The sequence below is a fragment of the Mytilus galloprovincialis genome, chromosome 1 (assembly GCF_965363235.1).
Source record: "Mytilus galloprovincialis chromosome 1, xbMytGall1.hap1.1, whole genome shotgun sequence".
NCBI classification, from domain to species: Eukaryota; Metazoa; Mollusca; class Bivalvia; order Mytilida; family Mytilidae; genus Mytilus; species Mytilus galloprovincialis.
Window position 1 is genome coordinate 45758874 of NC_134838.1, and position 121896 is coordinate 45880769.

Sequence of the window (121896 nt, forward strand, 5' to 3'; positions counted from 1 at the left end):
ACAATAATAGTGAGGCAAACAGAAGTTTGTATGGTATGGTTTGTATGGTATATGATGACAATAGTAGAGTGACAGAACTAAACACAGAAATTTTATGTTTGGCCTTACAATAATAGGGAGGTCTAAAGTTTATACTGTTCAACAATTGTTGATTGTTGGTTGCTTAATATCCACTGGCAAATATTTCATGCATGTTCAATCAGGAGGATGTAGAGAAACAGAGTATTAATATCAAGAATAAAGCTTCAATAATGTTACCAATTTTGTACTGAATTAAATTGTTAATTTAATCCTCAATGTCATAAACTAGCAAACTAAAAAAAAATCACAAATTTGGTTTTGATGAAATCCATGTTTAGTTTTGTAGATTTACGATAATAGAATTTTTGCATGTAACAGAAAATCTTTGTTTGTTTACTTACTTTCAAGTTCTTTTGAATTTCCAGATTTTGTTCTGAAAATGGAGGCCGACAAGAAAGCATTTGAAAAATTTGAGACTCAGCAGAAATCCAAAGTAACATGTGAAGCTCAACCAAAGGAAGGAGTTACCAGTGAAAGGTTTGAAAGTAAGTGTCTATTGAATCTAAAGTAAATATCTGAAATACAAAGTAAATAGGTCAAATCCAAAGTACAGAAGAGCTCAACCAAATGAAAGAGTTACTAGTAAACTATTTGAAAGTAAGTGTCTTTTGAATCTTTGAATCTGAAGTATTCATGGAATCAACAAAAATTTACATATGCTATAAACAAGATATTTCTCTTCATATTCTGGATATCAAAAGAGATTCTAATGAAAAACTGTTCACTTCAATACTTCCACTTGCATGCCTCTTCATCTATTTGCAATTTCACTTTGCTACTTCTGTGTTTGAGGTCTATTTTGCAGACTATTTATGTCACAAAAGAGAGCATCATTAGGGTGAATGATTTTTATGATTAAACACCTTAATAATTTAGATGGTATGACCATTGTGTTTTTCCAGGACAGATCTCGTAAGTGAGATTTGTTGAACAGCCAATTCCACATTTTTGTGGTATTATTAATAATTTTCAGGTATAGTAAAACTTCTGGAAATGATATATAAATAAATTGTAAATAATGAAATAAAATGAAATATCCGTGTAAAATGTGCGTTGTGTTGAAGTTTTCTTTAAATTATTTTTGTTTAAAATGACTTAATTGTGACACTACATATTCTTCATTGTCATGTTTTATTGTATTTTTTTTGTAGAGGTTTACGAGCAGCAAATAAGGGAAACTGGGACAAATCCAGCACCTTGGACAGCAGAGGAGCAGAAAATTTTAGAACAAGCTTTAAAAACGTTTCCTGCCAGTGTAGGTGATAGATGGGAAAAGATATCTGAGACATTACCCACCAGGAGTAAGAAAGATTGTATGAAAAGATATAAGGTATGACTATGAAGGATACATTGTTATTGTTATGATTATGTAAGGACTGGGCAGTTCAAGATGGAAGGTTCAACACCACAAAAGGAAGGTTGGGATCGATTTTATGCATGATGGTCCAACCGTATGGGAATTAGGGGCCTAAATCAAGCATTTTTCTAACTTCAGGATAATAACTTGTGTATAAGTATTTCGATTGCCCTGAAATTGTACCACAATGTTCAATACCACAAGTAGAAGGTTGGGTTTCATTTTTGGGGTTATGGTGCCAACAGGGGGGTAATTGCCCAAAACATGCAGGAATTAGGGGCTGAAAAAGGACCAACAAGGATTTATCTATTTTCCAGACAATAACTTCTGTCAATCAAGGCAATAAAGGAGAGGCTGTGATTGAGTATGGGGGTAATTGCTTCAATGGGGGATTCAAAAAGTTTGGGAGCGGGCAGATTTTATTAAGGAGTTCATTTTTTGTTTGTTTTAAATTTCAAATTTTTTTTAAAGTTTCAAGAAGAAATTTCTAACTGCACAGTATTGCACAATATATTTCTTTGATTTTTGACCATTTATTTTCTGTCAGAAACCTGTTTTATGTCTAAAATTTGATCACAATCCAAATTCAGACAGTATCAAGCTTGAATATTGTGTCAAAATTTGCCCCAACTGTTCAGGGTTCGGTCTCTGCGGTCGTATCAGGCTGCACTCAGCGAAGCATTTTATTTGTTATTATTTTAGATATCATTATAGTATCTAATACTATCCATTTATCTAATTCTATTAATTATAATTTTAACCTTATTTTGCATGATTTTTAAAGCATCGGTAAGTACAAGTAAGCGACCCAAGCTCTTGAGAGCCTCTAGTTAGGTCAAGTAGGAAATTTTGCCAAAGGGTCTTTTTTTGGCTTATTTTGTAACAATACACCTTCAATTTATACTTCTCAAAAATAAAGCATTGAACAGTATTATAATTTGCCTATATTTTACAGGAATTGGTAGAAATTATACGAGCCAAGAAAGCTGCAAAAGATGCAGCTGCCAAGAAGAAGTGAGAAGAATAAACAATGTGATAAAAAACTTGTAGATGGACATAATATATATATAGACTACTGACAAATCTGAAATTACTCCAGTACAATTGTTTATGACCATTCAGTTAAATGTTCATTACAAAAAGTTACATGTATAATGATTAAGAATATGTATGTCATGTCAAATAGTCATGTGATAATACAATATTCCTGTATTTTTTCAAAAAATACTTAACATATTAAACTGTTATTTTCTTGTTACTGTGTTTGTTTGATCATTTTGGTTTGGTTCACATGTCAGTCTCTTTATTCGTCCTTCTGGCTCACCTAACCTGATCTCAATATAATTTAAACCTAATGTCATGGGCATAAAGTACAGGTAAAGTTTGATTGAATTTTTTTTAACCAGTCAAGTGATATGTTTCTTAAATTTGGAAGCATCAATACAAGATCTACAAAAATGCCAATACTACTGAAATTGTTTGATGAATCCTAATATGATTTATTGCCCTTAATTATTTTACGATTATTTTCAGAATTATCTTAAAAACTAGAATTGATAAGTAGAAGCTGTAAACAGCAGTCTTACAACAATTATTTTGTCTGCTTTCAAAAGTACCATATGATTGAAAGTTGATTTTTTATAACATGATGTCATAGACAATAAAACTGCAGGTAAAGTGTAATTTTGACAGATTAGATATTTACTGTACCATTGTTTTTTATGCCCCAGCTGTAGCTGAGGGCACATTAAGTTTCACCCTTGTCCATCTGTATGTACGTACGTCCCAAAATTGGTTTCCGTTCTTCAACTTTATCAACCAAATTTTATGAAACTTATACACAATACTTATTACCACAAAACACAAACCAAGTTTAAATTATGGTGGCATCACTTTTACCATTCTAGAGTTATGTTTTACAAATGAAAAAAATGCTGAAATTTTTGTTTCAGTTCTCTCACTTTAGTTTGCCACAACTAAATGTTCTTAAACTTGTACACAATACTTATTATCACAAAACACAGGTCAAGCTTGAAATTGGTGGCTTCACTTTACAGTTCTAAAATTATGCATCTTTTCAAATGGAAAAATTCCTGAAATATTTGTTTCAGTTCTCTAATTTTAGTTTGCCTCAACCAAGTGTTATGAGACTTTAGCACAATGCTTATTACAACAAAACTCATATCAATTACTTATTGGAGTAGTGTCACTTTTACATTTCTTGAGTTCTATCCTTTTATAACTTTATATACAAGCAGGGGCATCATCTGTGTCCCATGAACACATTCCCTATTATTTTTTCAAAGAAAGGATATGGTGTATTATTTTATGACTTTGGGTCTACTCACACTTTACAAAAACAGGAACTTTAATGCTTTTAAAGGCTTACACTTGAGGAAAATTAAAACCTCACAGTAACATAAAGCACTGTTTTAAGCAGAATTCCTGTAACCACTGTTATCTGGAAATGCTCAAACTTAACTTTGATATGAAGGTTTATATTTGTCCCACCCAAGGCAAGAGGAACTGAGATGGCATCAGCACATTTTGAACAGATGGTTTTGAGATTTGATCTTCAACCATAGAAGTTGACTTATTGGAGAATGGGAAAGCTCTGGGGGGTTTGTTCAAACAAATACGGTGGGAAGATGAATGGAAAGTGAAATTGATGATAACACTTTTGTTTATTGTACATACATATAGTATCACTACGCTATCAATAGAATTGTTGACATGGTTTACCGTAACAATTGAATGGACAAAAAAACGGAGCCTGTTGTGCTTTCAAGGATGCTTGGGTATTTAAAACTGACTCTAGGCAAGACAGGCTGAGATGGCATCAGCACGTTTTTGAAGCATAGAGGAGACAAGGGATTTCAATCGAATGGACAAAAAAAAGCATCCTTGAAATCGCAACAAGCTCCTACGACGGAGCCTGTTGTGATTTCAAGGATGCTTGGGTATCTAAAACTCAAGGCAAGACGGACTGAGATGGCATCAGCACGTTTTTCAACAGAGGGTTCAAGCATAGAGGAGACAAGGGATTTTACGATGTCGCTAGTGTTTTCGGGGAAAGAGAGGGTGTTTGAGATTTGAGCTTTGACCATAGAGGTTGCGTCACTATCGGAGAATGGGAAAGCTCCGAAGAGCATGACGTAGAGCATAACTCCCATACTCCACATGTCGGCTTTCATGGTGTTGTGTTCCATTCCCATAATAACTTCGGGGGCAGCGTATGGGAGGGTTCCACAAAATTCTTCAGATTAGGCAACAACAACGGTTGATTTGGCAAATCCAAAATCGGCCAGTTTGACACATCCATTTGATAACAAGACGTTTTCTAATTTAATGTCATTGTGGGCGATTCCGTTTAAGTGGCAGTATTCGACTGCTTTGACAACTTGAGAGAAGACAGAGAGGGTGGCTTCAACGGACATGAGGCCGTTTTTCATTATGTATTCAAAAACATCTCCGAATTCAGCGAATTCCATCAAAACGAAGGCAAATTCTTCGGCTTCGATGATTTCAATGGCTTCGACAATGTTTTCGTGTTTGAGGCTGAGGAAAGCTTCAAACTCAGTAGAGGTTTTGAGGACTTTTTTAATTGCAACTTTACCGAATACTTCGCTAGAGGCGGAGAAAACTTCTTCAGTTAGGGCTACAACGTTTGAAAGTCCACTGTTCAATAAAAATTCCATTTTAAATTGGCGTGAATTTAGTGTAATAAAGGTATCAAAATACTGAAATTCACGCCTTATATAGTGATATGGCTGCTACGGACTGTTCCAATAATTGATGCTCAAGGGTGGAAAGTTCAAATAAATGCTTTCTTACACAATAAAACAGTACACTATTGAACAATCTCCCCTTTTCATTAATGGTAACTACTCTTACAAACGGTAAACAAAGTATTTGGTTGTACTAGGGCATTTATCTTATAAGTTCACCGTGTTGCCTTTTAACTGTGGTGTTTACCGTAACCATAAACTTTTACGATAAAGGTTTACCGTAACCCAACAAGTCATTATACAGTTCAGTTTACCGTTTCGTCGTATGCAATAATTACCACAGTAAGCCAAATGTAAACCGATGAAATCATTTTCGTTTTAAAAGAAGATATGTGTTACCAATATATTTAAGTTATTGGGATTAGAACACGATTCCACAAAATATATAACTATGGACTGACCATAAATTCTTGTTTACTGTAACCACATGAAATCGGTTACTAAGCCGATTCTCAAACCTTCAATACAAAGAAAGTTAGAGGATTGTTAGAGAATAATAGTCAACTTGTTTTCCATTTCTCCCCAAACCCATGAACCTCCGGCTGTAATTTTAAAATGCATTCTTGTTTACCGTAACCGCTAAATATATTAGTCCCATAATCCCATTTAGAATATCTTATGTTATCCTCATAAGCTACAGCTTGCTTTGTTACGGGATTGTGCGGTGATACGGTAAACTAGAATAACAATTAATGAATAGACTAAGTCGTAACTTGCGCCTTCTATTTTTCTGTTTCTCTGCATTCAAGGTTTTTCGGAAGAAACCATTTTTAATTCACGTCACAGTAAGTCTATTAATGAAAATAGAATGAGTTTGTTGAAACACAGAAGATGGGAAGATGAATGGAATATAAAATTGATTGATAACACTTATGTTTACCGTACCCTTATATTGTATCGGATAAAGGTACGCTAAAGGAAAATGTTTACATGGTTTACCGTAACAATCGAATGGACAAAAAAAAGCATCCTTGAAATCGCAACAAGCTCCTACGACGGAGCCTGTTGTGATTTCAAGGATGCTTGGGTATCTAAAACTGACTCAAGGCAAGACGGACTGAGATGGCATCAGCACGTTTTTCAACAGAGGGTTCAAGCATAGAGGAGACAAGGGATTTTACGATGTCGCTAGTGTTTTCGGGGAAAGAGAGGGTGTTTGAGATTTGAGCTTTGACCATAGAGGTTGCGTCACTATCGGAGAATGGGAAAGCTCCGAAGAGCATGACGTAGAGCATAACTCCCATACTCCACATGTCGGCTTTCATGGTGTTGTGTTCCATTCCCATAATAACTTCGGGGGCAGCGTATGGGAGGGTTCCACAAAATTCTTCAGATTAGGCAACAACAACGGTTGATTTGGCAAATCCAAAATCGGCCAGTTTGACACATCCATTTGATAACAAGACGTTTTCTAATTTAATGTCATTGTGGGCGATTCCGTTTAAGTGGCAGTATTCGACTGCTTTGACAACTTGAGAGAAGACAGAGAGGGTGGCTTCAACGGACATGAGGCCGTTTTTCATTATGTATTCAAAAACATCTCCGAATTCAGCGAATTCCATCAAAACGAAGGCAAATTCTTCGGCTTCGATGATTTCAATGGCTTCGACAATGTTTTCGTGTTTGAGGCTGAGGAAAGCTTCAAACTCAGTAGAGGTTTTGAGGACTTTTTTAATTGCAACTTTACCGAATACTTCGCTAGAGGCGGAGAAAACTTCTTCAGTTAGGGCTACAACGTTTGAAAGTCCACTGTTCAATAAAAATTCCATTTTAAATTGGCGTGAATTTAGTGTAATAAAGGTATCAAAATACTGAAATTCACGCCTTATATAGTGATATGGCTGCTACGGACTGTTCCAATAATTGATGCTCAAGGGTGGAAAGTTCAAATAAATGCTTTCTTACACAATAAAACAGTACACTATTGAACAATCTCCCCTTTTCATTAATGGTAACTACTCTTACAAACGGTAAACAAAGTATTTGGTTGTACTAGGGCATTTATCTTATAAGTTCACCGTGTTGCCTTTTAACTGTGGTGTTTACCGTAACCATAAACTTTTACGATAAAGGTTTACCGTAACCCAACAAGTCATTATACAGTTCAGTTTACCGTTTCGTCGTATGCAATAATTACCATACAGTATTTAAAAATCACATTCTTTTCTGTAAGTCTATGTAAGGGTCGGGCTATTTTTGAAAAATCTTTAATGAATTTTCTATAATAGGAACAGGTGCCAAGAAAGCTTCTTACATCCTTAACGTTGGCTGGATTGAAAATTGCCCCTAAAAAGTGTTTTATTTTTCAAAAGAAAGTTTCATTTCTGGGACATGTTGTGAATTCAGATGGTATTTCACCAGATCCAATTAAAATTGAAGCTGTACAGTCATGGCCTATACCAGCCAATGTTAAGGATGTAAGAAGCTTTCTTGGCACCTGTTCCTATTATAGAAAATTCATTAAAGATTTTTCAAAAATAGCCCGACCCTTACATAGACTTACAGAAAAGAATGTGATTTTTAAATGGAATGCTGAATGTGAAACTGCATTTAATATTTTGAAAGAGGCCCTTATAACTAGTCCGATTTTAACCTATCCTTGTATTGATAAGGAATTTATTTTAGACACCGATGCCAGTGGCACAGGGGTGGGGGCAGTTTTATCCCAAATCAATGATGAGGGCAAAGAGTGTGTTATCGCATATTTTAGTCGTACTTTATCTAAAACTGAACGACAATATTGTGTAACTAGAAGGGAATTATTGGCTATTGTTTTAGCGGTGAAACATTTTCACCATTATTTGTATGGGGTCAAATTTACTGTGAGAACTGACCACGGAGCTCTTAACTGGCTCAAAAATTTCAAGAACCCTGAAGGTCAACTAGCCCGCTGGCTAGAAATTTTAGGAACCTATACTTTTATTATAAAGCACCGTGCTGGTTTAAAACATGGAAATGCTGATGGTCTTTCTAGGAGACCATGTGTTAATTGTAAACACTGTGATACCAGAGATGTGACAGAAGTTAGTTTTCAAATTGAGAATCCAACAATAAGGGCCATTAATATGTTGGATGAGAACGAAATTGAAGAAACCCCTATTGTTACTAATTGGTTTAATAATAAGACCCCTGATGAATTCAAACAAGCCCAATTAGATGACCCTATTATTAGTCAAATTTTGACCTGGAAAAAGTCACCAGAAAAACCAAAGTGGCAGGAAATTTCCCATCTTAGTCAACACCATAAAACATATTGGAGTCAATGGGAAAGACTAACTGTTGTTGAGGGAATTTTATATAGAAAGTGGGAAAATACCACAACCAATGATATAAATTTACAGTATGTTTTACCATGTGCAGATAGAAACCGAGTGCTTTTATTGTTGCATAATGATCAGTTAGGGGGGCATTTAGGATTTAAACGAACTATAGCCAGAATTAGGCATAGGTTTTATTGGGCTGGGTATACCAGTTTTGTAGAAAGGTGGTGTAAGCGTTGCACTGAATGTCAGAAAAGGAACCAACCTTCCCATCATACCAGGGGACAGATGAAATCATATATTGTTGGGGAACCTATGGAGAGAGTATCGCTTGATATTTTAGGTCCAGTGACCCGAACCTATAAGGGTAATAAATATGTCATTGTCGTGACGGATTATTTTACAAGATATGCTGAAGCATATGGGGTACCAGATATAGAAGCTCAAACTGTAGCAGATAAGCTTCTAGAAGAATTTATATGCCGTTATGGTCTCCCCGTACAAATACACACTGATCAGGGCTCTCAGTTTACTTCCGATTTGTTTATACAAATGTGTAAAAAGTTAAATATTGACAAGACCAGGAATAGTCCATTTCACCCCCAAAGTTCAGGATTAGTGGAAAGATTGAATCGTACAATTGAGGATATGATTAGTAAATTTGTACCTAAACACCAAAAGGACTGGGATCAATATTTACCGTACCTTATGATGGCCTATAGATCATCAGTGCATGAAACATTGGGAGAGACACCATGTTTCATGATGATGGGCAGGGAAGTTAAGCTGCCAGTAGATTTAATTTATGGGGGGGCTTGTGGTATTAACCTTAATAAATATAGTGTGACCAACTATGTTGATAAGTTGTCATATAAATTAGAAAAGGTCCATGAAGAAGTAAGGGACCGACTTGTCAGTGCAAGTGAGAGACAAAAGAGGCGTTATGACCTCTCTTGTACTTTCCCCACATTTAAAGTAGGAGATGGAGTACTCCTACATGACCCCAGGAAATATAAAGGACGTTCACCCAAATTTCAAATGCGGTGGTCCGGCCCCTTTACTGTTATTAAAGTGCTTTCTGATGTCTTGTATAAAATTCAGGAAGGCCCAAAAGTGAAATTTAAAGTTGTTCATGTGAACAGACTTAAACCGTTTCAAGGAAATATGAAAAGATGGTATCAACCAGTGGGGGAACCAGCCCAAAATACCAGATTTCAAGTCAGGAATAAACTAGACAGAGAACAGACAGACCATGACTGATATTGTTATATTATAGATATGTTTATTGTTACCAGTGTTTTGAGTGATATTCTATGTGTTATAAATTATTATATTTATTGTTGGTAATAGTTCAATTACCTGATTATTAATGAAGTGAGAACCTTTAATTTTGATTGAAACATGTATTTATGAATACCAAAAGTTATATGTATGCTATATATATACAAAGCGTGCGTTTAGTCATGCAACCAGTGACTAGAGGAAACTTAATACCACATAAAGTTGGTGCATTTAAGTTAATTACAAAACAAAAAGATTTATTATTCAAGCATATGTATTGTACATGTGCATAGTATACAGGATTATACCTTGTTATTATTAATTCACATTACCAGTGATTTCTTAGAACCTTTATACATGTAGTATACATGAACGTGGAATGCAACATGTTAAACAATTAATGTTGTATTTTTAAAAAAAAAGTTACAGTAATTAACCAGACATTTATTTTCTTGTGTGCATTTATATATATATACATGTATATATATGCAAAAACCTGTGAATATATTTATACCAAAATCTTAGTGGGCCATTGTGTTTAAAATGGATTGTATTCAATATTTTGTAGTATGAGTGATTTCGTGAGATCCGGGTTTGTTTACCCTTTCCAGTGTGACGACTGTGGAAAGAGATTCCCAGTTAGGGACAGCCTCCAAAGGCACAGAAGGAGGTCACATGGTAATGAATTTATAAAGTGTCGCTGGTGCCCGTATTCACAACCCAAATGTGATGGCTACCGGGTAAGGCAGCACGAGAAATGCCATGACAAATACACCAACCTGATAACAACCAGTAACAATGTGTGTGAGACAAGGAGGGAGGATGTATACATACCAGAAAACAACTCCACTTACACTGACACAACCAGGCAACTGACCGACTTTCTTGAGGCTAGTATGCCTGATTTTTCAGACTTGTTAGGTGTGGAGCCTCGTACTCCATCACCTATGAGGCAACTCCTCAATGAAGAGCCACCATCAGAAGTAATCATCCCTTCCGATCAGTTATTCTCAAAATATTTACAAGATCTATCACCTGTAAACTCTCCAGACAACTTCTCTATAGATATTGATTTGGAACCACAGGAACCTTCCATCATTTTACCTCATCCTGAACCATCACCTTTATTTACTACAACCACCACTACTGAGCCTGAATCATCACTTTTAGTTTCTACAGCCACCATTATACATAAACAACCGTCACCAATAGAACAAGTTTTAGATTTGACCATGACCAGGGCAATTACCACTACACCAGAAGAACCATTTACCACTACATCAGAAGAACCAATTACCACTACACCAGAAGAACCAATTACCACTACACCAGAAGAACCAAATACCAACCATCAAGATGAACCTCTAGATCTCTCCATGAAATTGAAACCAGCAAATAAGTTAAATTTAAGACCAAAAGAGATTCCAACCAGCTCTTTGACACCCGAAATTGACTGTTCTGTACCCACCAACCTTTGGAATGTCAAACCTATCAACATAGAATTAGACAACCATGAACACCTCTGTCTAGATCCAAGGCTATTCTTTGCTGGTGCTCCATCTCAATACAAAACACACCTTTTGGCTACTACATTACAGGAAAAAGTAAATTTATGTAGAAAATCTCAGAAGGCAAGGTATAAGAGGCAACTTGTGCCAATTGGAGTAAGAACCATAATGAAGGAGGAGCGATGTTACTTACCGGATGGCACCATATTGGAAATGAAGGAAGTTTGGACCTCTGACCAGCCAACAACACCATCGACAGAAGAATAAGGGTTTATTTAAGGATTTATTAGTAAGTAAGTACTGGGTAAGTAGGTCCCTTATTTTTAGTTCGAGGACGAACCCTTTTTAACCCTGGGTGGGGGGTAGTGTTATGCCTAAGGGTAGGAGTTAAGATTGATAGGTTTATATGTATCATGTTTCATTCTTTTCTTGTGTTGCTCAGAGAGTTCATTTCTACTTTCACTTTCATTTTCGTGTTCCGTTACTCTGAGCTGCACTGTTATATTATGAACGGAAGGACTATGCCTATGAACACTTTATATTTCAGGTATCGCGGCCGTATCGTATTGTATTGTATGTATTATATTATTGTTTATGGGAAATATTGATAGGACAGGGTTCGTTCTCACTGTTTGACCAGGGGGGTACTTTGACATGATCCCAGCTTTAGTTTGACCTGTATATCGCTTGTCCCTTTTGCTCACCTGTTTTATTCAATCACGTTAAGGGTCTATATTGTAACCAGGGTACGTTCCCACTAAGGGTTATTCTTGATAAGCCCATATCTCCCCTTTTTCCTCGACAGTTGTGTATTTCTATTTGTTTTTGCGCCATGTTCTATATTATTGCCGTGGGAACTTCCGGTTTTAAGGACCAATCGGAATGGACAGAGATAACCTAGTTTCCAGAACCCGGTATTATGTATATTCAGAATTACAACCAATCGCTACGTTAATTTTACGGACACACTTATCGTTATAGTAACGGACACACTTTCTGTGTCCGCGAACTTCCGGACTATATAAACGGTTTGAGCAGACAATTCTGGACAGCTCAGCTCACATTACCTTGACCATTTTTATAGATATACCATTATTACCAGAGCCTATACCACTTGTGAACCATTACCAGGTTAATGTTAACCCCGATTTTTAGGATATTTACGACCTGACAAGTGACCTATATTATTTACTATACTATAAATAGTAAAACCGTTTTCCCATGTTTACGCACGACGATTAACACCCAAGGGGGGGCTCTGAACCGTTTTTGCTTTGGGATATTTATTTATAACATATATATATTGATTTATGACTGATTAAATAGTCATTGCTAAACTTATAACTGTTTTTGTTATATTTTGTCTTGAAATGAATAAGAAACCAGTGTCTTAGATTACTCAGTCCAGCTACCAAGGTTTGCAAGTTACCATTGCATGTTTCACGATTACCAGTGAAAGTTCATAAAAGGCCTGCTACCAAGGTTCTAGTGTTAAGCAAGTAAACACACACACATTTAAATATTACTTCGTAATGCTATACCAGAGGCGTTACATTTGCCACCAAATGTAACGCCTCTGGTATAGCATTACGTAGCTCATATTTAAATGTGTGTGTGTGTTTACTTGCTTAACACTAGAACCTTGGTAGCAGGCCTTTTATAAACTTTCACTGGTAATCGTGAAACATGCAATGGTAACTTGCAAACCTTGGTAGCTGGACTGAGTAATCTAAGACACTGGTTTCTTATTCATTTCAAGACAAAATATAACAAAAACAGTTATAAGTTTAGCAATGACTATTTAATCAGTCATAAATCAATATATATATGTTATAAATAAATATCCCAAAACAAAAACGGTTCAGAGCCCCCCTTGGATGTTAATCGTCGTGCGTAAACATGAGAAAGTGGTTTTACTATTTATAATATTATAGTAAAATAATATAGGTCACTTGTCAGGTCGTAAATATCATAAAAATCGGGGTTATCATTAACCTGGTAATGGTTCACAAGTGGTATATGGCTCAGGTAATAATGGTATATCTCTCAAAAATGGTCAAGGTAATGTGAGCTGAGCTGTCCAGAATCGTCTGCTACAACCGTTTATATAGTCCGGAAGTCTGCGGACACAGAAAGTGTGTCCGTTACTATAACGATAAGTGTGTCCGTAAAATTAACGTAGCGATTGGTTGTAATTCTGAATATACATAATACCGGGTTCTGGAAACTAGGTTATCTCTGTCCATTCCGATTGGTCCTTAAAACCGGAAGTTCCCACGGCAATAATATGGAACATGGCGCAAAAACAAATAGAAATACACAACTGTCGAGGAAAAAGGGGAGATATGGGCTTATCAAGAATAACCCTTAGTGGGAACGTACCCTGGTTACAATATAGACCCTTAACGTGATTGAATAAAACAGGTGAGCAAAAGGGACAAGCGATATACAGGTCAAACTAAAGCTGGGATCATGTCAAAGTACCCCCCTGGTCAAAGAGTGAGAACGAACCCTGTCCTATCAATATTTCCCATAAACAATAATATAATACATACAATACAATACGGCCGCGATACCTGAAATATAAAGTTTTCATAGGCATAGTCCTTCCGTTCATAATATAACAGTGCAGCTCAGAGTAACGGAACACGAAAATGAAAGTGAAAGTAGAAATGAACTCTCTGAGCAACACAAGAAAAGAATGAAACATGATACATATAAACCTATCATCCTTAACTCCTACCCTTAGGCATAACACTACCCCCTGGTGTCAATAATATGGTGTTAAACATGGTATAACGTTGTATCTCTGGAATTGAGATACTCTGTATACTAGTATATATCTTGTTTCAATGTAAAGTGCTTGCTCTACTTGGTATAAACTTCCTGGTACAGTTGGTTCAAATAAATAAGTGGATAAATAAATGGTACTTTCAATTGTGCATGTCACCCGTCACAAAGACACGTCAGTGAATCACAACAATACCATATGAAAAATATTCCACAGACCTTCCATCCGTCACACAGACACGTCGATGAGTCACCGGGAACACTGGTAAACTAAAATTGGTAACACAAATACTGCATGGTATTCCACAGACATTCCACCCGTCACTTAGACACGTCGGTGAGTCACCGGGACAATACCAAATAAAAATATTCCACAGACCTTCCATCCGTCACACAGACACGTCGATGAGTCACCGGGAACACTGGTAAAACAAAATATATAACAAAAAACTGCATGGTATTCCACAGACATTCCACCCGTCACTTAGACACGTCGGTGAGTCACCGGGACAATACCAAATAAAAATATTCCATTGACATCTCATCCGTCACTCAGACACGTCGATGAGTCAATCAGAATATTTCTGTATACTAGTAAATAATACTGTAGTCAATAAAAGGTCCAACCACACAACTCTGTTTATCATACAATGGTCTATAAAAAGGTTATTCATTGGTAACATGAATGCATACATAACACCACCTCAGCAGTTTCAACTGATAGAACAATAAATATTTAACGAGGTGCAACTCTTTATAAAAATACTGAAATATTTAACAAACTCATTTTCCGGTATCAAAAATTACTACTAGTATTACTGGTACAAAACTCACTTTCAGGTATCGAAAATGACTATTACTGGTAAAAATATCATTTTCATAACAAATATATATATAAAAAAAACATGTTCACATGCTAACATTCATGGTATCTGAATGTAACAAACATTAACGATTAAATTCTCTTAGGACAGTCTCTAATGGCGTGTCCTTTCTCATTACAGAAATAACAGGTCTGGTTTGCCTTGGCATTTATACAAACAGACGTTTCAAATTTTGGTTGCTGTCTAAACTTTTTCTCTCTAGCCCTAAAAGTTTCACATTTCAGAGCACAGTACAACGCTCCGTCAATTGTTTCTACATTGCTTTGTACAATAGCCAATTCTAAATCATGATCATTTAGTGCTTTTCTAAATGCCCTATAAGTTAAATAGTCTCTGGTATCGAGACTTGCGGATGGGTAAGCCATTCTGACTAGCCTTTTTATATTATCCGCCAGTTCCTGCAATGGTTGACCTGGTTTTCTAACACAAGCATCAATTTGTGACATATATACATCTGTCAGGTTTTCAGGAGCAAACCTTTTGGTTAACAGTTTAACTAAATAACAATATGTTGGGATATTATCTATCTCAATATCAGCTAAAGTCGACAAAGCAGCACCATTCATACATGTAATAAGCTTTAAAACTTTTATATCTTCAGACCAATTATTTAATTTTGCAACAGCCTCAAAATGTAACTTGTACTCAAGCCAGTTAGTGGTCCCATCATATTTTGATGGTTTTGTATACCCAATAGTCTCGATGCATACTGGTTCTCGGTTAGACAACTGGTTTGATTCACTACTCCCGCATACTTTATTGGTAACATTAGAACTTGTTTTCTCACATGAACAATCATTGGTAACTTTTGGTATTTTATCTAAAACACTCATACACAAATTTGCCACCTGGTCTTCTATTTTCGAAATACTACTTAAAAGTGATTCAGAAAAATTTTCAAGCTTTTCTACTTTTTCATTATTAATCTTTAACTGTGTTTCAAATCTATTAATACGGTCCCCTAGGGTATTCAAATTTCTACTGAACTGGTTCACTATATTTGTATATACCTCAACCTTCTTATTTATGGTATTTACTACATCATCTGGCCTTGATGCACAAGATTTATCACTAACTGGGGTAGATGCACGACTGTCAGGAACAAAATTTTCTGAAGAGCTAACGCAACTACTCATGTTAATTGTTTAAATTAAATCTGTTGTACAAGTAAGTCAAAACAGTTCATCAATAAAAAATACTGGTTCAAGTCTCTACTCTCGAGGTGTGGTTTTATGCGTATCCCACCGCTGCCACCAAATGTAACGCCTCTGGTATCGCATTATGTCGCGCATATTTAAATGTGTGTGTGTGTTTACTTGCTTAACACTAGAACCTTGTTAGCAGGCCTTTCATAAACTTTCACTGGTAATTGTGAAACATGCAATGGTAACTTGCAAACCTTGGTAGCTGGACTGAGTAATCTAAGACACTGGTTTCTTATTCATTTCAAGACAAAATATAACAAAAACAGTTATAAGTTTAGCAATGACTATTTAATCAGTCATAAATCAATATATATATATGTTATAAATAAATATCCCAAAGCAAAAACGGTTCAGAGCCCCCCTTGGGTGTTAATCGTCGTGCGTAAACATGGAAAAATGGTTTTACTATTTAGTATTATAGTAAATAATATAGGTCACTTGTCAGGTCGTAAATATCATAAAAATCGGGGTTAACATTAACCTGGTAATGGTTCACAAGTGGTATAGGCTCTGGTAATAATGGTAAAGCTATCAAAATGGTCAAGGTAATGTGAGCTGAGCTGTCCAGAATCGTCTGCTACAACCGTTTATATAGTCCGGAAGTTCGCGGACACAGAAAGTGTGTCCGTTACTATAACGATAAGTGTGTCCGTAAAATTAACGTAGCGATTGGTTGTAATTCTGAATATACATAATACCGGGTTCTGGAAACCAGGTTATCTCTGTCCATTCCGATTGGTCCTTAAAACCGGAAATTCCCACGGCAATAATATGGAACATGGCGCAAAAAACAAATAGAAATACACAACTGTCGAAGAAAAAGGGGAGATATGGACTTATCAAGAATAACCCTTAGTGGGAACGTACCCTGGTTACAATATAGACCCTTAACGTGATTGAATAAAACAGGTGAGCAAAAGGGACAAGCGATATACAGGTCAAACTAAAGCTGGGATCATGTCAAAGTACCCCCCTGGTCAAACAGTGAGAACGAACCCTGTCCTATCAATATTTCCCATAAACAATAATATAATACATACAATACAATACAATACGGCCGCGATACCTGAAATATAAAGTGTTCATAAGCATAGTCCTTCCGTTCATAATATAACAGTGCAGCTCAGAGTAACGGAACACGAAAATGAAAGTGAAAGTAGAAATGAACTCTCTGAGCAACACAAGAAAAGAAAGAAACATGATACATATAAACCTATCAATCTTAACTCCTACCCTTAGGCATAACACTACCCCCCACCCAGGGTTAAAAAGGGTTCGTCCTCGAACTAAAAATAAGGGACCTACTTACCCAGTACTTACTTACTAATACATCCTTAAATAAACCCTTATTCTTCTGTCGATGGTGTTGTTTGCTGGTCAGAGGTCCAAACTTCCTTCATTTCCAATATGGTGCCATCCGGTAAGTAACATCGCTCCTCCTTCATTATGGTTCTTACTCCAATTGGCACAAGTTGCCTCTTATATCTTGCCTTCTGAGATTTTCTACATGAATTTACTTTTTCCTGTAATGTAGTAGCCAAAAGGTGTGTTTTGTATTGAGATGGAGCACCAGCAAAGAATAGCCTCGGATCTAGACAGAGGTGTTCATGGTTGTCTAATTCTATGTTGATAGGTTTGACATTCCAAAGGTTGGTGGGTACAGAACAGTCAATTTCGGGTGTCAAAGAGCTGGTTGGAATCTCTTTTGGTCTTACATTTAACTTATTTGCTGGTTTAAATTTCATGGAGAGATCTAGAGGTTCATCTTGATGGTTGGTATTTGGTTCTTCTGGTGTAGTAATTGGTTCTTCTGGTGTAGTGGTAATTGCCCTGGTCATGGTCAAATCTAAAACTTGTTCTGTTGGTGACGGTTGTTTATGTATAATGGTGGCTGTAGAAACTAAAAGTGATGATTCAGGCTCAGTAGTGGTGGTTGTAGTAAATAAAGGTGATGGTTCAGGATGAGGTAAAATGATGGAAGGTTCCTGTGATTCCAAATCAATATCTATAGAGAAGTTGTCTGGAGAGTTCACAGGTGACAGATCTTGTAAATATTTTGAGAATAACTGATCGGAAGGGATGACTACTTCTGATGGTGGCTCTTCATTGAGGAGTTGCCTCATAGGTGATGGAGTACGAGGCTCCACACCTAACAAGTCTGAAAAATCAGGCATACTAGCCTCAAGAAAGTCGGTCAGTTGCCTGGTTGTATCAGTGTAAGTGGAGTTGTTTTCTGGTATGTATACATCCTCCCTCCTTGTCTCACACACATTGTTACTGGTTGTTATCAGGTTGGTGTATTTGTCATGGCATTTCTCGTGCTGCCTTACCCGGTAGCCATCACATTTGGGTTGTGAATACGGGCACCAGCGACACTTTATAAATTCATTACCATGTGACCTCCTTCTGTGCCTTTGGAGGCTGTCCCTAACTGGGAATCTCTTTCCACAGTCGTCACACTGGAAAGGGTAAACAAACCCGGATCTCACGGAATCACTCATACTACAAAATATTAAATAAAATCCATTTTAAACACAATGGCCCACTAAGATTTTGGTATAAATATATTCACAGGTTTTTGCATATATATACATGTATATATATATAAATGCACACAAGAAAATAAATGTCTGGTTACTTTAACATGTTGCATTCCATGTTCATGTATACTACATGTATAAAGGTTCTAAGAAATCACTGGTAATGTGAATTAATAATAACAAGGTATAATCCTGTATACTATGCACATGTACAATACATATGCATGAATAATAAATCTTTTTGTTTTTTAATTAACTTAAATGCACCAACTTTATATGGTATTAAGTTTCCTCTAGTCACTGGTTGCATGACTAAACGCACACTTTGTATATATATAGCATACATATAACTTTTGGTATTCATGAATACATGTTTCAATCAAAATTAAAGGTTCTCACTTCATTAATAATCAGGTAATTGAACTATTACCAACAATAAATATAATAATTTATAACACATAGAATATCACTCAAAACACTGGTAACAATAAACATATCTATAATATAACAATATCAGTCATGGTCTGTCTGTTCTCTGTCTAGTTTATTCCTGACTTGAAATCTGGTATTTTGGGCTGGTTCCCCCACTGGTTGATACCATCTTTTCATATTTCCTTGAAACGGTTTAAGTCTGTTCACATGAACAACTTTAAATTTCACTTTTGGGCCTTCCTGAATTTTATACAAGACATCAGAAAGCACTTTAATAACAGTAAATGGGCCGGACCACCGCATTTGAAATTTGGGTGAACGTCCTTTATATTTCCTGGGGTCATGTAGGAGTACTCCATCTCCTACTTTAAATGTGGGGAAAGTACAAGAGAGGTCATAACGTCTCTTTTGTCTCTCACTTGCACTGACAAGTCGGTCCCTTACTTCTTCATGGACCTTTTCTAATTTATATGACAACTTATCAACATAGTTGGTCACACTATATTTATTAAGGTTAATACCACAAGCCCCCCCATAAATTAAATCTACTGGCAGCCTAACTTCCCTGCCCATCATCATGAAACATGGTGTCTCTCCCAATGTTTCATGGACTGATGATCTATAGGCCATCATAAGGTACGGTAAATATTGATCCCAGTCCTTTTGGTGTTTAGGTACAAATTTACTAATCATATCCTCAATTGTACGATTCAATCTTTCCACTAATCCTGAACTTTGGGGGTGAAATGGACTATTCCTGGTCTTGTCAATATTTAACTTTTTACACATTTGTATAAACAAATCGGAAGTAAACTGAGAGCCCTGATCAGTGTGTATTTGTACGGGGAGACCATAACGGCATATAAATTCTTCTAGAAGCTTATCTGCTACAGTTTGAGCTTCTATATCTGGTACCCCATATGCTTCAGCATATCTTGTAAAATAATCCGTCACGACTATGACATATTTATTACCCTTATAGGTTCGGGTCACTGGACCTAAAATATCAAGCGATACTCTCTCCATAGGTTCCCCAACAATATAAGATTTCATCTGTCCCCTGGTATGATGGGAAGGTTGGTTCCTTTTCTGACATTCAGTGCAACGCTTACACCACCTTTCTACAAAACTGGTATACCCAGCCCAATAAAACCTATGCCTAATTCTGGCTATAGTTCGTTTAAATCCTAAATGCCCCCCTAACTGATCATTATGCAACAATAAAAGCACTCGGTTTCTATCTGCACATGGTAAAACATACTGTAAATTTATATCATTGGTTGTGGTATTTTCCCACTTTCATCCTGCTTACTAAGCCAAATGTAAACCGATGAAATCATTTTCGTTTTAAAAGAAGATATGTGTTACCAATATATTTAAGTTATTGGGATTAGAACACGATTCCACAAAATATATAACTATGGACTGACCATAAATTCTTGTTTACTGTAACCACATGAAATCGGTTACTAAGCCGATTCTCAAACCTTCAATACAAAGAAAGTTAGAGGATTGTTAGAGAATAATAGTCAACTTGTTTTCCATTTCTCCCCAAACCCATGAACCTCCGGCTGTAATTTTAAAATGCATTCTTGTTTACCGTAACCGCTAAATATATTAGTCCCATAATCCCATTTAGAATATCTTATGTTATCCTCATAAGCTACAGCTTGCTTTGTTACGGGATTGTGCGGTGATACGGTAAACTAGAATAACAATTAATGAATAGACTAAGTCGTAACTTGCGCCTTCTATTTTTCTGTTTCTCTGCATTCAAGGTTTTTCGGAAGAAACCATTTTTAATTCACGTCACAGTAAGTCTATTAATGAAAATAGAATGAGTTTGTTGAAACACAGAAGATGGGAAGATGAATGGAATATAAAATTGATTGATAACACTTATGTTTACCGTACCCTTATATTGTATCGGATAAAGGTACGCTAAAGGAAAATGTTTACATGGTTTACCGTAACAATCGAATGGACAAAAAAAAGCATCCTTGAAATCGCAACAAGCTCCTACGACGGAGCCTGTTGTGATTTCAAGGATGCTTGGGTATCTAAAACTGACTCAAGGCAAGACGGACTGAGATGGCATCAGCACGTTTTTCAACAGAGGGTTCAAGCATAGAGGAGACAAGGGATTTTACGATGTCGCTAGTGTTTTCGGGGAAAGAGAGGGTGTTTGAGATTTGAGCTTTGACCATAGAGGTTGCGTCACTATCGGAGAATGGGAAAGCTCCGAAGAGCATGACGTAGAGCATAACTCCCATACTCCACATGTCGGCTTTCATGGTGTTGTGTTCCATTCCCATAATAACTTCGGGGGCAGCGTATGGGAGGGTTCCACAAAATTCTTCAGATTCGGCAACAACAACGGTTGATTTGGCAAATCCAAAATCGGCCAGTTTGACACATCCATTTGATAACAAGACGTTTTCTAATTTAATGTCATTGTGGGCGATTCCGTTTAAGTGGCAGTATTCGACTGCTTTGACAACTTGAGAGAAGACAGAGAGGGTGGCTTCAACGGACATGAGGCCGTTTTTCATTATGTATTCAAAAACATCTCCGAATTCAGCGAATTCCATCAAAACGAAGGCAAATTCTTCGGCTTCGATGATTTCAATGGCTTCGACAATGTTTTCGTGTTTGAGGCTGAGGAAAGCTTCAAACTCAGTAGAGGTTTTGAGGACTTTTTTAATTGCAACTTTACCGAATACTTCGCTAGAGGCGGAGAAAACTTCTTCAGTTAGGGCTACAACGTTTGAAAGTCCACTGTTCAATAAAAATTCCATTTTAAATTGGCGTGAATTTAGTGTAATAAAGGTATCAAAATACTGAAATTCACGCCTTATATAGTGATATGGCTGCTACGGACTGTTCCAATAATTGATGCTCAAGGGTGGAAAGTTCAAATAAATGCTTTCTTACACAATAAAACAGTACACTATTGAACAATCTCCCCTTTTCATTAATGGTAACTACTCTTACAAACGGTAAACAAAGTATTTGGTTGTACTAGGGCATTTATCTTATAAGTTCACCGTGTTGCCTTTTAACTGTGGTGTTTACCGTAACCATAAACTTTTACGATAAAGGTTTACCGTAACCCAACAAGTCATTATACAGTTCAGTTTACCGTTTCGTCGTATGCAATAATTACCACAGTAAGCCAAATGTAAACCGATGAAATCATTTTCGTTTTAAAAGAAGATATGTGCTACCAATATATTTAAGTTATTGGGATTAGAACACGATTCCACAAAATATATAACTATGGACTGACCATAAATTCTTGTTTACTGTAACCACATGAAATCGGTTACTAAGCCGATTCTCAAACCTTCAATACAAAGAAAGTTAGAGGATTGTTAGAGAATAATAGTCAACTTGTTTTCCATTTCTCCCCAAACCCATGAACCTCCGGCTGTAATTTTAAAATGCATTCTTGTTTACCGTAACCGCTAAATATATTAGTCCCATAATCCCATTTAGAATATCTTATGTTATCCTCATAAGCTACAGCTTGCTTTGTTACGGGATTGTGCGGTGATACGGTAAACTAGAATAACAATTAATGAATAGACTAAGTCGTAACTTGCGCCTTCTATTTTTCTGTTTCTCTGCATTCAAGGTTTTTCGGAAGAAACCATTTTTAATTCACGTCACAGTAAGTCTATTAATGAAAATAGAATGAGTTTGTTGAAACACAGAAGATGGGAAGATGAATGGAATATAAAATTGATTGATAACACTTATGTTTACCGTACCCTTATATTGTATCGGATAAAGGTACGCTAAAGGAAAATGTTTACATGGTTTACCGTAACAATCGAATGGACAAAAAAAAAAGCATCCTTGAAATCGCAACAAGCTCCTACGAAGGAGCCTGTTGTGATTTCAAGGATGCTTGGGTATCTAAAACTGACTCAAGGCAAGACGGACTGAGATGGCATCAGCACGTTTTTCAACAGAGGGTTCAAGCATAGAGGAGACAAGGGATTTTACGATGTCGCTAGTGTTTTCGGGGAAAGAGAGGGTGTTTGAGATTTGAGCTTTGACCATAGAGGTTGCGTCACTATCGGAGAATGGGAAAGCTCCGAAGAGCATGACGTAGAGCATAACTCCCATACTCCACATGTCGGCTTTCATGGTGTTGTGTTCCATTCCCATAATAACTTCGGGGGCAGCGTATGGGAGGGTTCCACAAAATTCTTCAGATTCGGCAACAACAACGGTTGATTTGGCAAATCCAAAATCGGCCAGTTTGACACATCCATTTGATAACAAGACGTTTTCTAATTTAATGTCATTGTGGGCGATTCCGTTTAAGTGGCAGTATTCGACTGCTTTGACAACTTGAGAGAAGACAGAGAGGGTGGCTTCAACGGACATGAGGCCGTTTTTCATTATGTATTCAAAAACATCTCCGAATTCAGCGAATTCCATCAAAACGAAGGCAAATTCTTCGGCTTCGATGATTTCAATGGCTTCGACAATGTTTTCGTGTTTGAGGCTGAGGAAAGCTTCAAACTCAGTAGAGGTTTTGAGGACTTTTTTAATTGCAACTTTACCGAATACTTCGCTAGAGGCGGAGAAAACTTCTTCAGTTAGGGCTACAACGTTTGAAAGTCCACTGTTCAATAAAAATTCCATTTTAAATTGGCGTGGATTTAGTGTAATAAAGGTATCAAAATACTGAAATTCACGCCTTATATAGTGATATGGCTGCTACGGACTGTTCCAATAATTGATGCTCAAGGGTGGAAAGTTCAAATAAATGCTTTCTTACACAATAAAACAGTACATTATTGAACAATCTCCCCTTTTCATTAATGGTAACTACTCTTACAAACGGTAAACAAAGTATTTGGTTGTACTAGGGCATTTATCTTATAAGTTTACCGTGTTGCCTTTTCACTGTGGTGTTTACCGTAACCATAAACTTTTACGATAAAGGTTTACCGTAACCCAACAAGTCACTATACAGTTCAGTTTACCGTTTCGTCGTATGCAATGTTTACCACAACAAGCCAAATGTAAACCGATGAAATCATTTTCGTTTTAAAAGAAGATATGTGCTACCAATATATTTAAGTTATTGGGATTAGAACACGATTCCACAAAATATATAACTATGGACTGACCATAAATTCTTGTTTACTGTAACCACATGAAATCGGTTACAAAGCCGATTCTCAAACCTTCAATACAAAGAAAGTTAGAGGATTGTTAGAGAATAACAGTCAACTTGTTTTCCATTTCTCCCCAAACCCATGAACCTCCGGCTGTAATTTTAAAATGCATTCTTGTTTACCGTAACCGCTAAATATATTAGTCCCATAATCCCATTATCACAATTAGAATATTTTATGTTATCCTTATAAGCTACAGCTTGCTTTGTTACGGGATTTGTGCGGTGATACGGTAAACTAGAATAACAATTAATGAATAGACTAAGTCGTAACTTGCGCCTTTTAATTTTCTGTTTCTCTGCATTCAAGGTTTTTCGGAAGAAACAATGCTTAATTCACATCACAGTAAGTCCATTAATGAAAATAGAATGAGTTTGTTGAAACAAAGAAGATGGGAAGATGAATGGAATATAAAATTGATTGATAACACTTATGTTTACCGTACCCTTATATTGTATCGGATAAAGGTACGCTAAAGGTTTACCGTAACAATCGAATGGACAAAAAAAAAGCATCCTTGAAATCGCAACAAGCTCCTACGAAGGAGCCTGTTGTGATTTCAAGGATGCTTGGGTATCTAAAACTGACTCAAGGCAAGACGGACTGAGATGGCATCAGCACGTTTTTCAACAGAGGGTTCAAGCATAGAGGAGACAAGGGATTTTACGATGTCGCTAGTGTTTTCGGGGAAAGAGAGGGTGTTTGAGATTTGAGCTTTGACCATAGAGGTTGCGTCACTATCGGAGAATGGGAAAGCTCCGAAGAGCATGACGTAGAGCATAACTCCCATACTCCACATGTCGGCTTTCATGGTGTTGTGTTCCATTCCCATAATAACTTCGGGGGCAGCGTATGGGAGGGTTCCACAAAATTCTTCAGATTCGGCAACAACAACGGTTGATTTGGCAAATCCAAAATCGGCCAGTTTGACACATCCATTTGATAACAAGACGTTTTCTAATTTAATGTCATTGTGGGCGATTCCGTTTAAGTGGCAGTATTCGACTGCTTTGACAACTTGAGAGAAGACAGAGAGGGTGGCTTCAACGGACATGAGGCCGTTTTTCATTATGTATTCAAAAACATCTCCGAATTCAGCGAATTCCATCAAAACGAAGGCAAATTCTTCGGCTTCGATGATTTCAATGGCTTCGACAATGTTTTCGTGTTTGAGGCTGAGGAAAGCTTCAAACTCAGTAGAGGTTTTGAGGACTTTTTTAATTGCAACTTTACCGAATACTTCGCTAGAGGCGGAGAAAACTTCTTCAGTTAGGGCTACAACGTTTGAAAGTCCACTGTTCAATAAAAATTCCATTTTAAATTGGCGTGGATTTAGTGTAATAAAGGTATCAAAATACTGAAATTCACGCCTTATATAGTGATATGGCTGCTACGGACTGTTCCAATAATTGATGCTCAAGGGTGGAAAGTTCAAATAAATGCTTTCTTACACAATAAAACAGTACATTATTGAACAATCTCCCCTTTTCATTAATGGTAACTACTCTTACAAACGGTAAACAAAGTATTTGGTTGTACTAGGGCATTTATCTTATAAGTTTACCGTGTTGCCTTTTCACTGTGGTGTTTACCGTAACCATAAACTTTTACGATAAAGGTTTACCGTAACCCAACAAGTCATTATACAGTTCAGTTTACCGTTTCGTCGTATGCAATGTTTACCACAACAAGCCAAATGTAAACCGATGAAATCATTTTCGTTTTAAAAGAAGATATGTGCTACCAATATATTTAAGTTATTGGGATTAGAACACGATTCCACAAAATATATAACTATGGACTGACCATAAATTCTTGTTTACTGTAACCACATGAAATCGGTTACAAAGCCGATTCTCAAACCTTCAATACAAAGAAAGTTAGAGGATTGTTAGAGAATAACAGTCAACTTGTTTTCCATTTCTCCCCAAACCCATGAACCTCCGGCTGTAATTTTAAAATGCATTCTTGTTTACCGTAACCGCTAAATATATTAGTCCCATAATCCCATTATCACAATTAGAATATTTTATGTTATCCTTATAAGCTACAGCTTGCTTTGTTACGGGATTTGTGCGGTGATACGGTAAACTAGAATAACAATTAATGAATAGACTAAGTCGTAACTTGCGCCTTTCAATTTTCTGTTTCTCTGCATTCAAGGTTTTTCGGAAGAAACAATGCTTAATTCACGTCACAGTAAGTCCATTAATGAAAATAGAATGAGTTTGTTGAAACAAAGAAGATGGGAAGATGAATGGAATATAAAATTGATTGATAACACTTATGTTTACCGTACCCTTATATTGTATCGGATAAAGGTACGCTCAAGGTTTACCGTAACAATCGAATGGACAAAAAAAAAGCATCCTTGAAATCGCAACAAGCTCCTACGAAGGAGCCTGCTGTGATTTCAAGGATGCTTGGGTATCTAAAACTGACTCAAGGCAAGACGGACTGAGATGGCATCAGCACGTTTTTCAACAGAGGGTTCAAGCATAGAGGAGACAAGGGATTTTACGATGTCGCTAGTGTTTTCGGGGAAAGAGAGGGTGTTTGAGATTTGAGCTTTGACCATAGAGGTTGCGTCACTATCGGAGAATGGGAAAGCTCCGAAGAGCATGACGTAGAGCATAACTCTCATACTCCACATGTCGGCTTTCATGGTGTTGTGTTCCATTCCCATAATAACTTCGGGGGCAGCGTATGGGAGGGTTCCACAAAATTCTTCAGATTCGGCAACAACAACGGTTGATTTGGCAAATCCAAAATCGGCCAGTTTGACACATCCATTTGATAACAAGACGTTTTCTAATTTAATGTCATTGTGGGCGATTCCGTTTAAGTGGCAGTATTCGACTGCTTTGACAACTTGAGAGAAGACAGAGAGGGTGGCTTCAACGGACATGAGGCCGTTTTTCATTATGTATTCAAAAACATCTCCGAATTCAGCGAATTCCATCAAAACGAAGGCAAATTCTTCGGCTTCGATGATTTCAATGGCTTCGACAATGTTTTCGTGTTTGAGGCTGAGGAAAGCTTCAAACTCAGTAGAGGTTTTGAGGACTTTTTTAATTGCAACTTTACCGAATACTTCGCTAGAGGCGGAGAAAACTTCTTCAGTTAGGGCTACAACGTTTGAAAGTCCACTGTTCAATAAAAATTCCATTTTAAATTGGCGTGGATTTAGTGTAATAAAGGTATCAAAATACTGAAATTCACGCCTTATATAGTGATATGGCTGCTACGGACTGTTCCAATAATTGATGCTCAAGGGTGGAAAGTTCAAATAAATGCTTTCTTACACAATAAAACAGTACATTATTGAACAATCTCCCCTTTTCATTAATGGTAACTACTCTTACAAACGGTAAACAAAGTATTTGGTTGTACTAGGGCATTTATCTTATAAGTTTACCGTGTTGCCTTTTCACTGTGGTGTTTACCGTAACCATAAACTTTTACGATAAAGGTTTACCGTAACCCAACAAGTCATTATACAGTTCAGTTTACCGTTTCGTCGTATGCAATGTTTACCACAACAAGCCAAATGTAAACCGATGAAATCATTTTCGTTTTAAAAGAAGATATGTGCTACCAATATATTTAAGTTATTGGGATTAGAACACGATTCCACAAAATATATAACTATGGACTGACCATAAATTCTTGTTTACTGTAACCACATGAAATCGGTTACAAAGCCGATTCTCAAACCTTCAATACAAAGAAAGTTAGAGGATTGTTAGAGAATAACAGTCAACTTGTTTTCCATTTCTCCCCAAACCCATGAACCTCCGGCTGTAATTTTAAAATGCATTCTTGTTTACCGTAACCGCTAAATATATTAGTCCCATAATCCCATTATCACAATTAGAATATTTTATGTTATCCTTATAAGCTTTGACCATAGAGGTTGCGTCACTATCGGAGAATGGGAAAGCTCCGAAGAGCATGACGTAGAGCATAACTCCCATACTCCACATGTCGGCTTTCATGGTGTTGTGTTCCATTCCCATAATAACTTCGGGGGCAGCGTATGGGAGGGTTCCACAAAATTCTTCAGATTCGGCAACAACAACGGTTGATTTGGCAAATCCAAAATCGGCCAGTTTGACACATCCATTTGATAACAAGACGTTTTCTAATTTAATGTCATTGTGGGCGATTCCGTTTAAGTGGCAGTATTCGACTGCTTTGACAACTTGAGAGAAGACAGAGAGGGTGGCTTCAACGGACATGAGGCCGTTTTTCATTATGTATTCAAAAACATCTCCGAATTCAGCGAATTCCATCAAAACGAAGGCAAATTCTTCGGCTTCGATGATTTCAATGGCTTCGACAATGTTTTCGTGTTTGAGGCTGAGGAAAGCTTCAAACTCAGTAGAGGTTTTGAGGACTTTTTTAATTGCAACTTTACCGAATACTTCGCTAGAGGCGGAGAAAACTTCTTCAGTTAGGGCTACAACGTTTGAAAGTCCACTGTTCAATAAAAATTCCATTTTAAATTGGCGTGGATTTAGTGTAATAAAGGTATCAAAATACTGAAATTCACGCCTTATATAGTGATATGGCTGCTACGGACTGTTCCAATAATTGATGCTCAAGGGTGGAAAGTTCAAATAAATGCTTTCTTACACAATAAAACAGTACATTATTGAACAATCTCCCCTTTTCATTAATGGTAACTACTCTTACAAACGGTAAACAAAGTATTTGGTTGTACTAGGGCATTTATCTTATAAGTTTACCGTGTTGCCTTTTCACTGTGGTGTTTACCGTAACCATAAACTTTTACGATAAAGGTTTACCGTAACCCAACAAGTCATTATACAGTTCAGTTTACCGTTTCGTCGTATGCAATGTTTACCACAACAAGCCAAATGTAAACCGATGAAATCATTTTCGTTTTAAAAGAAGATATGTGCTACCAATATATTTAAGTTATTGGGATTAGAACACGATTCCACAAAATATATAACTATGGACTGACCATAAATTCTTGTTTACTGTAACCACATGAAATCGGTTACAAAGCCGATTCTCAAACCTTCAATACAAAGAAAGTTAGAGGATTGTTAGAGAATAACAGTCAACTTGTTTTCCATTTCTCCCCAAACCCATGAACCTCCGGCTGTAATTTTAAAATGCATTCTTGTTTACCGTAACCGCTAAATATATTAGTCCCATAATCCCATTATCACAATTAGAATATTTTATGTTATCCTTATAAGCTACAGCTTGCTTTGTTACGGGATTTGTGCGGTGATACGGTAAACTAGAATAACAATTAATGAATAGACTAAGTCGTAACTTGCGCCTTTCAATTTTCTGTTTCTCTGCATTCAAGGTTTTTCGGAAGAAACAATGCTTAATTCACGTCACAGTAAGTCCATTAATGAAAATAGAATGAGTTTGTTGAAACAAAGAAGATGGGAAGATGAATGGAATATAAAATTGATTGATAACACTTATGTTTACCGTACCCTTATATTGTATCGGATAAAGGTACGCTAAAGGTTTACCGTAACAATCGAATGGACAAAAAAAAAGCATCCTTGAAATCGCAACAAGCTCCTACGAAGGAGCCTGCTGTGATTTCAAGGATGCTTGGGTATCTAAAACTGACTCAAGGCAAGACGGACTGAGATGGCATCAGCACGTTTTTCAACAGAGGGTTCAAGCATAGAGGAGACAAGGGATTTTACGATGTCGCTAGTGTTTTCGGGGAAAGAGAGGGTGTTTGAGATTTGAGCTTTGACCATAGAGGTTGCGTCACTATCGGAGAATGGGAAAGCTCCGAAGAGCATGACGTAGAGCATAACTCCCATACTCCACATGTCGGCTTTCATGGTGTTGTGTTCCATTCCCATAATAACTTCGGGGGCAGCGTATGGGAGGGTTCCACAAAATTCTTCAGATTCGGCAACAACAACGGTTGATTTGGCAAATCCGAAATCGGCCAGTTTGACACATCCATTTGATAAAAAGACGTTTTCTAATTTAATGTCATTGTGGGCGATTCCGTTTAAGTGGCAGTATTCGACTGCTTTGACAACTTGAGAGAAGACAGAGAGGGTGGCTTCAACGGACATGAGGCCGTTTTTCATTATGTATTCAAAAACATCTCCGAATTCAGCGAATTCCATCAAAACGAAGGCAAATTCTTCGGCTTCGATGATTTCAATGGCTTCGACAATGTTTTCGTGTTTGAGGCTGAGGAAAGCTTCAAACTCAGTAGAGGTTTTGAGGACTTTTTTAATTGCAACTTTACCGAATACTTCGCTAGAGGCGGAGAAAACTTCTTCAGTTAGGGCTACAACGTTTGAAAGTCCACTGTTCAATAAAAATTCCATTTTAAATTGGCGTGGATTTAGTGTAATAAAGGTATCAAAATACTGAAATTCACGCCTTATATAGTGATATGGCTGCTACGGACTGTTCCAATAATTGATGCTCAAGGGTGGAAAGTTCAAATAAATGCTTTCTTACACAATAAAACAGTACATTATTGAACAATCTCCCCTTTTCATTAATGGTAACTACTCTTACAAACGGTAAACAAAGTATTTGGTTGTACTAGGGCATTTATCTTATAAGTTTACCGTGTTGCCTTTTCACTGTGGTGTTTACCGTAACCATAAACTTTTACGATAAAGGTTTACCGTAACCCAACAAGTCATTATACAGTTCAGTTTACCGTTTCGTCGTATGCAATGTTTACCACAACAAGCCAAATGTAAACCGATGAAATCATTTTCGTTTTAAAAGAAGATATGTGCTACCAATATATTTAAGTTATTGGGATTAGAACACGATTCCACAAAATTATAACTATGGACTGACCATAAATTCTTGTTTACTGTAACCACATGAAATCGGTTACAAAGCCGATTCTCAAACCTTCAATACAAAGAAAGTTAGAGGATTGTTAGAGAATAACAGTCAACTTGTTTTCCATTTCTCCCCAAACCCATGAACCTCCGGCTGTAATTTTAAAATGCATTCTTGTTTACCGTAACCGCTAAATATATTAGTCCCATAATCCCATTATCACAATTAGAATATTTTATGTTATCCTTATAAGCTACAGCTTGCTTTGTTACGGGATTTGTGCGGTGATACGGTAAACTAGAATAACAATTAATGAATAGACTAAGTCGTAACTTGCGCCTTTCAATTTTCTGTTTCTCTGCATTCAAGGTTTTTCGGAAGAAACAATGCTTAATTCACGTCACAGTAAGTCCATTAATGAAAATAGAATGAGTTTGTTGAAACAAAGAAGATGGGAAGATGAATGGAATATAAAATTGATTGATAACACTTATGTTTACCGTACCCTTATATTGTATCGGATAAAGGTACGCTAAAGGTTTACCGTAACAATCGAATGGACAAAAAAAAAAGCATCCTTGAAATCGCAACAAGCTCCTACGAAGGAGCCTGTTGTGATTTCAAGGATGCTTGGGTATCTAAAACTGACTCAAGGCAAGACGGACTGAGATGGCATCAGCACGTTTTTCAACAGAGGGTTCAAGCATAGAGGAGACAAGGGATTTTACGATGTCGCTAGTGTTTTCGGGGAAAGAGAGGGTGTTTGAGATTTGAGCTTTGACCATAGAGGTTGCGTCACTATCGGAGAATGGGAAAGCTCCGAAGAGCATGACGTAGAGCATAACTCCCATACTCCACATGTCGGCTTTCATGGTGTTGTGTTCCATTCCCATAATAACTTCGGGGGCAGCGTATGGGAGGGTTCCACAAAATTCTTCAGATTCGGCAACAACAACGGTTGATTTGGCAAATCCAAAATCGGCCAGTTTGACACATCCATTTGATAACAAGACGTTTTCTAATTTAATGTCATTGTGGGCGATTCCGTTTAAGTGGCAGTATTCGACTGCTTTGACAACTTGAGAGAAGACAGAGAGGGTGGCTTCAACGGACATGAGGCCGTTTTTCATTATGTATTCAAAAACATCTCCGAATTCAGCGAATTCCATCAAAACGAAGGCAAATTCTTCGGCTTCGATGATTTCAATGGCTTCGACAATGTTTTCGTGTTTGAGGCTGAGGAAAGCTTCAAACTCAGTAGAGGTTTTGAGGACTTTTTTAATTGCAACTTTACCGAATACTTCGCTAGAGGCGGAGAAAACTTCTTCAGTTAGGGCTACAACGTTTGAAAGTCCACTGTTCAATAAAAATTCCATTTTAAATTGGCGTGGATTTAGTGTAATAAAGGTATCAAAATACTGAAATTCACGCCTTATATAGTGATATGGCTGCTACGGACTGTTCCAATAATTGATGCTCAAGGGTGGAAAGTTCAAATAAATGCTTTCTTACACAATAAAACAGTACATTATTGAACAATCTCCCCTTTTCATTAATGGTAACTACTCTTACAAACGGTAAACAAAGTATTTGGTTGTACTAGGGCATTTATCTTATAAGTTTACCGTGTTGCCTTTTCACTGTGGTGTTTACCGTAACCATAAACTTTTACGATAAAGGTTTACCGTAACCCAACAAGTCATTATACAGTTCAGTTTACCGTTTCGTCGTATGCAATGTTTACCACAACAAGCCAAATGTAAACCGATGAAATCATTTTCGTTTTAAAAGAAGATATGTGCTACCAATATATTTAAGTTATTGGGATTAGAACACGATTCCACAAAATATATAACTATGGACTGACCATAAATTCTTGTTTACTGTAACCACATGAAATCGGTTACAAAGCCGATTCTCAAACCTTCAATACAAAGAAAGTTAGAGGATTGTTAGAGAATAACAGTCAACTTGTTTTCCATTTCTCCCCAAACCCATGAACCTCCGGCTGTAATTTTAAAATGCATTCTTGTTTACCGTAACCGCTAAATATATTAGTCCCATAATCCCATTATCACAATTAGAATATTTTATGTTATCCTTATAAGCTACAGCTTGCTTTGTTACGGGATTTGTGCGGTGATACGGTAAACTAGAATAACAATTAATGAATAGACTAAGTCGTAACTTGCGCCTTTCAATTTTCTGTTTCTCTGCATTCAAGGTTTTTCGGAAGAAACAATGCTTAATTCACGTCACAGTAAGTCCATTAATGAAAATAGAATGAGTTTGTTGAAACAAAGAAGATGGGAAGATGAATGGAATATAAAATTGATTGATAACACTTATGTTTACCGTACCCTTATATTGTATCGGATAAAGGTACGCTAAAGGTTTACCGTAACAATCGAATGGACAAAAAAAAAGCATCCTTGAAATCGCAACAAGCTCCTACGAAGGAGCCTGTTGTGATTTCAAGGATGCTTGGGTATCTAAAACTGACTCAAGGCAAGACGGACTGAGATGGCATCAGCACGTTTTTCAACAGAGGGTTCAAGCATAGAGGAGACAAGGGATTTTACGATGTCGCTAGTGTTTTCGGGGAAAGAGAGGGTGTTTGAGATTTGAGCTTTGACCATAGAGGTTGCGTCACTATCGGAGAATGGGAAAGCTCCGAAGAGCATGACGTAGAGCATAACTCCCATACTCCACATGTCGGCTTTCATGGTGTTGTGTTCCATTCCCATAATAACTTCGGGGGCAGCGTATGGGAGGGTTCCACAAAATTCTTCAGATTCGGCAACAACAACGGTTGATTTGGCAAATCCGAAATCGGCCAGTTTGACACATCCATTTGATAAAAAGACGTTTTCTAATTTAATGTCATTGTGGGCGATTCCGTTTAAGTGGCAGTATTCGACTGCTTTGACAACTTGAGAGAAGACAGAGAGGGTGGCTTCAACGGACATGAGGCCGTTTTTCATTATGTATTCAAAAACATCTCCGAATTCAGCGAATTCCATCAAAACGAAGGCAAATTCTTCGGCTTCGATGATTTCAATGGCTTCGACAATGTTTTCGTGTTTGAGGCTGAGGAAAGCTTCAAACTCAGTAGAGGTTTTGAGGACTTTTTTAATTGCAACTTTACCGAATACTTCGCTAGAGGCGGAGAAAACTTCTTCAGTTAGGGCTACAACGTTTGAAAGTCCACTGTTCAATAAAAATTCCATTTTAAATTGGCGTGGATTTAGTGTAATAAAGGTATCAAAATACTGAAATTCACGCCTTATATAGTGATATGGCTGCTACGGACTGTTCCAATAATTGATGCTCAAGGGTGGAAAGTTCAAATAAATGCTTTCTTACACAATAAAACAGTACATTATTGAACAATCTCCCCTTTTCATTAATGGTAACTACTCTTACAAACGGTAAACAAAGTATTTGGTTGTACTAGGGCATTTATCTTATAAGTTTACCGTGTTGCCTTTTCACTGTGGTGTTTACCGTAACCATAAACTTTTACGATAAAGGTTTACCGTAACCCAACAAGTCATTATACAGTTCAGTTTACCGTTTCGTCGTATGCAATGTTTACCACAACAAGCCAAATGTAAACCGATGAAATCATTTTCGTTTTAAAAGAAGATATGTGCTACCAATATATTTAAGTTATTGGGATTAGAACACGATTCCACAAAATTATAACTATGGACTGACCATAAATTCTTGTTTACTGTAACCACATGAAATCGGTTACAAAGCCGATTCTCAAACCTTCAATACAAAGAAAGTTAGAGGATTGTTAGAGAATAACAGTCAACTTGTTTTCCATTTCTCCCCAAACCCATGAACCTCCGGCTGTAATTTTAAAATGCATTCTTGTTTACCGTAACCGCTAAATATATTAGTCCCATAATCCCATTATCACAATTAGAATATTTTATGTTATCCTTATAAGCTACAGCTTGCTTTGTTACGGGATTTGTGCGGTGATACGGTAAACTAGAATAACAATTAATGAATAGACTAAGTCGTAACTTGCGCCTTTCAATTTTCTGTTTCTCTGCATTCAAGGTTTTTCGGAAGAAACAATGCTTAATTCACGTCACAGTAAGTCCATTAATGAAAATAGAATGAGTTTGTTGAAACAAAGAAGATGGGAAGATGAATGGAATATAAAATTGATTGATAACACTTATGTTTACCGTACCCTTATATTGTATCGGATAAAGGTACGCTAAAGGTTTACCGTAACAATCGAATGGACAAAAAAAAAAGCATCCTTGAAATCGCAACAAGCTCCTACGAAGGAGCCTGTTGTGATTTCAAGGATGCTTGGGTATCTAAAACTGACTCAAGGCAAGACGGACTGAGATGGCATCAGCACGTTTTTCAACAGAGGGTTCAAGCATAGAGGAGACAAGGGATTTTACGATGTCGCTAGTGTTTTCGGGGAAAGAGAGGGTGTTTGAGATTTGAGCTTTGACCATAGAGGTTGCGTCACTATCGGAGAATGGGAAAGCTCCGAAGAGCATGACGTAGAGCATAACTCCCATACTCCACATGTCGGCTTTCATGGTGTTGTGTTCCATTCCCATAATAACTTCGGGGGCAGCGTATGGGAGGGTTCCACAAAATTCTTCAGATTCGGCAACAACAACGGTTGATTTGGCAAATCCAAAATCGGCCAGTTTGACACATCCATTTGATAACAAGACGTTTTCTAATTTAATGTCATTGTGGGCGATTCCGTTTAAGTGGCAGTATTCGACTGCTTTGACAACTTGAGAGAAGACAGAGAGGGTGGCTTCAACGGACATGAGGCCGTTTTTCATTATGTATTCAAAAACATCTCCGAATTCAGCGAATTCCATCAAAACGAAGGCAAATTCTTCGGCTTCGATGATTTCAATGGCTTCGACAATGTTTTCGTGTTTGAGGCTGAGGAAAGCTTCAAACTCAGTAGAGGTTTTGAGGACTTTTTTAATTGCAACTTTACCGAATACTTCGCTAGAGGCGGAGAAAACTTCTTCAGTTAGGGCTACAACGTTTGAAAGTCCACTGTTCAATAAAAATTCCATTTTAAATTGGCGTGGATTTAGTGTAATAAAGGTATCAAAATACTGAAATTCACGCCTTATATAGTGATATGGCTGCTACGGACTGTTCCAATAATTGATGCTCAAGGGTGGAAAGTTCAAATAAATGCTTTCTTACACAATAAAACAGTACATTATTGAACAATCTCCCCTTTTCATTAATGGTAACTACTCTTACAAACGGTAAACAAAGTATTTGGTTGTACTAGGGCATTTATCTTATAAGTTTACCGTGTTGCCTTTTCACTGTGGTGTTTACCGTAACCATAAACTTTTACGATAAAGGTTTACCGTAACCCAACAAGTCATTATACAGTTCAGTTTACCGTTTCGTCGTATGCAATGTTTACCACAACAAGCCAAATGTAAACCGATGAAATCATTTTCGTTTTAAAAGAAGATATGTGCTACCAATATATTTAAGTTATTGGGATTAGAACACGATTCCACAAAATATATAACTATGGACTGACCATAAATTCTTGTTTACTGTAACCACATGAAATCGGTTACAAAGCCGATTCTCAAACCTTCAATACAAAGAAAGTTAGAGGATTGTTAGAGAATAACAGTCAACTTGTTTTCCATTTCTCCCCAAACCCATGAACCTCCGGCTGTAATTTTAAAATGCATTCTTGTTTACCGTAACCGCTAAATATATTAGTCCCATAATCCCATTATCACAATTAGAATATTTTATGTTATCCTTATAAGCTACAGCTTGCTTTGTTACGGGATTTGTGCGGTGATACGGTAAACTAGAATAACAATTAATGAATAGACTAAGTCGTAACTTGCGCCTTTCAATTTTCTGTTTCTCTGCATTCAAGGTTTTTCGGAAGAAACAATGCTTAATTCACGTCACAGTAAGTCCATTAATGAAAATAGAATGAGTTTGTTGAAACAAAGAAGATGGGAAGATGAATGGAATATAAAATTGATTGATAACACTTATGTTTACCGTACCCTTATATTGTATCGGATAAAGGTACGCTAAAGGTTTACCGTAACAATCGAATGGACAAAAAAAAAGCATCCTTGAAATCGCAACAAGCTCCTACGAAGGAGCCTGTTGTGATTTCAAGGATGCTTGGGTATCTAAAACTGACTCAAGGCAAGACGGACTGAGATGGCATCAGCACGTTTTTCAACAGAGGGTTCAAGCATAGAGGAGACAAGGGATTTTACGATGTCGCTAGTGTTTTCGGGGAAAGAGAGGGTGTTTGAGATTTGAGCTTTGACCATAGAGGTTGCGTCACTATCGGAGAATGGGAAAGCTCCGAAGAGCATGACGTAGAGCATAACTCCCATACTCCACATGTCGGCTTTCATGGTGTTGTGTTCCATTCCCATAATAACTTCGGGGGCAGCGTATGGGAGGGTTCCACAAAATTCTTCAGATTCGGCAACAACAACGGTTGATTTGGCAAATCCAAAATCGGCCAGTTTGACACATCCATTTGATAACAAGACGTTTTCTAATTTAATGTCATTGTGGGCGATTCCGTTTAAGTGGCAGTATTCGACTGCTTTGACAACTTGAGAGAAGACAGAGAGGGTGGCTTCAACGGACATGAGGCCGTTTTTCATTATGTATTCAAAAACATCTCCGAATTCAGCGAATTCCATCAAAACGAAGGCAAATTCTTCGGCTTCGATGATTTCAATGGCTTCGACAATGTTTTCGTGTTTGAGGCTGAGGAAAGCTTCAAACTCAGTAGAGGTTTTGAGGACTTTTTTAATTGCAACTTTACCGAATACTTCGCTAGAGGCGGAGAAAACTTCTTCAGTTAGGGCTACAACGTTTGAAAGTCCACTGTTCAATAAAAATTCCATTTTAAATTGGCGTGGATTTAGTGTAATAAAGGTATCAAAATACTGAAATTCACGCCTTATATAGTGATATGGCTGCTACGGACTGTTCCAATAATTGATGCTCAAGGGTAGAAAGTTCAAATAAATGCTTTCTTACACAATAAAACAGTACATTATTGAACAATCTCCCCTTTTCATTAATGGTAACTACTCTTACAAACGGTAAACAAAGTATTTGGTTGTACTAGGGCATTTATCTTATAAGTTTACCGTGTTGCCTTTTCACTGTGGTGTTTACCGTAACCATAAACTTTTACGATAAAGGTTTACCGTAACCCAACAAGTCATTATACAGTTCAGTTTACCGTTTCGTCGTATGCAATGTTTTGCATTCTTGTTTACCGTAACCGCTAAATATATTAGTCCCATAATCCCATTATCACAATTAGAATATTTTATGTTATCCTTATAAGCTACAGCTTGCTTTGTTACGGGATTTGTGCGGTGATACGGTAAACTAGAATAACAATTAATGAATAGACTAAGTCGTAACTTGCGCCTTTTAATTTTCTGTTTCTCTGCATTCAAGGTTTTTCGGAAGAAACAATGCTTAATTCACGTCACAGTAAGTCCATTAATGAAAATAGAATGAGTTTGTTGAAACAAAGAAGATGGGAAGATGAATGGAATATAAAATTGATTGATAACACTTATGTTTACCGTACCCTTATATTGTATCGGATAAAGGTACGCTAAAGGTTTACCGTAACAATCGAATGGACAAAAAAAAAAGCATCCTTGAAATCGCAACAAGCTCCTACGAAGGAGCCTGTTGTGATTTCAAGGATGCTTGGGTATCTAAAACTGACTCAAGGCAAGACGGACTGAGATGGCATCAGCACGTTTTTCAACAGAGGGTTCAAGCATAGAGGAGACAAGGGATTTTACGATGTCGCTAGTGTTTTCGGGGAAAGAGAGGGTGTTTGAGATTTGAGCTTTGACCATAGAGGTTGCGTCACTATCGGAGAATGGGAAAGCTCCGAAGAGCATGACGTAGAGCATAACTCCCATACTCCACATGTCGGCTTTCATGGTGTTGTGTTCCATTCCCATAATGTCATTGTGGGCGATTCCGTTTAAGTGGCAGTATTCGACTGCTTTGACAACTTGAGAGAAGACAGAGAGGGTGGCTTCAACGGACATGAGGCTGTTTTTCATTATGTATTCAAAAACATCTCCGAATTCAGCGAATTCCATCAAAACGAAGGCAAATTCTTCGGCTTCGATGATTTCAATGGCTTCGACAATGTTTTCGTGTTTGAGGCTGAGGAAAGCTTCAAACTCAGTAGAGGTTTTGAGGACTTTTTTAATTGCAACTTTACCGAATACTTCGCTAGAGGCGGAGAAAACTTCTTCAGTTAGGGCTACAACGTTTGAAAGTCCACTGTTCAATAAAAATTCCATTTTAAATTGGCGTGGATTTAGTGTAATAAAGGTATCAAAATACTGAAATTCACGCCTTATATAGTGATATGGCTGCTACGGACTGTTCCAATAATTGATGCTCAAGGGTGGAAAGTTCAAATAAATGCTTTCTTACACAATAAAACAGTACATTATTGAACAATCTCCCCTTTTCATTAATGGTAACTACTCTTACAAACGGTAAACAAAGTATTTGGTTGTACTAGGGCATTTATCTTATAAGTTTACCGTGTTGCCTTTTCACTGTGGTGTTTACCGTAACCATAAACTTTTACGATAAAGGTTTACCGTAACCCAACAAGTCATTATACAGTTCAGTTTACCGTTTCGTCGTATGCAATGTTTACTACAACAAGCCAAATGTAAACCGATGAAATCATTTTCGTTTTAAAAGAAGATATGTGCTACCAATATATTTAAGTTATTGGGATTAGAACACGATTCCACAAAATATATAACTATGGACTGACCATAAATTCTTGTTTACTGTAACCACATGAAATCGGTTACAAAGCCGATTCTCAAACCTTCAATACAAAGAAAGTTAGAGGATTGTTAGAGAATAACAGTCAACTTGTTTTCCATTTCTCCCCAAACCCATGAACCTCCGGCTGTAATTTTAAAATGCATTCTTGTTTACCGTAACCGCTAAATATATTAGTCCCATAATCCCATTATCACAATTAGAATATTTTATGTTATCCTTATAAGCTACAGCTTGCTTTGTTACGGGATTTGTGCGGTGATACGGTAAACTAGAATAACAATTAATGAATAGACTAAGTCGTAACTTGCGCCTTTCAATTTTCTGTTTCTCTGCATTCAAGGTTTTTCGGAAGAAACAATGCTTAATTCACGTCACAGTAAGTCCATTAATGAAAATAGAATGAGTTTGTTGAAACAAAGAAGATGGGAAGATGAATGGAATATAAAATTGATTGATAACACTTATGTTTACCGTACCCTTATATTGTATCGGATAAAGGTACGCTAAAGGTTTACCGTAACAATCGAATGGACCAAAAAAAAGCATCCTTGAAATCGCAACAAGCTCCTACGAAGGAGCCTGTTGTGATTTCAAGGATGCTTGGGTATCTAAAACTGACTCAAGGCAAGACGGACTGAGATGGCATCAGCACGTTTTTCAACAGAGGGTTCAAGCATAGAGGAGACAAGGGATTTTACGATGTCGCTAGTGTTTTCGGGGAAAGAGAGGGTGTTTGAGATTTGAGCTTTGACCATAGAGGTTGCGTCACTATCGGAGAATGGGAAAGCTCCGAAGAGCATGACGTAGAGCATAACTCCCATACTCCACATGTCGGCTTTCATGGTGTTGTGTTCCATTCCCACAATAACTTCGGGGGCAGCGTATGGGAGGGTTCCACAAAATTCTTCAGATTCGGCAACAACAACGGTTGATTTGGCAAATCCAAAATCGGCCAGTTTGACACATCCATTTGATAACAAGACGTTTTCTAATTTAATGTCATTGTGGGCGATTCCGTTTAAGTGGCAGTATTCGACTGCTTTGACAACTTGAGAGAAGACAGAGAGGGTGGCTTCAACGGACATGAGGCCGTTTTTCATTATGTATTCAAAAACATCTCCGAATTCAGCGAATTCCATCAAAACGAAGGCAAATTCTTCGGCTTCGATGATTTCAATGGCTTCGACAATGTTTTCGTGTTTGAGGCTGAGGAAAGCTTCAAACTCAGTAGAGGTTTTGAGGACTTTTTTAATTGCAACTTTACCGAATACTTCGCTAGAGGCGGAGAAAACTTCTTCAGTTAGGGCTACAACGTTTGAAAGTCCACTGTTCAATAAAAATTCCATTTTAAATTGGCGTGGATTTAGTGTAATAAAGGTATCAAAATACTGAAATTCACGCCTTATATAGTGATATGGCTGCTACGGACTGTTCCAATAATTGATGCTCAAGGGTGGAAAGTTCAAATAAATGCTTTCTTACACAATAAAACAGTACATTATTGAACAATCTCCCCTTTTCATTAATGGTAACTACTCTTACAAACGGTAAACAAAGTATTTGGTTGTACTAGGGCATTTATCTTATAAGTTTACCGTGTTGCCTTTTCACTGTGGTGTTTACCGTAACCATAAACTTTTACGATAAAGGTTTACCGTAACCCAACAAGTCATTATACAGTTCAGTTTACCGTTTCGTCGTATGCAATGTTTACCACAACAAGCCAAATGGGTCAATATGCGCATTAGATTCTCCATAGGCCATAATGTTAACGTTTTCTTCTGTTGCTCAGGCCATATCGTAAACTTGGATATGTATGATAGCTCGTTTTGAAGCTGAGACACTTGGACACATGTGGTGCGATTTTCGGGGTGGCAAGTGTGATTCGTTTTCCCGTCAAGTGCCCAACCCCGAAAGATAGTGAAAAATGTCACTCTCCACAGGAAATAATCCCAAAATTCTGACCATAAAAATCATTAAAAAATATGTCCTTTGTAATTTTTTGATCAGGTTTATTTTTGTATACTTTTTTTCACATCACATCAGCTCTATAAAACACCAGTCCTAGTTCATTTATGTCAATTTTTAAAATCACAGCTCCCACATATGCATGGCGGACTAATTTTTTAATGAGAGTCAAAAATCTGTGTTCCTCATCTCAAGGTCCTTTAGGGGTCTTGTCCCATATTAGATCAGCTAATGTCAGATTCCACTTATTTTGCAGTTTGTATCCCTTCAGTACACATTTCTGAACAATTCTGTGAAGTTTTAGCCATATCTGAAATAAAATAAGGTCATTTTAATACTTTTAGGTAGCAATGTTTATAACTGTTTAATATCATTTTTAAGAAAGAAAAAAACACAATAAGCATATGCTATAAATTTTCATTTTAAACATTTGTTTTAACTTTTTTTGGTATAACTGCAATTCATAAGCCTCTTTTACCTTACAGACTTTCTACAAATCATCTTTTTTTGTTGATAAATCATGAAAATATAGTGTTTTTCACTTAAAAACTATCAGATTTAAGAAATTTTTCCACCCTGAGAGTCTTGTTTTCTATTATATTTTTTTTTATTGAATAAAAAGCTCTTATATCTTTGCATTACTGTAAAGATTAGTCATAGACCTTTCCAAAACTAGTCTTGTTTTTAAAATCCATCAAGTAATAAGAATTTTAGAGGTTTTCTTTGTATGTGTCATGAAAGTGGGAAAAATGGGTTATTTTTTTGGTGAAGAGTACATTGTGACGTCATGGTTTTTGTGACGTCATTGCATTATGACATCATAATTTAGAGTTGTACACAACTTACAGAGTGTAGTAATTTTGAAAAATGAAAGGCAAAAAGAAACGAAACAAATTTAAGGTTGGTAACCAAGCATTTTTATCACGTTATCATTCCCTAGCAACAAATCAAGATTGCAATGGTGTTGCTCCATCTACAGCTCCATCTACACAGGTTTTAAAAAATTCATCTATGCAAGTATCATCTGCATCATCTAAAAGTGAATTTACTAATTCAACTACAAATGTATTGCCAAATAAACCCACTGAATCCCTCTGGTTACCCCGCCTTACTGAAAAGGATTTTAAATTGTATTCTAAAGAAAGTTATGATAAGAAGTCATATGTAGCACCTCAGACTGAAAAGTGTGCTACTACCGTGAAACTCCTTCGTCCACATAAAGTGTCTGATGACTATTTGGATGAATATTTAGGGGATACAAATACAGAAAATAGAACAGTGGATAGAGATTTAAATATTTTAATGATGAATAATCTAATAATTTGTCATATAAATGAAAGTCCACATTGTAATGTTCCACATTTTGAACTTGTGCAAGAGACTCAGTGGGGTCTCGGTTGGATTTGGGAATTAAAATGTACAAAGTGTAAGTTTATATCAGAAAAATATAAACTGTTTAGAGAAATTGAGACTGGGCGTCCTGGCCGCAAGAGTGCCAGCATAAACTATGGGTTTCAAACTGGTGTAATAAACTCTAACATAGGTAATGATAGCGCGCGAGTACTTTTGACCAGTTCGTGTATTCCACCTATGGCAAGAACAACAATGCAAAGAATAACCAATAATGTATGTGACAAGGTTGTTAAACTTGCTAATGAGGAAACTAAAAAGGTGGTTGAGAATTTTAAAAGGAGAAATGAAACCTTAGGGTTAAATAAAAATAGTCCAATAAAATTACAAATGGATGGTACTTACCAGAGTGTTTATATTAAAAGTAGACATAAAATGGGTCAAAATGCCTCACAAGCAATTGGCATTGCCTGTGAGAATGAAACTGACAGTCATGATGTTATAGGACTTCACTTAATAAACAAACTATGCTGGGTCGGTGCATGGTTACGGGGTAAAGGTTATGATGTTGAATGTCCTAACCATGAGCATTGTACAGCAAATACCAATAGGTATGATCCTTTGAGTGAAAAGGATCTAGGGTATGAAATAGGTAAAAAAATTGCCACAAATGAGTTACTTGTAGATTATTGCACTACTGATGGTGATGCAAAAAGTGTAAAAGGTTTACAAGAGGCCATGCAAGAGGTATTTGGTCCCTTATGGTCGGTTAACAGACTTGCCGATACAATTCATAGGGGTCAAAGTCAGTTCCGTGAAGGAATTCGAGCAAATTTTAGTGTTGGTATGTTCCCTGGTGTAACAAAAGCTCAGAAAAATGATATAAAAACAGCTTTTGCAAATGATATAAAACTAAGGTCGCATGGTATAATGAAATCATTATTTATGAAGTACAATGGTGACCGACAACAAATTTCAAAATGCTTGCCTGGTATTGTTCGGTCTGTGGTAAATTGCTACAGTGGTAATTGCGGTGATACGTGTAGATGGAGCATAACACTTTGTAATGGTGGTAAAAAAACAAGCTGGTGGTATAAATCAATAAACCTAAATAGCCATGGCTTACAAAATGGGTCTCTGATACCAACTGACAGAGACAAATTATTAATAGAATCATTGATAGAGATGAAACTCTCGCAGAGTGCGTTAGATCAAATGAAATTTTTCAGTAACACTAACAAGTGTGAGTCTGTAAATAGAACTATTTCCACATACCTACCAAAAAATAAGAATTTCTCCCGCAATGCCATAGGTCGTGCTTCTGCAGCAGTCTTGAAAGTAAATAATAATAGAGATGTTGCCTTGGTTAAAACTCTAAAAGCTGTTGGCTGCACAATGGGTAAAAAGTCTCGTGCTGCAGTAGCTCTGAAAAAAATACGTAAACTTGAAATGTATGATAGTGCATATCAAAAAAGTTCAAAAGTAAAATATCGAAGGTTACAGGCTCGTAAAAGGCAGGCGATTAATTTTCTGCTTCACAAAAGTAATCGAAATGACGGGTACAAAAAACATCAGTTGGAACCAAAGCTTAGTCAGTTAACTAACTGCAAAGAGTTTGTTCCGCAGCCTGGTTGTAGTTTTTGGCCAGATTAACAAGGTCACAATTCCCATTTCTCTTTCAGCTATTTCAGGAAATAGTACATGTACAAATGTATTAATTTATTTAGCTATTTATTTATTTTTTATGATTACAGGGACTAATAAATGTTATATAAATTATTGTGATGATAAATCAAAATCTTTTTCAGTAATATGCATGTGCATGTTGTTTTGAGTTGAGTTATTTCTATTTCTATAATAAAGAGTTTGTTTCATTTTAACTGTTTTGAAAATGGGATAAAGGTCCAAGACATTGAAACATACCACACACAGCATCATACATGCAAATTTAGACACATGTATATATTGCATAAAAATTTGTGTTTCCTATACTGCACACATTAGTTGAAACTGAACATACAAAGAAATAAAATAAAATAAAATAAAATAAAATCATGTCCATATTTACTTCCATTCTGTTTTGCAACTATTTTAGTTCTGTAGGCTTTTTCTTTTACTTTTTGATATCCTAATTTTATAATTTTGTAGTTTTTGTTTGATTTGTTTGTTTTTTATATTGAGGATTTCTTTTCACTCGTGCTTACTTCAGTTGGTTCATGTGGTTTGATTGTCCCAATTTCCTGACACAGGTAAAAATACATTTGTAAACAACAAGAGTTACTCCCCCTTCTATGTAAAGTAAAATGTAAACACTCGTGAAACCAGCCGTAAATGTTTTACCTCAGGTTAATAAACATGCATGTTTGTTTCAGTGTCTTGGAGGGTAAGAGGGAGGGCTTTTATCCCATTTTCATTTTTTTGAGCAGTGTAAGAAACTTGTATTTGAGTAAATGATTCGTGCATAATGAAATGTGCAGTTGTCACCTCGGGGAGACTTAAATTTTAGAATTAAAAATATAACAAACCACAGTTTAAGATGCAGCATGCAGTTAGGATATGTTGTGGCATGCAGTTCATGAGTGGTGCATTTTTGTGAAGCTACACAGACCTTACGGTGGTTATTTAAATCATGGGGCTCAAAAATTATATGGTCTGCATTAACACACAAGGCATTATGACAGAGATGGGAGGCATCTAAATTTCTATCAATATCAATTGTTTTTAGCTGCAACATTTTTGACAAGCGTGCAATATTCATTTTTGTCCTTTTTCCATTTGGATAAGCCACATTTAGCATCCCTAACATATAATTTCTTTTCCTCTGAATGGCCCCTGTCCAGATTTTACACGACCCATTTTCTGCATCAATGCAATTTAACAACAGAATATTGGTATATTTTTGATAAAAATCAAAAGTTTGAGAAGCCATTTTGTATTGTTTTGATTAATTAGCACTAAAAGAGTGTAACTGACCTTGATTTCAGCAGCTTTCATCCTAATATTGTAGTCACTGAGCCATGAAACACTCCATCACCTTTGCAATTAAAGGTCACAAGATGGGTCAATATGCGCATTAGATTCTCCATAGGCCATAATGTTAACGTTTTCTTCTGTTGCTCAGGCCATATCGTAAACTTGGATATGTATGATAGCTCGTTTTGAAGCTGAGACACTTGGACACATGTGGTGCGATTTTCGGGGTGGCAAGTGTGATTCGTTTTCCCGTCAAGTGCCCAACCCCGAAAGATAGTGAAAAATGTCACTCTCCACAGGAAATAATCCCAAAATTCTGACCATAAAAATCATTAAAAAATATGTCCTTTGTAATTTTTTGATCAGGTTTATTTTTGTATACTTTTTTTCACATCACATCAGCTCTATAAAACACCAGTCCTAGTTCATTTATGTCAATTTTTAAAATCACAGCTCCCACATATGCATGGCGGACTAATTTTTTAATGAGAGTCAAAAATCTGTGTTCCTCATCTCAAGGTCCTTTAGGGGTCTTGTCCCAAATGTAAACCGATGAAATCATTTTCGTTTTAAAAGAAGATATGTGCTACCAATATATTTAAGTTATTGGGATTAGAACACGATTCCACAAAATATATAACTATGGACTGACCATAAATTCTTGTTTACTGTAACCACATGAAATCGGTTACAAAGCCGATTCTCAAACCTTCAATACAAAGAAAGTTAGAGGATTGTTAGAGAATAACAGTCAACTTGTTTTCCATTTCTCCCCAAACCCATGAACCTCCGGCTGTAATTTTAAAATGCATTCTTGTTTACCGTAACCGCTAAATATATTAGTCCCATAATCCCATTATCACAATTAGAATATTTTATGTTATCCTTATAAGCTACAGCTTGCTTTGTTACGGGATTTGTGCGGTGATACGGTAAACTAGAATAACAATTAATGAATAGACTAAGTCGTAACTTGCGCCTTTTAATTTTCTGTTTCTCTGCATTCAAGGTTTTTCGGAAGAAACAATGCTTAATTCACGTCACAGTAAGTCCATTAATGAAAATAGAATGAGTTTGTTGAAACAAAGAAGATGGGAAGATGAATGGAATATAAAATTGATTGATAACACTTATGTTTACCGTACCCTTATATTGTATCGGATAAAGGTACGCTAAAGGTTTACCGTAACAATCGAATGGACCGAAAAAAAGCATCCTTGAAATCGCAACAAGCTCCTACGAAGGAGCCTGTTGTGATTTCAAGGATGCTTGGGTATCTAAAACTGACTCAAGGCAAGACGGACTGAGATGGCATCAGCACGTTTTTCAACAGAGGGTTAAAGCATAGAGGAGACAAGGGATTTTACGATGTCGCTAGTGTTTTCGGGGAAAGAGAGGGTGTTTGAGATTTGAGCTTTGACCATAGAGGTTGCGTCACTATCGGAGAATGGGAAAGCTCCGAAGAGCATGACGTAGAGCATAACTCCCATACTCCACATGTCGGCTTTCATGGTGTTGTGTTCCATTCCCATAATAACTTCGGGGGCAGCGTATGGGAGGGTTCCACAAAATTCTTCAGATTCGGCAACAACAACGGTTGATTTGGCAAATCCAAAATCGGCCAGTTTGACACATCCATTTGATAACAAGACGTTTTCTAATTTAATGTCATTGTGGGCGATTCCGTTTAAGTGGCAGTATTCGACTGCTTTGACAACTTGAGAGAAGACAGAGAGGGTGGCTTCAACGGACATGAGGCCGTTTTTCATTATGTATTCAAAAACATCTCCGAATTCAGCGAATTCCATCAAAACGAAGGCGAATTCTTCGGCTTCGATGATTTCAATGGCTTCGACAATGTTTTCGTGTTTGAGGCTGAGGAAAGCTTCAAACTCAGTAGAGGTTTTGAGGACTTTTTTAATTGCAACTTTACCGAATACTTCGCTAGAGGCGGAGAAAACTTCTTCAGTTAGGGCTACAACGTTTGAAAGTCCACTGTTCAATAAAAATTCCATTTTAAATTGGCGTGGATTTAGTGTAATAAAGGTATCAAAATACTGAAATTCACGCCTTATATAGTGATATGGCTGCTACGGACTGTTCCAATAATTGATGCTCAAGGGTGGAAAGTTCAAATAAATGCTTTCTTACACAATAAAACAGTACATTATTGAACAATCTCCCCTTTTCATTAATGGTAACTACTCTTACAAACGGTAAACAAAGTATTTGGTTGTACTAGGGCATTTATCTTATAAGTTTACCGTGTTGCCTTTTCACTGTGGTGTTTACCGTAACCATAAACTTTTACGATAAAGGTTTACCGTAACCCAACAAGTCATTATACAGTTCAGTTTACCGTTTCGTCGTATGCAATGTTTACCACAACAAGCCAAATGTAAACCGATGAAATGTGCTACCAATATATTTAAGTTATTGGGATTAGAACACGATTCCACAAAATATATAACTATGGACTGACCATAAATTCTTGTTTACTGTAACCACATGAAATCGGTTACAAAGCCGATTCTCAAACCTTCAATACAAAGAAAGTTAGAGGATTGTTAGAGAATAACAGTCAACTTGTTTTCCATTTCTCCCGAAACCCATGAACCTCCGGCTGTAATTTTAAAATGCATTCTTGTTTACCATAACCGCTAAATATATTAGTCCCATAATCCCATTATCACAATTAGAATATTTTATGTTATCCTTATAAGCTACAGCTTGCTTTGTTACGGGATTTGTGCGGTGATACGGTAAACTAGAATAACAATTAATGAATAGACTAAGTCGTAACTTGCGCCTTTCAATTTTCTGTTTCTCTGCATTCAAGGTTTTTCGGAAGAAACAATGCTTAATTCACGTCACAGTAAGTCCATTAATGAAAATAGAATGAGTTTGTTGAAACAAAGAAGATGGGAAGATGAATGGAATATAAAATTGATTGATAACACTTATGTTTACCGTACCCTTATATTGTATCGGATAAAGGTACGCTAAAGGTTTACCGTAACAATCGAATGGACCAAAAAAAAAGCATCCTTGAAATCGCAACAAGCTCCTACGAAGGAGCCTGTTGTGATTTCAAGGATGCTTGGGTATCTAAAACTGACTCAAGGCAAGACGGACTGAGATGGCATCAGCACGTTTTTCAACAGAGGGTTCAAGCATAGAGGAGACAAGGGATTTTACGATGTCGCTAGTGTTTTCGGGGAAAGAGAGGGTGTTTGAGATTTGAGCTTTGACCATAGAGGTTGCGTCACTATCGGAGAATGGGAAAGCTCCGAAGAGCATGACGTAGAGCATAACTCCCATACTCCACATGTCGGCTTTCATGGTGTTGTGTTCCATTCCCATAATAACTTCGGGGGCAGCGTATGGGAGGGTTCCACAAAATTCTTCAGATTCGGCAACAACAACGGTTGATTTGGCAAATCCAAAATCGGCCAGTTTGACACATCCATTTGATAACAAGACGTTTTCTAATTTAATGTCATTGTGGGCGATTCCGTTTAAGTGGCAGTATTCGACTGCTTTGACAACTTGAGAGAAGACAGAGAGGGTGGCTTCAACGGACATGAGGCCGTTTTTCATTATGTATTCAAAAACATCTCCGAATTCAGCGAATTCCATCAAAACGAAGGCAAATTCTTCGGCTTCGATGATTTCAATGGCTTCGACAATGTTTTCGTGTTTGAGGCTGAGGAAAGCTTCAAACTCAGTAGAGGTTTTGAGGACTTTTTTAATTGCAACTTTACCGAATACTTCGCTAGAGGCGGAGAAAACTTCTTCAGTTAGGGCTACAACGTTTGAAAGTCCACTGTTCAATAAAAATTCCATTTTAAATTGGCGTGGATTTAGTGTAATAAAGGTATCAAAATACTGAAATTCACGCCTGATATAGTGATATGGCTGCTACGGACTGTTCCAATAATTGATGCTCAAGGGTGGAAAGTTCAAATAAATGCTTTCTTACACAATAAAACAGTACATTATTGAACAATCTCCCCTTTTCATTAATGGTAACTACTCTTACAAACGGTAAACAAAGTATTTGGTTGTACTAGGGCATTTATCTTATAAGTTTACCGTGTTGCCTTTTCACTGTGGTGTTTACCGTAACCATAAACTTTTACGATAAAGGTTTACCGTAACCCAACAAGTCATTATACAGTTCAGTTTACCGTTTCGTCGTATGCAATGTTTACCACAACAAGCCAAATGTAAACCGATGAAATCATTTTCGTTTTAAAAGAAGATATGTGCTACCAATATATTTAAGTTATTGGGATTAGAACACGATTCCACAAAATATATAACTATGGACTGACCATAAATTCTTGTTTACTGTAACCACATGAAATCGGTTACAAAGCCGATTCTCAAACCTTCAATACAAAGAAAGTTAGAGGATTGTTAGAGAATAACAGTCAACTTGTTTTCCATTTCTCCCGAAACCCATGAACCTCCGGCTGTAATTTTAAAATGCATTCTTGTTTACCGTAACCGCTAAATATATTAGTCCCATAATCCCATTATCACAATTAGAATATTTTATGTTATCCTTATAAGCTACAGCTTGCTTTGTTACGGGATTTGTGCGGTGATACGGTAAACTAGAATAACAATTAATGAATAGACTAAGTCGTAACTTGCGCCTTTCAATTTTCTGTTTCTCTGCATTCAAGGTTTTTCGGAAGAAACAATGCTTAATTCACGTCACAGTAAGTCCATTAATGAAAATAGAATGAGTTTGTTGAAACAAAGAAGATGGGAAGATGAATGGAATATAAAATTGATTGATAACACTTATGTTTACCGTACCCTTATATTGTATCGGATAAAGGTACGCTAAAGGTTTACCGTAACAATCGAATGGACCAAAAAAAAGCATCCTTGAAATCGCAACAAGCTCCTACGAAGGAGCCTGTTGTGATTTCAAGGATGCTTGGGTATCTAAAACTGACTCAAGGCAAGACGGACTGAGATGGCATCAGCACGTTTTTCAACAGAGGGTTAAAGCATAGAGGAGACAAGGGATTTTACGATGTCGCTAGTGTTTTCGGGGAAAGAGAGGGTGTTTGAGATTTGAGCTTTGACCATAGAGGTTGCGTCACTATCGGAGAATGGGAAAGCTCCGAAGAGCATGACGTAGAGCATAACTCCCATACTCCACATGTCGGCTTTCATGGTGTTGTGTTCCATTCCCATAATAACTTCGGGGGCAGCGTATGGGAGGGTTCCACAAAATTCTTCAGATTCGGCAACAACAACGGTTGATTTGGCAAATCCAAAATCGGCCAGTTTGACACATCCATTTGATAACAAGACGTTTTCTAATTTAATGTCATTGTGGGCGATTCCGTTTAAGTGGCAGTATTCGACTGCTTTGACAACTTGAGAGAAGACAGAGAGGGTGGCTTCAACGGACATGAGGCCGTTTTTCATTATGTATTCAAAAACATCTCCGAATTCAGCGAATTCCATCAAAACGAAGGCAAATTCTTCGGCTTCGATGATTTCAATGGCTTCGACAATGTTTTCGTGTTTGAGGCTGAGGAAAGCTTCAAACTCAGTAGAGGTTTTGAGGACTTTTTTAATTGCAACTTTACCGAATACTTCGCTAGAGGCGGAGAAAACTTCTTCAGTTAGGGCTACAACGTTTGAAAGTCCACTGTTCAATAAAAATTCCATTTTAAATTGGCGTGGATTTAGTGTAATAAAGGTATCAAAATACTGAAATTCACGCCTGATATAGTGATATGGCTGCTACGGACTGTTCCAATAATTGATGCTCAAGGGTGGAAAGTTCAAATAAATGCTTTCTTACACAATAAAACAGTACATTATTGAACAATCTCCCCTTTTCATTAATGGTAACTACTCTTACAAACGGTAAACAAAGTATTTGGTTGTACTAGGGCATTTATCTTATAAGTTTACCGTGTTGCCTTTTCACTGTGGTGTTTACCGTAACCATAAACTTTTACGATAAAGGTTTACCGTAACCCAACAAGTCATTATACAGTTCAGTTTACCGTTTCGTCGTATGCAATGTTTACCACAACAAGCCAAATGTAAACCGATGAAATCATTTTCGTTTTAAAAGAAGATATGTGCTACCAATATATTTAAGTTATTGGGATTAGAACACGATTCCACAAAATATATAACTATGGACTGACCATAAATTCTTGTTTACTGTAACCACATGAAATCGGTTACAAAGCCGATTCTCAAACCTTCAATACAAAGAAAGTTAGAGGATTGTTAGAGAATAACAGTCAACTTGTTTTCCATTTCTCCCGAAACCCATGAACCTCCGGCTGTAATTTTAAAATGCATTCTTGTTTACCGTAACCGCTAAATATATTAGTCCCATAATCCCATTATCACAATTAGAATATTTTATGTTATCCTTATAAGCTACAGCTTGCTTTGTTACGGGATTTGTGCGGTGATACGGTAAACTAGAATAACAATTAATGAATAGACTAAGTCGTAACTTGCGCCTTTCAATTTTCTGTTTCTCTGCATTCAAGGTTTTTCGGAAGAAACAATGCTTAATTCACGTCACAGTAAGTCCATTAATGAAAATAGAATGAGTTTGTTGAAACAAAGAAGATGGGAAGATGAATGGAATATAAAATTGATTGATAACACTTATGTTTACCGTACCCTTATATTGTATCGGATAAAGGTACGCTAAAGGTTTACCGTAACAATCGAATGGACCAAAAAAAAGCATCCTTGAAATCGCAACAAGCTCCTACGAAGGAGCCTGTTGTGATTTCAAGGATGCTTGGGTATCTAAAACTGACTCAAGGCAAGACGGACTGAGATGGCATCAGCACGTTTTTCAACAGAGGGTTCAAGCATAGAGGAGACAAGGGATTTTACGATGTCGCTAGTGTTTTCGGGGAAAGAGAGGGTGTTTGAGATTTGAGCTTTGACCATAGAGGTTGCGTCACTATCGGAGAATGGGAAAGCTCCGAAGAGCATGACGTAGAGCATAACTCCCATACTCCACATGTCGGCTTTCATGGTGTTGTGTTCCATTCCCATAATAACTTCGGGGGCAGCGTATGGGAGGGTTCCACAAAATTCTTCAGATTCGGCAACAACAACGGTTGATTTGGCAAATCCAAAATCGGCCAGTTTGACACATCCATTTGATAACAAGACGTTTTCTAATTTAATGTCATTGTGGGCGATTCCGTTTAAGTGGCAGTATTCGACTGCTTTGACAACTTGAGAGAAGACAGAGAGGGTGGCTTCAACGGACATGAGGCCGTTTTTCATTATGTATTCAAAAACATCTCCGAATTCAGCGAATTCCATCAAAACGAAGGCAAATTCTTCGGCTTCGATGATTTCAATGGCTTCGACAATGTTTTCGTGTTTGAGGCTGAGGAAAGCTTCAAACTCAGTAGAGGTTTTGAGGACTTTTTTAATTGCAACTTTACCGAATACTTCGCTAGAGGCGGAGAAAACTTCTTCAGTTAGGGCTACAACGTTTGAAAGTCCACTGTTCAATAAAAATTCCATTTTAAATTGGCGTGGATTTAGTGTAATAAAGGTATCAAAATACTGAAATTCACGCCTTATATAGTGATATGGCTGCTACGGACTGTTCCAATAATTGATGCTCAAGGGTGGAAAGTTCAAATAAATGCTTTCTTACACAATAAAACAGTACATTATTGAACAATCTCCCCTTTTCATTAATGGTAACTACTCTTACAAACGGTAAACAAAGTATTTGGTTGTACTAGGGCATTTATCTTATAAGTTTACCGTGTTGCCTTTTCACTGTGGTGTTTACCGTAACCATAAACTTTTACGATAAAGGTTTACCGTAACCCAACAAGTCATTATACAGTTCAGTTTACCGTTTCGTCGTATGCAATGTTTACCACAACAAGCCAAATGTAAACCGATGAAATCATTTTCGTTTTAAAAGAAGATATGTGCTACCAATATATTTAAGTTATTGGGATTAGAACACGATTCCACAAAATATATAACTATGGACTGACCATAAATTCTTGTTTACTGTAACCACATGAAATCGGTTACAAAGCCGATTCTCAAACCTTCAATACAAAGAAAGTTAGAGGATTGTTAGAGAATAAGTCAACTTGTTTTCCATTTCTCCCCAAACCCATGAACCTCCGGCTAATTTTAAATTGCATTCTTGTTTACCGTAACCGCTAAATATATTAGTCCCATAATCCCATTATCACAATTAGAATATTTTATGTTATCCTTATAAGCTACAGCTTGCTTTGTTACGGAATTTGTGCGGTGATACGGTAAACTAGAATAACAATTAATGAATAGACTAAGTCGTAACTTGCGCCTTCTAATTTTCTGTTTCTCTGCATTCAAGGCAGTTTTTCGGAAGAAACAATGCTTAATTCACGTCACAGTAAGTCTATCAATGAAAATGGGTGCAATCAACAGTTTTTTTCTATGACGTCACATGTTGAGGGATCATGCATAAGTGACCCTTAGTGGTGGACTGATTAATAAAGATACTTGTATAAAACTAGATATCACTGGAATCAGAATGTTCTCTAGTTTATAATGAAATAAAAATAATGTGTTCTTTTAATATTTTAAAAATATTCCATCCAATGAACATGGGGGGAAAAAGGTCTAATTTGAACATAAAAAACTTGAAACCAGGTCATGTGCACCCCCATGAAGACATGATTCATGCACATTTTACATAATCAAAACTGTATGAAATTTGTAGGTTTTTACCTGGCCTTTCAAAAAAATCTTGTTTCAGGGTACGGTTTCCTGCTCCGAAAAGAGCTATGTACAGTGGCTGCAAATAAGTTTTCAATTTTCACTGCCAAAAAAACAGGATGTTTACAGTGTTGTCTCCCCTGAAAACATGTAAAGTTAATATAATTTTTAAAATTATTTCAATCATTCAACCTGTTTTAATTCAAAGCTAATTAACTAATTTTTACAATCAAATACAAAAAACATGATACTTTTTCACCAATTGAGTAAATAAACAGGGGTTTCCCTCCATGGTTATTTTTAGTCGGGGAATAACCCCTAGTTTTTTATACGAAACTGTTGATAGCACCCACTAGAATGAGTTTGTTGAAACAAAGAAGTTGGGATGATGAATGACGTATTGTTTATAAATAGTATTTGAGTACCTCATTTTGAGGCGCATTAGGGATATTAACCGGCCATCTGAAAGTCAACTATTTACTCAAATTTCGTGGTTGTAATCGAGGACGTATATTATGTTAGTTTTACCTCCTTGTTATAATGTAAAAAAGGTATTGAAATAATACAATATTGAAATTCAAGCCGTTATATGCATTGCCTTATCCAAGTCTTGTTTGAACGGGGTGAATGATTTCCATTAATCCTTTCTCGTGTAAAAAAAAGTACAGAAATGTTACTTCCCCATTTCAATTGTTTCAAAATTGATTTTATGGCGTGACACCTTCAAGGGTAGTCGCCTTTAAAATAAGATCATTATAAGATTATTCTTGTTTCAGGCTCGTGGTATAGTGGTTATTGCATCGGACTTCGGTAAACAAAGTCTAAAACGTAGTACCAGGTTGTGTTCAATATCGTTGCAGTTACGTAGCTTTTGGATCATTCAATCTAGTCAGACTTTCCGCTAATTAGTTCTAGATAGCCCAAACATTCATTCTATATACATGTCGAGGTATTGGATCCATTAGTTCTAATGTCAGCTGATATAAATGTATCTTTTATAAAAGTATTTTGTTTGAGCAGAGACGGTATCAGGTCCGTTCGCGCCCAATACACTTTCGCAAAACATTGAAAATTTTAAATGAAAAACACAAAAGATATTTTTTTTTAACAGATCTGAAACAATTAAATAAAAAATTATAGCAATACACTAACCAAAATTGATTAATATTTAAGATTTATTCCACCCGAAAATCACGGTCGTCAGAATCTCACTTTATTTAAATGATTAAAAATATTTTAACAATACACTATCCGGCAAAACATGATTAAGATTTATTCAACACAAAAACACGTTGTCTCACTTTATCAAACACAAAACCAATAAAAGTTGGGCGCGAACGTGTATGGTGCGAAAGTGAAAGGCGCGAACGTGAATGAGCGCGAACGGACCCAGATTCGGCAGAGACATATGGTTCTGGTTTGAGAATTCCATGTACATTAAAGGTAAGCTTATGGTGCGAGAACAACATGTTGTAGTGTATTTTTTAAAGAACAATAACTACTGATTTTAAAAAAATCACCTGCGCTGTTTCAATAGTATTTTGACTATGAGGTGTACCACTTATGAAAGAAATTATATCAACATAATAGAATACTTCATCAGCTTCAATTATTTTATATTGAATAGGTCTTGAATTCAGTTAGAGTCTTTACCGCTAATCAATTGGATGTGTACTGATTGGTCTTAGATGTATGTTCATGACGTCTATACACTAAATCAATTGGATGTGTACCGATTGATATTTTACTATTAGATGAATGACCTTTTTATTAGTTGTTATTGGTGAACCAGCTGTCCAGATGCGGATCTAGGGGGTGGTAACCCAGTGCCGGTCAGTAACTTGTTTTGGTATGGAAATGTATATAAATACCATGCCACATCCAATCTGTTTTTTGTTTGTTCTTTGTATCAATCTTCCCTTTAGTTTGTTCTTATATTGTGCTGTAACACCACGGGGAGGATTGAGTGCCAACAAACTAGTTTCACCACATTCTATATGTTCCTGTCCCAAGTCAGGAGTCAGTGGTTGTCGTTTGTAGCTGTATACCATAATCGTTTTCCATTCATTGTTCTGAATTAGGTCGTTAGTTTTTCTTGTTTGAAATGTTTTACATTTATCATTTCGGGGCTTTTTATAGCTGACTATGTTGTGTGTTTTTTTTCACATGACTGAAATCTGTAATTAACATATAGCTGTACAATTATATGTCACTTGGTTTCTATTGGAGAGTTGTCTCATTAGCAATCATACCACATCTTATTTTTACAAATTCAGACATACTTATTTTTTAACCTTTTTAAGGTGGATTAAATCACTGAATTGTCTTAATATTTATAACCCAATTTTGTAAACAGTGTAACGTCTCCCCATTCTTCATATTTGAGGCATTAAACTTAAAACCAGATGCTCCGCAGGGCGCAGCTTTATACGACCGCAGAGGTTGAACCCTGAACGGTTGGGGCAAGTATGGACACAACATTCAAGCTGGATTCAGCTCTAAATTTGGATTGTGATTAAATAGTTGACACAGCATAGGTTTTGGACACAGAATGAATGTGGTCTAATGAACTTAAAATATTTTTTTGTCTTTGAGCAATCACTACGCTGTTGAATATTAATCCTCTCAAAAAAATGTTTGAAGAAATTTTCTTTTTATTTATGAAATCTGAAATGAGAAAAAATTAAACCCTCCCCCCCCCCCACCACCATTTTTTTTCACATCCCCCTTTCCCTTTTTTCAAAACTGATCTCAATTCAAATTTCTAATGGAGTTTGCAACAATAACTACTCATTTAAATACATCATAAAATATTAAAATGTAACACAAAGTGCTTTGTCTTTCTGGACAAAGAAAGATAACTCCAATCAATTGAAAATTTCTTGCTATTGCACAATATTGTGCAATTAGATATTTCTTGCTATTGCGCAATACTGTGCAATTGAAAATATTTGCTATTGCACAACACTGTGCAATTGAAGATTTCTTGCTATTGCACAATACTGTGCAATTGAAGATTTCTTGCTATTGCGCAATACTGTGCAATTGAAAATTTCTTGCTATTGCACTATACTGTGCAATTGAAGATTTCTTGCTATTGCTGAATACTGTGCAATTGGAAATTTCTTGCTATTGCACAATACTTAATATAATAATTTTGGACCCTGATTTGAACCAACTTAAAAACTGGGCTCATAATCAAAAATCTAAGTACATGATTAAATTCAGCATATCAAAAAAGCCAAAGAATTCAATTTTTATTAAAATCAAACTTAGTTTAATTTTGGACCCTTTGGTAATTAATGTAGACCAATTTGAAAACGGGACTAAAAATTAAGAATCTACATACACAGTTAGATTTGGCATATCAAAGAACCCCAATTATTCAATTTTTGATGAAATCAAACAAAGTTTAATTTTGGACCCTTTGGGCCCCTTATTCCTAAAAACCTGTTGGGACCAAAACTCCCAAAATCAAACCCAACCTTCCTTTTATGGTCAAAACCTTGTGTTTAAAATTTCATAGATTTCTATTTACTTATACTAAAGTTATGGTGCGAAAACCAAGAATAATGCTTATTTGGGCCCCTTTTTGGCCCCTTATTCCTAAACTGTTGGGACCTCAAGTCCCAAAATCAATCCCACCCTTCCTTTAGTGGTCATAAACCTTGTGTTTTATTTTCATTGATTTCTATTTACTTATACTAAAGTTATTGTGCGAAAACCAAGAATAATGCTTACTTGGGCCCCTTTTTGGCCCCTAATTCCTAAACTGTTCAGACCTCAACTCCCAAAATCAATCACAACCTTCCTTTTGTGGTCATAAACCTTGTGTTTAAATTTCATTGATTTCTATTTACTTATACTAAAGTTATTGTGCGAAAACCAAGAATAATGCTTATTTGGGCCCTTTTTGGCCCCTAATTCCTAAACTGTTTGAACTAAAACTCCCAAAATCAATCCCAACCTTCCTTTTGTGGTCATAAACCTTGTGTCAAAATTTCATAGATTTCTATTTACTTAAAACTAAAGTTATAGTGCGAAAACCAAGAAAATGCTTATTTGAGCCCTTTTTGGCCCCTAATTCCTAAAATTTTGGGACCAAAACTCCCAAAATCAATCCCAACCTTCCTTTTGTGGTTATAAACCTTGTGTTAAAATTTCATAGATTTCTATTCACTTTTACTAAAGTTAGAGTGCGAAAACTAAAAGTATTCGGACGACGACGCCAACGTGATAGCAATATACGACGAAAATTTAAATTTTTGCGGTCGTATAAAAACAAGAATGTGTCCATAGTACACGGATGCCCCACTCACACTATCATTATCATGTTCAGTGGACAGTGAAATTGGGGTCAAAACAATTTGGCATTAAAGTTAGAAAGATTATATCATAGGGAACATGTGTACTAAGTTTCAAATTGCTTGGACTTCAACTTCATCAAAAACTACCTTGACCAAAAACTTTAAACTGAATTGGGACAGACAGACGGGCGGATGGACGAACTAACGAAAGGATGCTCAGACCAAAAAAAAAAAAACCATAATGCCCATAAATGGGACATAAAACAGTTGAAATGAGACTGAAAACTATTTGCTTGAAATACACTAACCACATTTTGTAGACAAAGAAAAAAACAACAGAAACCAGAGGATGAAAACCATGTTCCTGGAAAAGCCAAAAAAAGATTTAACAAGAATGCACACACTGTGATGAGTCACCTTCTTTACTCAATAATATTTTATCATTATCTGTTACATGACGGTTTTACTACAATCATGCATCAGACATACTTAGCATTACCAATAATCCACAAAAAATGAGGTCAAGGTCAAATGAACAAACTGTTCAGTGGAGTCTACTGTTTCTTGGTATGCAAGGTATATAAAGTAATAAAACAAAGGGTAACCACAGTTTTCATGTTCAAGGAGGTTATCTGCTTCCAAGTTATTTTAAATGGTATGTACTAGGATGAAATTACAGATTATAAAATTGGATGGAGACATCTTTGTTCTGAACCTACAGATGTACAGTCAGACAGGAAAAGGTGACAAATATATAATCCCAAATAATTTAGGGGGGGGGGAGGCATTTCACTATTGAGGCGTTCTTATACAAAATGCATTAAGATGGAGTAACACGATAGAAAAAAAGACAGAAAATTGTTATTTCATGGATTTATTCATGATTTGATCTTATCGTGATCATCTGAAAGACTTTCGTATGTAAATGTTGATAAATTACAGATATTACATGATAGCATTGAGATTCAAAGTCAGGGGACACAATCATGTGAAATTTTTATTATTAAGATATTACATCTTTATAACTAAATTCATCTAATTATTAACCTACTCGAATCTCATTGTAACACATATGTACTTCAGTAAATACTTCTGAAGGGAATTCTCACTGGCTGCTGCCTAGTATTTATTGCATACATAATTCCTAGCACTTTTGAACACATTATTTCATGTTCTTAATATATACATATACACAAGGTAAAATACATATTTATCACATTCTAATGAAACATGTTTTAAATGTATTCAATATAAAAAAATATATACCAACATTCATGCATGCAGTTACACACAAAATAGTCTCAACTCAAATTACATGACTGCATGGGAATCTTGATCAATAGAGAACTATTCACAATGCAGATTTAAGTAATAGTAATTAGAAATGGAAAATATGAATGTGGCATTAATTGTGCACATAACATACCAATAGTACCATCTTCATGTATTGGCTGATAAACAAAACAGCATTTTTCTTTACTTTTAGTGAAAATTATTGAATAAAATTGTGTTTTGAGAAGCAAAATAATTACTTATTTGCAAAGTCATAATTTATTACACATACTGGTACTTAGCTAAATTGAAATATGAGTAAAAGATTATTTGGAGCACAAGTCAATGAGAACAAGGACGTATATTATCATGTTACTTATACATCCTTGATGAGAAGCAAAAAAACAACATCTTAAGATTAACATTAATGCAATGCAGTTGGTATAATTTTTAAAAGTTGCAAATTTTTTTTTCATTAAAATTGTTTTGTAGACAATTTGTCTATTTATTTCATACATGCCATACAAAGGCAAGTGCAAACATATAATCAAATGCCTCCAATACTTGAACACATACAGAAAATTAATTCAAATTTAGTACATCAGGTATCAATATTTTAAAAACAACCATTTAAAATTATGTATACAAAATAAAATCTCAATTTATACATAGTAGATAATCTTAAACAAAAATAAACAATGTTTTTTTTCTCTCGCTCAAACGATAACTTTATAAAACAACATGCAGTATATATAGAGTTCTATAACCAGTTTTATGCAACTGTCAAGTAAACATTTTAAATTTGATTATGGGTAGCTTGTCTTCTTTTTTCTCTCCAGTGTCTCCACATAACTGAAAATAATACATCTCACTTTAATAGCGAGAGATGGAAATTTATCATACAGGAAGATCAAACAGAAAATAGCAATAGAGTGGGGTGCGCATATTCGCCGCGGACACAATTTCGCCGTTTTATAATTTTGAGTTGTAAATACATCAAAAGATGGCTGAAATGGAAGACATATGCCGGTAACTAAGATTTTTATAACAAATATGATTTTATTTTAAACTACGACAAAATTGAGGCACTTACCGCAAAGGACCGAAAAACGGATAACGATTTTCGGCCAATTTTCTGAATGAATAACACGATTTCAAAGAAGTATTTCGTAGTAAATTTTTGACTGATTGTCCTAAATTTGAGTTCTGTCCCCTTAAAAATATCTGTTATTGCCATCTATAATGAAATTGATTTGAAAAATATTGTTTAAAGCTGTAGTTATTTGGGTTTAAATAGATGTATAAAAACGGCGAATATGTGTCCCCCATTGACAAAACATCAGGCAATTTCAAACACCCTTTAATCTAACTTTTCAGATGATTATTTTCAAACAACACGTTTTCAAGCTTAAGAATATTTTGCATTTGAAGTTATCTTCATAAAAAAATATCAGTATACTTCAAAAACATAGACCTGAACATAAACTGTGGAAAACATGGAAAGATATGGTGAAAATGAGCACCCCACTCTAAATGCATTCATATAAAGACTGAATCATTATTTATACTTTTAAACAATTCAAAAAGGTATCACAAATGTTGAAGCAATGACTTAACTAACAGACCTGATAGATAAAACATTTTGCCCTTATGCAAGAAAAAATATACTGTAAATTCAGAAATTATTGCAAAAAATGCGACAGAGTTGTAAAAGCAATAATTTAAACTCGCATTGTATAATATTTTATATGAATTAAATAGGACTTTTCTCAAAATCGTAAAAATTAATATCGCATTTAAGTCTCAAATGACAAAATTGCAATAATAAATGCACGCAATAATTTCTGAATTTACAGCAGTTAAATTCACCGACAGATTGAGTGATATTGAGTAATTAAAACTAAAATATAGATTAATTACAGAGACTTTCTGTTCATTTAATACTGGAGTTTTGCACAGTTTCATGATATCATCTCATCATGCAGACTTTTAATTTTAGCCCTATCTTTAACAATATTAACCCACAAAATTACCAATAGCGTAAATAATCATCAAAAACCATTATATGTTTGTCTATAAAAAATCAAATAAGAATTTCATTCCAACTATCATTTAGCATATTGCTGAAAGAATGCTAGTTTAATCTGTTCTATATGATGGCACAGTTTAATGGCAGGACCTAATTTGAGTTCTAAGTATTCTTGTACAGTAGGCAGTGTCAAAAGAAGCAATGCTTGGCCATCAATTTCCTGTAAAAAAGGATAACAAAATATGTATAAAAGGTTTCTTTATCACAAAGTTTAAGCAAATATTGGGTGAAAAAGTCAAATGCAAATGAAAATGGGATTAAATTAAGACCATTAGATTGTATAGTCTCAATATCAGTTGGGTAGCCATCTTTTTGTTCAACAAGGAGCCAACGTGTGTAAACTAAAAAACAAGAAAATAAAACTTAAAAACTAAATTTAACATGTTTTACTGCTACCCAATGTCCCAAATCCCAAAATTTTCACATAACTGATAATAATTATAAAATAATACATTATGTGTGCAGATACCCTTTATTCAAGGAGAGTTAATTTTGCAAAATCCCATAAAATATCCTGAATAGACTAAAACTTAACTAAAAGTAACAAGCTAACTCTCAAACAAACAATTTTTAAATTTAAAAGGCAAAAAACTTCAAAATCTGCTTTCATTGGAGATACAGTGGCTTCATTTATGTTACATGATATGGCAAGAATAAAAACATTGAGAACAGAAATTCAATGAGTGTTACTGAATTCAAAGTATCTTAGCTTGATCTTTTTTTTTTACAAAAATGTAAATTTGCAGATTTTACTTTGTGATGAGTATGAAGATGTTATTATCATAAACCGTATTATTCTATCTAAATTGCTTTCAAATATATTTTAGCAAAATTATCATCTAATGCAAGACAAAATTTAAAGCACGAAAATACCGTTTTGATCCTAATGTATATCGAGAGCTCTTAAACAAAAACTAAACATCTTGTTAAAAAAAATAAGGAAGGAACATTTTCAAATTATTTAACTATTGGTGAGTGGATGTCAACCAATCATCAGTAACCAAAACTACCTATGATTTCTTAATTTGAATTAACAATTTTGAAGATTGGTTGATAAACTAAGGATAAATACCTGTTCTCTGAATAGTCTTGCTACTGGAGCACATTCTGTTCCCTTTATAAAGCCAACGACTTCTTGAACTGACCAATGCAGTGGGTTACTGCTAAGTTTCATGGCATTCTTTATAGGTGAGGTATGGGGAGATGTCTGTTTTTCTTCTTTTACATGCACATGGTGCTTTTTATGCTGAAACCAAATTGTTTTATAAAAGATATAAAATTCTTAAATTGAAAAAAAAAAGAGATATAGCAGTGTTCTTACATTGACATTAATACCATTATAAAGATAAATAACAGTGCAAATGGAATGGTATTTTGCCTATATATCATTTTTTATTCTAAAATGTGAGACCTAAACCTAGCTTGCCAACTGAAAAACTCCATACAATTTTACAAAATAAAACAAGTGTAACTGCAAGCTACTGCTCACTGATGATACCCCTGCCGCAAGTTGATAATGTTAACAGTGTAAAAATATGTAAGTGTTCGGTAAACAGGAAGATGTAGAGTGATGAATCTAAAAACACTTCACACTGTATAGTTGACATATATAAACTCTGAAATCAAATTTTAGAAATCCTTGTATTGTAGATCCTAAGAAAAATGTGGCGAAAATTTCTACTCGGCTATTATGTTTAAAATCTTACATGTGTTCGGTAAACAGGAAGTTGTCGAGTGATGAATCTGAAAACGCATCACAAGGTATAGCTGACTTATATAAACCCCGAAACCAATTTTCAGAAATCCTGGCATTGTAGTTCCTGAGAAAAATATTCATGGGAAAGTCGGACTCACAGATGGATGGACAGACAGAGGTAAAACAGTATACCCCCCCTTTTTTAAAGCAGAGGTATAATAAGCAAGACGTGAAACAACTGAATGAAAATGAAAGAATTTAGTTTTTTTTTAATGTAAAAATATACAAAGATATACCCATTTTTCTCCTTTAAAAACCCATAGTTTTCTTGACTCTTTTTTATGCTTGTAGATAATGAGCTGATTGTGTGGTTTACAAGTCTATTTCAGGCAGTAATAGAACAAGTTTAAAATTAAGAGTTATGACCCTTGGATTTGAAAGTTGTACTTTTCCAGATTTTTAGTTTATGTTTGTAAACATTGAAATGAATTTGTTTCCAACATAGAAAATGGTGAGTTACAGATCCAAGTACTGCTTTGGTTCTGAATAACCTACTTATCACAAATTTACAGAGCCTTTCCATCATTCTAAAGGCACACAGTGCCATATCATTCTAGTAATTTAATAGAATATGTCAAACATGTAATTGATAATTGATCAGACCAATAGTAACATACAAATGGGTCATGTTAAAAGACTCTCTACTTACAGGTTTGTTATGAGTATGATGCTTGTCTTGCACTGGAATCTTCTTATGTGTTTTTCTCTCAAAACTATACTTCGGTAATTTTGCTCCTCTTGTTTTGATTTCTGAAGGCAATGGAATATGGTGAACATATTTCCTTTTTAATGTTGGATCACCGTTATATTGATTTTCTCCACTTTCAATTGTTTTAGTTTCACTAGATACGCTCTCTTTGTCCTCGTCCCCGTCAGCAATGCTACCATTTTCTTCTGCATTTGTCTCCCCTTCTTGGGTAAGAATTTTCATTCGTTTCTTCTTTTTCTTCTTTCCTGGCTTTTTGGGACCATTTTCTAAGTTTGTGTGACCGCCAGGTGGTCGACCCACTTTCTTTTTTGGATTATAATATGCTGTAGTAAATAAATTAAATGTACATTTGTGCGTTTAAAGATAACAATTTAAAAACCAGTCAGAAAGAAATTGAGATGATTTACTTTCACTTTCTTATCTGAAAAAGTTGCTACCACTAAATATATCGTTATCATTTAAACTAATTGGTCAACCCTATTTTTAAGTATTTCCTTTATATATATGAAGCACAATTTGTTAAAAATCTTAAGAATTGTTTTTTAAAATCTGAACACTTTCATACAGTTATTGAATGAAAACTCATATATTCATTTTGTCCTTGAGAAAACATTCATGCAAAGTTCTAACTCAATTGTTTTGTTCTTTTTACTTCAGGATTTTGTTAGATGATAACTCAACTTGATCAAAATATAGATCAAGTGGCAATGCTTTGTTTACATTAGGAATTAACAATACTGAATTAACAATACTCTGTTTTAATGTACTTTTCAGAATCATTTGGTTTTGTTGTAACAGTACACATTTTCAACAAGAGGCTGTCACAACGACAGCAAACCGGATTTATTAACATTTATTTGTGTCCTGGCAATATCACAAGAACCATTACTGATGATTGGTGAAAGTGAAAATCGTCAATATCAAATTTGACCTCCATTTTGTCATCAGTATCAACATATTAAAATTTGAAAAGCTTAGATTGAATGGTTCGTGAGTAAATGCAACAACATGAATTGAAACACCATTTTATGATCTTTCAAGAACCATAACTCCTGAACGGTAAAAGTCAAAATCGTCATTATTGAACTTGACCTCTATTTTGACATCAGTAACAACATATTAAAATTTGAAAAGCTTTGGTTGAATGGTTCATGAGAAAATGCACGGACACGACTGGAAACACCATTTTTCAATCTTTCAAGAACCATAACTCCTGAACGGTAAAAGTCAAAATCGTCATTATTGAACTTGACCTCCATTTTGTCATCAGTAACAACACATTAAAATTTGGGAAGCTTTGGTAGAACAGTTCATGCGTAAATGCACGGACACGACTGGAAACGCCATTTTACGATCTTTCAAGAACCATAACTCTGATCTTTCAAGAACCATAACTCCTGAACGGTAAAAGTCAAAATCGTCATTATTGAACTTGACCTCTATTTTGTCATCAGTAACAACATATTAAAATTTGAAAAGCTTTGGTTGAATGGTTCATGAGAAAATGCACGGACATGACTGGAAACACCATTTTTCAATCTTTCAAGAACCATAACTCCTGAACGGTAAAAGTCAAAATCGTCATTATTGAACTTGACCTCCATTTTGTCATCAGTAACAACACATTAAAATTTGGGAAGCTTTGGTAGAACAGTTCATGCGTAAATGCACGGACACGACTGGAAACGCCATTTTACGATCTTTCAAGAACCATAACTCCTGAACGGTAAAAGTCAAAATCGTCATTATTGAACTTGACCTCTATTTTGTCATCAGTAACAACATATTAAATTTTGAAAAGCTTTGGTTGAATGGTTCATGAGAAAATGCACGGACACGACTGGAAACACCATTTTTCTATCTTTCAAGAACCATAACTCCTGAATGGTAAAAGTCAAAATCGTCATTAATGAACTTGACCTCCATTTTGTCATCAGTAACAACATATTAAAATTTGGGAAGCTTTGGTAGAACACTTCATGCGTAAATGCACGGACACTACTGGAAACTCCATTTTTCAATCTTTCAAGAACCATAACTCCTGAACGGTAAAAGTCAAAATCGCCATTATTGAACTTGACCTTCATTTAGTTGTCAGTAACATCATTTTAAAATTTTAAAAGCTTTGGTTGAACGGTTCATGAGTTAATGCACGGACAACATTTGATTGCCGCCCGCCCGACCGACTGCCCGCCGTACATCCCCAAATCAATAACCGACATTTTTGTCACAAAAATCCGGTTAAAAATTTAGAGACAGAATTATTTCATTGGTAGATTTAATAACTTTAAGAAAAAAAAGTAGAATGTAGGAATGTCAAATCCTTGTAAGTCCGCATGGAAGCAGAATTAGCAATTTAATCAGATTGATGATACCTATTTTACAATTTTGTGTTACACATTCACTTTACTGAATATTTGTTTTCTACTTTCAGGTTTTTGTACCCCTGAACTACAGTTCTGTTAGTTGCTTGTCACTTTGAGAATTCGTTATACTATAACCATATCAAGTATTTATTTTCTACACTTACTGTACTGAGTTTTTTTCTACACTTACTGTACTGAGTTTTTTTCTACACTTACTGTACTGAGTTTTTTTCTACACTTACTGTACTGAGTTTTTTTCTACACTTGCTGTACTGAGTTATTTTCTACACTTACTGTACTGAGTTTTTTTCTACACTTACTGTACTGAGTTTTTGTAAGTTGTGAGCATTTTTCCGGACATTCTCCATTAATAAATGTTTGACTGATTAAATTTGGACAGCATTCCAACTTTGTACATATATTCCTACAGAACTCTGGTAATTTGTCTGCATGCTGAATAATCTCTACAACTGCTCTGTAACTCTTTCCTTTGTACCTGTAGTCAATCATCAAAGTCAAGTTAGTGGAACATACATTGGTATACATTTTGAATTGGGATTTTAGTTTTTGTTATTTTAAACCCTTGTTGTTTTCTGTCTCCCAACTTATAAATATATCATATGAAAATTCAATCATTTCAAATGTTAATGATATCCTGACTTTGTCAACTTTGAGCTGATTCTGCTGTCTAATGATTTTGACAATAAAATGTACAAAAAAAACCATACAGCATCATCTGAGTGGTTTTTCATGACAGAAATATATATTTTATGTACGATTATATGGTTTTCTTTAATAGTCAAAATAGCATTATTTTTCATATAAAATATCAACTTCATGAAAAATTGTTCAACTCACACAAAACTTGAACTAAAACTTCTTCTGATTACATTTCACACTTACATAAAAAAAAAAAAAAAATTGGCTATTGCGACCAATATTAGATTAAATTAAGAAATACTGACAAACAATCTTCAAAAAAAGTTGTTATGTTTGATCCTTTCATCTAAATTGTTTGATTTGGTATCTTTACATACAGGACAAAACATCCCTGCTTTCCTGACCTTGAATTATTCATGAATATTCATGAACAATTCATGAATATTCATGAATAATATTCATGAATATTCATGAATATTCAAGGTAACAGTTCATGAATATTCATGAATATTCATGAATGTTAAATGGCACCTTGAATATACATGAATATTGTTTGAACTGAATAAGCTTGAATATACATGAATATTGTATGAGCTGAATAAGCTTGAATATACATGAATATTGTATGAACTGAATAACCACGATTAAACATGAATAATTATCTGTAGAATATTCATGAACATGAAATAGGATGTCTATGAATAATGCATGATTAGAATCACCATGAATGAAAAATATATATCTATCCCAATTTTGAATGCTAAATACATACTCTAGAATAACCTTGAATATTTAATGAATATTGAAAGGTTGAATATTCTAGAATAACCATGAATATTGAAAGGTTGAATATTCTAGAATAACTATGAATATTGAATGGTTGAATATTCTAGATTAACCATGAATATTGAAATAAGTGTCCTTGAGAGGTTTTTTGAAAACCAAAAGCAAATACAGACATTTAAGTTTAAATTATTTTTTAATCATGATAGCTGTGAAATATGAATTTTACAATCACTTTCATTAAAAGCTAGCAAAATTGTCCACTATTTAATCTAGAATTTAATCCAAACCTGTTTAGTCGGATAGCTTTTTGAACATTTTGTAATTATGCAATGATATTTTTTCTCATTTATCTGGGAATTGTTCAAAAATTGATATTGTCAATAATTCTTATGTAGGCCTATCTAATGCTGGCTTGACGTCGTCCTTTGCATTGGCTTTTCTTCCTTTCATTAACTTTACCCAACCCGCTAGTTTTCTCCAAAAATGAACAGGAAAACATCTATGACACATGACTGAAAGTCACTTTTGTTGCTTATTATTTTCTTGACATCTCCCCTGCGAAATGATTATGAATAGTTCATGAATGTTCATGGATGATTCATGAATGATTCATGAACATAATTCATGAATTGTTCATAAAAGATTCATGAACAGTTAATGAACTAGACATGAACTACAAATGGACAAGCACGTTCATGAACCAGTGAATAATGAACTATTCATGAACAGAAAGTGTTCATGAACTCTTTGGTTCATTAAAGTTCATGAACAAAAATAGTTCTTGAACTTTTATTATTCATGAATTGTTCATGATTTTATATTTCATGAACACGCTTGTCCATTTGTAGTTCATGTCCTGTTCATGTATAGTTCATGAATTTTTTTATGAATGATTCATGAATTTGTTCATGAATTTGTTCATGAACCATACCAGTCCATGAATCATTCATGAACACATGAACTACTGTGTTTATGAACTGTTCATTAGTAATTTAATTCATGAACATTGTCTGTCCACTTGTAGTTCATGAACTGTTCATCTAAAGTTCATGAAATAATTTAAAAGGATTTTTTTGAATTTTCATTTTTTGTGTTATTATCATAAGTAAACTTCTCTTCCTGTCTGTAATTAAAATTGCTGTATCAGGACTTCCAACTAGAAATGCTAAATAACATCTTGGTGCAGTTGTTCTGCTTGAAATTCTTCACAGTTGAACAGATCTTTTAATCAATAAATGCATCTGAGTTTCCCCCTGCAAAATCAAAAATCACTCCACAAAGAATCAAAAGTCCTTGATATTTGTTTTTATAAATAAGCACTCAAGATTAAACAGTTTCTAACAGGTATAATACAATGTAATAATTTAATTTAATAAATGTTGTTTTTATTAAAATATCAATAGAGTAAGATTAATAACATGAATATCACTTCAGCCTTTTCATGACATTTCAAATAATGTACCTACCCCCCTTTTTCCCCTTTTAATTTACCCACACACAATCATAAGAGTGGCTGAAGCATGAATTATTTTTACCTTGAAATACAATATATTGTACAAATCTATCAGTTATTCCTGAATGGAAATCATTAAACTAACACTGTAAAATGTAAAGGCTACTTTCTGGTGTTTTATATTTATTTTAATTAATCAATAATTATTATAAAATGCTTCAACAAATAGTTATTCAGCAAAAAAATATAATCAAAATATATATAATTTACTTATCTGATAACAAATCTGCTTTGTTTTGACAGCTATATTACTTCACTCCTCATCAAACATCTTCATTTGTATTGTAAGCGTCAAAAACATCATTTTGCTGACGTCATTATGACGTTTTTCTATTCCCAGTCACTTGTAATCATTTGTCGACATTGTAATCTTTTGTCAAAGTCATTGAAGCGTTTTACAATAGGTAAACGTAATTCATTAATAATGATAATTATTGACACCAGTCTGCAATGTTTGGGAAAGAATGAATTGTCATTAATCTGTCCTTATTTTCCAAGTTCCTCTATGTGCCGTATGATGGTTAAGAAAGGCACATGTTTGAACTTTGAGAGACAATCAGAAATTACATCTTTAGAAGAAAGAAATTAAGTTTACCAAATTTGTCATGATTGTAAAAACGAAACATGAGAAACATCTCCAGCTCAAAGTAAGTTACAAAACTTCAAAGTTAGTCCCAAATTTTGTATGACTCTAAAAATGTAACACTCTTCTGGCATAGTATAAAAAAAGAAAAAGGTGCTGAGCTAATATCTGTTGTTAAATGATTTTTTTTTAATGATTATTTTATTTTCTTTAATTTACCACAAAAAAGAGAGATATTTTATTTTTTCATATTTTATTTTTTTTCTCCAACTTTTTCTCTTTCTCCCAGCCTTCCTCTCCTTTCTCCTACCCCCTTTCTCCTTTCTCCTACACCCTTTCTCCTTTCTCCTACACCCTTCCTCCCTGTCTCCCTTACCCCTGTCCTCCCCCTCATACATGTATTTACACTTTTGCTATTCAACTGAATTTTGTCTCAAAATGATCTCAAGATCTGTAAATGAATCAACTAGAGGTCATGCTAAAAGCACTTTAATTGTGATGTCATGATACAATGTAATGGATGTCAAATTTTATGAGAACTTGTATGACAGTCAAATTTATGAATTTTTTTATAAACTTTATGTATTCATTTATTCATTAAAGTTCATAAAATGTTCATGAACATGTGTTATGAACAATTTATGAACATTATGAACTGACTTACAGTTCATTAAAGTTCAGAAAATATTCATGAACTGCATTTTATGAACTATTCATGAACTAAATTCATGAACGAAACTTAATGAACTCATTATGAACAGTCATGCATTGTTCATGAACATTCATGAACAGTTCATGGTGGTTCATCAGTTCATGAATTTCATCTCGCAGGGGCTGTTTTGTATGAAGATGTTATGAATATCACCTACATGAGCTATCTATTAAAATTATCATATATTTTTTTCATTTAACTGTGGAATACATACATGTACATGTATGTTATTCCGCATCAACAATCAAGTAAAAATATACGTATACAAAAGTCCTAGAACAAATTTCATTATCAATTTTTATGCCGTTTACCACAAATAGTTCTGAGTCATTATCATGCAGCTTTATTCATGCTTATTCATGTTTGTCACACAATGGAAAAAATATTCTAAGTCCAAAATTTATTCCTCATTATTCATTCTTATTCATGAAATGTATGCAAAAAAATTCTAAGTCCAAACATTCATTCTTATTCATGTTTATTCATATTGACAAAAAGGGTTTTATTACCACAAAAAAACAATTTTGAATGAAGGAAACTTGATTATACTATGATATAGTAAGTGACTAGCATTTTAAGAACATTTATTTGTTGTCTCCAAACAGTTATTAAGAATTCATGTATATTCCACTTAATTCATGTTTCATATTCATGAATAATTTTGACACTGGAATAGTAACCATGAATGGAAGTGGAATATTCATGAATATTCATGAATATTCTACTTTATTCATGAATACATGAATATCATGAAAGCAGGGTTATTTCGATTTTATTTCATTCTTGTACAGGAAAAAGTTGTATGCCATTTCTACTTTGTTTATTGTTTTTATTTGTCTATACTTTTTTAACCTACCGTAAATTCCGAAATTATTAAAAGGTTTTAATTAAAATATTAGACTTAAAGACTCACTTTGCTTTTAATATTTGTTGGTACATATCAGAATTAGGTTTGCCCTCCAGCTGAAGTTCTTTGAGCACCCTGCATGGTTTATAGGCCACATTTATCAGCATGGATAAAACCTCTTTCATCACAAGAAAAATTGGGCCTGGACCAACACATTTTGGTAAAGAGGCTATTCGACTCTTACTCAGATGAGGACCAGAGAAGCAATGATGGTTGTAATACACTTTATTAACCCATTCTCCACCTGAAATAGCATGTAACAATTGTAAAGTAAATAGTTCAAAGACTTAGATGGTTTAACTGCACAAAATGTTTCTTCAAAAACACACAAAAAATTATGATGCAAATTTGAATATATACACAAATTTAACATTTGAAACATATAATTATTTCAATAGATAAACCACTATAAATGGATGGGATGTAAATAACTTGCTTCTAACAGTATTATTAAATCACACCAAATAGGTTCCCCAGTATGAAAATACAAAAACTAATAGCTCAAGTCTGTAACTGGAGACGAAAATGTCAAAATCTGACTTAACAAATTTTTTGAACAGCCAATTGACAAGTGAAGGGACCACTGAAAATCTTAATTGTTTGACCCAAAATATTTGGATAAAAAATCTTTTTATCATATTTGTATATCCATTAACCACACATATTATATTCAATTACATGTACTTCAAATAATGACAACAGAAACAAACAGTCTGTTTGCAGAAATACTTAAGACTTAAATTGTTAACCTGAATAAATTGAATAACTCAACATTGAAAAAAAACAACATCTTAACTTATTCCGGACCAGACACAGATATAGCACGTCAAAATCCATACCTTGTTTTGAATGGAATACTTCATTTGTTGAATCAGTAACCCTGTCAAACAGAAAGAAATAATAATGTACATTCAGTCACTACTGCAATGTTTTTATTATTTCGATGAACAATTCATTAAACTACAGTGAGTAAAACCAGTTGAAAACCAAATCTTTCACTCATTAGAGAATTGTTTTCTAAAGTTTTGTTATGTAAAAGTATTTTCTGAATATTTTTTAGCGTTCAGTTAAAAAGTGCTGTCCATATTTTTGGGGTGAAAAAATACTGCTTCAATACTAGCATGATTAATTATCATATTCATCTAATAACAGTATGTAGTAGGCCTCTTCAAATAAGCATAATTAATTGTCTTATGTTATAGCAGCTGATATTATCTATCTAACATAATCAGCATACTATATCATTTTCAACTATAGAAAAATACCATAATTGACTGTAGAAATAATTTCACTCACTCTGATAGCACAGCAGATTTCTTAACCTTTACTGGAGTTTTCAACTGGTACCCATTACTTTCACACCAACCAACTGGGAACAAGTTGTGTGATTCAAAATGTTCAATATGGCTGCTACCATACAAAGGGATGTTGTCTAGATGAATCCACAATAATGGTTCAAAAACTCTTGATATGGTAGCTACACAGATTTGATTAGGATTTTCTGGATTAACTGCTTCAAATTTCATTCCAGGTTCAATGTCTTGGTCAAATTTCCTCTGAAATTCATTGAAAAAATTAAATGTTTTTTTTTTCTTTCAAGAGACAAGATAGAATTTGTTCAACATCTGATGTGACCATATCTTAACCTTACCAAATTATGAATGTATAATGAAATATGGCATGTTATTAATCTTTTTATTTTGAATTTAAATCATGATTACGTCCAATTTTTTATTGAAATCACTGTACTGCCTTAACAAAGATATAAATGTATCAAATTGCAAGAAAAAATGAACAGTAGATGTTATTCTGTATGATGCTTCTGTTTCTCTTTCTTAATCCAACAAAGTCTTAAAGAACAAGATTGAACTTTACCTCAGGGAAACATGACTTAGGTGCTGCCTCTGCTTTACAATAATCCAAATAGTCCTCCCATGACAGAGTTGATTTTGGCCAACCTACAAACAGGCCAATTATACTATTATATAAGATTATAAACACAAAACTTATTTGACTCTAAGGTCATGTGTTATAAAAATTTTCCTTAATCATAAATAGTAATATTCTTTAACTGTAGTGTGAGAAATTTCCAATGTCTCTGTTTAGACAGACATAGAATTCACGCTTTAGTCTTTGCCTTTTTTTATTTAGGGGTATTTTCAATAACTTTATTCTCATGGTAGGGTTTTATTTCATATTTATGCTTGCATGAAATGGAGTGCTGTCCCAAATATATTAAACTCCATACCGTCAGTCTGTCAAAAATAACAATGAACTTCACATTAGATAATGATGAATTTATCGTCTTATAAAGAAATATAATTAAATGTTCTGCACACAATAAATATGCAAAGTTTGTTGAAAATGTAACCATAAATGTAAATAAACCTTACCATTAGGTGGAGTTACATTAATGCCTTTTGATCGACACCACTTAGTAGGAAATATACACTTAGATCCAGAATAACATGAGAATCTTATCCTACACATTTCTTCTGTATTTGCCAAGTCATCAATTTCAACAACAAAATAGCGTGAATTTAAAACATATAGTACAGTTGCAGGACATATCTGTGTTTTATTTATAGGATTGAGAGCTTCAAGCTTCCAACCTATCTCAAAATTATGCTCGATCACTTCCTCTTGGTCCTACAAAGTAAGCAAAAAAGTATTTAATAGAGAGTTTTTGGTATACTTATTATTTTTTTTTTGGTATACTTGTTAAAATAAATTTGAAGTACTTCATCTGTTATAGATATAATTAAACTCATTAGTTTTCTCAATTTAATTGTTTAATAATTTTCATGTAAGGCCTCTTAAAGCAGACTGTAGCATGGGTTTTTCTCATTGTTGAAGGCTGTGTGGTTGCCTATATATGCTTTCAATGGCAATCATACCAAATCTCCTTAATTCAGTTATGAGAACAAAATTTTGGACAGAGAAACCGTTATAGTATTTTTTTTTAACTTTCCATTGATTTGGTGAACAGTCGATGGAAAAAATAAAAGTTAAAATAGGAAGCACTACTTTAATTAATATTTATTTTGAAATCTGAAAAATTGTACTGCACTTGTGAAACAGATAACAAAAAAAGTATGGCTGAATGCCCCATAAATAAAAAAAAATGTAAAATTTGATGGCTTAAATATTTCAATTTCATAACATAAAAAAACAACTTAACAATTTCTGGACAATAGTAAACTGAGCTTTACTTCATATTCCCACTGTGTAAGACCCTAAACCAAAGTCAAGGTATTTAAACACACATATAGAAGTAATTTCACTTCATATTTTGTAAAGAAACAAGTAAATATATTCACCTTAAAAATGGCAAGTGGTAAAACAAATTTCTCTGCATCTTTCAAAGCTGTCTTCAATACTTCTGGCCAATCTGTCTCACTATCTTCACTTATCAACTCTAAAAGTAAAGATGAATCATAGTCAACATTGTTCATATTTACTAGGTCAAATTAAAAACAAAATATTTGTTTTATCTTAAAAAAAAAAATAGTTGGCTTACTGTACAAAAAAATCTGTTTTTTTACAAATTTCATGCGTCATGAAGATTGATTTAAAAAGCATAGAATACTACATTCATCTTAACATTTTAAGCAAGTTTATTGTTTCAACATTATTCAATTACATTGCAAAATTAATTACACTAACAAATATGAACTCAACAAAGATGATGCACCCTCCTCCACACACATGACTATAGTTCATCCAATAATTGATTAAGAAAACAGTGATTTGGAATAACTACTGTAATTTTAGAAATTATTGCGTGCATTTATTATTATGATTTTGCTATATAAGACTTGAATGCAATTTTTACTTTTGCGATATTGAGATAAATCCTGTTTAATTTATATACAAAATTTCAAAATTATAGCAATTTTAACTGTCGCATTTTTCTCAATAATAAAAACATCGCAATAATTTCTGAATTCACAGTAACAAAAATGGTTCCCCTGAAACAAAATTAATTCCACATTTTCAAACAGTTTTGGTTTAGTGGTATGATGCAGTACTTCACTTGTATGAATTAAAGAAAGACATGTGTATATATTAAACTCTATTTACTATTATGACTGAAGACGTTATGCATACAAAAGGGAAGTAATCATATGACATTATAATAAGTTATGTTACCAACACGAACAATATGCAAGTGTCTCTGTATTGCGGCTAATTCTCAATACAAACCTTTTGGGGGTAGATATTTGAATCCATGAGCTTTAGCCCATCCAATAGGATGCAGTCTATGGTTTAAGTAGAATAGCCAGAAATCGTGGGTTGCAGTTTCTACACCTTCAAACCTCAGATACAGACGGCCACCAACATTCTCCAGAATCTTGACTACCCAAACTTCTAATGGATTGATTGGATGCTGAAGTTCCAATCTCATGCCTTGTTTGAGCTGATCAATTGGAGTTATTCCTGTATTCTGTAATATATACATTAATATTATTATCATACACTGCTGTTGTAATTTCTGGATGTTTATTATTAAAAAAAGTCAATTTTTTGTTATGCATTTTTCACAGACTGCAAAAAAAAGATATAGATATATGTAATTTAATGCTTTTCTCACAGACAATAGGGACTTTCTGTTTCATTTTCCTTTCGATGATCTATCAATATCTCTTCATAAAATCTAATGCATAACCAAATGACTTTCAGAACTTCAACTTTAGAATCAACATTCTGCATCAAATTTTGGCTCCTTCTGCAGATAATTTTTAGTGTATTACTGTCACAATCCAAGTAGGTTAAACTTTTTTATTGGTAACTATGAATGGATAGTCTGACTGCCATGTATAATCTTTTTCTCACCTTGTCCAAAAGATAAGAAGGGGCTGTACGGGCACCAGTTAATGACCGCACAAGAAAATCTCTCCAATCATCAAACTTGTCTTTAATTGCTGAAAGACATATTTAATATTGGTCAGAGTTATTCATTATTTCCTCAAATCAAATAATTATGCAAATAATATCTTCATCTCACATTTATTTTACAAACATTTGAAGAATTATATAATAAGCTCCTTGAATATGTATTTAAGTTGAAGTTTTCAATGAACCAATCGATGTATGTATGTGTATGGGGCAGATACCATGCATTTAATTTTCTTCCTTTATATAATAAATGAGATTGTGATTTCTTAATCTATAAAACAAGTAAAATATGAAGGGCGCTTGAGACTCTTCAATAGTCAAAAGGGGGCATTTTACAATGCTCTTTATCGATGATTGCCTAGTCTTGTGAATGAATTTAACAAGGTGACAACTGAACAACTTACTGCACAACATTCCTTACGAGAGTAATTGATAAATAATAGCATTGTAATTTTTACACTTTACCTTCTGGTGGTTGTAAAATTTGGTTATTCTGAGCACACCATCCTATTGGATGAATTTCCGAGGTCATTAGGTCACACCAAAAATCAGCAGAGTTGTCATCTTCATAACCATCAAATCGTAATCGAAGCAATGGTCCACATGTCATAAGTACTGAGGCAACCCAATATGTATCTGTATTGCATTTGTTTGGCACTTCTAATTTCATTCCCTTAACAAATCCACTCTCTAGACTGTACTCAACCTAAAAAAATAAGCAAAAATGAAATCTACATTTTTTTTTACATAATCATCATATTTGTTCATGTATATCATTTTGGACTCATTTCCACCGGATTTATTCTAGTTGTGAGTTATACCATTATTCTTATGTTACTAATGTAAATAATGATATTGTTGATGAAAATGGTGCTTGGTAGAAGCCTCTGGTAGTCTAAAAAGTGTCTTTGTAATTCTTAAAATTTGTTGTGCGTCATGGAAACATATCATTTGAGTGAGGCAGGTGTTTTGATACACAGCATTGCCAAACTCAAATTTTGAATTTAAAATTAGTATTTGCTCTTTCTTCCCTCAGAACCACTATTTCAGATTAATAGAAAACACTTGTGATTTTGGAGTCAAAATAATGCATTTGAGTAGACCTAGGGTGACATTGATACCTTAAAAATCTGACTACACGTCTGTCTATTGTATTATGGTACCGTACTGACACAATCAGATATGCAAGAAATATTTAAAGTATGCCATGAAACAGCCATCAAACAATCAGTCTTTGAAATTCTCCTAGCTTTATTTGTATTAAGACAGGTACACTGTAAAAAATTTAAAACTCATTGTTTAGTGTAGAAAATATCTATTTGTAGATGGTATTTTGAAAGTGAAAAACATTTTTTTTATCTATCTATTTTTGCCATCAAGGGATGTCCCATTAATTATTTGTTACAAGACAGTTATTCTTCTTACATGTTTAAATGCAGTTGGAGGAATAGAAACTGAATTTGTCTCCTCTAAATGTTTTTCCCATATAAATTCTTCTTCATCTTTATCAACACTGTCTGCACCTGAAAATGACAAGAAATTTGGTCTTATTACTTTAAGAAACAAAATAAAAATTTGATTGCAACAAAAAGATAACATTCTATTTTTTAGAAGTTGTATATAGATAAGAAATTAATTCCTCTTAATCTAGAATGAGGTTTTTCCTGTTTTATATCTTTATTACAGTCATATGACACAGTCACAGTTACGTGAAACAATACTAATATCAGTGACAAATTTTCACATCTTTAAAATTATCTTATGACAAACTACCTAAATTTAATAACAATACTTTTTTTAAGTCATGTAAGTGACAAATTTTCTCTCTTGATATCATGGATATTGAATTTGTTATAAACCAATTGCATGAATAGCAAATTGTTTTCAAGAAATACATATATATATTTAAGCTGTCACTTTTACTTTTGGTGTGATGAAGTTCTAAATACTTCTAAAATTTCATGCGGTAAAAGCAGGATGTGGCTTTTGCATGTTCAGATACATGCAATCAATAAACAAGTCGCAATAAATATCATTAATCATGTTAATTTCAAAATGTAATTTAGAGAAAAGGAGAATAAATGTACAGTATAGAATTAAACTTTTGAAGCAATTTCATGATAAACACATATAGCTTTAGTAAATATAGTACATTTTGAAAAAGAAGGTTATAAACAGATTTGAAGATGCAATCCTGGCATGTACAATGATGTATATGGAAACAAATTAACATATAATTTGAGAATGCTTGAAAATTGTGAAAAAAAATCCCAATCTTTTTTGGTTAACAAGTCTCCCCTAATCTTACTGACTCTGTCCCTTTAGAACCATATGTATAATGGTTTAATATTAAAGAATAATGAAGAGGGAAGATTCAGGATAATAAGATAGAAAGGGTTCTTTGTTAGCAGTTTTAATATCAATGAAGCTACAAAGAAATATGCATTTCTTACTCTTAGTATGTATACCTTTATTTGTTTTCTTTTCATCACTTTTTGTAACATCCTTGGTCTCAACTAAAGAATCTCTGCTACTTTCTTCCTCTTCATTTGTTTCTTTCAATTCACATGTTGTAAGAAACTGACTTTGTTTTACTTTATCACCATCTACAGAATCTGTAACATCATTTATAGCTTGCTCTCCATTTTCATTGTCTTTTTTAGTCTTCTGTTCCATTATATTCTCTACTTCCATATCATCAGCCTTTGTAATATCTTTTGGAGATTCTACTTGTGTTTCATCTGGCTTCCAATTGTCATTTGGAGTTGATACAGTGTCAACTTTTTCTTTTGGGACACTGAGACGGACTTTTTCAATGATATCAGGGTCATTTTGATGTTGTGTTGAACTGTCTATACACTTATTATCAACCTCTTCTGAACCAACAGTTTCTTTTATATCAGTCTTTATTGTATCAACAGCAGGCCCAGGGTTTGTAACATCTCCTGTGTTTTCAATATCTCCCTCATTTATATGTGAAACACCTACAGTTTTCAGTTCTCCATCATTATGTGAAACAATTCCAGTTTGCAGTGTATCAATATTTGTACAGTCTTGATCCATGGCAGTATGGCAAACATTTTCAGTGAGATCTAAGTTCTGCTCTTTAGAGCTATGGGGTAAATATTGAGAAGTAAGGTAAGTATCAGAAGATGCTGATGCTACAGATATCAATGGCTGCCCCATCTTTCCAACTGGCATGCAGTTAACGATACTTGGCAAATCTGTAGAAATTGCAGACAAAATTGGCACCAATGGTAATTTTTCTACTAGTTCAGGCTGCTGATCTGGTAACACCATAGTACCTGGTATCAATGTGCTTGATGCTATTTTCACCATTTGTGGATCAATAGGAAGTCCAATGGTTGTTATGGCAACTGGCAACATATTAGGAGGTTGAAGTTGAAGTTGTGGTAAACTGATGTTTGCTATAGAAGGAACACTATTCATATTTTGTACAGAAGTGGCAGTAATATCTGCATATGCAGGTAAATGGCTAGGTAATGAAACATTCTCAAAAGAAATCTGCTCGAATGTTTTAGGAATACTTGAGACATTGACAGCTTCTTTTTGATTTTCAGAGTTATCTCCACTTGAACTGACTGTAAGTGGTGATTCTGTAGATTCAATTCCGCCATTATCCTCCATCTTTACTTTTTAATTCGTTAACTGAAAAATATACAATTCAATAGAAGATAATTTTAATCAGAGCTCCAGATAAGCTGCGTGTTTGCGTGATCACGCAATACAAATAATTAAAAACCCAATACAATAGCCCATTGCAGGGTTCAATAACCCAATTAATTCAACAGAAAACCCAATTATATGCCAAAACCATGAGTTTTCAACGCTTTTATTCTCTATCGTTTGCGTTATTTACCCTTATCAGTTTATAGTCTTCGCGTAATTCTATTTTCATAATATTTATAATTGGAAATGTCCTTTCGTTCTAAAGATAGCCCTGCATCAAGTAGCTGAAATGGGTCCCCGTTGGAACTTTCTTATGCTCAAAAGGTACACATGTTTATGAAACATTTCGATCTTCTTAGCGTTTATCCAATTAGCGTGTATCATGTTGTCATATTTTTTTCAAATTTCTCGGGATTTATCATTACATACAATGAATTAAAACGAAAGTTAATGTCCGCTAAAAATATTGAATAAAAACACGTTTTCAGCTTCTTTTGAATAGCTGATGGAAAGTTATGATGATAAAAAGACTCATCTAGTGTTTTTAGGAAGGGTCCATCGAATTCACGGGAGTACGTGTTTGCGTACCTTAACGAGAACATTGCTAATAACGTCCCAGAAAAAAATAAAAGAGCCTTCAGTTGCCAGACGTCATAATTATTTGGACTAATTATAATAATGGGGTTTCGTCAAAAACGAAATCAGTTGGAAAAAGTGAAAAGCCAAATCAATTATGACATGATATGTAGTTGGAAAACATTTCTAATAAGGGACAACTTAACCCAGATTTATGTAAATTGAATTAAACAAAAACATTCAAGTATAATTTTAGTTTATATACTATTTTTTCATTTTAGTTGAGTGAATACGCATATCCGTTTTTTACAGTTTATATAAGTTTTGAGAAAATACAAAACTGCCCGGCAGAACGTTTGAAACGAGACACAAATTAAACGTACGCAATTGCTCGTCAGTGAATAAAACAGCTACATGTAGCATGTATACAAAGAAAGACACATATATATTTTAAGATGGAAAAATATTTAATATTGTGTTGATGAAAAAACCCAACACATTAAGGAGCTTGGTGGTGAAAAACCCAATTTGATATTTGCTTGAGGGGTGAATTAAAATTGATAATGCAATTCAAAAACTTTATCACCCAATTAAATAAGAAAATGGTGGGTAAAAACCCCAATTTGTGAATTCTTATCTGGAGCTCTGTTTAATTGTAAATATTTTAATCCAATAGACATGATAGAGGGCTGTATTAAACTGTTAGTTTGTATTTTTTCTTCAAAATATTCAGGTTTTTATTACATGTATTAAAGCTCTGATGAAAACACTACTATTGTAACAAGATTTGTTTTCATTAAAGACAATCAATTGTAGAGACACAGCAATTATAGAGGGGTGAGTAACCATAATTTGCACATATCCCTGTATTGTACACACTGTACAGAGGCTGAAACATCTGAAAAAGACAAACTTTTAAATCCAACATTTTGTCAAAGCTTATAATTAAAGCCAAAAATCTATAAAAAAAAAAAACAACAAAATATAGATTTTTTGTCCAATTTACTGCTGTAACCCACATAGTTGACCACTTTTGTACTCTATGTGTACATAGAACTCCATAGACAATGCAGACAATAGCAATATACAATGTATATGCAATATGCATCCATCAGCACCCTCTTGTCTTGAAGGTAACAAAATATGGCAAACATTTGCTTAGATCATGCTTTTTTGTATGAGATTTTATGACGTTTAATCAATAGATTGATAGTTTAAATAAAACAACTTTTTTAATATTAATTAAATAAGGAAACTATAATAAGAGGGTCTTTTTGGAAACCAGAAACAACACTTTTATTTCTATGAGTTGTTTAGAGTGATGTCACCTGTTAGCTTAACCTAGACAGGGGAAAATATTCAATATGCCAATTTTACAATTAATTTTTTAACATGTTTAACTTACAAATATTTATATGACATTTTTTTTAGTGATAAAAAGCAAAACATTACTGTAAAAAATGTTAAATAATAACCTTCTCCTTAGTGCTAAGTATTAGTCTGTAAGGTAAAGAAAAATAATAATACATGTACCCGTGTGTCTTTTAACATGATGAGAAAAATAAGGGTCCATAGGCAGGTAAATAACTTTATTTTCAAAAGTTTTTAATTGTTTTGATGATGGCATTCAGTCTAACTATAATAATGCTTGTTATATTTTTTTATGTAGGCAATACAAATTATGGTCAGTTAGTTACTAACTTAGTGAAAACACATTTTTTTTTTCAGGCCACTTAAATGCTTAAAACGAATGTTCAATAATCTTGAAAAAAAAAAAATTTGAATATATAAAAAAAGTCTGAATGGAAATATTTTAAAGCCATTTTAATCTTAACTGTCAAAAGGTACTAGTTTCTGTTCATTGATTGGTGATCAAATATTTTTTCCTTAGGGTTTTAACCATGTAAAAATACTACATTTTTGTACTATCAGGGAATACATTACTGGATTCACTTTTGCTGTCGTAATCTTTAAAGATTGAAGAATGCATGTACAAACATGAATAATAATGATTTTGTATAACACCATCTGGATGTACCTTTTTTTCACTCTACATACATGTACATGACATATCTACACTAATTGATTTCTACTGAAAAATGAATTTGTAGGCACAAAATGAATGTTGATATTGATCATTGAACTCGTTATGTCCATAGTTATAATCTATCATTTTTAAACTAAATTCTGTGTACAGGTTTTCTAGATGTAGCAATTAAAAGTAAACACAATATGATTTTTTTTTAATTATTAAAAACTTATTACCATGATTACATTTGTATGTTTGCTAAAGTCATGACCTTATGTCAGAGTGAAATAACTAGACAGTCATTCACAAACAACAAACATTGTTGGGTTTTTTGTTCTGATTGGTTGTGTCTGTCATACATGTCTGTTCACCTGGTAAAATGTAGGGTATATGTATTGTTCATTTTAGAAATAAATCTATACAAAGAAGTAATTTTCAGTTCAAATGTGATGAACTTTGTCTTGAATATGCAGCTTGTTATAAATATCTTGATGTACTTTTGAATGAATTTTCGGATTATTCTATAATTGCCAAAGAATTCAGCTAATAGAGATCTTGGTGTTATTAAAGCAAAATTTTGTAAAACTGGTGGTATGAATTTTGATGTATTTACTAAATTATATGACACTTTAGCAGACCATTCATTAGGAGGCAGTACCCGGTACTTTTACCCTCCTATGCTATTGACAAGTACCGCCTAAATGTAGGAATTTTTATATAAGATATTCATGGAATAAATTGAAAAATACCACCTAGAAACATGGAAAGTACCAGTCAACATGAAAAATAATGAAACCCCTGCTTTAGTCAAACCCATTTTAACATATGCTTCCGGTGTATGGGGCATAATATTCATAATTGTATAAATACTTTGCAAAACGATGCTTGTAAATTTTTCTTGGGCTTATATATATATATGTAAGCAAAAGAAGCAGCAATTTAGCTGCTAGAGGTGATATGGGTTTTTTATCAGGTGATGCACTACTAAAAGTTGAAGTTTTTAAACTATTGATTCGTCTTAAATGTGACAATACCAGTAATATATGTAAAAAGGTTCATACCTGGGCGATTAGAAGAAAATCGTCATGGGATTATAGAGTTTTACAGTTAGCTCGTAAATATAGTCTGATTCAAAATGTAGAAGATGAAATTAATATGAGTAATGTATGGGATTCTATACAAACTTTGGAAAAATAATCTTGGCACCATGAAGTATGGAATGATAAAAATAATGTCATTTGGTAATAAATTAAGAATTTATAGATTGTTTAAAACTTGTATTGGTACGGAGCCTTATCATGTAAAGGTAGTTCATAATAGATACCACCAACATATTTTGTCATTATTCAGAGCTGGTTTGTTACAACTTCATGCTTCTGTGATTCCCTATATAATCAACCAAATTTTTCCCAGAACAGGCCCCCCCTTAATCCGCCTCTGAAAACTAAACGCCAATAAAAAGCACAATTTAGTGCTGAAAGTGGCATTAAACTCCAATCAATAAGTTAATCTACTTTTATCTGTATGCCAACATTTTTCATCTGGGTTTTCACTATGTTTCATGGTCCATAAAAGGTAGTTAAGATCAAACAAAAAACATGAGTGTGTGTGTGTGTGTGTATGTTTATTCACAGTCAGTGCTTCATTATATTAGCTTAAATCCTTTTAAAGCCAGAAATATTTGCTCCTGAATATATTTTACCATGTGTATATATTGGAAGACCTGTAATTTTGTTCATATTTTCCATGTGCCAATGAATACATAAGGTTAGGCAAATTCTAAGCTTGAACACATAATAATATAATAATGGATAAATATGATCAAATATGCACATGAAAGCACACAATTATTTTATTCTTGCCTAAAATACATTTAAACATTATTTTAATGCATGCACACGTTTAGTTTCAAAATAAGTTCTATACATTCCTATTATATAAGTTTGACCTTTTTGGTATAACTTAGTCCATACTCTTTTTCCTATTTACCCTCCCCCTTTTTTATCAGTATATATTTCAGTGATTTTTTTAAAGTTTCTTTTACTATATGTATACTGGAAGAGCTGTGACTTTGTTTATATTTAATGTATGCCAATAAACATAAAAGGCTATGCATTTTTAAGCATAAAAAAGGATTGGACAAATATTTACACATGTAAACACAGGGCACAATATTTTTTTTTATTCTGACCCCAAGTTAATCAATATATATCAGAACCATCGATTTATTTTAATGAATGCATAAATTAAGTTTCAATAGAAGTTCTTTGCATTTCTGAACATAAGTCTGGTCATTTTTGTATCTCCTACTCATATTTACCCTCCCCCTTTTAGTTGAGTATTTTAGTGATTGTTAAAAGTTTTTTATCTGTAAAAATAAATTAAGCCACAAAGTTACAGAACTCACTAGCAAATACTTACTGTACCTTTACCTATAATACTAGTTCCACATTTAAAAGTCTATAGATAAATTATGAAATAATACTTTCGAGGTTCTATTTTTAGACTAGAGTAAAAATGAATGATAAATTTTCCGCGTATAATAACCAAATAAAAAGTATTTTCAATAAAGATACTATATTTATAATTAGTATTGCCTCATTTGCATCATACAATATTTTCCATTTTGTTATCAATCACCCCAACTGTTTTTAATATGGTACTAATATATTGATATTCTTCCAAATTATTCTTGCTGAAATAAACAAGTCATGAATATGCATATTATATTTGATATTTGACCGACCAAAACAATCGGTTAAATTTCCTATAAATAATGAAAAATATTCGGGAAAAAGATATATGCAATTACCTTATTTATTAATCGATATGCCAATTAAAAGAAAAATGCAGTATCGAAGCTTCAACACTACAAATTTACAATTTTCTGTCCTTCTGTTTGTAATCATACTTCCACGTTCAAGATGGCAACTAATCGGCAAAAGTACATTGTGCGCATGTCCCTTTTACAAGATGCCGCTAACATGCCCCAATATTTTATATCATATTTTTAAAAAATTTAAATATTACGTGGCGGAACTTGGTCGATAAACACGTGTAAATGAGAAATACATAATTGAAATAGTAGATAATCAATACCTAACAAATATATGATTAATTCATTAACAAAAAAATGAGTTTATACTTCCCCTTCGCCTAGTGTGCAATAAAAACAGTATTTACATAATGTTTAAAACTGTGTCTCGAATGTATGGAGACAATTTAATCTACCCTACGAAGAGTATACTGACAATATATTATGTCCCATATTAATATAACTACTCAATGCAGCACATGTGAGATGTTAGTACATTTTTACCACGGAAACGCGGACGTCACTGAGAGAGGGGCATATAGTTATCACATAGTTGTGATAGTTCTGAGTGGTACATAACATACCAGGCTTAGATTGTACATGAATGATCATGATCATGAATTGTTGGACTATCGTTGGCATGCTGTTTATGAAAATCCGGGGATAATTCGAAGGAAAGATAAATTATTTATAAATTATTTTTATAAAGTGCCCAAGGGCAATTTTATGATAACATGGATAACTTGGCGAGTTAATACACGAAATTACATTTTAGCATGTGCTCGAGGAATGGTTAATGATTACATGAAATGGCAGTGACAATATTATCAAGTTAACTTTATGTTAAATTCCAAGTCGTTTTGAACTGAGACATGCATGAAATATTTGCCACTGAAACGGCGTCAAGTGTAGCAATCCTGGGCCCCCCGGGCATCAATCAATCAATTTCAGAAATTTCCAGTTTCTTTTGTATAATCAATTAAGGGATATTAATCAAGCTACTGCTAAGTCGTTTGAAAGCATGATTTAAGACGGCCGTATGTTTCTCTGTTATAAACTGAGTCACAAATTATTTAATTTAAAATATTACATCAGCTGATCAAATATCGTGGTATGTCGGTTACTGAGTACAAAATGTTGTAGTTTTCTCAGATCTGATGGAACAAATACTTCTTTTGGAGAGTCTTTTCTTCATTCAAATACAGAGGTAAACATTTTACAGAACAATAATACAGTAGGATCCATAATGATCCTCGTACAAATTGGAATTTTAAAAAAAAACCTGATTAAGATCAAGTCACGAGTAGAAATTCGGCCATGTTTGATCCACAGGGACTCGGTCAGACGATAATTTTGGGGGGCATTTTGCAATCCATCAGTGCCATTTTTAGTTGTGTTTCGTACATTGTATTTCATGTTTATTTGTATCAAATTATTAGCGTTAGAACCCAGAGTTGTATGTTTAATAGCAATGAGTAGTTTACTATCAATGTCCTTATACAGAAAAAATACAATAATTACAAAAATATATATCCGCTAACCGAATCCCGGATTCAGGATATCACTAAAAACTATAGTTACATAACAGTAAGAATCTGGATAATACTGGATCTATACTATTATCTATTATTTATACTGATGCACTTGATAAGAATAGAGGGGCAAAGAAATTAATGATAATGTAAATAATGCCACTCAGTTCAATACTTTATAACAAACAAAATATGATAAAATACATAAAATTTCGTTGGGAGAGGAGGGGGGGGGGGAGGGAGGAGTATGGGATCGGAAATTAAAAAGATTGCGAAATGAAACCTCATTCTAAGTTTAATATGTTGATGTTTGGAGGAAAAAGGGGGATGAGAACTTCTGAGTCCGCTAAAATTGAAGTGTTTAACTTGGTCAAAGGATCTGACGGCAGTGAATAAATAATAGAAAGTTAGTCCTACCTTCTTTCTTTTTTTATTCATGTTTGACTATATAAGTTTATTTCATTATAAAGAAAACATAAAAACGAGAAGAATTTGTATGATTGCCAATGAGACAACTCTCCCCAAGAAACCTCATGACGCATGCAGAAGTTAACAACTAAGTGTGGTCCATTAATATCTTTTCCTTCATGTGGCTATGGTATCTTGCTGAAGATATTTTTCAAAAAGATTTTAAAATAAATTATTTTATCCAAAACAGATCATGATTCTAGCAAAATAAACTCTAGGAAATAAAATTGAAAAGCTCCAAAGTCTTATTATTTGTGGTAATTCTTATTTGGGGTACAAGTATTTGGCTTTGCTTTGTGATTACATTGAAATGCAGTTATCGACATATCGATAAACAGTCTGCAGTCCAACTAAAATTAAGAACTATATCGTTATTTACTAACTCACATAACTCGTGTCGACGTATATATTTTGAGTTAGATTGAAAGGCAAGACTATTTGTGTTTGAACATTTATAATAAACGAGTATTATACGTGAGACAGATTAGCTATACTCTGTCTTCCGGCCACTGTTATTTTGTTCTTATCTAGTTTTTTTTCACATTGTGACAAGTTCGTGCGTGGATGATGAATAAATGACAGGAAATTCAACTTCACCGTAATAACTATTATATCAATCTAATTAAATTTAAATCTCTCACTCGCTCTTTTTTTAATGTTTGGTCGCTGCGTGCACTCGTTTATGTGCGCGTATCTATCATGTTTATAGATCGGTTTCAAACCCAAAACTAATTTACATTATTGAAATCTAGGCGATAGCAATACATCGGAATGACCTCAAGGCAGTTTTCGCGATGTAAAAATGGTTGAACATAATTTAGTAACTTAAAGAAAGATAATCGTTTGATCGCTTCTAGACTACTTTTACACTGATGTGATAGCTATGGTATGTATACTGAACTTGAAATATACATTTCTATTACGTACCAGACTATCAGTATAAGTATTTAAAATCGTCAAGAGAAACTGAAATTTTTGAAGAAAATATTTTTAGTAATGTTTGCATCAACTTTGGAGCACTTAAGATCATTTCCAGTTCCTGTCCGTGTTCTTCTCTTTAATATCTTCAGTTTTTCTATAGTTTCTTGTAGACTGGTGCTTTTCTTTTCGGTAGTTATTTTCGTTTTCGTCGGTGTTGGTATTTTTTTCAACTTTTAATTATTTGATAGCTTCTCAATCTGTCTCTGTCACGGTGCCATTTAACGATGGCTGCTGGTTTTAAGACCGCATAATATAGAAATCAATATAAATTCATCTATTTCTTCTGTAAATATGGCTGTAAATACTCCTAATCTGAGCTGCTTATGTAATTTTGACACTTCCAATTCTCGTATAATATAGATTACAAAGAATTCATGTTTGATGCACTGAATTAAAGAAACCATGCTTTTGGTTCGTGCATCTTCAATAAAAAGATGTCTGGATACTGAAGTATCTGCAAGTAGGATGCTAGACAGAGACAAACACGCATCCGTTTGATTCAGAACAATAACGTCAATTCCATAATCATTGGTAAACATTTACTTTCTTCCGTTTTCTGAGGATGATTCATAAATTATTACTTATGTCATTCGAACGAAATCACGGTCTGGGTGAATCGTGATCGTATTTTTTGCAAACAGACGCATGCAAATTAACCGCGGAATTCGATTTCTGAAAAAAAAAATAAAAAAAGTGAGATAATCTTTTATCAGAGACTCTGTGCTCTTATACTTACACACTACAAATATCGTTATGTTTTTTTTTTTTAAATAGAATGTAACTTTGTTTCTTTCAAATGCTTATTATGAAAAATATTCGGTGGGTTAATTGACAACTATACCCCAGTGACCAACTGATCAACTATGAGCGAACATCGTGCCGTATAATAAGATATATAAACACTATTTCTCAGCAAATTGGGACCATTTGCCAAAATTATACTTGGAAAATATGTAAACCAACTTTTAATAATGCACAAATAGTACTAAAAGTGGAATAGGAATAATAGTTGTAAAATAATAGTTGTAAAATAATAGTTGTAAAATAATAGTTGTTAAATAATAGTTTGTTTCCCAATCCACTGTAAATGAATATGTTTAAATCTAATGCGTAAATGATTCGTGAATATATAATTTGAAAATTCCACAATAGTTGATCTTCGCTCTATCTGTAAAATAATCAGTCAATGGTCGAGACTATGGTTGGGTCACTGTTACCGTTATGTTGTATTTCCTTAGCAAACCGTTGATATCAACTATATAATCTTTTTCATTATTGTGTAACCGGAGAGCATGATTCTTCATACAAAATCATATGTGTCTCCTCCGGGGCTCGAACCCGGGACCTCTGGGTTACAAGGCAGCGCGTTAACCGATTGAGCTAAAGAGACACTTTCTAAAAAGCTCAACCGCTTACGACTGACTAAATATCCACCACATTTATACTAAGGGGAGCAATTCCGTCACATGGGATTTTCCAAGGATTTGTATATTTGGAGCTACTCTTCTGTTGAAAATAAATTTGGTTAAACTGCATGTTTGGATGTAGTTTAAATATATCAGTACTTGAACTCATCTCTTCAAGTGCAAAAAAGAAACGGGCTTACTTAAAAACATATGGAAATCTTTGTTACTGGGCATGCGAAGACCGTGATACTTCAATATTTCAGAAAATTAGTTGGTTTGTTTTGGCAAGATTTTATATATTAATGTTATAGGAATTCCTATGGGAACTAACTGTGTACTAAGTGCATGCTAATCTTTCTTCACTGATACAAATCTTCTTTAATTGCAATACGTCGGAAAGGAAATATTTGAATTGCATACACGAATAAAATCCCATTAACGAATAAATCAGCAATTTCAACAATACACTCAATACTAGCAAATACTTTGATGCTATATGCAGGCTTAGTTTGGCACGATTGTATTAAACGTCGAATGACTTTATACTACAGAACTTGAGCTAAGCAAAGTCAATGTAACAGTATTTTGAGAATATAGTGTTTGATTGTATTGTAAAATGAATTCACAACTTTTATGAAGTTGCCATGATTTCAGTTTTGCCATCGCAAACTTCAATGTTTAATTTTTTATTGTGAAGCTTACCTTTAACTGGAACTATGTTTGTCGTAAGTTTATACCTATTTCAATGTCGTAGTTTGCCTGAATGGAAATATGGAAAAAAATATGATATTCGAAAAAGGTAGGAACACATTTCAACACTGAACAAGAGCTACATCGCATGTGCAGTACAAATGTAAAACAATTCAAACGAAATAACCAATGCCTGAAATATGCACAAAACAATAGCAACAAAAAGAAAAAAGTCTATCAAATTCAAGTTATTCTAACTGATGTAAGTAATGATACAACCCTTAGTGACAGTTAATTTTTTTTTTCATAATATGTTTGAAATTAGAATAGTTTACCTCGTCGTTACAGATACGTATATATATTATATTCATGTCTCTATAGTGATTTCGAGGATCCGAAACTCTTTCTGCAATGCAGATTCCGTGGTTTATTAAAGTCTCGTCACAGAAACAACAACTGGCATTAAAAAACATGTTGCATTTACAAACAACGAGGCCCCTCATGGGGGGGGGGGGGGTCCTAGTAATCACATAATCACCATTTTTTTGCCAATATAATCACATAATCATTAAATATTTGCTTATCTTTAGTAATCAAATAATCATAAACTAAAAATACAGTCCTAGGTAATCAAATAATCATGAAATATTTGGCTTAATAATCAAATAATCATTAAAAAAACGGCCAAGTAATCACATAATCAAAAACCCCATGAGGGCCCTCAACAACTATATGACGGGTTAAAACAAGTGACATGCATGCACCATTCGTTCAAGAGTTATTAGACTACATGTATACAAATACATGTACAAACTTACATCATGATTAGTCTATAATCATATAAAACATGTAAAAGAGTAATTATGATATAACATAATGTTTCTCCACGTTTAAATGTTATACTAGGCCAGGTTTTTACAAAAATGTTACAAAAGTTGTTCTTATCATATACTAGATATATATATTTATTCATATAAACATATATAAACTTCTTTTTTTTAATTATCAATGAATATGGACATATATCATGGCCTTGAAATCTTCGAACATTCTGTAAAAGTTCATGTTTTCATCTTGCAACAGTAGTTATTATTATGCTACTGTTATATAATAAATTGTAAAGGAAATTTGACTTAACGGTTGATTTTCTTTTTTGAGAGGAAATTTGACTTAACAGTTGATTTTTAAAAGAAAGGACAAGGTTCACTAATGGCACAATATGGCCTTAAATATCAACTTTATCATTAAACACCAAAAAAGGTCACGATTTGATTCGTAAATGGGTCTATTTCAAAAGACTTAATGCCAAATAAATCAGTTCTTTTAAAAAAAAAAAGTATATAATATTCTCCAAAGTAGGCCCATTTTGGACATTTTGTTAAAATATGGTGATTTTGTGCAATTTTCAGACCTAAAAGCTCTAGGAAAACATTGGCCGCGACCTACGATCCAAAATGTTTTCAAGAGTGTAGCCAAAAGATTTCAATTTTAATATAGAATTCATCAATATAAAGACTTTTCGGATCGTGGATGGAGACCAAGGTTAATTATTCCAAAAACAATTAAAATTGTGGAAAAATTGACCAAAATTGACGTAAAATACAAATAATGTATACTTCAGGGGTCATAGCTTCATATGATTTTAAAGGAAGGTGCCAATGAAATATATTTTTGTATTGATAGTATTATCACAAGTATTTTTATGCAAAATTTGTAATTTATTGGCCCCATTTTAAAAACGTCAAAAATTTAGGATCAATTTTAACCCTTTGTGAACCTTCTCCTTTGAGATTTCACGGAACTTTTTTTGTGTTCGTTTTTGTGTACATGTATATGTACGGAAATGTTACGTTGTCTCACCGGTTTGTTCCGTGTTTATTACTTTTCATGTCAACTTCCAGAAAAATGACAGATGACAGAAATACAGAAAATACCAAAGAAACAAATCACCATGGAATAATGATCATTCTATAGCATGACCTGCTATATTCATATTTTATAGGAGTATCCATAATCTCCCTCAATAATGAAAATTCCATTTGACTGATTGGAAAGATATTTCACCGCATTCTTTGCAGCCAGACTGAGGCCCAGATACCCAAAAATATTGGGTTTCATATACTTTACAGAGTTAATCTTTACAAAGAAAACTAAAAGCTTAACAGCATAAACAATTGTCATTGGAAGACTCTTTCATCTTGTTATTAATGATAAATAATACCAATATGAGCATCAACCCAAACCACACTGTTCTGTCTGGAGAAGAACCAGTGAATCCTGGCAATGGGTTCCACTATCATTGCTCCACAGGAGATCTAATGGGTCCACTAGGACTACTGGTGCAAGGACTGTTAGCCTTTCTTGCCTTTTCATCATTAATAGGTACATATCTGATTTAGTAAAACATTAAGACAAACTATCAGAGCTAATATATATGAGACAGGCATTAACTGTGAAAGCGGACGAAGTCTGCATTAATTATTTTTTTTGAATTCAGACATATTTTAACTTCAAAATCTGTTAAAAAAGAAACGGAAATACAGATACTTTTCCGATTTTGGTTCTGTTGTTAGGGATTTTAGTTTTGACGTTATTTAATTTATGATGTCATATTCAATGTGAAGAAAGAAACACAATCATCAGGTAACGTTTATTTATATCAAAGACAAAGAATTATTAAAAATGAAATTGTTATTGTGTTCCTTGAGTTCCTATATGCATGATCTATTACTAGACTACTAAAAGTCTCATAACAATGAGACTAGAAGAAGGAAGTAGATTTTTGAGCAAATGGGGAAAAATAGAAAAGTCTGGAAAAAAAATCATTAACTTGCGAACATTTTCCGTGAAACTCAATGAATTTTTCATTATACACAATATATGCAATAAAAAAAGATGTACACAAAAAAACTACACATTAAATTGATAAAAATCTGGTTTGAAAAGATTACAAGAAGCTTGAAAATATTGAAAGAACGAGAAAGAAGAAAGATAATGACAACTGGATTAAAACAAAAGTTATCAGTACATGTACATGTACAATACAGTTCTGTTCTCAAAGAAATTTTTAGAGGTTTCAGACACTATTCATAATATTAAAATTAAGAAATATAAGCATTTTCTATATGTTAGTTGATTTTGTTACAGCAAAGAGGTATTGTGAACCAAGATATGAAAGGAGGCCATGGAGAATTTGGTAAATATGTAAAATATTATCAATAAAGATATTACAGATACATGTATTAATTAAACTAAGTCATCATTTTAATGTCTTTTACATCAGCAATACATGTATCTTAGTCGAGGTTGCAAATAAGGGCTGTTTAGTATGTTTTTTAGTTACATGTATGGCCCTAAGAAATGCAGAAGTACATGTAGATATTGTAAGCACTCTTGTACCAACATTTCTCATTTAAGTTTTATAAAGTTTTGTGAAAGATTACATCATCATGATCATCAAGTCTCTGATAAAAAAAATCCGGAATTGATTCAAGGGGTACCAAACTGCTCTTTCACCCTCCAGTTATGTGTTATTCAATTTATTAAACTGAAATTCTATTATTATTGACGTGTAAACTTTAAATTGAAAGTACTGAACAATGAAGTCATGTACATAACAATGCTACAATTATTACAAAAACAACTAATGTGAACATGGTGAAGCAAGATATATATATTTTTTTTTCAAGTCTATGAAAAAAATTCCAGGCCAAAATGTCATAATGTAGAACTAGAACATTGTCTTTAAACTTTTAAAATTAGGGTTGTAAATTTTATTCATTGTCTTTTAAATTATCAATTTTTGATTGGTCTGTACAAGTTAGAGGGTGACATTCAAAAAAAATATCTCTGGCTGACCTATGGGATATAGTAAAATGTCTTCCTTGTAATAGCCAATCAAAAGCTGGCATTTTAACTTGAAGTGTGATAAAATATATATGTATGTTTTGATGATTTACAGGAGTAAAGCATTTCTGTTTTTTTTTATTTTAGGTTTTTTAATACATCCAAGCAAGCTTTTGCAGCATTTTTGATCGACTTTGCTAATGTTTTTCTAGCAGATACTTGAAGAATGATAAAATATATATGTATGTTTAGAGGAGTAAAACATTTCTGTTTTTTTTATTTTAAGTTTTTTGATACATCCAAGCCAGGTTTTGGATCATTTTTGGTCGACTTTGCTAATGTTTTTGTAGCAGATATTTGAAGTTTCCAATCAAAAGCTGGCATTTTAACTTGAAGTATAATAAAATATGTATGTATGTTTTGATGATTTAGAGGAGTTTTTTCTGTTTTTTTATTTTAGGTTTTTTGATACATCCAAGCAAGCTTTTGGAGCATTTTTGATCCACTTTGCTAATGTTTTTCTAGCAGATATCTCCAAAGGTGGTGATCCTTGTACTTGGTAAGTTTCATAACAGAAATGGGGATCAAGTTCAAAATTTTTGATATAAATGGTTTTTGTCGCTTAATAATTGTTGCTGTAAAAATGATTCTTATATCAAGTTCACACTATGCCAAATTAGTTAATCCCGGTTAAATTTAGGTAGTGTGAATGCCTTAACCCGAGTTGAACCGGAATTAAAATTACCCCTCATAGGAGGTCAAGTTAATGTGAACTTAAAGTGAAGTTAATGTGAGGTTATTGCTAGTGTGACATATGACGTTTGCTAAAATAAGTTTTCTATCAGAGGTTACTATGGAGTGATGTCATAAATCAAATGATGTCATATTTTGACAGACGTGTAGTTACCGTATAAACTGGGTCACTTATTATACAATATATAACCCATATTAAATTAGCAGCAGCAAGAGGGATATAAGTGTAATCTATGTTGAAAAACCTACCTCATGACAAACAATGAAACCTATATCATTTCCGATATTGGGCGAAAAATTGATAAATTAAGTGACATTAATTGAAAACACGGAAAGTGCTTGGTGATGATTGTACTCTCCTAAAGCGGCCAGGAGTGGGGTTAAATATTTCAGACTTTAAAATAATGCATCTGCATTGAAAAAAATTAATGTAAATACATGTATGTACATTGGACAGATGCTGGTTACAATTTTGCGCTAACTTTTCTATTTTTGTTGAGAGGGAAAATTTCCAAACCAGGTTAATTTCTAATCAAGTGTGAACTGGAGTAATTAATTTGGGTTAATTAGCCTGGGTTTGAGATGATTGTATGGTACAAACTTCTTTTGTTATAATGATAATTTTACTTTCAGGTATGTTGTCAGTTTCCTGTTGGATTCTACTATTGGATTGGTTGTCATATATATTGGTCTCAAAATCACACAATTCATTGTTGACAGATATAAATGTGAATCCCTAAAGTTTGGAGAGTATGGTAAGGATCAAATTTAACTATATTTGCTCTGTGGAAAAATTGCAACGATATAGCACCTTAAAAAACTTGTTTCAACCTCAGAATAAATACTTTAAATGTTACGGTTAGAATATATACCTGCAAATATAAAAAAAAAAAAGATGTACCGGTAGTATGATTGCCTAAAAGAGGGTTGAAAGATACTAGAGGAACAGTCAAACTCATAAATTGAAAATAAACTGACAACACCATGGCTGTAAATGAAAAAGACAAACAGACAAATAATAGTACACAAGAAACAACATAGAAAACTAAAGACTGAGCAACACAAAAACCCCACCAAAAACTGGGGGTGATCTCAGGTGCTCTTGAAGGGTGTGGCACATATTGTGTTGCTCAAAAGCATACTATAACTAAATTAAAAACCAATTGTTCAGAGAACAATTGAAGGTCTTTCCACCCAAAACAATGTATTTTAATTCAAAAGTTGTCAAATTAAGTTTAAAATGTCATTTCAATCTTTAAATGATAGCTTGTTGTAGGCTGATTCCCAAAATATATGGTTTCTATACAATATTATTTAAATAATGGAGATAATTTGTTACTTCCGATAATATTTGAATATTAACTTGACACTGATTAAAAAAATATCTGGTTCTACCGGTATATACTTTTATGTAAATAAAGTATAAAAAATAGCTACTTCCAGTTTACACAAGGTCACTTCCAGTTGTTTTTTTCAAGGTTAAATGGTTTGATAATTTTTGCAAAAAGTCTCATGGCTTTATCATGTATACCTATGAGGTAAAAGCAAAGGTCAAAATCTAGAACGTCAAATTAAGCTATGACCTTGAGATCAATTTCAAGGTCATTAACCAAGGACCTTAAATCAAAAGACCATAGGTCTTAATTATAATTGATTAATGAGTAATATCACAATACGCATATTTTTAAATACAATAGGGGAGAAAACTCCCTTTTACGTTCAAGGTACTCTTGCAATTAAAATTTACGTGTTACGACATGTTGCAACTAACAATTTAGTAAAAATAATTTGTTGATATCTTATACGGTTTTTGGTAATAAGTGAAAATAAGCCCAATTCAAAAATTGGAATATGACCTTGACCTTGACCTAATTTCATTTTTTTGGACCAAGGACCTCAAATCAAAAGATCCTAGGTCTCTATCACTTATGGTTTACAAGATAGAAATGCATATCACTTATATCAAATGCATAAGGGGAAATAACTCTCATATGGAGCGTTCATGTTGCTTCGGTCAAAATGGGACAAATCATGCGAAGGATATAACCAGCAATGTTATAAAATAAATTTGTCCTAATCTTTTACGGTTGTGAAGGAGTAGTGGACACAATATTATTGCAAAACAAATATTTATCGCAAGAACAAAATTAGGCGGAAGGGAAAAAAAAATAATCAGAAGAAAAACAATAGGTCTTTCGACCTGAAAAACAAAACAGAACCAGATTTACTCATCACACAGTCTAAATTTAGATTTTGTAAATGTTCAATGTTTTCTTGTTCTGAGTCACACAGTAATAAATGCATTTCCGACTAATGTGATATTTACCAATAATTAATCAATGAACAATCAATCTTGTTGTAAATCACACAGTGAGTAATAAATTCATTTCCAACTAATGTGATATTTACCAATAATTAATCAATCAATCAATATCTCCATAATGCATTACATATATATTGGTTAATATTCAAAATATTATGTTTTATTCCAAGTATTTACTTACAGGAAGTCCTCCAAAATGCAATGCATTTATTGGTCAGTGTGGACTCTATATTCTGGTTATGATAGTAGAAAAGATATTAATGACACTGCTGATTTCATTTCACTTCTGGAAGGATGTAAGTATGGATTATCTCTCTTTTATCTTTTAATTGGTGCTATATAAGTTTGATAATTACTGTGGAATGGTTGTTCAATTTTAAAGTATGTTATTATCTTGAGAATGCTTGAAATATACTTCAAATATCATTTTTTTTTTGATACTCAAAAGTTGCGGACTAGTTGTTTACTTTGTAAATGTGAATATATTAATCAGATGCAGTATTGGGTATATGTCATTTAGACAACAACTGTACTATCTAAACGAAAATTTTAAGTTCTTTTAACATATTCAGAAAACAGGAAAGTAGGTATCTGACAGACTCTATATAATATCTATAGAACATAAGATATTTTGTTTTTTATTGACATTGAAGGGAGTTGTTAATATATTTTCTTGTCCTGACAGAAGTGATTGAATTGACATGCCCCTTTCCTATAGATCTGATACAAAGTGTCCCTTAATCTGTGATATAAGACAATACAATCAAAGAATAAATAATATGTATATTTTAATAATGTACTAGTGAGTTTATTCTGGCAATTGTTGTAACGAGACAAAACTTGTTCAAAGTAGCTGAGATTTAAAGAAAAATAAACATAAGCTTTTCAAAGATAATTTGGATTGATTTAAGCTAGAACAACATAATTTGTCTTTTGCTAACATGTTCATTGAGTTATACAAAAGAAATATCAAATACTAAATATTTATTTTATTATGATTATTTGTTAAACATAAAGACGTTACTGTGAGTCAATGCAATATAAAATTGTTTCAAGGATATAATCCATAAACTAACATAGAATAAATTTGTTGTCTATTTTAGGTTAGAAAATTCATAATGTCACCTGTCAAAGATCCTCATGTAGAATTAGTCCTAGTTATGTTTATTATACCTTTAGTAGTTAATGTAAGTATACAATATATGTTAGTACATTACACTAAAAGTAATTGAGGTATAAATATCTCAAAGGTATGATCTTATGACCTTGGTGGCCTAGTGGTCTATAGCGTTTATTTTCATTGATCAATAGCCTGTCTACTTTGAGGTTATGAATTTGATCCCTGCTTGTGGGAACGTGTGTTTGAATCTGATCTAATTAACAAGGATTATCAGTTTATCACTGCTAAGTTGTCATTCACCGATAAAAACGTGCCATGATATAACCAACAACAATCAATAGCGATTATCTTTTACCCTAAATGCAAGATACAAATGAAGTTACATTTAAACACCTACATGTTGGTTTTCCCGTTTGAATGCTTTTACACTAGTAGTTTTGGGGCCCTTTATAGCTTGTTGTTCGGTGTGAACCAAGGCTCCGTGTTGAAGGCCGTACATTGACCTATAATGGTTTACTTTTTTTAAATTGTTATTTGGATGGAGAGTTGTCTCATTGGCACTCACACCCCATCTTCCTATATCTGTGTTAAAAAGTTGATTTATTTAACTAGAGGAATTATTTTGTTTTCATTTGAAGACACTGTTTTCTTTGAGTGCAAGTATTTAGTTTTATTCAACCTTTTAAAACATGCCAGTAATATATCTTATCTTTTTATATTGCAGGCTTTTATATTTTGGGTAGTAGATAATTTCTTGAAGCGAAAAATAAAAGGGACAAAAACCATTTATGTCACAGAAAATGATTCTTCAGTTACTTATCATCGACGACAAGAAAAAGCTCACTCTTATAATAAGATAGAAAGGTCAGAAGAATCAGATTTGCTAGCCTCCACAGATGAAGAAATAGACATAAGACATAGGTCTTCTTCAACTGACCATCTGCTGTCTTGATGTAAGAGGAAGTTGATAGAGGGAGATAACTCAGACAAGATGCTTGCCATGTGATACTGTTTTGTTTTTGATATTGAATTTTAGTTTTGGGTGCTAAATCCAGTCAATTGTCCAGTTGAGTGATTTTTTTGTGCAATAATTGTTGGAGAATCTTAGTACTGGAAATGAAAGAGAGAACTGTTTGATACAGTTTACATGATTTGTGATTTAAATCAAGATGGGCTTTATTGTCTTTTTAAATTAAAGTGGTATTTGCTTGTAATGTTTTAAGAAGGAATGTTTTATTTGTGTACATAGTTTGATAGCCTTGCACTGAAAGTTCTACTTAATATTTGTTTTTGTGTTTCACTTGTTGTCTTTTGCATGCTGATTGATGTTTGTTGTTTTATGATGTGCTTTTTAAAATAATTATTCAATTTATTTAAAAATACTTGTGTAAATATTTTCCTATTATTACCAAAGGTTTTGAAATCATAGTTGTTAAAGGTGAATGTACCACAGAAGAATTAATCCAATGGAATTTTAAAGAAAAAGATTGTAAAAGGGAAAGAAAGTAAAGATAGCATTACAATTTTTTCGTCAGCTGAAGTAATTTATCAGTTTAAATATCCAGTATTAATCACCATCAATGTATAAATGTAAAATTCTGAAACTATCACAAAATTAAGTAAATTGTGCATCTATCATTGCCATAGTTATTGTCATAAATATTTTTGGAACAATATGTTAGTACGTATTATATTACAACAAATAGATGCCATTATAGAAATATAGTTTATCTAAAACAGATGCTTCTTAGTAGCAGTATAAAATATTTGCCTGCTTTCTTAAGGCCACCTTTGAATAGTATAAACTGGGCATTAGAGAATCGACTTTGGTTCTGTGGTTTAGTTATAATTAATGAATTTTCTATTGTAAAAAGGAATTTTTCTTGTGAGAGGAGTAAATTATCATGAGAATGATTGTTGTTTCCATTATTTCCAGGGTAACTTCTAAAATAGTCATGTGTAATTTCAAATAACACAACAATCATTTATATTTATAAACAGCAAGGAATATTTGTAAAATTTTAAGAGCCTGAATTTTTGAATAAACAACGATTATTAACATCTTGCCGCTAATTTGTTAATTCAAATCTGTGGTGAAATTTTGTCCCATCAGATTTAATATGCTCAGGGAAAGATTTACAATTGACTTGATCTGAAATAAGTTGCAGTCCCAATTTGACGTGTGTTTTTTGGATATGTTTTAATTATTTTCAATTAGTTTATTTTTTGTTCATTTCCTGCATTATGTACATTCACTTATGTAAATCAGTTACTGTAACAAGTTTGAAATTAAATTTTTTCCATAGATGTTTGTAAATTATTGTTTTTAAAAAGGGTAACTTTATTGAAATTATGTCATTGCCATTGCCATAACTAAGAAGTTGCAAATACATTCATAAAGAAAATGTTTACAATTTGGGGCATATTTTAGATATTGTCATGTTTTATCTTAGACTGAGTTGAAAGCCTATGGTAAATTATACATAGTCCTTAAGGGGTTTAGTGTTTGGCATTTTTTTTTTTAGAAAATTTGAGGAGTTGGACCATCATTGTTAATATTTTAGATCTATTTTGGCTAGATAGGTTGTCACATAAACAAACTATGTATGTATATTTTTATCCCAACTTCACCTACATTTTACAAAATTTATATTGATGTTGTTAATGTTTAGACCTTGCCGTCCCGTCTTTGACATCCTTGGTATCATTTGTACTCCACAAAGGTTAGGTATATTATTATATTGAAGTTCCTTTCTTATTTCCCATGGGATCAAAGGTCAGTAATTTCTAACATGGGGATATTTATATGCAGTATATAAAATTGAGAATAGAAATAGTTAGTATATGACCATCTGACACCTTGACCCCTTTTTCATTATTATGTAATCTGTTCAATTAGTTCAGGATTATATCTTTTCACAAGTTACTGTACCTGACAGCTCACGAGTTGCTAGTTTGTGAATTTGTTGTAACAGCCAACTCAAGTCAAACACCTCAACCATATTTTCATGCTCTAGTCATTATTTTCAGGTTATTGGTTTAGTCAGTATCTAAGAAATTATACATACATGTAACAGGTTTACAAAACTGCTATACATTTTAAGAGATACATGTGCATTTTACCAAAGTTCAACAGGCTAGATATTATAAGTTGTAAACTCTTGTATCCTCAAGTCTAAATGATGCTTATTGTTAACACTTATTATTTATGAACACAGTCATGTATTTTTATGAGCTTTTTGTCATAGATCTTTTACTGACTCGCTTAAGTTGTTTTTGTGTGTTTGAGACATAGTGTAAATTCTAAACTATAATTGAACGCAAGGGCTCAATTGTAATGAAAGAGATTAGTTAATCTGTTAATTGCATTTTCTAATCTAATAAAGAGATTTTGTAGAGCATAAACAGTTTCAGAATTCTTCATGACTAATGATTATTTTTGAAAAGGAAAAAAATATTTATAGAGATTTAAATTTATTAAATGGTATTACTTGTATGATATTCATTGAAATATAGTTTTGCAGTAGGAAGTAATTTGAATTATTTAAAGAAGATGGTGATTTGTTGATTAGTAAATAATTTGAATGTTGTCAACTTTGTGCTTCAACTAACATTGTATTTGCTGACTATTGGTGTTTTGATTTTAGTCATTGTTTGTGCCATTTTATTTGTCTTGTACTTAATGTATGTGAACAAAGTATGTTGTCTTTTTATTATTTTTTGTTTGTTTTTTGGATGCATTTTCATTTTTCATATGATTAGTTGTAGAATTTCATCTCAATCAATAAACATTTAAATATTTTAAGATTCCATATCCAAATGGGATAGACAATATTGGGGTATGTTCCCAATTTTTAGCCTAAGAAGGGGCAGTTCATTTTTTTCTGTGTTAATTTTGATTGATAACATTGAAAGTTTTGCTTTCAAATACGTACCATAAAAACAATATATGTAAAATTAATGGACTTTTTTTAGTTATATTAGTCACTTTAGAAAAATTAGTTGGGGTATTTAAAACTTTATCCAGTAATTTAATGCTCCTAGTAGGACAGAGGGGGATATTAAGAGGTTGGTAGATCATTTGATACGGTTGGGCGAACTTTAAATCTGTAGCTTAAATATGGCAGCTGCATAGCTTAGTGAGTGGATTTATCCTTTTTTTTTTAATTATATTTAGATATCCATAAGGTTAACAAATGTCTTTTTTGAATAATTGTAGAAAATGTTCATTTATTTTCATGGGTAACAATTATTATGTATTATGGAAAAAAAATTTTCCAGTGGATATGTGAAAAATTAACACCAACTCTTGTATCCATGTATAGATTATGAACACATTTTTATTAAATATACGAAATGTGATTCATTATAATTGACAATCAAATCTTATAAATTACTTTTATTATAATAAACTTTAGACAAATATGATATAAAAGGATATGTTGTCTCATATATATTTATATATAGAAATATGATTAAATGTATAAATATACCAATTGTCTAAATGTACCAATTGTATAAATATACCAAAAGTATAAATTTATGTATCAATTGTATACAGTAAAAGTCTGTTATATTCTAAAAGTTGTTTTTTCTAAAGATAACACATTTTCCTTTTAGATCAAGGTATAGAACCACTCATTTGGGCAAAGTCATTAAGAACATACAAAAGTAGTACATATTTAACCAAAATAGTCCTTACACAGAGCCTCAACTTTATTAAAAAGTAAAATATTTAGGTAATTTTAGAATCAAATGAAAGCTCAAGGTCTTAGGATCATAGATGAAAGTTTGTTTTAAATAATAAGATAAATATATGAAATTACAATGGGAAGAATTTTGATCAGAAGTACAATGTACCTGTATTAATTCATCTTCCCGGAACAAACGCACTCTGAGATGCAATTTAAGATATGTTGAAATATTTAGAACAAGTCAGAATAAGATATTGTTTTGCTATGAAATAACTGCAACTTCATTGGAACTTCAGACAAAATAGCTAAAAATGCTTCAGAATGTATAATTTAACATAGAAAGCAAAAGGTCTATGAATAAGTTGTTTTATTCCTGAAGCTTTTTTCCAATAATTTGCTAAAATAATATACCTGTTGTTAATTTTTCTTTATTTATTTCTTTACGAGGAAAATCGTAATTCAGCTTTAAGAAATTTACAGTTAATTAAAATTCAATGCTATGTGATATGAAATATGATTGCGATTAAATTGATACAAGAATATAAAACTGTTTGAGGCCTTTGAAATATTCCAATTTACAGATTAGTGTTGCTTTAGCATTGGCCTAGCATAGGTAAATGCTTTTTTTTTCTTAATGCATATAGGTTCTTTTTCTGATCTTCTTAATTGTTTATTTAATTAATTTCAATATATTTTTTTTAAAAACTGCTGAATTATTGAGGTATTTTGTAGCTCAAAATGAAATGAAGCATTTTATCACATAACATTATGAAATAATCTTACATAGGAAATCCCAAAAAGTGTACCAGTACATATTTATTGTGATCCATGTAAAACTTTCATTCATGCAGTCTTTTAATTGCCAAAATGTTTTTTTTTCTCTCATAAAATGTATTTCTTTAGTGCCAAACATAATATTCTATAAAAAAAAGTCTCTGCTTAAACTTTCTGTTACATTTTTATCATTTAAAGTGTTGAAAAAAGTTTTAATTGTTTTATAATTATACAGCTTTTTTCAAATTTTAGATATGCCACTTTCTAAAATCACGTGCAGAATATTGCTAAAATGGAAAAATTCATATAAAGATTGAAGGGACTTTCACTATGAAAAAGGTTGAAACATAATACCAAACATTTTTTAACAAAGAAGTTGTTTGCTGTCATATCAATTAGGGTTTTATACATTTTTTTTTAAGTATGATTTGTTAAGCTGTGGATTCTTGAAGTGTATCCCTTTTAACAGTATACTCCAAATTTATTAATAATGTAGCTTCTGAAGTATTATGTGTATTTTGATGTTACACTGTACTTGTTTTTTTCTTCTAACATGACATATAGTAAGTAGAGTTCATTTTAATGCATGTTTTAAAGCAAAAAGGAGTGAAACATTGAAATATTTCCTTATGTTACAAAGCTTTATCGTTGCATTACAATTATGTCATTTTCAATAGATTATTGTGTTTTTTGTCTGTTTAACAAGAAGGCATTTATATGCTTATTATATTACTGGAATTGTGAAATGAGTCCTCAATTCAAGTTTAAAAAAAGTATAGTGTTTATATTTTTAAAAACATTTCCTTGTCTTCATTGAATTTTGTATTAAGGCAAATTTAATAGAGATATATTAAAGTGAATTTGTATGATTTATTATCACTTGTTTTTTAGCACATTATTTTCAGTTAAAACGATTTACCTACTGATGTCATGAAAATTCCTGGAGAAAATGCAATTATTTATACATTACAATATTATGTCCTATGCATTACCATGTCAAAAATCATACTGTGCTCATATTTGCTGGATATTAACTTGTTCAAGGGTCACATGTTAACATATTGCAATCCTATCATCTTTTAAATATTTATAAATCATTTTATGTAGCCTTCATAAAACTTTTTTCTCCTTTAACATTCAACCCTATTAACAATATTAGAAATATAAAGTCACCAATAATTATGTGAATAAATTCTGCTTTCTAAGGCTCAATTACCATTTTGTAGATGGTGAATATGATAATTGTTTAGCTTTTGAATTAACAAAAGCAGACTTGTACAAGTCACAAGAATATTGTAATCAAAAGATACTTTGGTATAATTGAAACATTATGATAGGCTTTATATAAAATGTCAAAATTTTAATAAAATATTTAGTTCTTATTTTTGTTGTTTTTATGTGTACAGTGCACAAGTGCAGGTTTAGAAATTGTACATTTATATGACTGCAGGTAGTTTTTATGGTTTTCATACATTTATTTGGAGATTGGTAAACATTCATGAAACATTTATTAGATTAATGATGTGAAAAAATGATGAAGCCACACAAGGATTCTTTTTTCAATCACTTTTCTGGATTAATTTTCATCATTACAAGAAGTTGGAAAGCTAAATGATAAAATACATATCAACTTCCATACCTAAAATGAGCTACCAAAGTGTGATCAGGTTATCTAAGTAATTTTTTTCTGAGACAATTAAAACTAAATTTCTTTTACATTAGCAAGCAGGATATGTCAAAGGAAGTGAACAAAAATACAGGGGTATAATTGTTAAAAAAGAGGGACTAAAGATACCAGAGGGAGAGTCAAACTCATTAATCTTAAATAAACTGACAACGCCATGACTAAAAAATTAAAAGACACAGACAAATATTAGTACACATGACACAACATAGAAAACTAAAGTCTAAGCAACATGAAACACCACCAAAAACTGGGGGTGATCTCAGGTGCTCGGGAAGGGTAGGCAGATCCTGCTCCACATGTGGCACCCGTCATGTTGCTCATGTTATTACAAACCCGGTAAATAGTCTAATTCGGTAGGTCACATTCATGAAAGGGAAGGGGATTGTAGTTATGGTGTAAGGAAAATGCCATATCATCTGTGTAACGATTATTCCATAATTGTCAACCAACTCGTGAAGGCCTTGTGAGCAGCAACCCTCTATCAAGAAAATCATGATAGGAAATACAAGCACGGGAATATCGTATTATTTGGGTGATATATACCCCGTATGGAGGTACTGCTGGAATTTTGCTACTTAGAAATGGAAAGTTCACAATTGGAATGCTGAAATCATCTCTTTTGTCTTAAAGTTTTGTTTTCAACTGACCCTTAAAAAAAGTTTTAAAAACTTCATACTTAGAAGTAAAAACGAACTTATGTTTTGTATGTAAATAAAGGCAACAGTATAGTATACCGTTTTTTAAAACTCACAAATCGATAGAAAAAAACAAATCCGGGTTACAAACTAAAACTGAGGGAGACGCATTAAACATAAGAGGAGAACAACGACACAACATTAAAATGTAACACACAGAGAAACAAACTAATCATAAAAGGGATGTGGTCTAGAATCTTCAATATATTCTGTTTCTTGGTAAAAATAATGTTATTCTGACATAAAACAATATTGTTTACTTATATTCGACCTATGACTTATAATAATGATGTTCTTGAGGGATGTCAGTACTTTTTCTCAAATATACCTTCAGAACGAAGCTATAACAAAGACAGAAAAAAGTCGTCCATTTGTTTGTCTATTTGTTAGTATGTGTTTGTCTAAAACACAGTTCAAATCCAAATGTGTTTTTTACTACTTATCCACCAACCAAATTAAATAGAACTACAGCGTTAATGCAAGATACTAGCTTATATTTCAAAATTATAATTGATATCACATTTAAAAGCTAAAATAAACAAATAGGACATACATGTTAAGAATGTCAACATCTCCCTACTTTCTATATAAAATTAAAAAAAAAAAAAAAAATCATTAGACTAATTGGCCTTAAATAATTTGTATATAGGTATAAGGAGATGTGAAACGAGTGCAAATTAGATACCCCCCATCCCAATCACAATTTGTCAAAGTAAACCATTATAGGTAAAAGTAATGTCTTCAACACGAAGCGTTAGCTCACACGGAACATCAAGCTACAAAGGACCCCAAAATAAGAAGTGCAAAACCATTCAAACGGGAAAACCAATGGTCTGATTGATATAACAAAAAAAAAGAGTAACGAGAAACACTGATGAACCACACCAACAAACGACAACTATTGAACATCAGATGCCTGACTTAGGACAGGTGCAAACCAATGCATTTTTACGTGTTGGCAAATTATCTTGAAACAGATAGAAAGAAACTGATGATGAAATTAGTCTAATTTGTAAAGGAGCACAAGACGAAATAAATGACGAGTTGTCTGAGAAATGTTCAGATTCAGGATAAATATGAATAACAAAATCTGGTATTCTTGCCAATTAGACTATTATCAGACACTCTAAATTTTAGCTAGATTGATAATTTTGGGGACCAAATGTACAAAAATGCATTAAGAAGGACAACACAATAAAACAGGTTTAAAATGTCTAAAAATAATATTCTTAATAAATCAGGGTTTATATAGAATATGAATAGCTAGTCATTTTGGGACTTGCAATTCACAACCAATAGTAATAAAAAAAAATTATAGTGCAAAGCTTCTGGTAGGTGACCACCGTCCATTTGTTTATTATTTTGCAACCTTTTGAAGTGATACAAGAGTAAATAACGAACAGCAGTTCCAATTGGATTTAACCCACTAGCACGGATAAAGACACTATTGAAGAATGCCCTTTAAACTACGGCCTTTTTAATTTAAATGAATTCGTGTATTCAAATTTTTAATCGTAATTTAATAAGCAATAATTCATTTATTTTACTTTTTTCATTTACATTTAAAAGCCATGCGAATCATTTTTATAATTACTTTTAAAATTTAACCATTATCAAAGGATTACGGCTTGGCTACTCGCAAATGACATTGAACTTTCATGCCATAATTATGCTGTTTACATGTTTACAAAAACAAGAATTTAACCTCTGTGATGGTTTTTCCAATTCTAAAAAGTTGTCCATTGAGAAATTACCTTTAAACGAATTAACGTATTATTGTATTCCAATTATTAAATGAAATTTTGAAGACGTACATAAACATGAAATAATGTGAATCACAATGACAAAATGGACGACGGTTGATATGGATACTTTTGCAGGTGAATATATTACATTTATATTTTGTCTACTAATTTCACATCAAACATTCGTCATTGCAATGCAACCTCTGACATTGAATATAACATATTTTGGAATTAAAAGATCTTTATTTAATAACCTTTAATAGATCTAATTCGTCATTGTAACGTTTATTTTGTTGAAGTTGCACTCCTTTAAACAGGATTGTGTTTGATACTTACTTTAACATGTTTAAGTTAATGTTTTCGAGTATCTATAAATAAATTCAAGAACTTGAATACTCAAATTAGATTTTAAAAAGATATATACACGCGAGAGTATCACCAACCCAGTAGTCAGCACTTCGGTGTTGACATGAATATCAATTATATGGTAATTTTTATAAATCAACCGTTTGCGAAAGTATACGTTAATCAAATTCTAAGGATTTTCTTATCCCAGGCATATATTACCTTAGCCGTATTTGACCAACTTTTAGGAATTTTGGGTCCTCAATGCTCTTCAATTTTATACGGGTTTGGCGTAATAACTATTTTTATCTGAGCGTCACTTCTGAGTTTTATGAAGACATAAAGCGTGTCTGTCGTATCAAATTATAATCCTGGTACCTTTAATAACTACGTATCGTTTGAAGTTTTCATCAGACATAAGTCAGTTGTCGTTTGCCTCTATTTGGAATAAATATTCATTGATATGCAGGGATGGGGTAATTGAAAATGTAATGGTAATTAAGTGTAATGCATTACAATTTTCCTTGTTACTGAATGTAATGTGTAATTGAGCATTTTTTTTTAATTAAATGTAATGGTAATTAAATTAATTACATTGAAAAAAGCATGTATTGCTCAATTACTTTTGAATTACATTTCAATTACATGTACTTTTATGGTGTTCAAGATAAGGATTTGTGTTTAATAATATAAATTGTAAAATTATATTTATTTTTTCAAATATTGATTTCACATACTTTTTTAATATATGAAGTCTGTAATTTAATCTGACGTTTTTAAATTATTTATTTGACCTAGACTTTTTTTTAATAGTCTTATAATTTTAAAAAAATAAAAAATGTGAGGATCATACATTAGTGTTGTTCAGTTTTTAAGAAAGATCTTTTAACTTAATAGATTGATAAGTAATTAATCACCTTGTTAAACAAAAACAAAAAAATGTGTCACTGTGAAAAATATTTCTTAGACAGTTCATTTAGAATTTAAAAACACTGCACACAATCATTTGGTTAAATTAGTATGCACAAAAGGATTATAGAAATAAAAATTAACAGCTGTAAAAACAAACAGCAATTAATCAGATTAAAATGTCCAGGGGAAATGCCACTATTACATGTATTTTATCTAATTAGCAAAATATTGCTAATATTTAGACATTATATACATTGTTTGAACTAAAAATTATTTTCAATATTGTGACAAGCACACTTTTAATATTTTTAAAATTAAAAAAATATTTGTTTAATTATGATTAATTTAAATGACTTCATTTCTGAGATGTCAAAATACCCCTTAATGTATTGGCAAGTTAATAGGAACAAATTCCCTCTCCTATCAATATGATGATCTTCTGATCATGGAACTTCCATCTTCTGATCAAGCAATATCTGTGACAAAAGCTCCTGTCGAAAGACTGTTTAGAATTGCTGTTAAAGTGTTCAGACAAGAGAGATTCAGACTAAATGACAAAACATTAAAATTACTAATGATTATCAATTGCAACGCTTAAACTATGCCTACACGAATATTTTACACATGCATTTTATATACCTGTATAAAATTGTTAAAAAATATCATGATGAAATGTAATGTGTAATTTAATTAATTACTTTAGTAAAGTAATTGTAATTTAATTAATTACATTTCAAAAACTGTATAAAAAGTAAAATCACAAAAATACTGAACTCAGAGGAAAATCAATTTGGAAAGTCCATAATCACATGGCAAAATCAAATAACAAAACGCATCAAAAAAGAATGGACAAGAACTGTCATATTCCTGACTTGGTACAGGCATTTTCAAATGTGTAATTAGTGTAATTGATCATTTTTGCTATGTAATCTGTAATTTAATTAATTACATTCCAATGTGATTGACCCCAAGTCTGTTGATAGGTATACATGGTTGTGAGACAGATCCACCCGACTTTGACATCATTTTTATATATAAAAAAAGATGTGGTACTACTGTTAGTAAACCTATAATCCTTTAACATGGTCAATCATATTTAGTATATAAAATGATTCTATAATGGTAAAATGTACATTTGACGTGGTTTATTTGACCACTTTCCAATTTTCATAGATCATTGAGCAAAGTTAAGTTTTTGTGATTTTGTCAGTTTCTCAAATATGTTTAGTAATAGGTCAACCGTATATAGTGCAAAGACGGATTTATTAGAATAAATTACCAGGCTTTAAAGTTGGTACGTCAGATGCGCGTTTCGTCTACATAAGACTCATCAGTGTTTGTCTAACTTGTAGATAATGCCCCTATAAATCTTCGTAAAAAGATCTTATAGAAAAAGCAAACAAATACTGATAAAATATCCTTAAACATTTAAAAAACAACGCCGTTTTAATTCTGAAATCATCGTGTATGAAAAGTGTATCAAAGATCATGAGATACGTTTTTGATTATTCTTTTTACGTTGTCCAATTAACTGTGATTAAAAACCAAACTTCTTCCGCGTGGAAACAGTGAAATAGCGGAAATGAATTACAAAAATCCATTTTCTATTTCTATTTAATCAATGCCAAACAATTACCTCTATTTGACAAATGTCTATTCTGGGATTAATGCATTATCTACTGGTCCCAGTTCTACTTATACATGATTAAATGTTCTTACAAATTCTTTTCAGCTTAGTACAACGCATATAAATGTCAACAATGAAAGTAAAATTCAACATGCATCTTGTTGCTGTATTTATAATTGCTAATGCTGAAGGTAGGTCAACGACAGTTTGTGGACATTTGACTTTTTGCTAATGACACAAATGTATATATTTTCTATGTCCCAGATTATAGTGTATTAACTGGCATGCACAAAAGCGGCAAACAGAAAGTAATTTCTTACTAAAGTATTCTTTTTTTAAGAAATGAGATATAACTGTAAGAAATAAAAAAAAAACAAAAAATAACAAGGATTTTCATATTCATTTTTATTTAAAAGTCTCTGTAGTGTATAGTTTTTAACGTTTTTTTGTTACTGTATTAGAAATGATAAATGCGTTGACAAATAATTCTGGTTGATTGAAGGCAGATAGCAATAAGCCTTTTGTGTAATTTAAGGGTTATCATTATCATAGAAACACTAGTGATTCATGGAAGCAACGCACAAACTCAGTACTATTTTCCGATTTTTTTTTAACATAGACTGGCAAAACTGTTTTCATATTTATATAAAAAAAGGGAAGAGGCATACATTAAAAATAAAAATGCGGAAACGTAAATAACCTTTAACAAAAACAATGTAAAAATAATGCGGAAAAGAGTACTAGAAAAATGCGGAAACGTAGGATTTTTTATGCGGAAGCGTAGTGCTAAATTGCGGAAACGTAAAACGCCGCCATATTCATAGAACTAAAAAAATAAATAAATAGATCTAACTATTCCAATGAATTTGATTCCACTGATTTCATTTTTTCAGCTGCCGGAGTTCACTTATGTTCTGCAATAACCAATATTGACTGTCGGCACCCTAACTTAAATGCAACAGGTATGGTTATGACACAAAAGTTAAAAGAATAAAATAAATCGAATATAACTCGATACAACATATTAATATATGACAGTTGTTTGTCATTCGTTTGATGTTTATGAGCTTTTGCTTTTGCCATTGCTATGGGACTTTCTGTTTTGAATTTCTTTGAAGTTTGTTTTGTTGTTTACTTTTTATCTCTATAAATTCACAATTTTTTGTAGTATGTTTCTGCAGATGTTTGGATGCTAAAATCAACAGAGAATACTTGGAAGTTACATTCTCATCTTGTGAAAAACTTTTGCAAAAATGCCATTTCTATAAATTAGGGTTTGAAATTTGGTTTCAAGATGAAGAGGAAAAAATCATCGGCAGTACAGAGGTCTACATTAATCATAAAACTGAAAATAGATCAGAGGTAATTTACATGATAGTGTTTGTGAATGAGAACAATTCAAGTAAACGTGATTTTTGATTGCTCTTACAAAAATAACTGAAGGATAACACTAAGTGATCAAACCCTGATTCTCTTGCCATAGGTAACTGTACCAAGTTATAGTGCCGATTTATTATTTTGATTCTTGCATGTTGAAAATAACCACCTACTTCCAATAAACCAACATTTTGTTTGTCAGAAAAGACAAAAGACCCATCATAGTCGCTCGAATAAAAAAGTACGAAATTGAAGATCATTGAAGAATTAAAATGCTGAAAGGTTTTACAAAATAAGCTACGGTAATCTTTAGCTTTTCGAATAATTTCAATTTTGTTATAGTTCAATTTATAAATATGACAATTTCAATGATAAGTTATGTCAACATAGAAGTGCGTACTACAGGTCTAGTGACAATGGGCCATTATTGCATTTATTTGAAAAAAAACATTGTTTTGCTCCATTTCAGATATTTCCTTTGTACGAGTTGACAGGTGCACTTCATCATCAACTAAAATTGAACAAACGGTACACAGTATCGGTAAGAAAGCAATAAAAAAAATCGTCATTGCCAACATATACTTTTAGGAAATTGTATTTCATCGTAGTAGCCAATTTAGTTAAAATGTAACCGTTAAGATGTACTGTTTTCTTTTTAAATATTGTTATATTTTCAATAGGATTGTACAGATATTCAAAGCCATATGAAACTTTTAATTAAAAAAAAGGATGCATATATTTTTTATAAATAAATAGCTAGTTTTTAAAAATTATGTGCAAATACTTTTTTCAAGAAAATTCTATAATTTTCCAAATTTTAAAATCAATTACTCATTTGTAATTGTTTGCTTCCAGTAAACAATTCGAAATATTGTTTTTCGTATGCAGTGAACTCAGCGTGACCTTTCTCGTAAAAAGCTGGTGATCGCAATACGCATGGATCTGTCATTGAAATAAACTATTATCTTATTGTAAACGTTATACACGTGCTCAATATTCATGCTTCTTTGTTGATTGTTTACTAAGGTGACGATCTGTAATCTACGGTTTCAAAACACGACAATTAGTTAGCTGCCATACTTTCACATCATTACAGATCGAGATCAATTTTATTTTGCGATTATACGATAAAGATGCGTAAAAATGATGCACAAAAGATCAAGTTTGTGATATATACATGCATTGGTTCAAGAATTGGATAAACATTATTTTTCACCAGTCACTCGTTTCATATATGACTTAAACATTAAAGATAATAACCAATTATGAAAATATATAGGTCATATAATTCCATTTCACCCTCTTTAGATTCAGCCAAGATGTACAAGTTGTGATGATTTCTGTGAATTCATGCCGGATATGGGTAAGGTATTTGTCAAGTTATTAATACATTCAGATAAGGCAACGGAAGTTTACTGTTATCAATCTTAAAACTCGACGAAGCAGATACAAATCATGGTGAAAAACAAAATCTGAGAGAATCGGAAGAACTTCAAAAGGATGTAGAATTGACCCGTTACAGCCATAATAATATAAATTTGATTTCAGTACAATTGTTAAAGACTCCGAAATAATCCAAACGGGATTAAGTGTTTCAAGCACAATGTTGTAATTCGAGCACCGAGAAATAGTTTTACCGTAGTTTCGGTGTGTTGACAGGAAATAGTCTCCTGCTACATTCCTATGTTGAAAATTCAAGTACTGACTACTTATTTTAAGATACTTTACATAATTTACTGTGTTACAATCCTAAAGATTAAGCCGTCGAGGAAAGAGGTATAACCAGAGTAACAAAAGAGATATTTTTATATTATTAGGCTTATATGTGGCCATTGTGCAGACTGCATCTTCTATACAAAATAAATCAAACTTTACCCTTTAAACTGATTGAAGTGTTGTGTAGACCGCGAGGTACACGGGAACACAATATTTATCGAGACTTCAAATGTAAATCGATTCTTCCAGATGCCAGATGATGACGATACGACTATGAAGATATGTACAATGGTCATGGTTTTTCAGATTATGATCACAGGACCGAACATGCTGAAATGAAATCTGTTATTTACAATCTTTATTTTGAACAATCTGACTAATCGAAATCTTTTTTATTAATGGTGGGTTGGGGAGGGTTATCACATTCATACACGTCCGTTTAAACTTTTATAGAATATTCGTTTTAGAAATTACAAATGAATAAAACGCTTAGCGTAAGAGGGAAAAACTAAATATCAGCCTAAAGATATAGTAGGATATATCACCGAAAATTCAGATGCAAGGTAATAAAATAAAACTGAATTAAATTTTTAGTTAAATTCCGTGGTGGAAACGATTAATCCAAAAAATATGCAAGAAAGAAGTATGCGTTCTAGAATTTAAAAATAAACCTAACATTTCAGAGAAAACTTCTAATGATATACTTCATTTGTTCACACCCTATTTCCGGCTATACCTACCCAAGATAATATAGAATCTGTGTTCTTGGTAGTCATTAAAAATCAATTGTTTTGCTATCATGATGTACAGTAGATTTTTGTATGCAGTTCTAATTGTAATTATAATACAATGGATTATGCAGTTGTGGTAGCATCTGCAGTATCAATATATAGCCGGTAATACTGATAGAATATATTCGTTTAATTTGAAAAATTGATATATCATTTTACATTGGATTTATAAATTTGAATAAGTGAACTTTTTGTTTTTCATCATGTTCATTACATTCAAAAATCAAATTTATGAATTGAAAATGAAATTATGCGAAACATTTAACTTGAATTTGAAAAAAAGGATTCATAATTTTGACTGTTGCTTTTTAAAGTACTTCTTCGTTCCACATAAGAGCAAAGGGATACACAAATTTAATTTATTTTAATTTTCAGAAATACCACCGGCTGTCGTGACAAGTCCCACGAGTAAAGAAAAAGACGAGCCAATAAAATGGTTGTATGTTGCAGTTGTTATGAGCGCTTTTGTTGTAATAATGGCAGTTGGTGCTTTTATTGCGGTCTGCAGATACAATAAAACTAAACAAGAATCACCACTGAACAACAGAAATATCCAGTATTCAAATGTAGGAAAAGACGTCGAAAATAATCCCAACATGTATTCAGTGAATCACAACGTAATGCCGCTTTCCAGGCAATTTCAGATAACTTCAAATCAAGGAAAACAGGAAAGCAAATCTACGAAGACTATCAATATCATATCATTAAATTCTGACAAGGCATTCATTGAGGAGTTATTACCATTTATACCTACCGCCGTTTTTAAGTTTGAAGTGTTGGATCCTGCAGCCATTGTTGTGGAAGCTCCAACTGGATACTCATTTCAAGACCATAAGCTAGGAAATAGAACAAACATACTCGTTCTCAATAGCATTGTAGTAAAAGATATGTTAGGAAAAAGCAATATCAACGGAGTAAAAACAAATATATTAATAATATTGATAAACAAGATAATGAAAGATAAAGATCTTTTTCTACATACATATTTTATGTTGTTCGGAGAGGATTTAGAGTTATTCATTCTTAATTTTGACACTTCAAATATTTTCACGAGCATTTTACCGAAGTTGGTTGCTCTTTCTGGCACAGTGCAAGAAAGTATTAACAAATTTTATAACTTTTTAAATCGAATAGAAATAGAAAGCACTGAATCAAATCAATCAATAATACACTGAGAAATTGTTAGAAGATATAATGATTTTTTGAATTTCAACTTATTCATCTCTGAAGCAGTCCTAAATGCGGATTTGTTTTTACTACTTACTGCTATATACTAACACTTTAACCAATTGGAACACAGTGATGATGTCCAAAATGGCTCCTTTGTAAAATTCTAAAATGCTTAAAACATTGAAATAAATCATATTAGAATTGGCACTGACTGTTTTCATGTTACGTTATTCTATTGGCTACATACACCATCTGTCCTCGACATCACGGTTGACATGTCATAAAGTTGTTGTCTCACTTTAGTGTGACGCCAAATTGAAGTCCTCACGTTAGTACTTATACTCAACAACAAAAAAGAACCTTTTTCAGCACACCGTGTTAATGCAATATCATTCACGATGATTCATTTACAGACATTAACTGAGTTTTTCCTGTTGATATTTGTTTTAATGCCACTAAATACTGTTTTGATGTATATTATAATAAATAATTTATGCTTGAACTCAGTCGTTTGTTTTGGCTTGTTCCTAGCGCTCGGTTTTCCTGAATGGTTCTGCTCGAAAACTGTTTATTCTTTGTTGTATATATGTTGTGTACAAGTTATCATTTTGTACAAATTATGATTTGTACAAAAATATTGTGCAAATTATAATTTGTATTTTGCATTTGTACAAATTATAATTTGTACAAAAAGTGCCTGTACAAATTACAATTTGTACAAAATTTGACCAAAATTCACTTATAACTTGTACAACAGTTTTAAATATGAATTTTGGTGAAAAATGCATTGATTCACAGGAAAGAATTGTAATTTACTGACCACACCTTAATTGGAATTATAGAGTCAATGTGAAATTTAAAGAAATGGATATGGAGTTTTTATGTAATACTGATTTTTCTATTGATAAAAATACAATTAAACAAATTGAACATGAAAATTTTTGTAGATACAAAGAGAAGTGGTACTCTGACTTAATGTACAATGAAAGAAGTAAATTGCGAACGTATAGAATGTTAAGCAATGTTTTTATAGAGAAAAATATTTAAGTATTAATATGCCTGGAAAATATAAGAGTGCATATGCAAATTTAAATGTGGTGTTGCACCTCTGAAAATAGAAACTGGTCGATATGAAGGCATTATGGTTGACAATAGATTATGTTTTAATGAGCAATGTAAGAAAAATAACATTATTGAAGATGAGAAACATGTATTAATTAACTGCCCAGTATATGCAGATTTACGAGCTATTTTATTTAGACATGCTAGCTCTTTTAATTGTGATTTTGTTAATTTGTCTGATGATGATAAATTCAAATTTTTATTCACTGATGAAAATGTGTGTTACTTTTTAGCCAAAATCTGCTATGATGTATTATTAAAGAGAAAAGGTATTTTATATAATTGTAGATAATAATGTGTTTTGTAGAAATGTTTTTTTTTTATAGTCTCTCATAACTCTTTTAAAAGTGGCTCATGTTGTTTTAAATATTATTGTGATTTTATTAATGTATAAATGTAAGTCAATTTTGAGGTGAGACTCTAATAAAGTATTTGTCTTGTCTTGTCTTGTCATTAAACCTTATTAACAAAATACACCGTTTTCACACAACTACTAAAGGCAGATTGATTTTAGGAAAAGTATCATTCAATAGTACTGCATAATTACTTCTTGTTGCTATTTTGATTTTTTTTTTAAATTTAGAAACTTTTCAAAAATGAGTATATTTGTAAAATTTGATATTATGGATCGTGAAAGATCGTGAAAAGGATCTCGAAAGATTTGTTGCCACTTATTCGTTATTTCAAAAAGTCCAAGGAAACAATCAAAGATTTCTTTAAACAAGTGATGATTTATATTTGTAATTGGTACATCAAAAGATTGGATTTACATGACTTATTCTACTTCAATTTTGTTTGTGAAAAGATAAATGGTTAATTCAATGCCATTAGGTCTGATGATTTTATTATACTACACCAACTAGTTTTCTTATAAAAATAAAAGTCCGTCTGTCTGTTCTGCATAAGTTGTTTTTTGTTTTTAAAGTTTGTATTGCCTCAACTGATTTCGGTTAAGTTTTATGCACACGGTCAAAGATATTTATAAAACAAAGATCCTTGTTGAAGAAAAAAACATTGATAAAAAAACGGCAGAAAAACAACTGACATATTCCTGACTTTAGCAAAGTCATATTCTAACCAGATCGTGGGTTTAATCTGGCTTTCTTTCTGGGATATTTATTTGTCTAAACGCCTAACTGAGGCAGTGAAATACACATTGTTATTCACAGCAACGGTTCATGAGCTCCAACGCTTGCTATGTGAAGCAGTTAAAATTTGCCTGTAAATCAGGTCGTCATCGATTTGAGAGTCAAAAAATGTTGTGCAATACCCGATTCCATAAATCACTTCATCACCTGCTTAAACGAATGATATAGAACTACTTTTGAATTTTGTAACTTAGATGTACTGTGAGGTCATTTAATAGCAATTCAATAATGTGTATCAATGCTTTTTTCACAAAAATCCATGTGATAATTAATTGTACAAGTTATAAGTGATTTTTTGCCCGTTTTTGTACAAATTGTAATTTGCACAAGCACTTTTTGTACAAATTACAATTTGTACAAAGTCAAAATACAAATTATAATTTGTACAATATTTTTGTACAAATTATAATTTGTACAAAATGATAACTTGTACACAACATATACATTGTATCTTTACTGTTTGTCACATCTATAGATCACGTAAGTATGATTTAGGATATAATATCTAAGAAAAAGAAGAAATGAGATAGTCAGCATTTACAAATGTCGTTTCCCTACGCTACTGCACGATGTCGGGTTTCTCGATTGATATAATTCATTATTTTGAACACAAGCTTTTATTTGCATATATAAGCATGCTAAATTGCAAGTCTGGAATATTTGATGAGTGTTGTAATGTTTACGATGGAAACGCCATTCAAACCGAAACACTTTCTTCGTGTTAAGACACTAATCAAAAGTCCACCAATATAAGGTGTACACCAAATGATGTACTTTAAGTACTTGGTATTGCAGTTAAATCATAGAAAGTACGATTAGTTCTTCAGAAATTTTAAGAATTATTCAAATCTTATTCGTCATTTTTGCTGATAAATGCGAGATCATATCAGTGAACAGCACATCTTTTTAGCACACACATACATGTTATGTCGTATATCCCATCATAGTGTTCCGTTAAATTAGTTTGATTGACGAATGTTGTTCTCTATATATCAAATTTTATTTACCAATAGAATTGCTTCGTTTGCTCGATTAATAGATTTGAAAATCCAATTGCCCTTAATAATAGCACTGCACCATAAGCGATGTTGGTTTAGAGACCTTTTATCATGCTTTTTCCATACACCAATTAAATATTGTTAACAGTAGATAGATTTTTATATATAGCGGTGTCTCAATAACGATATAGCGATCTCCTTATACCGACATAAGGATGGCGTTATTACGACATAAGAATGTCATTAATACTACATAAGGATGTCGTTATTCCAACATACGTTTGTCGTTATTACAACATAAGTATGTAGTTATTACAACATAATTATGTCCTTACTAAGACATAGCGATATCGTTATTTCCACATAATATGTCGTGATTACGACAAAGCCATGTCGTTATTACGATATAATATGCCATAATTACGAGATACTACGTCGTTATTACGACATATTTTTTTTTTTCGAATGACCCTTATCGGCTTCAGTATTTAGGAGCCACAAATTTCCGAAAATAAGTTTTTTTAATCTTTGAAACATCAGTTCTCATAATAGACAAACAGAAATCAAGCTATGTGGTTATTGCTGTTAGGTCCTATAACAAGTTAAGTATTATAACATTTTTCAGAAATAAATAGCAGGAATTATAGGAAGTATTTTTCTTAATATTGTAATGAAATGATTACCCTCTACAGTCCAGGGGTTTTGATTTATGGATTTAACAATTTAAGGATCAATTGCTGTGGTAATTTTTTAATACAATATTATTTGTGATTGTTTTGTATGGAATAATATGATTGTCTTTCTCGCCACATGTTTACGTGTCTGTTCCAAGTCAGGCAAATCGTCTGTGCTTGTCGTTTGTGAAATCTAAATACTCTTGTCGTATGTTTTTTTTTTTAGTTGATAACAAATCTTTGAAAGTCTGCTAAGCTAATCTCAACTTAGACGACTCGTTGTGATTTAGAGGTTGACATATTATACAGACATTTTTTCCAATAATTGGGGACAATTTATTAATATGTATTTCTTGTAATTTTTGGGGAAAAAGGGTGGTCGTGTTTGCTGCCCCCATGACCTTTATTCTTCTCACCTTTAATTTCTTCTTACATAATTAAAAAAAAACGTATAACTTATATCTATTCAACAATACTTATAGTTTAAAATCTAATGCCAAATAAACTCAACACAATTACACAATTTTTGAAA

General features: G+C 33.3%; 4 protein-coding genes across 4 annotated transcripts in view; 3 read left to right on the plus strand and 1 right to left on the minus strand.

Moving 5' to 3' along the window:
• The window catches only part of LOC143075819 (dnaJ homolog subfamily C member 2-like), a 34345-nt gene extending 31652 nt beyond the window's left edge, over positions 1-2693 (plus strand). Inside the window, exons 16-18 of the mRNA XM_076251380.1 lie at positions 447-566; positions 1233-1411; positions 2394-2693. Of these exons, the coding sequence (XP_076107495.1) occupies positions 447-566; positions 1233-1411; positions 2394-2456 (362 nt within the window). The 3' untranslated portion in view covers positions 2457-2693. The remainder of the gene's footprint in view (positions 1-446; positions 567-1232; positions 1412-2393) is intronic.
• Positions 2694-60266: 57573 nt separating this feature from the next.
• On the minus strand, positions 60267-86906 carry LOC143075840 (scm-like with four MBT domains protein 1). The gene is made up of 16 exons (XM_076251419.1): positions 86768-86906; positions 80129-81329; positions 79086-79183; positions 78126-78366; positions 77598-77686; positions 76968-77208; positions 76082-76179; positions 75155-75410; positions 74637-74719; positions 74058-74317; positions 73601-73641; positions 72768-73005; positions 67921-68096; positions 65175-65557; positions 63842-64015; positions 60267-62929 (listed from the first exon to the last, which is right to left on the minus strand). Exons 2-16 carry the CDS (start codon positions 81306-81308, stop codon positions 62789-62791), a joined length of 3699 nt encoding a protein of 1232 aa, XP_076107534.1. The 5' UTR covers positions 81309-81329; positions 86768-86906; the 3' UTR covers positions 60267-62788.
• A 6822-nt stretch (positions 86907-93728) lies between these two features.
• Positions 93729-103290, plus strand: LOC143075849 (store-operated calcium entry regulator STIMATE-like). The gene is made up of 7 exons (XM_076251430.1): positions 93729-94229; positions 94995-95043; positions 96154-96252; positions 97080-97201; positions 98953-99065; positions 99873-99956; positions 100614-103290. Exons 1-7 carry the CDS (start codon positions 94055-94057, stop codon positions 100839-100841), a joined length of 870 nt encoding a protein of 289 aa, XP_076107545.1. The 5' UTR covers positions 93729-94054; the 3' UTR covers positions 100842-103290.
• Positions 103291-109535: 6245 nt separating this feature from the next.
• On the plus strand, positions 109536-121325 carry LOC143061112 (uncharacterized). The gene is made up of 8 exons (XM_076233676.1): positions 109536-109619; positions 112474-112559; positions 113262-113330; positions 113537-113730; positions 114215-114286; positions 115054-115108; positions 116628-117018; positions 121316-121325. Exons 2-8 carry the CDS (start codon positions 112493-112495, stop codon positions 121323-121325), a joined length of 858 nt encoding a protein of 285 aa, XP_076089791.1. The 5' UTR covers positions 109536-109619; positions 112474-112492.
• The last annotated feature ends 571 nt before the right edge of the window (positions 121326-121896 follow it).

Bases quoted from the DNA above. Each gene is read 5' to 3' on its own strand.
- LOC143075840 (XM_076251419.1), bottom strand. From the start codon at position 81,308: ATGGAGGATAATGGCGGAATTGAATCTACAGAATCACCACTTACAGTC. The intron at 77,209-77,597 runs GTGAGAAAAAGA...TATATATTACAG, and splicing joins CTTCTTATCTTTTGGACAAG to AATACAGGAATAACTCCAAT. The intron at 73,642-74,057 runs GTGAGTGAAATT...TCTGTTTGACAG, and splicing joins AAATCTGCTGTGCTATCAGA to GGTTACTGATTCAACAAATG.
- LOC143075849 (XM_076251430.1), top strand. From the start codon at position 94,055: ATGATAAATAATACCAATATGAGCATCAACCCAAACCACACTGTTCTG. The intron at 97,202-98,952 runs GTAAGGATCAAA...ATTTACTTACAG, and splicing joins CCTAAAGTTTGGAGAGTATG to GAAGTCCTCCAAAATGCAAT. The intron at 99,066-99,872 runs GTAAGTATGGAT...TGTCTATTTTAG, and splicing joins CATTTCACTTCTGGAAGGAT to GTTAGAAAATTCATAATGTC.
- LOC143061112 (XM_076233676.1), top strand. From the start codon at position 112,493: ATGTCAACAATGAAAGTAAAATTCAACATGCATCTTGTTGCTGTATTT. The intron at 112,560-113,261 runs GTAGGTCAACGA...TCATTTTTTCAG, and splicing joins TATAATTGCTAATGCTGAAG to CTGCCGGAGTTCACTTATGT. The intron at 113,731-114,214 runs GTAATTTACATG...GCTCCATTTCAG, and splicing joins AAACTGAAAATAGATCAGAG to ATATTTCCTTTGTACGAGTT.